This window comes from Mytilus californianus, unplaced genomic scaffold (assembly GCF_021869535.1).
Source record: "Mytilus californianus isolate M0D057914Y unplaced genomic scaffold, xbMytCali1.0.p SCAF_5, whole genome shotgun sequence".
Taxonomy (NCBI): Eukaryota; Metazoa; Mollusca; class Bivalvia; order Mytilida; family Mytilidae; genus Mytilus; species Mytilus californianus.
The window spans coordinates 90,442,256-90,562,708 of record NW_026262701.1 but is presented as its reverse complement, the minus strand read 5'-3'; the positions used below and the strand labels follow the sequence as shown (position 1 = coordinate 90,562,708).

General features: G+C 35.0%; 1 protein-coding gene across 1 annotated transcript; it reads left to right on the top strand.

The window, feature by feature from the left end:
• The first annotated feature begins 11,140 nt into the window (after positions 1 to 11,140).
• Positions 11,141 to 53,261, top strand: LOC127703238 (uncharacterized). Its single transcript, XM_052207760.1, has 5 exons — positions 11,141 to 11,539; positions 33,369 to 33,524; positions 42,374 to 42,539; positions 49,485 to 49,829; positions 51,707 to 53,261. Exons 1-5 carry the CDS (start codon positions 11,169 to 11,171, stop codon positions 51,974 to 51,976), a joined length of 1,308 nt encoding a protein of 435 aa, XP_052063720.1. The 5' UTR covers positions 11,141 to 11,168; the 3' UTR covers positions 51,977 to 53,261.
• The last annotated feature ends 67,192 nt before the right edge of the window (positions 53,262 to 120,453 follow it).

Sequence of the window (120,453 nt, the reverse complement as noted above, 5' to 3'; positions counted from 1 at the left end):
ATGTACAGTGACATTTGTATTCTTTTTTACATCACTTTTGATACCTAGAGTTAATAAATTCAATCAAACAAAACAAATCATCAAAATTTAGTATTTACTATTAATAGAAACAGTCATAGGAATCTGATAAATGATAAATTAAAGATTATATTTTAATTGCATTCCAGTCTCAGCGTTTGCATAATTATTCAATTAAAGATTTAGACATATTGTGTTCTGCTATTTTACAATCAAGATGGCAAAAGATAATGGAGTACAACATAATTCATCAAACTTATTAGGCTTATAAATTTGTATGCCAGATGGGTGTGTTAAATTGTATCGATCAGTAACACTGAATTTAAAGCATTTTAACAAATGCTATCATAATATATTTTATTAGTGCTTAAAATCAAAACATTTTTAATGTAATTATTGTTTGTACAATCTAGTTCTAGTACTGATTGACTGATACAGTATGTCAGTTTGCTTGGTATTTTGCATGGCATGCAATTTTAACTATCTGGCAGGTCGAAACTTTCCTGGTTCAGTTCAAAATTACGTTTTGTTAGACCCTGATTAAGATAGATAAAAAATGTAATAATGTTGTTGATGGAATTGAAGTGTTATTTTCAACAATGGAACATCAATTTAAATTTTGAATATGCTGTATTGACTAAAACACAATTTTTGGCTTGTTATAATCTTTAAAAAAAAAAATGAATGATGAATATTTAGAAATGCTGTATATATTATACATTTACAAGCATATGTAACCAGGAAGGTCTCAGGGAAAAGTCAGATTGGTGTATTTTATGTTCTCCACAAATTGTAAATTTGATGCATTCCCTGACTGATGAGACCAAATATGCGATCAAATTTATGGTTTTATTAGATAGTTACATAACTGCATTGAAAGCACATATCAACTTGCCGTGCTGTTACATTTTTTTTTAGGAAAACAGAAAAATCAATTTATCTGTGTTTTTTTTTTTCAGAAACAAGGAAAAAGTGGGAATCGATCTGCTACACCTAAAACTCTTTTATTATAATAGCGTAGATATGTTTGAATTATGATATTGACGTTTTTATGCCCCCGCCGTAGCGTAGGGGGCATTAAGTTTTACCCTTGTCCATCTTTACGTATGTCCCAAAGTTGGTTTCCGTTCTCTAACTTTAGTTTGCCTCAACCAATGTAATGAAACTTATACACAGTACTTATTACCACTAAACTGGAATCAAGTACAAATTTCGGTAGCTTCACTTTTACTGTTCTTCAGTTATCCCCTTTATAACTTTATATGATATGCAAGCGATTAATCCACATCACTTTGAAACGGCCCCACCCATTTCCCTCCCCCCTGTGTATGTGTATAGTGTGTATGTGTATATATGCTGTTGGAATCTAGACCAGTCTCAGATCAGATGCATGTTAATGTCTAACTCTGATCGGAATCCAGTCAGGAAACCTGTGAATCCAGATGGTTACTAGTGTAAAACAAAGACATGTTTGGGAAAAGAACCACAGTTTAATGCTTAAATTTCATATTAATAAAACACAAACAACAGTACAGTTTGAAAACAATACACAAATTAATTTATTAATAATCTGTGGTATTCCAAACTTCCCAAACATGTGTGGTGTAACCAGTAGAAGGTAGGTTAAATGGTTTATTATTTCCCCAGGGCAACTGCAAATTTGTTCATGACTTCCTGTCTGTGTGCAAAAGAAGGATCCAAGTATGATTTGTATGCATTAGATTTCCAATCACCCTGTGATTGTATGAGATCAGCTGGAACCCCACATTCTAAGGCAAAGGAGGCCCCTCCTCTGCGAAAACTATGTCCCGAATATTTGCTGCTGTCATAACCCAACCTAGATAAGTTCTGTTTTAGCATCTTTACAAAGGCTGTATATGTAAGAGGGGTAACCTTGCCTCGTACTAAATACAGGAAGACAGGTGAGGGGGCTGACACTGCTGGCACCTTTTTAAAATTTAAAAGAAGCGCCTTAGAGGGACATAAATGAGAATTCTTCACTCTAGGAAGGGGAATTTCTAATATACGCTCTGAAAATTGAATTGTTTTGGTTTTGCGTACTTTTAAACAGACACCATCTGAGTAAAATGTCGCAAAGGATCAAAAGCTGAAATTGAAGGGGGCAAACAAATTTGACTTCCTTAAAAAGGAGAAAAAAGCCACTAAGCAGGCTGCCCAAAAACACAAGTCCTTACTACTGCTGACTGACAGTAAAGTAAATATCTCATTCAAAATTTTTGGTGTAATAGGCAATTTTTTATGTATGGCAGCACCTAACACACGTTTAGCACCCTTGAGTACTGACTCCATAAAAAAGGAATCTATCGGAGATGCAACTCCTGATTCTAAATGTAGCAACCGCACAATTGACAAATAATTTGTTATGGAATTAAATTGTAACCTTGAAGATAAATAGGCTACATATCTGGCTAAATTCATAGGACTTAATGGAACAAGGGTAATATTTAATCTTCTACAAAATTCTGCATATGACTTGAAATAGTTTAAATATGTCTTTTTGGTAGATTCAGCATAAGTATGACATCTAAAGTTAGCAACAATACTATCCAGTGATCTCACCTCCCTCGATACCAGTGAGCCTAAATAAAAGAAAACGAAGGGCATTACTAGACATGTGCCTAACAAGATCCTGTAAATACAGTGGCAGTCGAACATATTCACGCAAAAATTGTTCACAGAAAGGTAGATCATGCATCCGTGAAATACAGTCTGCTAGTATATTCGTTTTGCCTGGAACATGCTTAGCTATCAAGTGAAAATTATACGTTGCTGATAACCAAAAGAGCTCACGCAAAAAGGACATCAAAATAGCATTTTTTGGGGCCCATCGCTTTACTGCTAACGCCACTGAGAAAGCCTCTAATTCATTTATGTGAAGTTTCAAAGCAAAGGGGTGATCTTCTGCCCAATTTACATAAAACCAATCATTTTGATAGACACCCTCTCCACCTGATTTACAAGCATCAGTAGCTACAGAGGTGATAGGAACCTTTGCAAGTAAAATTGACTTCCCATTAAAAGTTGAAATAAAGTTATGCCACCACTTTATATCTTGCAATATTTCGCCTGTCAGACGCAATTTATGCCAATCTAGCTGTAATCGCATGATGCCGTTTATAATTCTACGGAGAAAAACTCTCCCGCCTCGAACCACAGCAGACGCCCAATTAAGCTTTCCCGCTAAAGATTGCAATTGCTTTTTTGAAGCACGCTTACGCAATTAAAATTCAGCCAATTCTGATTTCAAATCATGCAATTTTGCAATAGGAAGTCTAGTTTCTAAAGTAGTAGAATCTATCTCAACCCCTAAAAATACAATCTGTTGGCAGGGGTCTGTTACTTTAGACCAGCTGATACAAAAACCTAACTTCCTGAGCAGCGCAATTAAAATTGCTAACGCCTGAGCGCAGTGCTTCTTTGTCTTCTCGCAAATAAAAAAATCATCTAAATATGCCACAATGGTGAAGCCTCTACGTGACATCATTCTGCGAATTGCCTGAGATAATCTATGAAAAATACCAGGTGCTAATTTTGATCCAAACGGAAGTTTTTTATCTATGAAAGTGTAATCATGACCATCAGGAAAAGTCCATGTAAGCCCAGTGACCTCTCTACTTTGTTCACTTATTTTGACAGATCTGTAAGCGGCCTTTAGGTCCACTTTTGACATATAAAAATTTTTTGAAACTAACTTGCATGCATCATCTACTGTTTGAAATTTTTGTTTATCAAATTCTCCTGCAAAATCATTTACTGCAAAACCTATTGGTCTGCTACAATCATGAATAATTCGAACTCCGCCATCAGATTTAGGGATAACCCCAAGCAGACTGATAATTTGGGGGGGGGGGGGGGGGGGGGGAATTGACAAAAATATAGTTTCCGTTATCAATTTCTGTTAAAATTTGTTTATGTGCCTGTTTGTAAAAAGGGCTACTAGGCTTTGCAGAAGGATGATTTTTGGAGCGTACATTCTCTGGTAGGTGGACATTAGTGACAATGTCAAATCCATGTCAAATCCAAATAACAAAAATTCTTTGTCAAAATCATCACTTAACTCATTAGTCCATGAAATTAGATCAAGAGCACGCGTAGGCTTCACCATTGTATCTAGTTTTTTGTATGCTGAAATGCTTGGTGCTTTTCAGCACATGCAGGTATAGCACATGAATGCTCAAACTTACAGTGTGGCATAAAACAGCCTCTACGACTATTGAATTTCTTGCAAATCATCCTTCCCCCCCGGAGAATGAGAAGCATATGTAACTGTATGTTTATTAGCCATTACTTTCGAGCTCTGAGTTTGAGGTGCAATGCGGGAATTCTGACTCTGCAAAAACTTTGGCCTCAAAAATACAGAATGGAGATGGGGAATGTCTGTACCCCATCTAAATTGGTGTTGCTTTTGCAGGCGTCGGTATTCCCGATCAAGGAAAAAAACAGACACCAACTCACAGCTCGAAAGAAAAAGATAAATGCGCATAGTATAAGATAAATAATCCATAACTTGGGATGATTGTAACTCTCCTATAGCTATCAACTTATGCATTATGGACAAATTAGCCATAGACCATTGTGTTACCGACAATGTTTCTAATTTTGGCTTGACAGGCCCCGATTTGAAAACTAATTTGCCTCCTGACGATTCCGAAACTAATTCCTCTGATTCTGAGTGCCCCCCTAAAGTATTAGGTACAAAATCAGTTATATCAAAGAAATTCACATTTGGATCAAAATTTTTAGACTTTAAAAATATTTGAGGGTCTTTCCATGAGTAAATGTCATTGACCAGCAAATTGTCTCTACCTGTGGAAGAATTATGAGAGTCATTCACAAATTGTCCTGTAATGTTCTTCTCCCTCGACATCATCTTTAGGATCTCTTGCACATAGGCATCCTCCGATCGGGCGTTTGACGTATGGGCGCCGCCATCTTTGTTGTTTACATCGTCGCCATCTTTGTTGTTTACATCGTCGCCATCTTTGTTGTTTACACCGTCGCATCTTGGTTGCTGGTGCCGCCATTTTGTATCCTAGCGGAAGTTCTCTGTGTAGCACGTTTTCATTTCCGTAAGGGTGCGTGTCCGCCATATTCCCAGCTTCAGCGCGACCGTCCTTGAAAGTTTTTCCAACTGCTCGCATCAACACTTTTTGCTGCCCAAGCGGAATATTAAAAGCTGGCATATCCTCTTTTTCAATCAATGAAATCGCTTCCATAGAATCGAAGCCAAGTCTAATTAATTCGGAAGCTGTGTTTGGATTCAGCTTCATTGTGGATGCCCACATCTGTACCTGATCGACATTACGTGGAAAATCTACTTCGCCTTCACTGTCACTCGCCATATCGCTTATAGTCGCAAATATACTATTTGGTACAAATGTTAAAAAAGTTTAAAGCAGAGCATTTCTGACTCGGATAATTCCGTCGCCGGAGCGTGCAGGATAAAAACTACAAAAGTCTACAGGGAAACGCTATAAATTCCATGCTTTCATGTCGATCCGGCCCCACGTCGATCCGGCCCAAGTCGATCCGTCCCACGTCGATCCGGCCCAACGTCGATCCGGCCCATATTTAAAGTCGATCCGGCCCAATAAAAAAATATATTTATAAGGAATAAAAATAAAAATATATATTAATTGTAATTCATAAATGTTTATGAATTTTATTATAATGTAAAAGGTGTACGGTAAAAAAAAATTGGCCTTTGACAAATATTTTCTTCAGATGAGTTTAAAACAACTATGTTGATTATGTTTTCATTACAAGTTTTCAAGATTAATGGATATAATTATAATAAAAACGTATATAACAGAATTAAGTACAATCAACAGACATCAACATTAATCAGCAGTAATTAGCATTTTCTTTCAATTGACTGTGATCTTAACAAGTCTTTCATCCTGTGTAATAACAAATAGTTACATACACAACGGTACAAGCCGATCCCCAAGCTGATACATACAAACTTTATTTTTGTTTTAAGTTCTTAAAACTTCTCAAATGGCATCAAACTCCACTTCTACAAGATTGTTCCAGCGCTTTCAAGGAAGCCAAAACTGTTTCGAGGCAAGTGCGTCTGGTAGATGAACAAAGTCTTGCCCGTTGGCAACGCACCAAGTATCAACGGTCACAGGGACACCTTTTCACTATGGGAGCAACTTCAAGACGGTACCATCACCACCTCCTTCTTCCTTCGTGCCGTCGGACACATGTACGACATTCCTGTGCCAGACCCAGAACCAGAAGAAGACACTGACAGCGAGTGATTTAATTGACATTGAGTGAACTGTATGACTTGTATTATGTTAGTGCATATGTGGCTACAATCTATATGTTTATATAACATTTATTTATTAAATGCTTAATGCTTAATGAGTATTCTTTATGTTTAGAATAAAAAGTAAAATCACAAAAATACTGAACTCCGAGGAAAGTTCAAAAAGGAAAGTCCCCAATCAAATGGCAAAATCAAAAAAACAAACACATCAAACGAATGGATAACAACTGTCATATTCCTGACTTGGTACAGGCATTTTCTTATGTAGAAAATAATATAGTGCGTTTTTTCTTGGTGAGCTAATCAAATTGAACAGTTATAGTGCTGTTAGTTGTTCTATATATTATATATGTACTGCGTATGATAGTTACTGTATATGTTATTGTAGTGCTGCAAGCGTGACCCCTTTTATATTATGTAAGTGACAGTGTTACTGTTAGTGTAAATGATTTAAGAGTTATATATATTTATGTGAGTGTCAGAGATAGTGTGTTTGTTAGTGTGTATGAATTTATTGTTGATATTATATTTTAGAGAGTGAAAATGTGCATTCAGTGTAATTATTTTGTTATTATCTTGCAATAAAGAATAATGGATACTCATATAACTTGTTTTTTATCTACACACAGCTATTCAAAATATTGTCAACTTTAAAAAAATACAATTAATTATTATAACACATAACACCAAACAAAAGATCAAACTATAAAGACCTTGTTGATTACGTAGCTTTAATCAATCAGGATTTGATTGAATTAAGTGATTACGAGTGGCATTACCTTAGTTCACAATCATTAGACAATTGTTGAATAAACAAACCAATTATAGACTAATGATTTGATTAAACAAGTCATTATGATGAGTTAAATTTTATAGGTTCCATTGGACTGTAAATATTTATTTAGCTATTCTGTGTGTGAATTAAATAAAATAAAAATCGCCATGAAATTCAAAGTTATCATGGAAAATAACTTCATATTAAAATATGTTGAAACTGCTATACAAACAGACACAATCACACTCATTTTCGTATCGATGTAAAATAATTCTTTGACTGGTACTCCAATACTTCACTTACCCGTTGTCATCCATCAACGATACTTTTTACAAATTCCATTTATACAGTCACAAAAATTCCATTTATTTGTCACAAAATCCTCCAAAGTCAATATAGTTTATTCATATTTTATTATGGGGCCGGATCGACGGAGGGACGGATCGACGTGGGCCGGATCGACTTGGGACGGATCGACTTTGGGCCGGATCGACTTGGGGCCGGATCGGTTTGGGGACGGAACGACCGGATACCAATTCCATCACCAGAACACGGTATGCAAGGATTACACACGTCAACAGCAGATCTCAATAAATTCCATCGCCGGAATGTGCACAAAAGTCTACAGTGTATCACTGTTAAATATCATTCTCGGGAATTCAGCTATTCAGACAAAAGTTCTCTATACTTTCACTGGTTTTAACAACGTTGCCGAAATATCCATTTCCAAGGATTTAAACCAATTTTTCCCGTAAAATTTTTCGATGTTTAAAGACAATATATATATATATTTTAAATTCGCTAATGCCAAATTGCAATGCGTCTGCTTCATGCAGTTGTATTATCTAGAATGCCTAAATGAGGCGCGCAGTAATTAAAACAAAAGGATGATAATTAATTAATTATCTCTGCCGATTGGATAATTTGAAATAAGGGCCTTGTTCTGATTGGTTCCCTTCCCACATCTCACAAAGCAATTAGAGAGCGAGATGTCAAGAGTGGCCAGTAGGGAATTCCTTATATCATTGGTTGTTATTAATAGATATAAGCTGAAATAAAATACCCAATCGGCAATAAAGGACAGATAATGCATGTGCGATGATACATGTCAACATGATGTGTATTAATAATCCATTTTTCTTGTTAATAAAAATATCACGGGGTACCATCTGTGTCCCATGGACACATTCCCCATTTATTTGTATTGTTTTCAGCTTTAATGCCTCTTATTCCTTTATTCAACTACAGACAAATGTCTTTACAAAACTTCTAAGAAAAAAAAAAACTGTAAATAAATTAAAAAGGAACTATCAAAGAACTGCAATCAACACAAATTCCCTCTAACTAAAGAAAACATTAATACATGCTATTCAACACATACTAAGGAGGTTCCTGCGTTGGACCGGCATATTGGAATGTGGCATGTTGAACTGTCTTTTTTTTTTATCCCCCCTGTCCTCTGTTTAACGTCAATCATTGAACAACAGATTAAGGTAGAATAATACAAACATTTTTTCACCCCCAATCAGACAACTTTAAACTGATGTAATTTCTTTCATCCAGCTTTAAATTTTATAAATGAGGTACCAAAAGAAAGAAGAAAGATTAATCTTTCAAATGGTGATTATTTCATTATGACATGATTATTACATTGTTAATTATTATGTAATTAGTTGCTATATTGTGATGTCTACAACACTTGAATGAAATTAGCTTCTTTGTTATTCATACAATCCCAAAATATTTTATAGATTCTTGTGCAACACAGTTTGACCTCCAAAAGGGTGTCTCAGATTTTTCCTATTGTATTTCATTCTCTCATAAACCTTCAATGAAGTTTGCAATCTCAATTCATAAGAGATCACTAAATTAAATTGGGTATAAAATTTGTTCTATTGATGTTTTTGGAAATCTGAGACACCCTTTTGAAGATAACTGGTCAAGGAACAACATGTGTGAAAATCAGGCATATAGGGGCACCCATCTAGGAGCTAATTTCATTTAAAACTACATTTTCATGACAAAAATGAATGTGTCACAATTGAATAAATAAGGATTTTCCTACTTTTACCCCATTAACTTCAATATAATTCACACATATATCATGGGGATACTTCAGGATTGGTCTTTAATCATAAATCAATTAGGTTTTGTCCAGTAAGAAAGCATTCCAATTCAGCAATTCTAAATATATAAAGAAAATGCACACCCAATGCATCAAAAATCATATCTGGCGGGAGATGTTATATCATTATTGATCTTGCTGAAAGTCAGTTGCTACTGATATGGTCAAAACTCCGCCCACCATGATAAACCTTTACTATTAATGATCTCAGAAGTTTAATTACACATTGCATTTATTTTTTTTCAATATTGATTTTATTCTTTTAGTACATAAAATGATATATTTTGTTTTTGGCATTGTTACAAAAAGTAAGTTTTGTATAAAAGTGACACCTAACATCCACGTATTCCAACATCAATCCGAATTCCGACAGCAAAAAATCTTATTCGGAAGACTCCGTATACATACTATTAGTATTTTACTGTAATTATATTACAAAATATTGATCACATGATGCTAGTATTACTAGACTTGCAATTGCTTTACATCAATCCGACACTAATTTAGTGTTAACCCTCTTGCTGCCGTTAGTATTTTAAGGTTGCATTTCTTGTGCCAGAAAAAACGACGGCTCGACGTTTGTGACGTCAAGTGCCCAATAATAACGTCATACCCCATTGACCGTTACATTTGGGACACATTGAAGTAAAATGTTACACTGTTTAATCTTCAGTCTTTTATTTGATAGAGATAAAGCAATGATGAGAAGTTTGCATAAATTAAAACATGGACAAATTTGTCCCTCTGGCACAGCCGGTGAGTCAGGCGGGTGAGGAGGGAAGCAAAGACAACTCGCCACACTGGCAAATCGCCCCACTTTTTCACCATCTCGCCCCACTTTTTAAAAAATAACCCCACTCTTGTTTACCAACTCGCCCCACACTGGTTTACCAGCATGCAGTTCAAAGTCCTGTCAACCGCGAAGTCATGGTATTTAGATGGCACCTTAAAAGTAGTCTGTAACCCCTTAATTAGACGTACAGATGTTTTCCATCGACGCCTTCCTTACCAGTGGTGGTAGCACCACACAGGTTCCTTCGACATTCTGCATGATGAGCCGCAGGCTGACCATGCAGAGACTATAAAGCAGTAAGTACCAATTATTATTATTATTATTTTGATTATTTTTTTGTAATTTCGCAGTACATGTATTCGTTAAAATACAATTCATTTTTTTGGGGGTATATTACAACATTTTATAAAGTATAGTTACTCATTCTCTGTTAGAATTGCTACTCATTCTCTATTAGAATTGCTACTCATTTTCTGTTAGAATTGCTAAAACCTGGAACAAACTACCAGATAAAATAACAAAGGCCCCATCCATTAATGCCTTTAAAAACCGACTAGATAAATATTGGTCCGACGAAGAGCTATATTATAATGACTATAGAACAGAAATATCCGGAAGTCACAGTCTGAAGTTTTTTCTATTTTCCATAAGTGGGGCGAGTTGGCAGACCTATATTCAGCGTGATTTTAACCATTTTCATAATAGGGGCGAGTTGTCAGACCTTTATTCAACGGAATTTTACCCTTTTTCATAAGTGGGGCGAGTTGGTAAAAAAGAGTGGGGCGATTTTTAAAAAGTGGGGCGAGTTGGTGAAAAAGATGGGCGATTTAGTGTTGGACGATTTGCAAGGGGGCGAGTTGTCATGGATTCGTGTGGACACATGTATTCCCCCCTGGCAGCAAGAGGGTTAAGTGTTGTTTGAAGTGAATTTCCATATTTGATGAGGATTTCCAATTGGCCTTGTTTTAATATCAATCAATTTCAATGAAGATTTTTCAGATTTTCTATTTCCCATTTCTCTATCCAATATTGCTGAATGTCTTTCAAGGTACGAGTTGTCAAAGGTACGATTAGACATGGATTCAATTTTGCGCATGGGTGAAAGTGAAAGCTAATAGTTCCGGTAAACGTTACACCAGACAAATTGTGGGCACCGATTATGTCAGATAATAGTGCGTCTTCTAGTGGGTCTGGTAAAAGTAAACGCACTGCTCATTTATCACCTGCTTCCAATTTACATATTTGGGTATCACAATGGTCACGAAAAGATGTGGAGAAAGAATTACAAATTTATTGTAGCGACACAGCGGTAACTCCTTCATCGATTTTGGAAAAAATTACAAATGAAGAATTAAGCGAAAAACAAAGTGAATATATGGAGAAGGTGAAGCGTTATTTAAATTTTGATATTAAATTTATGGAACTGATATTATCTCAATCGGTGGCTCATTATCCTGCAACAGGCATTACCCAACACCTGAAAGATGTAATAAAGGACACTATAGAGAGGTCACTGAAAGATCCAGATAGGTAAACTTGCATTTTCCCAATTAGGTCGTATCCACCCTGTGCAATACAGCTGTCTGGTGGTACTTTATAAAGTTTTGTGTGTATTGTCATTGTTAACCCTCTTGCTGCCGGTTGTTTTTCAAGGTTGCATTTCGTGTGCTAGAAAATACGACAGCTCAACATCTGTGACGTTACAGTACACGTAGAGAGTTTATAATCGCGAACTCTTACCACCGATTTCGGGGTGTAGTGGTGTCACACCGCGATTCACGGATTTACTGATTATACTCCCAATTTCCTCCAAAGATTCTTTCCCAACACCGCGTGACTGTTAATTGGTTTATTGCCCATCGGATGTACTAAAAATTAACGATGCATGACAACATAATAGGATTAGCCAGATTATTCACCTATGTACATTTAATTGATCTTGATTGCACTTGTGTGCTTTAAAAACACGGTCAGTCAGGGGTACTACTTGTACAAGTAATCTTTATTTACTTGAAGAAGTAAATAAAATAAATTTATAAAAGTTAATTATAATGTTTGAATAATCTCCCCTTAATTTTCTCAAAAGTTTACTTGTATAAGTAAATTTTTTTACAATCCCACAAAAATTCTCAAGTTTTGAGATGTAAAAACAAGTCATGCATGTCTTTAACAATTTTTCTCAGTTTACATGTAGCTCATAATTTTTTATTTAAGTTCAATGTTTCATTTCATTAACAATGATTAATTCAACAAAGAAACTGGCAAAGATCTTAAGTATTTGTGCAAGGCCTTCAAAAATTGCCCCTTGGGGGCTTGTAAATGAGCAGTGTCCTGAAGATAACAGACAAATGAGATTTTCATTGTCCATGAAATTACACTTAAATGCTTAGTAAAGACATCTGCAAAGGACAGACAATCAAAAATTCTATTAGAGCAAAGAAGTCCTAAGAATTCAAGAAAAGAAGATACATGTAGGATGACTTTTTTACTTGTATAAGTAAAAAAATCTGAATGTCTAAGCCAAATTTTTTTTTTACCAATACAAGAAAATAAAATACACTTGTATAAGTCTCCTACAAATTTACTTATATAAGTATATTAATATTTACTTCTTCAAGTAAATAAAAATTACTTGTACAAGTAGTACCCCTGACTGATGGTATTAAAATTTTAACAAATGTTTTCATTTCTTTTGACAGATAATGATGTGACATTATAATCATTCACAATAAGATAATTATTATTATATGTTTTTGCCCCATGTCATCAGTCAGGGGTGCTACTTAAACAAGTGATTTCATCATCACTTATTTCAGTGATTTGATAAATTCAGTTATCACCTATTTAAGTGATTTTAGTGTTTTCTTTGATCTTCAAATGCTAATTTCATTGATTTTCCATATTTTCACAATCTTTTCTATAATTTTCCTACATAAATCAATTATCCCTTTTTATACGACCGCAAAAATTAAAAATTTTTTGGTCGTATATTGGTATGACGTTGGTGTCGTCGTCGTCGTCGTCCGGCGTCGTCCGAAGACACATTGGTTTTCGCACTCTTACTTTAGTTTAAGTGAATGGATCTCCATGAAATTTTACCATAAGGTTCAATACCACGAAAGGAAGGTTGGGATTGATTTTGGGGGTTATGGTACCAACAGTTAAGGAATTAGGGGCCAAAAATAAGCATTTTTGTAACTTCCAGTCAATAACTTGTGTGTAAGTGTATGGATCTCTCTGACATTGTACCACAAGGTTCCATATCACAAAAGGAAGGCTGTAATTGATTTTGGGGGTAATTACCTCAAAATTTTAGGAATTAGGGGCCAAAAAAGGGGCAAAAAACAAGCATTTTTCTAGTTTCATGACAATAACCTGTGTGTAAGTGTTTGGATATTTCTGAAATTGTACTACAAGGTTCCATATCACAAAGGGAAAGCTGGAATTGAGTTTGGGGGTAATTGCCCGAAACGTTTAGGAATTGGGGGCCAAAAAGGGGCCAAAAATAAGCATTTTTCTAGTTTCTAGACAATAACTTGTGTTCAAGTGTATGGATCTCTCTGAAATTGTACTGCAAGGTACCATACCACAAAGGGAAGGCTGGGATTGAGTTTGGGGGTGATGAATCATAAGGGGGTTCAAAAAATTGGGGGGGGGGGATTTTTTTGTTTTTTTGTTTCTTTTTTTCCTTTTTTTTTCTTTTAAAATTTTCCATTTTAAGTTGGTTATTTCTGATTTATATTTAAAAGCAAATAATAATGATATGGTAGGAGATAAACACCAAACAGGATGTTTAAATTATTATATAATAAGTATTGTGCAATAGCAAGAAATTTTCAATTACACAGTATTGCACAATAGCAAGAAATCTTCAATTGCACAGTATTGCGCAATAGCAAGAAATCTTCAATTGCACAGTATTGCACAATAGCAAGAAATATCCATTGGCACAATATTGCGCAATAGCAAGAAATTGTCAATTGTACAGTATTGCGCAATAGCAAGAAATATTCAATTGCACAGTATTGTGCAAAAGAAGATACTTCGTATAAATTGCTTATTTCTTGATCAATTTCAATGGGGTTTTATTCTTGAATTCTTGGGGTTCTTTAATATGCTGAATCTAACCGTGTATTAAGTTTTTGGATTTTGGGCCCCGTTTTTAAATTGGTCCACATTGAGGTCCAAAGGGTCCAAAATTAAACTTTGTTTGATTTCATCAAAAATTGAATTATTGGGGTTCTTTGATATGCCGAATCTAACTGTGTATTTAGATTCTTAATTTTTGGTTCCGTTTTCAAATTGGTCTACATTAAGGTCCAAAGGGTCCAAAATTAAACTTAGTTTGATTTTAACAAAAATTGAATTTTTAGGGTTCTTTGATATGCTGAATCTAAACATGTATTTAGATTTTTGATTATGGCCCCAGTTTTCAAGTTGGTCCAAATCGGGGTCCAAAATTAAACTTTGTTTGATTTCAACAAAAATTGAATATATTGGGTTGTTTGATATGCTGAATCTAACCATGTATTTAGATTTTTGATTTTTGGGCCCTGTTATAAACTTTGTCCACATTGAGGTCAAAAGGGTCCAAAATTAAACTTTGTTTGATTTCATCAAAAATTGAATTCTTGGGGTTCTTTGATATGCTGAATCTAACCATGTATTTAGATTTTGGATATTGGACCATAATAGGTGAATGTCCAATTTAAAATTTTTAAGTTCTTAGACCACATTCATTCTGTGTCAGAAACCTATGCTGTGTCAAATATTTAATCACAATCCAAATTCAGAGCTGTATCAAGCTTGAATGTTGTGTCCATACTTGCCCCAACTGTTCAGGGTTCGACCTCTGCGGTCGTATCAAGCTGCGCCCTGCGGAGCATTTTATTCTTTGTATATTAATTTCACCAGTGCGCTTGGGCAGTAAGTTAGTGCGCTAAAGCTTTTAAAAGTACCCTTGGGAATTTTTCTGTAATCAAAAGTTCATTAACTACTCTTACTATCAGACAAAGATCAACAATATTAGGTAACCTGATTGGTTTTCTTTAGAGTTAGAATGATCTACTTCAAGGTTATGACTTGATCTACAAACTATTCCAGTTTTTGCATATTTTAAAAAAACTGTAAAAGTGTCAGGCTTATCAAGCAAAAGACAATTTCTGCATGTACATAGTTGTTTTTTCAATGGAATTGTTGTCTTTTTACCAATAAAAAAATCAAGCTTGTGGGAAAAATATCAAGAAAATGTTATAAACACTTATTAAAGTGATTACATTTTAACTTCTAAAATTACTTGTTTCAGTGATTTTAAAAAGTCTGTGTGAAAATTTTTAATATTTCACAGCCAAAATCACTCGAGGAAGTGATTCTGAAATCACTTGTTTAAGTAGTACCCCTGACTGGTCATTGTCATTTGAAATGAAACATACGAACGAATAAAATATGAAGAAAAACTTGTTATTTTGTATTTCTATTATAGTCCGGTCAGGTCATACTTTGTGTTCTTTCAACAAAGACTATTTTACCACAATTAGAATCTTTTATGACTTACTCAGTAAGCAATATCCGGTGCAATAATTGTTCATTATATAAAAATCAACTGGCTTCTTACATTTTTATAACAAAATGTTGTTTTTACGGTAACTCGTCCAAAAAAAAAATTTTGCGGTCGTATATTGGTATGACGTTGGCGTCGTCGTCGTCGATGTCGTCCTGCGTCGTCCGAAGACACATTGGTTTTCGCACTCTAACTTTAGTTTAAGTGAATGGATCTCTACGAAATTTTACCATAAGGTTCAATACCACAAAAGGAAGGTTGGGATTGATTTTGGGGGTTATGGTACCAACAGTTAAGGAATTAGGGGCCATAAAGGGGCCAAAAATAAGCATTTTTGTAACTTCTAGACATAACTTGTGTGTTAGTGTATGGATCTCTCTGACATTGTACCACAAGGTTCCATATCACACAGGGAATGCTGGGATTAATTTTGGGGGTAATTGCCTCAAAACATTAGGAATTAGGGGCCAAAAAAGGGGCAAAAAACAAGCATTTTTTTAGTTTCATGACAATAACTTGTGTGTAAGTGTATGGATCTTTCTGAAATTGTATTACAAGGTTCCATATCACAAAGGGAAAGCTGGAATTGAGTTTTGGGGGTAATTGCCCAAAATTTTAGGAATAAGGGGCCAAAAAGGGGCCAAAAATAAGCATGTTTCTAGTTTCCAGACAATAACTTGTGTTCAGGTGTATGGATCTCTCTGAAATTGTACCACAAGGTTCCATATCACATAGGAAATGCTGGGATTGATTTTTGGGGTAATTGCCTCAAAATATTAGGAATTAGGGGCCCAAAAAGGGGCAAAAAACAAGCATTTTTCTAGTTTCAAGATAATAACTTGTGTGTAAGTGTATGGATCTTTCTGAAATTGTACTACAAGGTTCCATATCACAAAGGGAAAGCTGAAATAGAGTTTGGGGGTAATTGCCGAAAACGTTTAGGAATAAGGGGCCAAAAAGGGGCCAAAAATAAGCATTTTTCTAGTTTCCAGACAATAACTTGTGTTCAAGTGTATGGATCTCTCTGAAATTGTACTGCAAGGTACCATACCACAAAGGGAAGGCTGGGATTGAGTTTGGGGGTGATAAATCATAAGGGAGTTCAAAAAATTTGGGGGGAGATTTTTTTTTTTTTTCCTTTTTTTTTTCTTATAAAATTTTCCATTTTAAGTTGGTTATTTCTGTTTTATATTTAAAAGCAAATAATAATGATATGGTAGGAGATACACACCAAACAGGATGTGTAAATTATTATAAAATAAGTATTGTTCAATAGCAAGAAATTTTCAATTGCACAGTATTGCACAATAGCAAGAAATCTTCAATTGCACAGTATTGCGCAATAGCAAGAAATCTTCAATTGCACAGTATTGTGCAATAGCAAGAAATATCCAATAGCACAATATTGCGCAATAGCAAGAAATTGTCAATTGTTCAGTATTGCGCAATAGCAAGAAATATTCAATTGCACAGTATTGTGCAAAAGAAGATACTTCATATAAATTGCTTATTTCTTGACCAATTTCAATGGGGTTTTATTCTTGAATTCTTGGGGTTCTTTAATATGCTGAATCTAACCGTGTATTAAGTTTTTGGATTTTGGGCCCTGTTTTTAAATTGGTCCACATTGAGGTCCAAAGGGTCCAAAATTTAACTTTGTTTGATTTCATCAAAAATTGAATTATTGGGGTTCTTTGATATGCCGAATCTAACCGTGTATTTAGATTCTTAATTTTTGGTTCTGTTTTCAAATTGGTCTACATTAAGGTCCAAAGAGTCCAAAATTAAACTTAGTTTGATTTTAACAAAAATTGAATTCTCAGGGTTCTTTGATATGCTGAATCTAAACATGTATTTAGATTTTTGATTATGGGCCCAGTTTTCAAGTTGGTCCAAATCGGGGTCCAAAATTAAACTTTGTTTGATTTCAACAAAAATTGAATATATGGGGTTCTTTGATATGCTGAATCTAACCATGTATTTAGATTTTTGATTTTTGGGCCCCATTATCAACTTTGTCCACATTGAGGTCAAAAGGGTCCAAAATTAAACTTTGTTTGATTTCATCAAAAATTGAATTCTTGGGGTTCTTTGATATGCTGAATCTAACCATGTATTTAGATTTTGGATATTGGACCATAATAGTTGAATGTCCAATTTAAAATTTTAAAGTTCTTAGACCACATTCATTCTGTGTCAGAAACCTATGCTGTGTCAAATATTTAATCACAATCCAAATTCAGAGCTGTATCAAGCTTGAATGTTGTGTCCAAACTTGCCCCAACTGTTCAGGGTTCGACCTCTGCGGTCGTATCAAGCTGCGCCCTGCATTTTATTGGTTATTATCTTGAATATTATTATAGATAGAGATAAACTGTCACCAGCAATAATGTTCAGCAAAGTAAGATCTACAAATAAGTTGTCATGACCAAAATTGTCAGTCGACCCCTTTAGGAGTTATTGCCCTTAATAGTCAATTTTTAACAATTTTTCGTAAATTTTTGTAATCTTTTACAAAAATCTTCTTCTCTGAAACTACTGAGACAAATTTAACCATACTTGGCCATAATCAATATAAGGGTATCTAGTTTAAAAATTTGTCCGATGACCCCGCCTTCCAACCATCATGGCAGACTTGGTTAAAAATAGAACATAGGGGTAAAATGCAGTTTTTGGTTTATATCTATGAAACTAAAGCATTTAGAGCAAATCTGACAGGTGGCACAAATGTTCATCAGATTTAGATTTATCTGCCCTGAAATTTTCAGACGAATCCGACAACCCGTTGTTAGGTTGCTGCCCCTGAGTTAGTAATTTTACAAAAATTTTGCAGTTTTTATACGACCGCAAAAATTGAAAATTTTTTGGTCGTATATTGGTATGACGTTGGCGTCGTCGTCGTCGTCGTCGTTGTCGTCGTCGTCGTCGTCGTCTGGCGTCGTCCGGCGTCGTCCGAAGACACATTGGTTTTCGCACTCTAACTTTAGTATAAGTGAATGGATCTCCATGAAATTTTACCATAAGGTTCAATACCACGAAAGGAAGGTGGGGATTGATTTTGGGGGTTATGGTACCAACAGTTAAGGAATTAGGGGCCAAAAAGGGGCCAAAAATAAGCATTTTTGTAACTTCCAGACAATAACTTGTGTGTAAGTGTATGGATCTCTCTGACATTGTACCACAAGGTTCCATATCACAAAGGGAAGGCTGTAATTGATTTTGGGGGTAATTGCCTCAAAATTTTAGGAATTAGGGGCCAAAAAAGGGGCAAAAAACAAGCATTTTTCTAGTTTCATGACAATAACTTGTGTGTAAGTGTTTGGATATTTCTGAAATTGTACTACAAGGTTCCATATCACAAAGGGAAAGCTGGAATTGAGTTTGGGGGTAATTGCCCGAAATGTTTAGGAATTGGGGGCCAAAAAGGGGCCAAAAATAAGCATTTTTCTAGTTTCCAGACAATAACTTGTGTTCAAGTGTATGGATCTCTCTGAAATTGTAATGCAAGGTACCATACCACACAGGGAAGGCTGGGATTGAGTTTGGGGGTGATGAATCATAAGGGGGTTCAAAAAATTTGGGGGGGGGGATTTTTTTTTTTCTTTTTTTTTCTTTTTTTCCTTTTTTTTTTCTTTTAAAATTTTCCATTTTAAGTTGGTTATTTCTGATTGATATTTAAAAGCAAATAATAATGATATGGTAGGAGATACACACCAAACAGGATGTGTAAAGTATTATATAATAAGTATTGTGCAATAGCAAGAAATTTTCAATTGCACAGTATTGCACAATTGCAAGAAATCTTCAATTGCACAGTATTGTGCAATAGCAAGAAATCTTCAATTGCACAGTATTGCGCAATAGCAAGAAATATCCAATAGCACAATATTGCGCAATAGCAAGAAATTGTCAATTGTACAGTATTGCACAATAGCAAGAAATATTCAATTGCACAGTATTGTGCAAAAGAAGATACTTCGTATAAATTGCTTATTTCTTGATCAATTTCAATGGGGTTTTATTCTTGAATTCTTGGGGTTCTTTAATATGCTGAATCTAACCGTGTATTAAGTTTTTGGATTTTGGGCCCCGTTTTTAAATTGGTCCACATTGAGGTCCAAAGGGTCCAAAATTAAACTTTGTTTGATTTCATCAAAAATTGAATTATTGGGGTTCTTTGATATGCCGAATCTAACCGTGTATTTAGATTCTTAATTTTTGGTTCCGTTTTCAAATTGGTCTACATTAAGGTCAAAAGGGTCCAAAATTAAACTTAGTTTGATTTTAACAAAAATTGAATTTTTAGGGTACTTTGATATGCTGAATCTAAACATGTATTTAGATTTTTGATTATGGGCCCAGTTTTCAAGTTGGTCCAAATCGGGGTCCAAAATTAAACTTTGTTTGATTTCAACAAAAATTGAATATATGGGGTTCTTTGATATGCTGAATCTAACCATGTATTTAGATTTTTGATTTTTGGGCCCCGTTATCAACTTTGTCCACATTGAGGTCAAAAGGGTCCAAAATTAAACTTTGTTTGATTTCATCAAAAATTGAATTCTTGGGGTTCTTTGATATGCTGAATCTAACCATGTATTTAGATTTTTTATTTGTGGACCCGCTATCAAATTGGTTCATATTGAGGTCAAAAGGGTCCAAAATTAAACTTTGTTTGATTTCATCAAAAATTGAATTATTGGGGTTCTTTGATATGCCAAATCTAACCGTGTATTTAGATTTTTAATTTTGGGTCCCGTTTTTAAATTGGTCTACATTAAGGTCCAAAGGGTCCAAAATTAAACTTAGTTTGATTTTAACAAAAATTGAATTCTTGGGGTTCTTTGATATGCTGAATCTAAACATGTGTTTAGATTTTTGATTATGGGCCCAGTTTTCAAGTTTGTCCAAGTTGGGGTCCAAAATTAAACTTTGTTTGATTTCAACAAAAATTGAATATATGGGGTTCTTTGATATGCTGAATCTAAACATGTATTTAGATTTTAGATTTTTGGCCCAGTTTTCAAGTTGGTCCAAATTGGGGTCCAAAATTAAACTTTGTTTGATTTCAACAAAAATTGAATATATGGGGTTCTTTGATATGCTGAATCTTACCATGTATTTAGATTTTTTATTTGTGGACCCGCTATCAAATTGGTTCATATTGAGGTCAAAAGGGTCCAAAATTAAACTTTGTTTGATTTCATCAAAAATTTAATTATTGGGGTTCTTTGATATGCCAAATCTAACCGTGTATTTAGATTTTTTTGGGTCCCATTTTTTAAATTGATCTACATTAAGGTCCAAAGGGTCCAAAATTAAACTTAGTTTGATTTTAACAAAAATTGAATTTTTGGGGTTCTTTGATATGCTGAATCTAAACATGTGTTAAGATTTTTGATTATGGGACCAGTTTTCAAGTTGGTCCAAGTTGGGGTCCAAAATTAAACTTTGTTTGATTTCAACAAAAATTGAATATATGGGGTTCTTTGATATGCTGAATCTAAACATGTATTTAGATTTTAGATTTTTGGCCCAGTTTTCAAGTTGGTCCAAATTGGGGTCCAAAATTAAACTTTGTTTGATTTCATCAAAAATTGAATTATTGGGGTTCTTTGATATGCCAAATCTAACCGTGTTTTTAGATTTTTAAATTTGGGTCCCGTTTTTTAAATTGGTCTACATTAAGGTCCAAAGGGTCCAAAATTAAACTTAGTTTGATTTTAACAAAAATTGAATTCTTGGGGTACTTTGATATGCTGAATCTAAACATGTGTTTAGATTTTTGATTATGGGACCAGTTTTCAAGTTTGTCCAAGTTGGGGTCCAAAATTAAACTTTGTTTGATTTCAACAAAAATTGAATATATAGGGTTCTTTGATATGCTGAATCTAACCATGTATTTTGATTTTGGACATTGGACCATAATAGGTAAATTAAAAAAATTGAAGTTCTTAGACCACATTCTTTCTGTGTCAGAAACCTATGCTGTGTCAAATATTTAATCACAATATAAATTCAGAGCTGTATCAAGCTTGAATGTTGTGTCCATACTTGCCCCAACTGTTCAGGGTTCGACCTCTGCGGTCGTATCAAGCTGCGCCCAGCGAAGCATTTTATTTGCTATTATCTTAGATATCATTATAATATCTAATACTATTTATTATGATTTTAACCTTATTTTACATGATTTCCAAAGCATCAGTAAATACAGGTGAGCGACACAGGCTCTTGAGAGCCTCTAGTTATTTTTCCAGTAAAAATTTTGCTTTATAATATGTTTTTGGAAAATGACGCTATCGGCGGCATGTTTCCGATACCATTGACCAGAACTTACGGAAGTCGATTATTGCCTCCGCCTACCGCACTCGGTTTCATATTTACTATTTTACATACTAACTGGAATCTGCTTGTATTACGCTACACTCGAACAAAGTGTTGTAGTCGGACGGGAACCAGTTTACATACTTTATTTTATTTACTAAAAAGATATCTTGACCTGTTCATATGTTTTTTGTTATTAAATGGTATTTGGAGCTATCCCTTTGTTATATTTTTCATATTTATTCGAGCTTTCACTTTTATGCACATGTCTTACAATCGTAAACAATCGGTTTGTATACATGATAAATATATCCGTTTTGTTATGGTGTTGGACTTTTTACCCTCAAATGATCAGCAATCGCTAGACAAAATAGTTCTCCTAAATAATGTCAGCCTTTCATGCCATTTCAATTTTACAATCATTAAAAAAAGTGAAAATCGGAATCATTTTGATATCCATTGGATAGAAACTGGTCTTTATCCAGATTTACGAAGATTTTAAAAATCGGAAATTAGTAATACGGTTATACCCACACGGTGCGTATGAATCTTTGTTTACAAAACAGGATTTCGGAACGTCTCTAGTTTTTAGATCGTAAGTCACGATAAACTCAAACTGAAAGTAAACAGTTGTTTGTAAGACGCAGGTTTACTCACCATAAACTAGCCTGGCATCCTGACCCAATCTAATACTTCGTCGATAGTCAAGCAGTTGGCCAGGATCCCAGGCTAACCATAAACAAGCTGAAACGTTCAGTATGGCATATATTTTAGGTTAAAGACGGTCCCATTCATTTAAAAAGCATTTTGAAAGTAGACGATGGGATTATTTCAGGTTTGGGGAACGAGTAAATTATCACAAAGTTCATTTCTTGACGACCTCATAATTTCATCATGTCGATGGTACAAATCGATTTTTACTGTTTACTGTCGCTTCTCATGTTTTGTATTTAAACGGTCGTTTATTTTTAAACCCGAACCAGGCATATGCATTCTGTAATTGTGCAAATCTTCGTTCTTTGGTCAATTGGCTTATGGATAGTTGTATCAATTTCAACTCTTACATTATTTTTTTTTTAAATATATTTGCATTACACATGCAATGGCAGTACCTTTCCAATTACTATTTATGTGTTGTGTCTAAATTAAAGTTGTAACACTTTATAGTGACTGGAAAGGGTAGAAAAATTCATCAGATGAGAAAAGGCTGAAGATACTTCAAACGGCACCGAATCATTAGATATTGCATCTTATAAAAAGAAACCGAGATTTGGATAGTTCCACTTCAAGGTAAAAATATTTATCTCTTGTGAAATGAAATAAAAAAAATATTGTAACACTGTAGTTAATTAATAAAGATACTATTACGTGTATTTCTGTATTGGCCTTAATATTATTGGTTCTCGGCCAGCAGTCAAACGGCACCGAATCATTAGATATTGCATCTTTTAAAAGGAAACTGAGATTTGGATAGTTCCACTTCATGGTAAAAATGTTTTTCTCTTGTGAAATGAAATAAAAAAAATATTGTAACACTGTAGTATTAATAAAGATACTATTACGTGTATTTCTGTATTGGCCTTATTATTGGTCCTCGGCCAGCAGTATTGGCCTTCCGCTTCGCCCAGACCAATACACCCAAGACATGGACCAATAACAAGGCCAATACAGAAATACTTACGTAATGATATTATAGAATGACAGTATGGTTCAATAGCGGGAATCAGCCCCTCAACTACTTTTTACATAAACATTAACTTCTGGCTTCAACGCTTTGTTCGTCTTGTCTGGAGATCTTGCTGTAGTTCCAGTTCAGCAAGCATTTTAGAGACGTATCCCGTCCGTCCTCTTTTGACTTGTAATCTCTGGTCATAGATTTTGCCGCTTGACATTGTATCCTTTCAAGCTTGTTTTTTTTGTTACCGTGTAGGGGTCCCATACTATGGCTCCATATTAAATTATAAGATCCATTCCTAAAGATCTAGATCATTGTTCTAATCTGACACAAATTTCAATAACTGGAATGCTACCCAAGTTGAATATATGGTGACCCACGAGAACAGCATTACCACTATTGAAATTGTGTTTAATACCATGATTGTTCAATGTCATTAACTTAAATGGAGACAGACATTTGACCTGAAAGACATGAAAGGTGGTGTGGGAGTGCAAAATCAAAAACTAACTGACTATGATATATGGTTAAAGAATGAATATCAATTACATGGGTCAACATGGTCAAGGGCAGAGTTGTTATAAAATAACAATATGGCAGAGAAGTGGTTTCAAGTTTCATATAAAGCGACCTGACTGACATGAAATAAAAAATCGAAGGAGTATCCCTATTTGTCTAATCTTCAAGGTGAAATAAAACTAGTAAAACAATATTATACTATTGTCTAAATATACAGAAATATAATTTGCTTCAAGTAACAGAAATAACTAGGTCACTAGTAACTTATTTAATGAGTATGTGGGGTATAAGAGCTTGCTAACAACAGGCTCTTCATAATCATTTGGTTTGAAAAGGATACTAGTACCGGTAGTCTATATTCTTGATTTAGAAAAATGTAATTGCAAGAAAAAAATCACATTACTTAGAATACTTAAGATCATTCAGGTAGTCTTTATTTATATGTACAAAAGAACAGCCAGTAGTCATTGGATATTGTAGATCATTCAAATAGTCTTGACCTTTTTATTAGTACAAAAGAACAGCCAGTAGTCATTGGATATTGTAGATCATTCCGGTAGTCTCGACCTATTTATTTATACAAAAAAACAGCCAGTGGTAATTGGATACTGTAGATCATTCATGTAGTCTTGACCTATTCATTTGTACTGAAAAAACAGACACATATACGAATATCAATTATATGCTTACGAGACATGTTGCAATGTTAAACTTATTACGGTATGTGAAAATCAAGACTTGCATAAAAAATATCACAATATTAGAGACAGTGGCGTCATTTTTCCTCAGAGCTTTCAGCTCTTTGATTATGATAATCTTTTTTGGAGACTTAATTATGTATATGGAAGGAAAAGGGGGAGTAATTCTATCTGTACAATATGTTGCTTGTAGGTAGGTAATTTTTCACGCAAATAAATATCCGTGCATATTAATAGAGCTACAAAGACATACAATGTAAAAGAAATATATGTATCTTACATGTATCATATGTTGACAAATCTGCAATTTTAAATATCTGCAACCTTGGTTGAGTACAGGAAACCCTGAAAATTTGTACCTGCTAATAAAAGTACAATTTCAGTAACTGTTTTTCAGGTGAAGCATGTAAATTACATATATGCTTGTTAAGTAAATTCTGATTTGAATCAAGGCACACTACTTTGACCATGATGCTGACTTAAGTAAATTCTGATTTGAATCACGACACACTACTTTGACCATGATGCTGACTTAAAGTAAATTCTGATTTGAATCAAGGCACACTTCTTTGACCATGATGCTGACTAACAGTAAATTCTGAATTGAATCACAACACACTACTTTGACCATGATGCTGACTTAAAGTAAATTCTGATTTGAATCACGACACACTTCTTTGACCATGATGCTGACTTAAAAGTAAATTCTGATTTGAATCAAGACACACTACTTTGACCTTGATGCTGACTTAAAGTAAATTCTGATTTGAATCACGACACACTACTTTAACCATGATGCTGACTTTAAGTAAATTCTGATTTGAATCAAGGCTCACTTCTTTGACCATGATGCTGACTTTAAGTAAATTCTGATTTGAATCGAGGCTCACTTCTTTGACCATGATGCTGACTTAAAGTAAATTCTGATTTGAATCAAGGCATACTACTTTGATCATGATGCTGACTTAAAAGTAAATTCTGATTTGAATCAAGGCACACTACTTTAACCATGATGCTGACTTAAAGTAAATTCTGATTTGAATCAAGGCATACTACTTTGATCATGATGCTGACTTAAAAGTAAATTCTGATTTGAATCAAGGCACACTACTTTAACCATGATGCTGACTTAAAGTAAATTCTGATTTGAATCAATGCACACTACTTTGACCATGATGCTGACTTAAAGTAAATTCTGATTTGAATCAAGGCACACTACTTTGACCATGATGCTGACTTAAAGTAAATTCTGAATTGAATCAAGGCTCACTTCTTTGACCATGATGCTGACTTAAAGTAAATTCTGATTTGAATCAAGGCATACTACTTTGATCATGATGCTGACTTAAAAGTAAATTCTGATTTGAATCAAGGCACACTACTTTAACCATGATGCTGACTTAAAGTAAATTCTGATTTGAATCAAGGCACACTACTTTGATCATGATGCTGACTTAAAGTAAATTCTGATTTGAATCAAGGCTCACTACTTTGACCATGATGCTGACTTAAAGTAATATCTGATTTGGATTACGACACTACATGTACAGTGTTCCCGCCTGCCCTAAATAGAAGGGCGGCCCGCCCTTGGTGCCCTTACCCCCGCCCTTCTGCCCTCCAAAGTAAAAGAATGCAACCCTCTGCCTTTTCAAAAAAATAAAATTTCAAAATTTTATGCCTACCAGCGTTCCCGGTAAAATTGATACCTGATTGTGTAACACTAATTAACTGACAATGGAATTAAGTTAAATACCTAATGCTTTGGCAGTTTTATCACCTTTGTTAATGATTGTTTACTGCTAATTAGTTGATTTAAGATAATTGAACAAATACTAGATATTTAATACAGAATGAAATGTCCACATGTTATCCATTTGTAATGTTTATGTACAGCATGTACACCAGAAAAATTTATTTCAGTAGGCATAACATAAAAAATAAAATCTTAAACAATTTTAAATGCATACATAGTTTTGACTTAATTGGTAAAAAATGTTTTGTTTCATAACCATGAGTATGAAATTTAAAGAGGAATCAAAGTATTTTGTACTTTGAACATAACAAGATTCACTTCCTGTTTTTAATACTTCTTGTATTTTATAATCCTCCTGATATGGAGCACTCAACAACAAATTTATTTTTAACAATGATGGAGAAAATTGTTACTGTTTATACCTTCTGCAATATATTATTGCATCAATATAAATATGATCATCTCCTGTCTCACCTGTTATATTTATAAAACTCCTTACTGAGGAGCACTTTGGTGTGCACTTAAAAATACTTTTTTGTAACAATTTAAATGATAATAAATAACTCTCAATAACATATATACCGCATTTTTGCGCCTGTCCCAAGTCAGGAGCCTCTAGCCTTTGTCAGTCTTGTATTATTTTTATACGACCGCAAAAAAATTTTGTGGTCGTATATTGGTATGACGTTGGCGTCGTCGTCGTCGTCGTCGTCCGTCGTCGTCGTCCGAATACATATTGGTTTTCGCACTCTAACTTTAGTTTAAGTGAATGGATCTTTTTGAAATTTGACCATAAGGTTAAATACCACAAAAGGAAGGTTGGGATTGATTTTGGGGGTTATGGTACCAACAGTTAAGGAATTAGGGGCCAAAAAGGGGCCGAAAAATGAGCATTTTCTAGTTTCCAGACAATAACTGTGGAACGGTGTATGGATCTCTCTGAAATTATACTACAAGTTTCCATACCACAAAGGGATGGTTAGGATTTGCTTTGGGGGGTTATGGCTCAAACCGTTTAGGAATTAGGGGCAAAAAAGGGGGAAAAACAAGGTTGTCCTGGTTAATGGACAAATACTTTAGTACAAAACATAATTTAAAGCAGTGTAAGGGAGATAAATCAAATACATCATTGAAATTATCTCCCTCACACTGCTTTTAAATTATGTATAAAGTAATGGTTAATGAACAATAAAGATAATCTAAAACAGTGTAAGGGAGGTAATCCAAATACAATGTTTTGGTTACTTCCCTTACACTGCTTTTAAATTATGTTTAAAGAAATGCATATTTATAAAGGAAGACCAGTAAAAATATCTGCAAATGTTTTCATCTTTTTTTTTTACAAAAAAATCCATATGAAAGATTTGACACTATATTTTTATTAATTCTATTATAAAATAGATTAAGTTAGCACTATGGTAAATTTAAATGGGTAATTATGGTTGCCAACTCCATTGGAAATTTGAATTGAGATTATGACCATATCTTGAGGGAAAGAATTTTTTTGGGGGAAAAAGGGGGGGGGGGATAAAAAGAAATTGTGGGGGGCCAATTTTTTCTCATTTCAGATTTCAGAAATTAAAAAGAATTATTCTTCAAATATTATTTTTTTTTCAAATTTCAAATATTGAAAAATTTCAAGAAGTAATCTTTAATTGCACAGTATGGCGCATTAGATTTGTAAAATCTTTGATCACATTTATTTATTTGTTATGCTGAATCTAACAGTGTATTTAGATTTTTAATTTTGGGTCCAGTTTTCAAATTGGTCTACATTAATGTCCAAAGGGTCCAAAATTAAACTTTGTTTGATTTTAGCAAAAATTGAATATATGAGGTTCTTTGATATGCTGAATCTAAACATGAATTTTTTCAAGTTGGTCCAAATTGTGGTCCAAAATTAAACTTTGTTTGATTTCAACAAAAAATGAATATATGGGGTTCTTTGATATGCTGAATCTAACCATGTATTTAGATTTTTTATTTGTGGACCCCGTTATCTAATTGGTTCATATTGAGGTCAAAAGGGTCCAAAATTAAACTTTGTTTGATTTCATCTAAAATTGAATTATTGGGGTTCTTTGATATTCCAAATCTAACCGTGTATTTAGGTTTTTAATTTTGGGTCCTGTTTTTTAAATTGGTCTACATTGAGGTCCAAAGGGTCCAAAATTAAACTTAGTTTGATTTTGACAAAAATTGAATTCTTGGGGTTCTTTGATTTGCTGAATCTAAACATGTGTTTAGATTTTTGATTATGGGCCCAGTTTTCAAGTTGGTCCAAGATAGGGTCCAGTATTTATACTTTTTTTGATTATGGGCCCAGTTTTCAAGTTGGTCCAAATTGGGGTCCAAAATTAAACTTTGTTTGATTTCAACAAAAATTGAATATATGAGGTTCTTTGATATGCTGAATCTAACCATGTATTTAGATTTTTTATTTGTAGGCCCCGCTATCAAATTGGTTCATATTGAGGTCAAAAGGGTCCAAAATTAAACTTTGTTTGATTTCATCGAAAATTGAATTATTGGGGTTCTTTGATATGCCAAATCTAACCGTATTTTTAATTTGGGTCCCGTTTTTTAAATTGGTCTTCATTGAGGTCCAAAGGGTCCAAAATTAAACTTAGTTTGATTTTAACAAAAATTGAATTCTTGGGGTTCTTTGATATGCTGAATCTAAACATGTGTTTAGATTTTTGATTATGGGCCCAGTTTTCAAGTTTGTCCAAGTTGGGGTCCAAAATTAAACTTTTTTTGATTTCAACAAAAATTGAATATATGTGGTTCTTTGATATGCTGAATCTAACCATGAATTTAGATTTTTTATTTGTGGGCCCCGCTATCAAATTGGTTCATATTGAGGTCAAAAGGGTCCAAAATTAAACTTTGGTTGATTTCATCAAAAATTGAATTATTGGGGTTCTTTGATATGCTGAATCTAACCATGTATTTTGATTTTGGACATTGGACCATAATAGGTAAATTAAAAAAATTCAAGTTCTTAGACCACATTCATTCTGTGTCAGAAACCTATGCTGTGTCAAATATTTAATAACAATCCAAATTCAGAGCTGTATCAAGCTTGAATGTTGTGTCCATACTTGCCCCAACTGTTCAGGGTTCGACCTCTGCGGTCGTATCAAGCTGCGCCCCAGCGAAGCATTTTATTAATTTTAGTTTCTTGTGTACAATTTGGAGTTTAGTATGGCGTTCATTATCACTGAACTAGTATATATATTTGTTTAGGGGCCAGCTGAAGGACGCCTCCGGGTGCGGGAATTTCTCGCTGCATTGAAGACCTGTTGGTGACCTTCTGCTGTTGTCTGTTCTATGGTCGGGTTGTTGTCTCTTTGACACATTCCCCATTTCCATTCTCAATTTTATATGTTTGAACAAGTAATTTAAATGTAGATAATTTAATTACATTCAACATTCAATTTTGCATGTATAACTCCATCTTTCAAAACTCCTTGTTTATTTTGGTATAAGTTATAAAACATTGAAATTTCTGATGATTATTTTCCATACCAAATGTACAAGTTTGTTTAGAGTAACATCAGAATGATATGCTTTGCTTCATGGTATGATAATTTGATGAAAAAAAAATCTTACTGGAACCAACATCAAGAACACATAAATTTCTGAATATGGTTTAAATACAACTAATGTTCTCCAGCTGAGCCTAGGAATATTCAAGGTAATTTATACACTGTCCAACATTGCCCTTAAAATCTGGGTTATAACGCTAAAGTGCCCTTTCAGACAACTAGCACCCTTCTGCCCTGAGATTCAAGCTGGAACACTGATGTACTTTAACCATGATGCTGACTTAAAGTAAATTCTGATTTGAATCAAGGCACACTACTTTGACCATGATGCTGACTTAAAGTAAATTCTGATTTGAATCAAGGCACACTACTTTGACCATGATGCTGACTTAAAGTAATATCTGATTTGGATCACGACACACTACATGTACTTTGACCATGATGCTGACTTAAAGTAAATTCTGATTTGAATCAAGGCACACTACCTTGACCATGATGCTGACTTAAAGTAAATTCTGATTTGGATCCCAGCACACTACATGTACTTTGACCATGATGCTGACTTAAAGTAAATTCTGATTTGAATCAAGACACACTACATGCACTACTTTGACCATGATGCTGACTTAAAGTAAATTCTGATTTGAATCAAGGCACATCACTTTGACCATGATGCTGACTAAAAGTAAGTTCTGATTTGAATCATGACACACTTGAATCAAGGCGCACTACTTTGACCATGATGCTGAGTTAAAGTAAATTCTGATTTGAATCACAACACACTTGAATCAAGGCACACTACTTTGACCATGATGCTGACTTAAGTAAATTCTGATTTGAATCACGACACACTACTTTGACCATGATGCTGACTTAAAGTAAATTCTGATTTGAATCAAGGCACACTTCTTTGACCATGATGCTGACTAACAGTAAATTCTGAATTGAATCACAACACACTACTTTGACCATGATGCTGACTAAAATTTAATTCTGATTTGAATCACGACACACTACTTTGACCACGATGCGGACTTAAAGTAAATTCTGATTTGAATCAAGGCACACTACTTTGACCATGATGCCGACTGAAAGTAAATTCTGATTTGAATCAAGACACACTACTTTGACCATGATGCTGACTTAAAGTAAATTCTGATTTGAATCACGACACACTACTTTGACCATGATGCGGACTGAAAGTAAATTCTGATTTGAATCAAGACACACTACTTTGACCTTTATGCTGACTTAAAATAAATTCTGATTTGAATGACGACACACTACTTTCACCTTGATGCTGACTTTAAGTAAATTCTGATTTGAATCACGACACACTACTTTAACCATGATGCTGACTTTAAGTAAATTCTGATTTGAATCAAGGCACACTTCTTTGACCATGATGCTGACTTAAAGTAAATTCTGATTTGAATCAAGGCATACTACTTTGACCATGATGCTGACTTAAAGTAAATTCTGATTTGAATCACAACACACTACATGTACTTTCACCATGATGCTGACTTAAAGTAAATTCTGATTTGAATCAAGACACACTACTTTGACCATGATGCAGATTTAAAGTAAATTCTGATTTGAATGACAACACACTACTTTCACCATGATGCTGACTTAAAGTAAATTCTGATTTGAAGCATGATACACTACTTTGACCTAGATGCTGACTTAATGTAAATTCTGATTTGAATCACGATACACTACATGTACTTTGACCATGATGCTGACTTAAAGTAAATTCTAATTTGAATCAAGACACACTACTTTGACCATGATGCTGACTAAAAGTAAATTTTGATTTGAATGACGACACACTACTTTGACCATGATGCTGACTTAAAGTAAATTCTGATTTGAAGCATGATACACTACTTTGACCATGATGCGGACTGAAAGTAAATTCTGATTTGAATCAAGACACACTACTTTGACCTTTATGCTGACTTAAAATAAATTCTGATTTGAATGACGACACACTACTTTCACCTTGATGCTGACTTTAAGTAAATTCTGATTTGAATCACGACACACTACTTTAACCATGATGCTGACTTTAAGTAAATTCTGATTTGAATCAAGGCACACTTCTTTGACCATGATGCTGACTTAAAGTAAATTCTGATTTGAATCAAGGCATACTACTTTGACCATGATGCTGACTTAAAGTAAATTCTGATTTGAATCACAACACACTACATGTACTTTCACCATGATGCTGACTTAAAGTAAATTCTGATTTGAATCAAGACACACTACTTTGACCATGATGCAGATTTAAAGTAAATTCTGATTTGAATGACAACACACTACTTTCACCATGATGCTGACTTAAAGTAAATTCTGATTTGAAGCATGATACACTACTTTGACCTAGATGCTGACTTAATGTAAATTCTGATTTGAATCACGATACACTACATGTACTTTGACCATGATGCTGACTTAAAGTAAATTCTAATTTGAATCAAGACACACTACTTTGACCATGATGCTGACTAAAAGTAAATTTTGATTTGAATGACGACACACTACTTTGACCATGATGCTGACTTAAAGTAAATTCTGATTTGAAGCATGATACACTACTTTGACCATGATGCTGACTTAATGTAAATTCTGTTTTAAATCACGACACACTACCTTGATCATGATGCTGACTTAAAGTAAATTTGACTTGAATCAAGGCACACTACTTTGACCATGATGCTGACTTAAAGTAAATTCTGATTTGAATCATGACACACTACTTTGCTATGATGCTGACTTAAAGTAAGTTCTGATTTGAAACAAGGCACACTACTTTGACCATGATGCTGACTTATAAAGTTATAAACCATGCTGTTGGTATGCTCTAACATGTGATATAAAGTGATCCTTCTAAACCACTGGATGGATTTCAGTGAAACTTTCTCAGAATCTTAATTTCATAATGCCATTTTGCACCTCCTATTTAAGATTTTGATTCAACTGATTTTTTTGGAGGGGTTACATGTACATGTATCTTATAGTGAGCTACTAGTTTGTTAATAGAATATTTAATAAATTATTTTATTATAATACTATGTCACTGCTTACAGATAATAAACAATTGTTCGCCATCTATGGTCATATAATGCTGCACTTTTCATAGCTCTTTATTGAATGAGCTTTTTGAGTTCTTAATTTTTCGCTTGTTGACATGGTGCGGCTTAACCATGCATCACTGATGAAGCTTCTCAAGAAGCCTATGATTTATAGCTCTTTCATATTTTTTTTCAGATTTGTTAGATCAACTATTAGAGAGTTTATGATAGCTGTCCAGACACTTTCTAGAAAATGCGAAGAGTACAGAACACATTTGAAAAAAACAATATATGAAGGAACATTTACACGTTTTATAAGTGATTTTGCTGTGTTATGCTGTTTGAAACCAGAGTGAGTTAGTTCTATACATAAATGAATCTTCAGAATACAAATGTACATACATGTATCACATGTACATGTCTTTTCGAAAGCTTTAAACATGCCAGAAAGACTAATGTTAATCGGTATACAAAATATTTTTAGCTCACATGGCCCTGTCATGTGAGCTATTGCCATCACTTTGAGTCTGTTGTTTGTCAGCAATTATAAAAAAGTCATCTCTGAAACTACTAAGCCAATCATAACCAAACTTACAACAATCATCAACATGATGTCTAGTTTCTAATTATACACCCTGCAAACAAAGTTTTTTTTGGGGGGTGGGGGGGGGGGGTATATAGGAATCACTCTGTCTGTCTGTCCGTTTGTCCGTCTACCTTATGTCTTGTAAGAGCAGTGTATGGATCTCTGAAATTATACCACAAGTTTCCATACCACAAAGGGATGGTTAGGATTGGCTTTGGAGGGTTATGGCTCAAACTGTTTAGGAATTAAGGGCAAAAAAGTGAGAAAAAACAAGGGTGTCCTGGTTAGTAGACAATTACTTAAGCACAAATTACAGTGTAAGGGAGGTAATTCAAACACAACTTTGGATTACCTCCCTTACACTGCTTTTAAATTATGTATAAAGAAATGTTGTAATGTCTTGAGGTGATTAGCTGTCAATTTTTAGAAGTTACTATTTTAATAATTTAAAAAAAGCTGATTAAGGTAAATTAATTTAAGCTATGATTATGTATGTCATTTTCTATTTTAAGACTATTATGATGTATTTAAATGGGTTATTATGGTTGCAAACTCCATTGGAAATTTGAATCGAGATTATGACCATGTCTTGAGGGAAAGAATTTTTTTTTGGAAAAGGGGGGGGGGGTCAATTCGCAACAGCATAGTGTATTGCACAAAAGCAAAAAATTGGATATAAATTCAAATCCAGACCAATCTAGCACGAATATTGTGTCCATTTTTGCCCCAACTGTTCAGGGTTGGACCTCCGCCGTCGTATCCAGCTGTGCTAGGCGAAGCAATTTATTGCCTATTATTTCAAAAACTATAATAGATGGAAAGAAACTTTCAATTGCAAAATTGTTCAGAAATAAAAGATGTACAAGAAAGTTAAAATAACAAAAATTGACGGACGAAGTCTTATTGGATTTATTCCCCCCAAATTAGGACTTTCCACAAATTTCACCTTTTTTGGCTCTTATTTCAAAAACTATAATAGATATAAAGAAACTTTCGATTGCAAAAATGTTCAGCAATAAAATATCAACAAGAAAGTTGAATGACCATAATTGTTGGAAAAGTCTCATTGGAGTTATTGGCAATTTGCATGAATTTTACAGTTTTTATACGACCGCAAAAAAATTTTTGTGGTCGTATATTGGTATGACGTTGGCGTCGTCTTCGTCCGAAGACACATTGGTTTTCGCACTCTAACTTTAGTTTAAGTGAATGGATCTCTATGAAATTTTACCACAAGGTTCAATACCACAAAAGGAAGGTTGGGATTGATTTTGGGGGTTATGGTACCAACAGTAAAGGAATTAGGGGCCAAAAAGGGGCCAAAAATAAGCATTTTTGTAACTTCCAGACATAACTTGTGTGTTAGTGTATGGATCTCTCTGACATTGTACCACAAGGTTCCATATCACAAAAGGAATGCTGGGATTGATTTTGGAGGTAATTGCCTCAAAATTTTAGGAATTAGGGGCCAAAAAAGGGGCAAAAAACAAGCATTTTTCTAGTTTCATGACAATAACTTGTGTTCAAGTGTATGGATCTCTCTGAAATTGTACTGCAAGGTACCATATCACAAAAGGAAAGTTGGGTTTGAATTTGGGGGTAATTGCCCTAAACGTTTAGGAATTTGGGGCCAAAAAGGGGCCAAAAAACACATTTTTCTAGTTTCCAGACAATAACTTGTGTTCAAGTGTATGGATCTCTCTGAAATTGTACTGCAAGGTACCATACCACAAAGGGAAGGCTGGGATTGAGTTTGGGGGTGATTAATCATAACGGGGTTCAAAAAATATGGGGGGGGGGGATATTTTTTTTTTCATTTTTTTTCTTTTTTTCCTTTTTTTTTTCTTTTAAAATTTTCCATTTTAAGTTGGTTATTTCTGATTTATATTTAAAAGCAAATAATAATGATATGGTAGGAGATACACACCAAAGAGGATGTGTAAATTATTATATAATAAGTATTGTGCAATAGCAAGAAATTTTCAATTGCACAGTATATACGTATTGCACAATAGCAAGAAATCTTCAATTGCACAGTATTGCGCAATAGCAAGAAATCTTCAATTGCACAGTATTGCGCAATAGCAAGAAATATCCAATAGCACAATATTGCGCAATAGCAAGAAATTGTCAATTGTACAGTATTGCGCAATAGCAAGAAATATTTAATTGCACAGTATTGTGCAAAAGAAGATACTTTGTATAAATTGCTTATTTCTTGACCAATTTCAATGGGGTTTTATTCTTGAATTCTTGGGGTTCTTTAATATGCTGAATCTAACCGTGTATTTAGTTTTTGGATTTTGGGCCCCGATTTTAAATTGGTCCACATTGAGGTCCAAAGGGTCCAAAATTAAACTTTGTTTGATTTCATCAAAAATTGAATTATTGGGGTTCTTTGATATGCCGAATCTAACCGTGTATTTAGATTCTTAATTTTTGGTTCCGTTTTCAAATTGGTCTACATTAAGGTCCGAAGGGTCCAAAATTAAACTTAGTTTGATTTTAACAAAAATTGAATTTTTAGGGTTCTTTGATATGCTGAATCTAAATATGTATTTAGATTTTTGATTATGGGCCCAGTTTTCAAGTTGGTCCAAATCGGGGTCCAAAATTAAACTTTGTTTGATTTCAACAAAAATTGAATATATGGGGTTCTTTGATATGCTGAATCTAACCATGTGTTTAGATTTTTGATTTTTGGGCCCTGTTATCAAGTTTGTCCACATTGAGGTCAAAAGGGTCCAAAATTAAACTTTGTTTGATTTCATCAAAAATTGAATTCTTGGGGTTCTTTGATATGCTGAATCTAACCATATATTTAGATTTTGGATATTGGACCATAATAGGTGAATGTCCAATTTAAAATTTTTAAGTTCTTAGACCACATTCATTCTGTGTCAGAAACCTATGCTGTGTCAAATATTTAATCACAATCCAAATGCAAAGCTGTATCAAGCTTGAATGTTGTGTCCATACTTGCCCCAACTGTTCAGGGTTCGACCTCTGCGGTCGTATCAAGCTGCGCCCTGCGGAGCATTTTATTGGTTATTAGGCAGATTCCAAATAAGAAAGTTGAAAAATTCCCAAAATCATGTTTAACAAAATCAACACCAATAAGGTTCTGTTTTGGAATACATGTTAAACTTATATAAGTAAACACTTTTTGACAAAAAATAGATCTATTCACATTATATTTTTTAAATAAAGGACACCTTAAAAAAATGTTGCTATCATAACAAAATTGACAGACATTTTGACGAAAAATTCTTATGTTAGCAACACAAACAATCCTGATATCTTCAGTATTTTCAAGGTTTGGATGTATATCTTGCTTAAATATAAAAGGCAAATTGGAATAAAATATTTCTGAACATCTGCACCAATAAAAAAGGAATTGTAATAACTTTAAAAAAGGATTATCTTGGAGTTGCTAACATAAAATTTGACAGACATGAACAATGCTGCTTACATAAGATTTGACAGAAATGAAGTTGTTGCTAACATAAGATTTGACGGACTTTTTTGTTGCTAACATAATATTTGACGGACTTTTTTGTTGCTAACATAATATTTGACGGACTTTTTTGTTGCTAACATAAGATTTGACGGACATTATTGTTGCTAACATAAGATTTGACAGACTTAATAGTGTTGCTAACATAAGATATTGACGGACTTGTTGCTAACATAAGATTGTGCTAACATAAATAAATTTGACAGACAATATATATTTGAGATTTTTAACTAACATTGAAGATCTTATCCTAGTTGAAAGTCATATTTAGAACTCCTGCAAATAACGCTGCCTGACATTTAACAAGATTTCAACCCAGGACAGATAACTCTTAATTTGTAGCACATCCAAATGTTGCTAACATAAGATGACAAGTTTGACAGAACTTATGTTAGCAACATATTTGATAAAACTATTGATTGAATAAAGTAAATTGAAAGATCCAAAATGTGTTTGTTTAATGTACATTATGAAATACAATTTTAACAGGCTTATATAAGTACCTACACTGATGTGGCAAGATTTTATGAACATGTTGCTATCATAACATTTATTGACAGACGAGCATCTAATAAGCAAGGTATTTGAAATTGAACAAAATATATATAACACATGTAACAGATGTTTTTAACAAAAGAAAAGCAAAAGATTTGGAAACAGGGATGTTTGAATAATCAGACTATACTAATAAAAACCGTTATACCAGTGTCAATTTAAAGCATTGTAACACATAAACCTTGTGTCAAAAAATGGGAAGTAATTTCGATCAATCATTTCACATTTTTATACGACCGCAAAAATTAAAAATTTTTTGGTCGTATATTGGTATGACGTTGGCGTCGTCGTCGTCGTCGTCTGGCGTCGTCCGAAGACACATTGGTTTTCGCACTCTAACTTTAGTTTACGTGAATGGATCTCCATGAAATTTTACCATAAGGTTCAATACCACGAAAGGAAGGTTGGGATTGATTTTGGGGATTATGGTACCAACAGTTAAGGAATTAGGGGCCAAAAAGGGGCCAAAAATAAGCATTTTTGTAACTTCCAGACAATAACTTGTGTGTAAGTGTATGGATCTCTCTGACATTGTACCACAAGGTTCCATATCACAAAGAGAAGGCTGTAATTGATTTTGGGGGTAATTGCCTCAAAATTTTAGGAATTAGGGGCCAAAAAAGGGGCAAAAAACAAGCATTTTTCTAGTTTCATGACAATAACTTGTGTGTAAGTGTTTGGATATTTCTGAAATTGTACTACAAGGTTCCATATCACAGAGGGAAAGCTGGAATTGAGTTTGGGGTAATTGCCCGAAACGTTTAGGAATTGGGGGCCAAAAAGGGACCAAAAAGGGGCCAAAAATAAGCATTTTTCTAGTTTCCAGACAATAACTTGTGTTCAAGTGTATGGATCTCTCTGAAATTGTACTGCAAGGTACCATACCACAAAGGGAAGGCTGGGATTGAGTTTGGGGGTGATGAATCATAAGGGGGTTCATAAAATTTGGGGGGGGGGGATTTTTCTTTTTTTCCTTTTTTTTTTTCTTTTAAAATTTTCCATTTTAAGTTGGTTATTTCTGATTTATATTTAAAAGCATATAATACTGATATGGTAGGAGATACACACCAAACAGGATGTGTAAATTATTATATAATAAGTATTGTGCAATAGCAAGAAATTTTCAATTGCACAGTATTGCACAATAGCAAGAAATCTTCAATTGCACAGTATTGCGCAATAGCAAGAAATCTTCAATTGCACAGTATTGCGCAATAGCAAGAAATATCCAAATAGCACAATATTGCGCAATAGCAAGAAATTGTCAATTGTACAGTATTGCGCAATAGCAAGAAATATTCAATTGCACAGTATTGTGCAAAAGAAGATACTTCGTATAAATTGCTTATTTCTTGATCAATTTCAATGGGGTTTTATTCTTGAATTCTTGGGGTTCTTTAATATGCTGAATCTAACCGTGTATTAAGTTTTTGGAATTTGGGCCCCGTTTTTAAATTGGTCCACATTGAGGTCCAAAGGGTCCAAAATTTAACTTTGTTTGATTTCATCAAAAATTGAATTATTGGGGTTCCTTGATATGCCGTATCTAACCGTGTATTTAGATTCTTAATTTTTGGTTCCGTTTTCAAATTGGTCTACTTTAAGGTCCAAAGGGTCCAAAATTAAACTTAGTTTGATTTTAACAAAAATTGAATTTTTAGGGTTCTTTGTATGCTGAATCTAAACATGTATTTAGATTTTTGATTATGGGCCCAGTTTTCAAGTTGGTCCAAATCTGGTCCAAAATTAAACTTTGTTTGATTTCAACAAAAATTGAATATATGGGGTTCTTTGATATGCTGAATCTAACCATGTATTTAGATTTTTGATTTTTGGGCCCCGTTATCAACTTTGTCCACATTGAGGTCAAAAGGGTCCAAAATTAAACTTTGTTTGATTTCATCAAAAATTGAATTCTTGGGGTTCTTTGATATGCTGAATCTAACCATGTATTTAGATTTTGGATATTGGACCATAATAGGTGAATGTCCAATTTAAAATTTTTAAGTTCTTAGACCACATTCATTCTGTGTCAGAAACCTATGCTGTGTCAAATATTTAATCACAATCCAAATTCAGAGCTGTATCAAGCTTGAATGTTGTGTCCATACTTGCCCCAACTGTTCAGGGTTTGACCTCTGCGGTCGTATCAAGCTGCGCCCTGCGGAGCATTTTATTCAACTTGTTTTAATGATTTCAACTTTAAATGGAAACAATCATATCCAATAATTGGTTTTCTTGCTTTATTTAACATTACTATTCAATAAAACATTCACATATTATCATGATTATCATTCAAATAACAGTTAGTATTATTTTTATTAATTTGTTCTTTTTGATGGAAATTTTCTTTTCTTTATGGAATCTGCCATTATCATGATTATCTCAAAATAACTGTAAAAGAGGGGCGAAAGATACCAGAGGGACATTCAAACTCATAAATCGAAATTAAACTGACAACGCCATGGCAAAAAAAAGAAAAAGACAAACAGACAAAACATAGTACACAAAACACAACATATAAAAATAAAGACTAAGCAACACGAACCCCACCAAAAACTGGGTGTGATATCAGGTGCTCCAGAAGAGTAATCAGATCCTGCTCCACATGTGGCACCTGTCGTGTTGCTCATGTTAGTACAAACCCGGTAATAAGTTTAATTTGGTAGGTCACATGTGTGAAAAGGCAACAGGATTGTAGTTACTACATAAGGAAAATATCCGCTATCATCTGGGAAACGGATATTCCATAATGGTCAACCATCTCATGATGGCATCTGTAAAATTAACAAAGGGATGATTTCAACTTCACCATTTGGAACTCTTGGTTTAAGAGCTTCCTTGTGAGCGGCAACCTTCTATCAAGGAAATCATGATAGGAAATACAAGCCCGGAAATATTGTATCAATTGGGAGATATATATATTTATACTGCGTATGCAGGCGCTGCTGGAATGTACATTTTGCTACATAGAAATGGAAAGTTCGCAATTTGAAAGCTGAAATCATCTCTTTTGTCGTAAAGTTTTATTTTCAACTGACCCTTATTGTCAATTTCTAGATGTAAGTCAAGATATGAGGCAGACTTAACTGTATCTGTTGTATTCTTTATCTCTAGTTCGATGGGATAGATGTGTTCAACATAGTCACCAAATTTTGAATTATTTAGTGAGAGAACATCATCTATATTATAAGCGGAAAGTAAAGTTAAAGGATACTGCTAACTTCTTTTCTTTCTTCTTAAGAAGTTCCTGTATGAGGTCAGCCTCATAAGAATAAAGGAACAAGTCGGCAAGAAGAGGGGCACAGTTGGTTCTCATGGGAATGCAGATAGTTTGTTGAAAAAAAAGTCTTCCAAACGTAACAAATTTGTTGTCAATCATCAAGAAATCAAGCATCTTGATAATGTCAGTTCAGAGAATTTTTTGTTTGAATCTGAGTGATTTTTTACAAAGTAGGATTTATCCCTCCCTAAGACAAGATACTTGTATCTACGTTGGCCATTCTTTTTTATGAAACAAATTAAAAGCAATACCAACTCTTTCAGTTTGTCTTTTAGTTTAGAATGGGGAATGCTTGTGTAAAGTGTAGAAAAGTCAAATGTTTTAATACTATTGCAAGATGAAAGAGTCTTAGATTGTATGTACTCTAAAAGATCTTTGGAATTTTTTAGTATCCACATTTGATTCACGCCACCTCTAGAATAGGCAGTTTTACAATAACTTGGAAGACCCAGCAATATACCGTTGTTTGTAGGGACATGTGTGTAGTTTAGGTATCCAATACAGTGATGGAAGATCCAGTTCTTCATCTTTGGTTGAAATTCCAAAGGAACATAGAACAGACCTATGATTATCCAGGATTTCATCTTTTGTAAGTGTTGTGGGGGTATATGTTGAGTTTCCAAGTGAACTGTCAATACCTAATTCATTTATCAAGCAGTTTATGTAATGTGATTTACACACAAAAACGATGTTGTTTGGGGCTTTATCTGCAGGGACAACAACATATTTGTCATGGAAGTAGGACAAGTGTTTGTAATAGATAGAAAAAAACTTTCAAATGCAAAAATACAGACTTTTTTTCTAAATGCTTTCAGATATTGGGCTGAGTTTTGGAATTTGAGTTAACCATGATGAGTTACAGATCAAGTTTATGTTTGACAAAATGTGAAACAATTCAAAGTCAAACAAAAGAACAACAGTCAAATTCACATTAAAATAATAAACAACAAATATATATAAACACAGAGACAATGACAAACCCTGGCATGGGACAGGCACATAATATATGTGACGGGTTAAACATGTTCATTATGTATGTGAGCACTCAACTCTAAAAAACCTTGGACAGAGTCATAACAACACAACCATGACAACATTCTAACAAACAATATAACTTAGTTGAAAACTCAATAGGTCCATGCAAACACAAAATAACAAAATGACAAAAAAACATAGCATTTTCCTTTGTAAACTTGCTGTGCTAGCATATTTCCTCAGTTGACTTCATGAATACCACGAATACAAGATTTTATATTTTAGGTGTACGCTTGGTAATGCTAAAGGTGAGCCATCTATTTGGGAAAATTTTAGAGGTTTACAATGTGCAATTTCAAATCCTGATATACGATTGATGAAAAGAGGTCTACCAGAAGAATTCTGTTCCAGTTGTGAGGAAACAGAATGGCCAGTTGTTTCTATTGTGGAGGTACAAAAATGAATAAGATCAGAAAAATTGTTAAGTATTCATTAAGTGGCTATAAAACATGAAAACCTGGTTTAATCCACCATTTTCTACACAAGAAAATGCCTGTGCCAAGTCAGGAATATGACAGTTGTTATCCATTCATTTGATGTGTTTGAGCTTTTGATTTTGCCATTTACTTAGGGACTTTCTTTTTAGAATTTTCCTCGGAGTTCTGTATTTTTGTTATTTTACTTTTTAGCTCACCCGGCCCGAAGGGCCCCATGTGAGCTTATGCCATCACTTTGCGTCTGTCGTCGATGTCTGTTGTAGTCTGTCGTCGTAAACTATTTAAAAAATCTTCACCTCTGAAACTACTGGGCCAAATACCTTCAAACTTTAAATGAATGTTTCTTAGGGTATCTAGTTTATAAATTGTATCAGAAATTTTGATCCATCAACAAACATGGCGGCCATGACTAAAAATAGAACATAGGGGTCAAATGCAGTTTTTAGCTTATATCTCAAAAAGTAAAGCATTTAGAGCAAATCTGACATGGGGGTAAAATTGTTCAATTGGTCAAGGTCTATCAGCCCTGAAATTTTCAGACGAATCGAACAACCCATTGTTGGGTTGCTGCAACTAAATTGGTAGTTTTAAGGAAATTTTGCAGTTTTTTGTTACTATCTTGAATATTATTATAGATAGATATGAACTGTAAACAGCAATAATGTTCAGCAAAGTAAGATCTACAAAAAACTTAATAAGTCCATAATTGTCAATTGACTCCCTAAGGAGTTGTTGCCCTTTAAAGACAATTTTACACAATTTGTTCATCAAGTTTGCTAACATTTAAAAATCTTCTCCTCTGAAACTACTGGGCCAATTACATTCAAACTTTAACTAAATGTTCCTTAGGGTATCTTGTTTATAAATTGTATCCGAAGTTTGTATCCATCGACAAACATGGCCGCCATGGCTAAAAATAGAACATAAGGGTCAAATGCAGTTTTTGGCTTACATCTCAAAAACTAAATCTTTTAGAGCAAATGTGACAGGGGTAAAATTGTTTAATTGGTCAAGATCTATCGGCCCTGAAATTTTCAGACGAATTGAACAATCCATTGTTGGGTTGCTGCCACCGAATTTGTAGTTTTAATAAAATTTTGCAGTTTTTTGTTATTATTAGCTCACCTGGCCCAAAAGGCCAAGTGAGCTTTTCTCATCACTTGGCGTCTGTAGTCCGTCGCCGTCGTCTGTTAACTTTTACAAAAATCTTCTCCTCTGAAACTACTTGGCTAAATTTAACCAAACTTGGCCACAATCATCATTGGGGTATCTAGTTTTAAAAATGTGTCCGGTGACCCGGCCAACCAACCAAGATGGCCGCCATGGCTAAAAATAGAACATAGGGGTAAAATGTAGATTTTGGCTTATATTTCTGAAACCAAAGCATTTAGAGCAAATCTGACATAGGGTAAAATTTATTATCAGGTCAAGATCTATCTGCCCTGAAATTTTCAGATGAATCGGACAACCCGTTGTTGGGTTGCTGCCCCTGAATTGGTAATTTTAAGGAAATTTTGCCGTTTTTGGTTATTATCTTGAATATTATTATAAATAGAGATAAACTGTAAACAGCAATAATGTTCAGCAAAGTAAGATCTACTAATAAGTCAACTTGACCAAAATGGTCAGTTGACCCCTTAAGGAGTAATTGCCCTTTATAGTCAATTTTTAACCATTTTTCGTAAATTTTTGTAATCTTTTACAAAAATCTTGTTCTCTGAAACTACTAAGACAATTTAACCAAACTTGTCCACAATCATCATTAGGGTATCTAGATTAAAAAAAATGGGTCCGATGACCCCGCCCATGAAACAAGATGGCCGACATGGCTAAAAAATAGTACATAGGGAAAAAGGCAGTTTTTGGCTCATATCTCTGAAACCAAAACCTTAAGAGCAAATCTGACAGGGATTAAATTGTTCATTAGGTCAAGATCTATCTGCTCTGAAATTTTCAGACCAATCAGGCAACACGTTGTTGGGTTGCTGCCCCTGAATTGGTAATTTTATGGAAATTTTGCAGTTTTTGGAAATTATCTTGAATATTATTACAGATAGAGATAAACTGAAAACAGCAATAATGGTCAGCAAAGTAAGATCTACAAATACAAAGACCAACATTGTCAATTGACCCCTTAAGGAGTTATTGCCCTTTATAGTTAATTTTTATACGACCGCAAAAAAATTTTTTGGTCGTATATTGGTATGACGTCGGCGTCGTCGTCGTCCGGCGTCGTCCGAAGACACTTGGTTTTCGCACTCTAACTTTAGTTTAAGTGAATGGATCTTTATGAAATTTAACCACAAGGTTCAATACCACAAAAGGAAGGTTGGGATTGATTTTGGGGGTTATGGTAATAACAGTAAAGGAATTAGGGGCCAAAAAGGGGCCAAAAATAAGCATTTTTGTAACTTCCAGACATAACTTGTGTGTTAGTGTATGGATCTCTCTGACATTGTACCACAAGGTTCCATATCACTAAAGGAATGCTGGGATTGATTTTGGGGGTAATTGCCTCCAAATTTTAGGAATTAGGGGCCAAAAAAGGGGCAAAAAACAAGCATTTTTCTAGTTTCATGACAATAACTTGTGTGTAAGTGTATGGATCTTTCTGAAATTGTACTACAAGGTTCCATATCACAAAGGGAAAGCTGGGTTTGAGTTTGGGGGTAATTGCCCTAAACGTTTAGGAATTTGGGGCCAAAAAGGGGCCAAAAAACACATTTTTTTCTAGTTTCCAGACAATAACTTGTGTTCAAGTGTATGGATCTCTCTGAAATTGTACTGCAAGGTACCATACCACAAAGGGAAGGCTGGGATTGAGTTTGGGGGTGATGAATCGTAATGGGGGTTCAAAAAATTTTGGGGGGGGATTTATTTTTTTTTTCCTTTTTTTCTTTTTTTCCTTTTTTGTTTCTTTTAAAATTTTCCATTTTAAGTTGGTTATTTCTGATTTATATTTAAAATCAAATAATAATGATATGGTAGGAGATACACACCAAACAGGATGTGTAAATTATTATATAATAAGTATTGTGCAATAGCAAGAAATTTTCAATTGCACAGTATTGCACAATAGCAAGAAATCTTCAATTGCACAGTATTGCGCAATAGCAAGAAATCTTCAATTGCACAGTATTGCGCAATAGCAAAAAATATCCAATAGCACAATATTGCGCAATAGCAAGAAATTGTCAATTGTACAGTATTGTGCAATAGCAAGAAATATTTAATAGCACAGGATTGTGCAAAAGAAGATACTTCCTATAAATTGCTTATTTCTTGACCAATTTCAATGGGGTTTTATTCTTGATTTCATGGGGTTCTTTAATATGCTGAATCTAACCGTGTATTTAGTTTTTGGATTTTGGGCCCCGTTTTTAAATTGGTCCACATTGAGGTCCAAAGGGTCCAAAATTAAACTTTGTTTGATTTCATCAAAAATTGAATTATTGGGGTTCTTTGATATGCCGAATCTAACTGTGTATTTAGATTCTTAAATTTTGGTTCCGTTTTCAAATTGGTCTACATTAAGGTCCAAAGGGTCCAAAATTAAACTTAGTTTGATTTTAACAAAAATTGAATTCTTAGGGTTCTTTGATATGCTGAATCTAAACATGTATTTAGATTTTTGATTATGGGCCCAGTTTTCAAGTTGGTCCAAATCGGGGTCCAAAATTAAACTTTGTTTGATTTCAACAAAAATTGAATATATGGGGTTCTTTGATATGCTGAATCTAACCATGTATTTAGATTTTTGATTTTTGGGCCCCGTTATCAACTTTGTCCACATTGAGGTCAAAAGGGTCCAAAATTAAACTTTGTTTGATTTCATCAAAAATTGAATTCTTGGGGTTCTTTGATATGCCGAATCTAACCGTGTATTTAGATTCTTAATTTTTGGTTCCGTTTTCAAATTGGTCTACATTAAGGTCCAAAGGGTCCAAAATTAAACTTAGTTTGATTTTAACAAAAATTGAATTCTTAGGGTTCTTTGATATGCTGAATCTAAACATGTATTTAGATTTTTGATTATGGGCCCAGTTTTCAAGTTGGTCCAAATCGGGGTCCAAAATTAAACTTTGTTTGATTTCAACAAAAATTGAATATATGGGGTTCTTTGATATGCTGAATCTAACCATGTATTTAGATTTTTGATTTTTGGGCCCCGTTATCAACTTTGTCCACATTGAGGTCAAAAGGGTCCAAAATTAAACTTTGTTTGATTTCATCAAAAATTGAATTCTTGGGGTTCTTTGATATGCTGAATCTAACCATGTATTTAGATTTTGGATATTGGACCATAATAGGTGAATGTCCAATTTAAAATTTTTAAGTTCTTAGACCACATTCAATCTGTGTTAGAAACCTATGCTGTGTCAAATATTTAATCACAATCCAAATCCAAAGCTGTATCAAGCTTGAATGTTGTGTCCATACTTCCCCCAACTGTTCAGGGTTCGACCTCTGCGGTCGTATCAAGCTGCGCCCTGCGGAGCATTTTATTTACAATTTTCGTAAATTTTTGTAATCTTTTACAAAAATCTTTTCCTCTGAAACTACTGGGCCAAATAGAATCAAACTTAGCCACAACCATCATTAGGGTATTCAGTTTAAAAAAGGTGTCAGATGACCCTGCCTGCCAACAAAGATGGCCGACATGGCAAAAAATAGAACATATGGGGTAAAATGCAAGTTTTGTCTATTATTCTGATAACCGTTATAAAAAGAGGAAATCTGAAGAGGGTAAAATTGTTCAGAATGTTGAGCTCAACCAATTATCCATATACGTCAAAACTGTTAGACAATTTCCTGTAGGAGTTATTGCCCTTAAATGACAAATTTTACCACTTTTTTTTGATTTTTGCCTATTATCATATCTTGAAAACTATAAAAGATAGAGAGAAACTTTAAATTGCAAAAATGATCAGATGGACAAGTTCTTCAAATAAGTTGAAATCATCAGTTGACTCCTTATTAGAGTTATTTCCCTTTGATGCCGATTTGTACATTTTTTTTTGCGTTTTTGTCTTATATCTTAAAACTTATAATAGATAGAAAGAAACTTAAATATACAAAAATGATCATCAGCAAGAAGAAAGAAACTTAAATATACAAAAATGATCATCAGCAAGACAAAATCTACAATTAAGACAAATGGCAGAAATTGTCCAACGACTCCTTATTGGAGTAATTGCCCTTTAATTATGATTTTTACCATTTTTGGGGCGTTTTTCCTTGTATGATATTATTTATAATAGATAGATAGAAACTTAAATAATAAAAAATGATAAGCAAGACGAGACCTACTAACAAGTCAAATTTTGCTGATATAATAAGTAGACTGTTACTCTTTATAGGAGTTTTTTTGCCCTCTTTTGTGTTTAGAGCAAAAGCTAAATAAGATCATGAAAATAGAGAGAAACTAAACAGACTTCAATGATCAGCAATAGAAGATACAAAAAAAAAACAGAGATTTTTGTCATTAATTCTATTCTCGTCTACAATGTTGGAGAGTGTCCCCTGTTGAATATGCATATAGACCAAGGTGAGCGACACAGGCTCTTGAGAGCCTCTAGTTTCTTCGTGTTTGGAAATATTGATTAGATATTTGGTGTATTGTTTTATCATGACAAGTTACAGATCAGGTTTGAATTTTGTTCCGGTCTGATGATTTTGTGCAGAGTTATGGTCCTTGGACTTAGAAAATTGACTTAAATAATCAAGTTTTCAACACTTTTTTTCCTCATGCTTGAAGATATTGACGTTATTTGTTATATAGTGACACCATGAAAAGTTATAGATCAAGTTAGTATTTTGTTCCTATACAATGAATTTTTAACCGGTAGGGGACTATGTATTGCCATGCAATACTCTCAGAATGCTTGTTATAAATTTCAGATTTACCATTTCCGAGTTTTGGGGTTTTATTCATTAAAAAAGGGGGGATTTTCCAGTTTTCGGACAATAACTCAAAAACAATTTCACCAATTTGCATGAAACTTTTGTGAATTGTTCATATCTATTGACGTGAGTTCCCTTTCGTTTTTTTTATAAATTTCGGATTTACCGTTTCCGAGTTTTGGGGTTTTATTCATTAAAAAGGGGGGATTTTCCAGTTTTCGGACAATAACTCAAAAAAAATTTCACCAATATGCATGCAACTTTTTTGAATTGTTTATTTCTATTGATATGAGCTCCCTTTGGATTTTTATAAATTTCAGACTATACGTTTCCGATTTATGGGGTTTTATTCATTACAAAAAGGGGGATTTTCCAGTTTTCGGACAATAACTCAAAAATGCTTTCAGCATTTTTTATGAAACTTTGGTAAATTGTTTATATCTATTTTTGTAAGCTCCCTTTTGATTTTTATAAATTTTCGATTTTACGTTTCCGAGTTATAAGATTTTATTTGTTTATTGTCTGACAACAGATTTATTAAGTATTGCGCAACAGCACAGTGTATTGCACAACAGCAAGAAATCTTTCATATACTCAATTTCAAGTTCTATGACTACATTTATTCAGAAACCTATAATATATCAAATATTTAATTACAATCCAAATTCAGACCTGTATCAAGCTTGAATATTGTGTCCATATTTGCCCCAACTGTTCAGGGTTGGACCTCTGCAGGCGTATCCAGCTGTGCTCAGCGAAGCATATTATTGGGAAAAATCTGAAAAAGGAAGTGGAATTTGACACAGATTTTAAGTGACTTGTACCCATATTAAAAATTTTTGACCGATTTTTCTTACAATAATTCAGGACTTCTATGAATTTAGCTACAGCTTGGGCTAAGATTTCTATGTACTGTGGGCAATCATTGGCTCAATTTTCTTGTTTTGACTATCTTTTAAGCAAATATATAACAAACAAATAATTTCTTCTTTTAGGTAAAAATGCCTTCAGATTTGAAGTTTATGAATGAATCAGGAAGGGATTCAGTCGATGAACTTGCTAGGAGAATGGAGTTTACAAAACTGAAACCATCTGCAGGAAATAGTTCATCTTCAGAATCAACATCCTCAGACAATTTGTCCGCTGATCTCTCAAGAGTTTGTAGAAAGAAGAAAAGTTCTTCAAATGTGACCATCAGCTCACGATTCCTACCTATATACAATAGTAATAAGGTTTTTGGCCAGCATGCAGGAGAATTGCTATTTGACCTGAACAGATGTTTAAAAGACTCAAATGCAAAAGTTGGAAGAATGCCTGGCATGATAATTGATGGTGTAAAGGTGAAATTTTTAAGAAATGAAATTTGAAAAGCTTTTTACTTCGAAACAAAACAAATATGATTAAGTTTGTAGATTATCCTCCCTTATCCAGTGAGACCACCCGTTAAAATAAGCAGACATTTTTTAGCTCACATGGCCCAATGGTCCAAGTGAGCATTTCTCATTACTTGTCGTCCTCCGTAGTCAGTTAACTTTTACAAAAAACTTCTCCTCTGAAACAACTGGGCCAAATTTAACCAAACTTGGCCACAATTATCATTAGGGTATCTTATTTAAAAAATGTGTCCGATAACCCCACCTGCCAACCAACATGGCTGACATGGCTAGAAATAGAACATATGGTGGGGCATTTAGGGCAAATCTGACGATAGATAAAAATGTTCATCAGGTTAAGATCTATCTGTCTTGAAATTTTCAGACGAGTCAGACAACCTGTTGTTGGGTTGCTACCCCTGAATTGGTAATTTTAAGGAAATTTTGCAGGTTTTGGTTATTATCTTTAATATTATTATCAATAGAGATAAACTGTAAACAACAATTATTTTCAGCAAAGTAATTTCTACAAATAAGTCAACATGACCAAAATTGTCAATGGACCCCTTTAGGAGTTATTTCCCTTTAAAGGTAATTTTTAATAATTTTTTGTAAATTTTGTAATCTTTTTCAAAAAATCTTCTCCTGAAACTACTGAGACAAATTTAACCAAATTTGGCCACAATTTGGCCACAATCATTATAAGGGTATTTAATACTATGTATTATGATTTAAACCTTATTTTACATGATTTCCAAAACCATAGTATATACAGGTGATCGACACAGGCTCTTGAGAGCCTCTAGTTTAGCTAGCTTAGTCAACATTCTAGATACATCATTCTTCAAAATAATTGAACCAAACTTGTTACATGGTTAGCCCTTGTCAAGATCAAGTAGCTTATTGACTTTCAAGGTCAAAGGTCATGGTCATGGTTGAACATAGAAATTTTTTTCTGAAGAACACACTAGAGAAAGCATCCTTCAATAGATTTGAACCAAACTTGGTGTGTGATTAGCCCGTCATGATCTGGAAGACTATTGATTTTCATCAAAGGTCAAGGTCATGGTGGAACATAGAATTTTTTTGTTGTGAACACACTAAACTACATCCTTCAGTTATTTTAATCAAACTTGGTACATGGTTAGCCCGAGTCAAGATATAGAAGCCCATTAATATTGATATTCAAGTTCATAGGTCAAAGGTCAAGATCATGGTGGAACATAGAGATTTTTTGTTGTGAACAAACTAGAGACAGGGCAAAGAGATATGCTACCCTCTGCATTGCCCTTGTTACATTATCTTAACCACTTCAGTTTTGTGTTCAGTAATTCAAAATTTCAAATGTACTGTTATGACTGTATGAACAGATCAAGAAATAAATTTAGTTACATGCTGCTATTGCAAAAAAAAGTGAACAAATTTAATAATACAATTTCCAGAAAGGTAAGATTTTCATCACCAGCTAGCTTTTGAAGCTTCAAGAAAAAAATTCATTTCATACATTTTAACAGCATTTCCATTTCCACACTAAGGTAACTTGCAAATGTACAGATATGCACTAAAATCCAATAATTTAGTAAGTATTGCATATACACAATCGAGTGACCCCAAGATATTTCATTTGACACCCAACATTTTTGCTCAAACTGCAGTCCCGGTGGTCTTTATTGACCCTCAAAATTCAAATACATGTTGCTCTAAAACACTAAAAGATTTCCTTAAAATGTTAGATGACCAATTTAGGCTCCTTGGAGCCTGTAGTTGACAAAAAAAAACTGCACTGCATAATAATGCTGTTTTATATAGTTATAAAATTTAAGTTATATATGATTATTTTATAGGTCATCTTTACCTTATTAGAAATAAGAGTTTCACATCTGGAGAAGCTGAGGAAGAACCAAAAGCTAAATGATGATGATAAAGCATTAATTTACTATTCCATTCCATATGACGTCTTCAATCAAACAGATCGAAACATTGTGATGGAATATTTCATTAAACTCAATAATGTGAAGAGTTATGGTTATAATGAATTGGAAGTAACCCCATCAGCATCTGAGGATTCAGCTTACTCATCTGATGTAGATCATGCAAAGTCTGTTGATTCTTAAACTTCCCACGAGTAAGAAATATGTATATACAGTGTAAAAATAATCTTATTTTTATCTTTAAAATCATCTACAGCAAATTGGATATATAGCAATTATTAGGTTTATATAACCAATTATTGCAAACTCAATAACCATGAATTCAAATACCCACAAACCAATGAATTTTCCACAAACCATGAAAATTAAAACTAACGAATAAAGGTATACTTTCACAGTACATCTAATATTATTAGACTTTACTATAGCAGCTGAGTAAAAAATAACTGTTTTTTTTTTCAGTTGTTGGTTAATATCCCTTACTTTTTATACGACCGCAAAAAAATTTTTGTGGTCGTATATTGGTATGACGTTGGCGTCGTCGTTGTCATCGTCGTGGTCGTCGTCCGAAGACACATTGGTTTTCGCACTCTAACTTTAGTTTAAGTGAATGGATCTCTATGAAAATTTTACCACAAGGTTCAATACCACAAAAGAAAGGTTGGGATTGATTTTGGGGGTTATGGTACCAACAGTTAAGGAATTAGGGGCCAAAAAGGGGCCAAAAATAAGCATTTTTGTAACTTCCAGACAGAACTTGTGTGTTAGTGTATGGATCTTTCTGAAATTGTACTACAAGGTTCCATATCACAAAGGGAAAGCTGGAATTGAGTTTGGGGGTAATTGCCCAAAACGTTTAGGAATAAGGGGCCAAAAGGGGGCCAAAAATTAGCATTTTTTTAAATTTCCAGACAATAACTTGTGTTCAAGTGTATGGATCTCTCTGAAATTGTACTGCAAGGTACCATACCACAAAGGGAAGGCTGGGATTGATTTTGGGGGTAATTGCCTCAAAATTGTAGGAATTAGGGGCAAAAAAGGGGCAAAAAAACAAGCATTTTTCTAGTTTCAGGACAATAACTTGTGTGTAAGTGTATGGATTTTTATGAAATTGTACTACAAGGTTCCATATCATAAAGGCAAAGCTTGGTTTGAGTTTGGGGATAATTGCCCTAAACGTTTAGGAATTTGGGGCCAAAAAGGGGCCAAAAAACAAGCATTTTTCTAGTTTCCAGACAATAACTTGTGTTCAAGTGTATGGATCTCTCTGAAATTGTACTGCAAGGTACCATACATTGTAACACAAAGGGAAGGCTGGGATTGAGTTTGGGGGTGATGAATCATAAGGGGGTTCAAAACATTTGAGGGGGGATTTTTTTCCCCTTTTTTTTCTTTAAAATTTTCCATTTTAAATTGGTTATTTCTGATTTTTATATAAAAGCAAATAATAATGATATGGTTTGAATAGGTAAATTCAAAATTATTAAGTTCTTAGACCACATTCATTCTGTGTCAGAAACAATCCAAATTCAGTGCTGTATCAAGCTTGAATGTTGTGTCCATACTTGCCCCAACTGTTCAGGGTTCGACCTCTGCGGTTGTATCAAGCTGCGCCCAGCGGAGCATTTTATTATGCATTGTCTTATTGAATTATTAATCGACTACATATTTTGGCTGTATTGTCAGTAAATGTTGTCTTTGAAATATTAACATTGTTAACGTGTTTATTTCATCATGGATATTTGTATGGACATAATGCAGTTGTACATTTGTAATAGGATTGGCAAGTATCTTTTCAGATTTTTAGACACAATTTTTATGCCCCTGCGGTGGCGGAGGGGGCATTAAGTTTTACCCTTGTCCGTCTGTACGTTCGTATGTACGTACGTCCGTCTGTACGCAAGTCCCAAAGTTGGTTTCCGTTCTCTAACTTTAGTTTGCCTCAACCAAATGTTACGAAACTTATACACAATGCTTATTACCACATAACACAGATCAAGTTTGAATTTTGGTGGTGTCACTTTAACCGTTCTAGAGTTATGCCTGTTTACAAATGGAAAAGTTGCTGAATTTTTCGTTTCCGTTCTCTAACTTAAGTTAGCCTCAACCAAATGTTATGAAACTTATACACAATAATAACTACCACAAAACTCAGATCAAGTACAAATTTGGGTAGTGTCACTTTTACTGTTCTTCAGTTTAGTCCCTTTATAACTTTATATGATATGCAAGCCGGGGCATCATCTGTGTTCCCATTTATTTATTTATTAAATGATATTCAGAATGTCCTCACTATTATTTCAAAGTATTTCTAGTTTTCTACTGCGAAGGCATCCTTTGTGTCTTACAGACTCAGATTTGTTGGTGTGACTTCACCAAAAAGAGATTAATATTTTTGTACTGTTTGAATAATGGGACATGGGGCATATTCTTTTATCAGATTTATTTCTTACTCTTTTTTTATGCCCCCGCCGTAGCGGAGGGGGCATTAAGTTTTACCCTTGTTCATCTGTACGTCCGTCCGTCCGTACATCCCAAAGTTGGTTTCCGTTCTCTAACTTTAGTTTGCCTCAACCAAATGTTATGAAACTTATATACACAGTGCTTATTACCACAATACACAGATCAAGTTTGAATTTTGGTGGCGTCACTTTAACTGTTCCAGAGTTATGCCCTTTGCAAATGGAAAAATTTCTGAATTTTTCGTTTCCGTTCTCTTACTTTAGTTTGCCTCAACCAAATGTTATGAAACTTATACACAATTCTTATTACCACAAAATACAGATCAAGTTTGAATTTTGGTGGTGTCTATTTACACTTTCTAGAGTTATGCCCCTTTACAAATGGAAAAATTGCTGAATTTTTTGTTTCCGTTCTCTTACTTAAGTTTGCATCAACCAAATGTTATGAAACTTATACACAATGCTTATTACCACAAAATACAGATCAAGTTTGAATTTTGGTGGCGTCACTAACCGTTCTAGAGTTATGCCCCTTTATAAATGGAAAAATTGCAAAATTTTTATTTTCTTCTAAATATCAAGTAATTTTTAAAATTGGAGTTATCTTCCTTTGTCCATGATTATAGTTGAATCAACTACAATCAATGCTTTATACAATACAATGTTTAATTTTGACTTCCACTGATAAAACACAGATCAAGTTGAATTTGGGTAGTGTCACTTTAACCATTATTGAGTTATGCCCCTTTATAAATCGAAAGATTGCAAATTTTTTAGTTTCCATTCTGTAACTTAAGTTTGCCCCAACCAAACATTATGAAACCTATACACAATATTCATTACCACAAAACTAAGATCAAGTATAAATTTTTTGTTTCCGTTTTCAAACTTTAGTTTGCCTCAACCAAATGTTATGAAACTTATACACAATGCCTATTACTACATAATACAGATCAAGTACAAAATTTGGTGGCGACACTTTTACCATTCTTGAGTTATGTCCCTTCATAAACATAAAAATTGCTGAATTTTTTAGTTTGTCTCAACCAAATGTTATAAAACTTATACACAACCGTTCTAGAGTTATGCGTGTTTACAAATAGAAAAATTGCTGAATTTTTAGTTTCTGTTCTCTACTTTAGTTAGCCTCAACCAAATGTTATGAGACTTACACACAATGCTTATTACCACAAAACTCAGATCAAGTTCAAATTTGGGTAGCGTCACTTTTACCTTTCTTCAGTTATGTCCCTTTATAACTATATGATATGCAAGCAGGGGCATCATCTGTGTCCACATTTATTTTTCTATAGATTCCTTATGAAATGTTTATCATTGGGTTTTTTTATCAAATTTGTGCTAGATCTTACAGTTTCTGAGCTATAATGGGGCTATTTCTTTATTGCTCATATAATCTTTCTTTTCATCCTTTTTTGCTTCTGATTTACATCATGTTTCTTATAAAATTCAGAATCCATAATGTTGCTACAGATTTAGCACTTAGCATAGCATTTTATATTAATTATTTAAATATTGAGCTATAGCTCTCAACTCTATGTTTTTTAATATTTTGAGATTTTTAGCATAATTTTATTTTTGTAACATACATTATAAGTAATTATTCATGCTCTTATGGGACATCTGTATATTCTGATAATTAAATGGCATGCTATAGGTGTTTCAAGATTGTGATAGAGTTAATTAGATGAATTATAAAGCAGTTTTGATTTAAACTGCAAAATAGGTATATATTGTAAATACATGCAAGTAGTATTTGTTATTTTGTACCAGTTTTTATACTTTACTAACATAATTAATTACACTTCTTCTACTGTAGAGTACACTATTTATTTAACAACCAGATGTTATAAAAATTGTAATTATATTCTGATGAGGATTACTTAACAGTTTATATAGAGTTTGAATTTATATTTATATTTAATTGGCAAAAAAAAACTCAATTTGTTTATTTAACACAAGTTTTCAAATGATGATGAATGTATTTACCGTAAATTGGGAAATTTTAGCGTCAGGTTATTTTGGTGGTTTTCTCTCGAAAGGTATGTGTTTTATTTTGGTGTGTGTAATTTTGGTGCTTCTTCCAATTAATATGTTTAATTTTGGAGCAACAGTAGTGAGCAGGCTCATTCAAATTTGCCTGTATTTACCCGTTTATTGACAAAATATCATTGAATTTCTCAAACTAGAAACACGACAAAGTTAACTTAATGAACGAATCGGATGCAATTGCAAATAATTCCGTATATCTTGGTTCAAAGCTGAAAGAAAATATGAAATAAAGTCTTATACATTAAAATCACTTTTTAAATAGATTATTTTTTTTTTATAAATATCATATGAAATAAATTTTAATCATCTCTATTGTAGTACATGAAAATTTATTGACGATCAAGGATTTAAATTTTAATCAGTATGCCTCTGGCAGTAAATGTTAATTAATTGAAGATAAAGGATTACAAGGAGTTTTGATTCTAATTATCAATAACAGGGTCTAATCAGCAATAGCCTGGCATATCTATGACATGTGTGAATAAAAATTCATATTGTGTTTTCTTAATAATTTCAGAAAATTGACAATTAAGTAAAAATTATATTGTGTCGTTGTCAAATTATATCAGGTATTTACTTGCAGAGTTGGCTATGTATAGAATTGTTGGAAATATACGGAAGATATAATAACATAAAATAGTTTCCTAACAATTAACATTACGATATTGTCGTACCGGTACACGATTTTGGTGTTTCAATTTGTAGTGTTTGCTTTATTTTCGTGTGTTTAATTTTGGCACTTTCATTGGAGGCACCAAATAAACCAAAATAAAACTACAACCAAAATAACCCAATTTACCGTATATGATACATGATTGATACATTTATATATTTGATTTTATAGTTTTGTTATTACATATTGCTTTTCCATGTATGTGATGGCCAGTATAATGTAGACATAATTAATCAGTTCTTTGAAAAGGGGAAATTCATCTAACAAAAATGAATTGATATATATTTATTTCGGTTCAGAAACCTATATTATGTCAAAAATTTGATCACAATCCAAATTCAGCCAGTATCAAGCTTGAATATTGTATCCAAATTTGCCCCAACTGTTCAGGATTCGACCTCTGCGGTCGTATCAAGCTGCTGATTCAATAATCATTTATATCTAGATCTTTGAATCAGTGTTACGTTAACATGTATTCATATGAAAGATACCAGCTAGTTCCCCCAATCTAGCAAGATGAATAACCAGGTCAGGAATGAGCAAAGTACTGGCCTTGGTCATACGTGGTGGATGACCCAGGCATGCTGTTATATTATGTATCATGAACTTATGTGATTATTGTGATTGCTGAATTATACTGAATGCTGATTTAATAAACATTTATATCTAGAACTTTGAATGGGTGTTACGTTAACATGTATTCATATGAAAGATACCTGCTAGTTCCCCCAACCTAGCAAGATGAATAACCAGGTCAGGAATGAGCAAAGTATGAATGAGCTCGGCCATACCACATCTGTTGTCATATTTTGTTGCACTTGGCATAGCTTTTTATTGTAGTAAATGTACTTGATGTAAGATTTGAAATAAAGGGCTTCCTCATTTAAAATTAAACATTTAATGTGGGAGAGACATTATAGTGTCTGCATTCTTGTCTTTAGTGATAAGCATAAATGATAGTGTACATGTTGAAAAACACTAAATATTAATATGCAGATTAAGCAATTTTAGAATCACAATTATTTTTTTTATTTTTACCTTATATTATGATATAAATATGTATATTTGGGTCTTTACCTCTTTTACATTGTAACACAACTTGTCATGAAAAAAATGTATTTAATTTTATTAATTTGTAAATATTAGATTTTACCTTTCATTACAGTCAATCCACTTAATTCATTCTTAACATTGACTGATGTAAGTACAATGTATGCATTTCTATTTTTCAATGTCATGAAAAAAAAAAAAATTGTCATTTATAAATAAACGTAACTATATATTTGTTTGAGTTCCTACAACAGTGGATCTATTATTAGGCCCCCGTCAAATGGCGGGTCGCCCTATAGTGATCAGTCTGTCCGTCCGTTTGTCTGTCCGTCTGTAACAAATTGTGTCTAATCTATATCTAGAGAACCGTTATGATTTCAAAGTTTATACTTGACATGTATATTAACCAACACCAGAGGATGTGTCATAATGTTTGTACAACTTCCTAGGTCAAAGGTCAAGGTCAAAAACTTTGGTTTCAGTTGACAACCCCATGTTCTATGGTAAAGATCATGTCCACTCTATATCTTGAGAACCGTTATGATTTCAAAGTTTATGCTTGACATGTATATTAAACAACACCAGAAGGTGTGTCATAATGTATGTACAACTTCCTAGGTCAACGGTCAAGGACAAAAACATTGGGTTCAGTTGACAACCCCATGTTCTATGGTAAAGATACAAATTAATTACCACACGTTATTCACAGCAGGGCTCACAGAGACGGTTCTTTTCTCAGTGATGTCTAGTTATACCCCTGCTTTTAAAGAAAGTGTGAAATATAGTGTTTGTGGTGTCTGTTCATCTGTCTCCTCTTTGTATCTGCAATTACTCTTAAAAAACTGGATGAAATTTGATGAAACTTTAAGAGAATTTTAATTACCCAATGGTATTGTGCACAACGGGGAAGGGGGTATACTGGTTTATTTCTGTCTGTAAGTCCATGAGTATGTGTGTGTGTTCGTCCGTAACAACCTTTCTTCACAATTTACTCAGCAGCTACTAATCACAGACATTTAATATTTTGACACAAGCTTCCTATAAGCAAGCCATATTGTGGGATATGTTTTCAGACCAAGGCGACCATCTACTTCCTGTTTAACGACTGTTTATTTTTCAAAATATGATTTTGATTTCCAAATTTTTTGTCACACTTTTCTCAAAACCTACTAATCACAAACACTTCATATATTAACACAAGCTTCCTATGGGTGTGCCATATTGTGGGATATGTTTTCAGAATAGACCGGAGAACACGGTTATGGAAAGGGTATAAAAAGATAGCAAGTAAAACACTGTCCACACTAGGGACTATATTCGTATACAATGAAAATCAAGGGACGATAACTGTGTTCCTGGACCAATATTGACTATGGTTACCTCTGGTCACCTTACACCACTGTTCATATATTGACTTAGGTTACCTCTGGTCAACTTGGACACATACTGACTATGTTTACCCCTGGTCCAGTTACAATGATGCTCTGGTCACATTACACACTCATTTAATTTGGTAACCTCTGGTCACCTTGTACATATATTCACTATGCTGACCTCTGGTCACCTTACAATCATCTCCTGGTCACATTAAACACGTATTCAATTTGGTTAACTCTGGTCACCTAACACATGTATTGACGTTGGTTTCCTTGGGTCATTTCAACAAATAGGCCGGAGAACACGGTTATGGAAAGGGTATAAAAAAATAGCATGTAACACACTGTCCACACTAGGGACTATATTCGTAGACAACAAAAATCAAGGGACGATAACTGTGTTCCCGGACCAATATTGACTATGGTTACCTCTGGTTACCTTACACCGCTGTTCATATATTTACTTAGGTTACCTCTGGTCACCTTGGACACATACGCACAATGTTTACCCCTGGTCCAGTTACAATGATGCTCTGGTCACATTACACACTCATTCACTTTGGTTACCTCTGGTCACCTTGTACACATATTCACTATGCTGACCTCTGGTCACCTTACAATCATGTCCTGGTCACATTACACACGTATTCAATTTGGTTAACTCTGGTCAACTAACACATATTTTGACGTTGGTTACCTCGGGTCATTTCAACAAATAGGCCGGAGAACACGATTATGGAAAGGGTATAAAAAAAAATGGCAAGTAACACACTGTCCACACAAGGGACTATATTCGTAGACAAAGAAAATCAAAGGACGATAACTGTGTTCCCGGACCAATATTGACTATGGTTACCTCTGGTCACCTTACACCGCTGTTCATATATTGACTTAGGTTACCTCTGGTCACCTTGGACACATACTGACTATGTTTACCCCTGGTCCAGTTACATTGATGCTCTGGTCACATTACACACTCATTTAATTTGGTTACCTCTGTCACCTTGTACATATATTCACTATGCTGACCTCTGGTCACCTTACAATCATGTCCTTGTCACATTACACACGTATTCAATTTGGTTAACTCTGGGACGTTGGTTACCTCGGGTCATTTCAACAAATAGGCCGGAGAACACGGTTATGGAAAGGGTATAAAAATATAGCAAGTAACACACTGTCCACACTAGGGACTATATTCGTAGACAACGAAAATCAAGGGACGATAGCTGTGTTCCCGGACCAATATTGACTATGGTTACCTCTGGTCACCTTACACCGTTGTTCATATATTGACTTAGGTTACCTCTGGTCAGTTTGGACACATACTGACTATGTTTACCCCTGGTCCAGTTACAATGATGCTCTGGTCACATTACACACTCATTTAATTTGGTTACCTCTGGTCACCTTGTACATATATTCACTATGCTGACCTCTGGTCACCTTACAATCATGTCCTGACCACATTTCACACGTATTCAATTTGGTTAACTCTGGTCACCTAACACATATATTGACGTTGGTTACCTCGGGTCATTTCAACAAATAGGCCGGATAACACGGTTATGGAAAGGGTATAAAAAAATAGCATGTAACACACTGTCCACACTAGGGACTATATTCGTAGACAACAAAAATCAAGGGACGATAACTGTGTTCCCGGACCAATATTGACTATGGTTACCTCTGGTTACCTTACACCGCTGTTCATATATTTACTTTGGTTACCTCTGGTCACCTTGGACACATACGCACAATGTTTACCCCTGGTCCAGTTACAATGATGCTCTGGTCACATTACACACTCATTCACTTTGGTTACCTCTGGTCACCTTGTACACATATTCACTATGCTGACCTCTGGTTTCCTTACAATCATGTCCTGGTCACATTACACACGTATTCAATTTGGTTAACTCTGGTCAACTAACACATATATTGACGTTGGTTACCTCGGGTCATTTCAACAAATAGGCCGGAGAACACGATTATGGAAAGGGTATCAAAAAAAAGCAAGTAACACACTGTCCACACAAGGGACTATATTCGTAGACAAAGAAAATCAAAGGACGATAACTGTGTTTCCGGACCAATATTGACTATGGTTACATCTGGTCACCTTACACCGCTGTTCATATATTGACTTAGGTTACCTCTGGTCACCTTGGACACATACTGACTATGTTTACCCCTGGTCCAGTTACATTGATGCTCTTGTCACATTACACACTCATTTAATTTGGTTACCTCTGGTCACCTTGTACATATATTCACTATGCTGACCTCTGGTCACCTTACAATCATGTCCTGGTCACATTACACACGTATTCAATTTGGTTAACTCTGGTCAACTAACACATATATTGACGTTGGTTACCTCGGGTCATTTCAACAAATAGGCCGGAGAACACGATTATGGAAAGGGTATAAAAAAAATAGCAAGTAACACACTGTCCACACTAGGGACTACTTAGTATATTCGTAGACAACGAAAATCAAGGGACGATAACTGTGTTCCCGGACCAATATTGACTATGGTTACCTCTGGTCACCTTACACCGCTGTTCATATATTGACTTAGGTTACCTGTGGTCAAATTGGACACATACTGACTATGTTTACCCCTGGTCCAGTTACAATGATGCTCTGGTCACATTACACACTCATTTAATTTGATTACCTCTGGTCACCTTGTACATATATTCACTATGCTGACCTCTGGTTTCCTTACAATCATGTCCTGGTCACATTACACACGTATTCAATTTGGTTAACTCTGGTCAACTAACACATTTATTGACGTTGGTTACCTCGGGTGATTTCAACAAATAGGCCGGAGAACACGATTACGGAAAGGGTATAAAAAAATAGCAAGTAACACACTGTCCACACTAGGGACTATATTCGTAGACAACGAAAATCAAGGAACGATAACTGTGTTCCCGGACCAATATTGACTATGGTTACCTCTGGTCACCTTACACCGCTGTTCATATATTGACTTATGTTACCTGGGGTCCCCTAAGACACATACTGACTATGTTTACCCCTGGTCCAGTTACAATGATGCTCTGGTCACATTACACACTCATTAAATTTGGTTACCTCTGGTCACCTTGTACATATATTCACTATGCTGACCTCTGGTCACCTTACAATCATGTCCTGGTCACATTACACACGTATTCAATTTGGGTAACTCTGGTCAACTAACACATATATTGACGTTGGTAACCTCGGGTCATGTCAACAAATAGGCCGGAGAACACGGTTATGGAAAGGGTATAAAAAAAATAGCAAGTAGCACACTGTCCACACTAGGGACTATATTCGTAGACAAAGAAAATCAAGGGACGATAACTGTGTTCCCGGACCAATATTGACTATGGTTACCTCTGGTCACCTTACTCCGCTGTTCATATATTGACTTAGGTTACCTCTGGTCACCTTGGACACATACTGACTATGTTTACCCCTGGTCCAGTTACAATGATGCTCTGGTCACATTACACACTCATTTAATTTGGTTACCTCTGGTCACCTTGTACATATATTCACTATGCTGACCTCTGGTCAACTTACAATCATGTCCTTGTCACATTTAACACGTATTCAATTTGGGTAACTCTGGTCAACTAACACATATATTGACGTTGGTTACCTCGGGTCATTTCAACAAATAGGCCGGAGAACACGGTTATGGAAAGGGTATAAAAAAAAGCAGGTAACACACTGTCCACACTAGGGACTATATTCGTAGACAACGAAAATCAAGGGACAATAACTGTGTTCCCGGACCAATATAGACTATGGTTACCTCTGGTCACCTTACACCGCTGTTCATATATTGACTTAGGTTACCTGTGGTCACCTTGGACACATACTGACTATGTTTACCCCTAGTCCAGTTACAATGATGCTCTGGTCACAAAACACACTCATTTAATTTGGTAACCTCTGGTCACCTTGTACATATATTCACTATGCTGACCTCTGGCCACCTTACAATCATGCTCTGGTCACATTACACACGTATTCAATTTGGTTAACTCTGGTCAACTAACACATATATTGACGTTGGTTACCTCTGGTCATTTCAACAAATAGGCCGGAGAACACGATTATGGAAAGGGTATAAAAAAAATAGCAAGTAACACACTGTCCACACTAAGGACTATATTCGTAGACAACGAAAATCAAGGGACGATAACTGTGTTCACGGACCAATATTGACTATGGTTACCTCTGGTCACCTTACACCGCTGTTCATATATTGACTTAGGTTACCTGTGGTCACCTTGGACACATACTGACTATGTTTACCCCTGGTCCAGTTACATTGATGCTATGGTCACATTACACACTCATTTAATTTGATTACCTCTGGTCACCTTGTACATATATTCACTATGCTGACCTCTGGTTTCCTTACAATCATGTCCTGGTCACATTACACACGTATTCAATTTGGTTAACTCTGGTCAACTAACACATTTATTGACGTTGGTTACCTCGGGTGATTTCAACAAATAGGCTGGAGAACACGATTACGGAAAGGGTATAAAAAAAATAGCAAGTAACACACTGTCCACACTAGGGACTATATTCGTAGACAACGAAAATCAAGGAACGATAACTGTGTTCCCGGACCAATATTGACTATGGTTACCTTTGGTCACCTTACACCGCTGTTCATATATTGACTTATGTTACCTGTGGTCCCCTAAGACACATACTGACTATGTTTACCCCTGGTCCAGTTACAATGATGCTCTGGTCACATTACACACTCATTAAATTTGGTTACCTCTGGTCACCTTGTACATATATTCACTATGCTAACCTCTGGTCACCTTACAATCATGTCCTGGTCACATTACACACGTATTCAATTTGGGTAACTCTGGTCAACTAACACATATATTGACGTTGGTTACCTCGGGTCATTTCAACAAATAGGCCGGAGAACACGGTTATGGAAAGGGTATAAAAAAAATAGCAAGTAACACACTGTCCACACTAGGGACTATATTCGTAGACAACGAAAATCAAGGAACGATAACTGTGTTCCCGGACCAATATTGACTATGGTTACCTTTGGTCACCTTACTCCGCTGTTCATATATTGACTTAGGTTACCTCTGGTCACCTTGGATACATACTGACTATGTTTACACCTGGTCCAGTTACAATGATGCTCTGGTCACATTACACACTCATTTAATTTGGTTACCTCTGGTCACCTTGTACATATATTCACTATGCTGACCTCTGGTCACCTTACAATCATGTCCTGGTCACATTTAACACGTATTCAATTTGGGTAACTCTGGTCAACTAACACATATATTGACGTTGGTTACCTCGGGTCATTTCAACAAATAGCCCGGAGAACACGGTTATGAAAAGGGTATAAATAAAAAGCAGGTAACACACTGTCCACACTAGGGACTATATTCGTAGACAACGAAAATCAAGGGACGATAACTGTGTTCCCGGACCAATATTGACTATGGTTACCTCTGGTCACCTTACACCGCTGTTCATATATTGACTTAGGTTACCTCTGGTCACCTTGGACACATACTGACTATGTTTACCCCTGGTCTAGTTACAATGATGCTCTTGTCACATTACACACTCATTTAATTTGGTTACCTCTGGTCACCTTGTACATATATTCACCATGCTGACCTCTTGTCACCTTACAATCATGTCCTGGTCACATTACATACGTATTCAATTTGGTTGACTCTGGTCAACTAACACATATATTGACGTTGGCTACCTCGGGTCATGTCAACAAATAGGCCGGAGAACACGATTACGGAAAGGGTATAAAAAAAATAGCAAGTAACACACTGTCCACACTAGGGACTATATTCGTAGACAACGAAAATCAAGGAACGATAACTGTGTTCCCGGACCAATATTGACTATGGTTACCTCTGGTTACCTTACACCGCTGTTCATATATTGACTTATGTTACCTGTGGTCCCCTAAGACACATACTGACTATGTTTACCCCTGGTCCAGTTACAATGATGCTCTGGTCACATTACACACTCATTAAATTTGGTTACCTCTGGTCACCTTGTACATATATTCACTATGCTAACCTCTGGTCACCTTACAATCATGTCCTGGTCACATTACACACGTATTCAATTTGGTTAACTCTGGTCAACTAACACATATATTAACGTTGGTTACCTCGGGTCATTTCAACAAATAGGCCGGAGAACACGATTATGGAAAGGGTATCAAAAAATAGCAAGATACACACTGTCCACACAAGGGACTATATTCGTTGACAACGAAAATCAAAGGACGATAACTGTGTTCCCGGACCAATATTGACTATGGTTACCTCTGGTCACCTTACACCGCTGTTCATATATTGACTTAGGTTACCTCTGGTCACCTTGGACACATACTGACTATGTTTACCCCTGGTCCAGTTACAGTGATGCTCTGGTCACATTACAAACTCATTAAATTTGGTTACCTCTGGTCACCTTGTACATATATTCACAATGCTGACCACTGGTCACCTTAATTACAATCATGTTCTGGTCGCATTACACACGTATTCAATTTGGTTAACTCTGGTCAACTAACACATATATTGACGTTGGTTACCTCGGGTGATTTCAACAAATAGGCCGGAGAACACGATTACGGAAAGGGTATAAAAAAAATAGCAAGTAACACACTGTCCACACTAGGGACTATATTCGTAGACAACGAAAATCAAGGAACGATAACTGTGTTCCCGGACCAATATTGACTATGGTTACCTCTGGTCACCTTACACCTCTGTTCATATATTGACTTATGTTACCTGTGGTCCCCTAAGACACATACTGACTATGTTTACCCCTGGTCCAGTTACAATGATGCTCTGGTCACATTACACACTCATTAAATTTGGTTACCTCTGGTCACCTTGTACATATATTCACTATGCTATGCTCTGGCCACCTTACAATCATGTCCTGGTCACATTACACACGTATTCAATTTGGTTAACTCTGGTCAACTAACACATATATTGACGTTGGTTACCTCGGGTCATGTCAACAAATAGGCCGGAGAACACGGTTATGGAAAGGGTATAAAAAAAATAGCAAGTAACACACTGTCCACACTAGGGACTATATTCGTAGACAAAGAAAATCAAGGGACGATAACTGTGTTCCCGGACCAATATTGACTATGGTTACCTCTGGTCACCTTACTCCGCTGTTCATATATTGACTTAGGTTACCTCTGGTCACCTTGGATACATACTGACTATGTTTACACCTGGTCCAGTTACAATGATGCTCTGGTCACATTACACACTCATTTAATTTGGTTACCTCTGGTCACCTTGTACATATATTCACTATGCTGACCTCTGGTCACCTTACAATCATGTCCTGGTCACATTTAACACGTATTCAATTTGGGTAACTCTGGTCAACTAACACATATATTGACGTTGGTTACCTCGGGTCATTTCAACAAATAGCCCGGAGAACACGGTTATGGAAAGGGTATAAATAAAAAGCAGGTAACACACTGTCCACACTAGGGACTATATTCGTAGACAACGAAAATCAAGGGACGATAACTGTGTTCACGGACCAATATTGACTATGGTTACCTCTGGTCACCTTACACCGCTGTTCATATATTGACTTAGGTTACTTGTGGTCACCTTAGACACATACTGACTATGTTTACCCCTGGTCCAGTTACAATGATGCTCTGGCCACATTACACACTCATTAAATTTGGTTACCTCTGGTCACCTTGTACATATATTCACTATGCTAACCTCTAGTCACCTTACAATCATGTCCTGGTCACATTACACACGTATTCAATTTGGTTAACTCTGGTCAACTAACACATATATTGACGTTGGTTACCTCGGGTCATTTCAACAAATAGGCCGGAGAACACGATTATGGAAAGGGTATCAAAAAATAGCAAGATACACACTGTCCACACAAGGGACTATATTCGTAGACAACGAAAATCAAAGGACGATAACTGTGTTTCCGGACCAATATTGACTATGGTTACCTCTGGTCACCTTACACCGCTGTTCATATATTGACTTAGGTTACCTCTGGTCACCTTGGACACATACTGACTATGTTTACCCCTGGTCCAGTTACAATGATGCTCTGGTCACATTACACACTCATTAAATTTGGTTACCTCTGGTCACCTTGTACATATATTCACAATGCTGACCACTGGTCACCTTAATTACAATCATGTTCTGGTCGCATTACACACGTATTCAATTTGGTTAACTCTGGTCAACTAACACATTTATTGACGTTGGTTACCTCGGGTGATTTCAACAAATAGGCCGGAGAACACGATTACGGAAAGGGTATAAAAAAAATAGCAAGTAACACACTGTCCACACTAGGGACTATATTCGTAGATAACGAAAATCAAGGAACGATAACTGTGTTCCCGGACCAATATTGACTATGGTGACCTCTGGTCACCTTACACCGCTGTTCATATATTGACTTATGTTACCTGTGGTCCCCTAAGACACATACTGACTATGTTTACCCCTGGTCCAGTTACAATGATGCTCTGGTCACATTACACACTCATTAAATTTGGTTACCGCTGGTCACCTTGTACATATATTCACTATGCTAATCTCTGGTCACCTTACAATCATGTCCTGGTCACATTACACACGTATTCAATTTGGTTAACTCTGGTCAACTAACACATATATTGACGTTGGTTACCTCGGGTCATGTCAACAAATAGGCCGGAGAACACGGTTATGGAAAGGGTATAAAAAAAATAGCAAGTAACACACTGTCCACACTAGGGACTATATTCGTAGACAACGAAAATCAAGGGACGATAACTGTGTTCCCGGACCAATATTGACTATGGTTACCTCTGGTCACCTTACTCCGCTGTTCATATATTGACTTAGGTTACCTCTGGTCACCTTGGATACATACTGACTATGTTTACACCTGGTCCAGTTACAATGATGCTCTGGTCACATTACACACTCATTTAATTTGGTTACCTCTGGTCACCTTGTACATATATTCACTATGCTGACCTCTGGTCACCTTACAATCATGTCCTGGTCACATTTAACACGTATTCAATTTAGGTAACTCTGTTCAACTAACACATATATTAACGTTGGTTACCTCGGGTCATTTCAACAAATAGGCCGGAGAACACGATTATGGAAAGGGTATCAAAAAATAGCAAGATACACACTGTCCACACAAGGGACTATATTCGTTGACAACGAAAATCAAAGGACGATAACTGTGTTCCCGGACCAATATTGACTATGGTTACCTCTGGTCACCTTACACCGCTGTTCATATATTGACTTAGGTTACCTCTGGTCACCTTGGACACATACTGACTATGTTTACCCCTGGTCCAGTTACAATGATGCTCTGGTCACATTACAAACTCATTAAATTTGGTTACCTCTGGTCACCTTGTACATATATTCACAATGCTGACCACTGGTCACCTTAATTACAATCATGTTCTGGTCGCATTACACACGTATTCAATTTGGTTAACTCTGGTCAACTAACACATATATTGACGTTGGTTACCTCGGGTGATTTCAACAAATAGGCCGGAGAACACGATTACGGAAAGGGTATAAAAAAAATAGCAAGTAACACACTGTCCACACTAGGGACTATATTCGTAGACAACGAAAATCAAGGAACGATAACTGTGTTCCCGGACCAATATTGACTATGGTTACCTCTGGTCACCTTACACCTCTGTTCATATATTGACTTATGTTACCTGTGGTCCCCTAAGACACATACTGACTATGTTTATCCCTGGTCCAGTTACAATGATGCTCTGGTCACATTACACACTCATTAAATTTGGTTACCTCTGGTCACCTTGTACATATATTCACTATGCTAAGCTCTGGCCACCTTACAATCATGTCCTGGTCACATTACACACGTATTCAATTTGGTTAACTCTGGTCAACTAACACATATATTGACGTTGGTTACCTCGGGTCATGTCAACAAATAGGCCGGAGAACACGGTTATGGAAAGGGTATAAAAAAAATAGCAAGTAACACACTGTCCACACTAGGGACTATATTCGTAGACAAAGAAAATCAAGGGACGATAACTGTGTTCCCGGACCAATATTGACTATGGTTACCTCTGGTCACCTTACTCCGCTGATCATATATTGACTTAGGTTACCTCTGGTCACCTTGGATACATACTGACTATGTTTACACCTGGTCCAGTTACAATGATGCTCTGGTCACATTACACACTCATTTAATTTGGTTACCTCTGGTCACCTTGTACATATATTCACTATGCTGACCTCTGGTCACCTTACAATCATGTCCTGGTCACATTTAACACGTATTCAATTTGGGTAACTCTGGTCAACTAACACATATATTGACGTTGGTTACCTCGGGTCATTTCAACAAATAGGCCGGAGAACACGGTTATGGAAAGGGTATAAATAAAAAGCAGGTAACACACTGTCCACACTAGGGACTATATTCGTAGACAACGAAAATCAAGGGACGATAACTGTGTTCACGGACCAATATTGACTATGGTTACCTCTGGTCACCTTACACCGCTGTTCATATATTGACTTAGGTTACTTGTGGTCACCTTAGACACATACTGACTATGTTTACCCCTGGTCCAGTTACAATGATGCTCTGGCCACATTACACACTCATTAAATTTGGTTACCTCTGGTCACCTTGTACATATATTCACTATGCTAACCTCTAGTCACCTTACAATCATGTCCTGGTCACATTACACACGTATTCAATTTGGTTAACTCTGGTCAACTAACACATATATTGACGTTGGTTACCTCGGGTCATTTCAACAAATAGGCCGGAGAACACGATTATGGAAAGGGTATCAAAAAATAGCAAGATACACACTGTCCACACAAGGGACTATATTCGTTGACAACGAAAATCAAAGGACGATAACTGTGTTCCCGGACCAATATTGACTATGGTTACCTCTGGTCACCTTGTACATATATTCACAATGCTGACCACTGGTCACCTTAATTACAATCATGTTCTGGTCGCATTACACACGTATTCAATTTGGTTAACTCTGGTCAACTAACACATTTATTGACGTTGGTTACCTCGGGTGATTTCAACAAATAGGCCGGAGAACACGATTACGGAAAGGGTATAAAAAAAATAGCAAGTAACACACTGTCCACACTAGGGACTATATTCGTAGATAACGAAAATCAAGGAACGATAACTGTGTTCCCGGACCAATATTGACTATGGTTACCTCTGGTCACCTTACACCGCTGTTCATATATTGACTTATGTTACCTGTGGTCCCCTAAGACACATACTGACTATGTTTACCCCTGGTCCAGTTACAATGATGCTCTGGTCACATTACACACTCATTAAATTTGGTTACCTCTGGTCACCTTGTACATATATTCACTATGCTATGCTCTGGCCACCTTACAATCATGTCCTGGTCACATTACACACGTATTCAATTTGGTTAACTCTGGTCAACTAACACATATATTGACGTTGGTTACCTCGGGTCATGTCAACAAATAGGCCGGAGAACACGGTTATGGAAAGGGTATAAAAAAAATAGCAAGTAACACACTGTCCACACTAGGGACTATATTCGTAGACAAAGAAAATCAAGGGACGATAACTGTGTTCCCTGACCAATATTGACTATGGTTACCTCTGGTCACCTTACTCCGCTGTTCATATATTGACTTAGGTTACCTCTGGTCACCTTGGATACATACTGACTATGTTTACACCTGGTCCAGTTACAATGATGCTCTGGTCACATTACACACTCATTTAATTTGGTTACCTCTGGTCACCTTGTACATATATTCACTATGCTGACCTCTGGTCACCTTACAATCATGTCCTGGTCACATTTAACACGTATTCAATTTGGGTAACTCTGGTCAACTAACACATATATTGACGTTGGTTACCTCGGGTCATTTCAACAAATAGCCCGGAGAACACGGTTATGGAAAGGGTATAAATAAAAAGCAGGTAACACACTGTCCACACTAGGGACTATATTCGTAGACAACGAAAATCAAGGGACGATAACTGTGTTCACGGACCAATATTGACTATGGTTACCTCTGGTCACCTTACACCGCTGTTCATATATTGACTTAGGTTACTTGTGGTCACCTTAGACACATACTGACTATGTTTACCCCTGGTCCAGTTACAATGATGCTCTGGCCACATTACACACTCATTAAATTTGGTTACCTCTGGTCACCTTGTACATATATTCACTATGCTTACCTCTAGTCACCTTACAATCATGTCCTGGTCACATTACACACGTATTCAATTTGGTTAACTCTGGTCAACTAACACATATATTGACGTTGGTTACCTCGGGTCATTTCAACAAATAGGCCGGAGAACACGATTATGGAAAGGGTATCAAAAAATATCAAGATACACACTGTCCACACAAGGGACTATATTCGTAGACAACGAAAATCAAAGGACGATAACTGTGTTTCCGGACCAATATTGACTATGGTTACCTCTGGTCACCTTACACCGCTGTTCATATATTGACTTAGGTTACCTCTGGTCACCTTGGACACATACTGACTATGTTTACCCCTGGTCCAGTTACAATGATGCTCTGGTCACATTACACACTCATTAAATTTGGTTACCTCTGGTCACCTTGTACATATATTCACAATGCTGACCACTGGTCACCTTAATTACAATCATGTTCTGGTCGCATTACACACGTATTCAATTTGGTTAACTCTGGTCAACTAACACATTTATTGACGTTGGTTACCTCGGGTGATTTCAACAAATAGGCCGGAGAACACGATTACGGAAAGGGTATAAAAAAAATAGCAAGTAACACACTGTCCACACTAGGGACTATATTCGTAGATAACGAAAATCAAGGAACGATAACTGTGTTCCCGGACCAATATTGACTATGGTTACCTCTGGTCACCTTACACCGCTGTTCATATATTGACTTATGTTACCTGTGGTCCCCTAAGACACATACTGACTATGTTTACCCCTGGTCCAGTTACAATGATGCTCTGGTCACATTACACACTCATTAAATTTGGTTACCGCTGGTCACCTTGTACATATATTCACTATGCTAACCTCTGGTCACCTTACAATCATGTCCTGGTCACATTACACACGTATTCAATTTGGTTAACTCTGGTCAACTAACACATATATTGACGTTGGTTACCTCGGGTCATGTCAACAAATAGGCCGGAGAACACGGTTATGGAAAGGGTATAAAAAAAATAGCAAGTAACACACTGTCCACACTAGGGACTATATTCGTAGACAACGAAAATCAAGGGACGATAACTGTGTTCCCGGACCAATATTGACTATGGTTACCTCTGGTCACCTTACTCCGCTGTTCATATATTGACTTAGGTTACCTCTGGTCACCTTGGATACATACTGACTATGTTTACACCTGGTCCAGTTACAATGATGCTCTGGTCACATTACACACTCATTTAATTTGGTTACCTCTGGTCACCTTGTACATATATTCACTATGCTGACCTCTGGTCACCTTACAATCATGTCCTGGTCACATTTAACACGTATTCAATTTGGGTAACTCTGGTCAACTAACACATATATTAACGTTGGTTACCTCGGGTCATTTCAACAAATAGGCCGGAGAACACGATTATGGAAAGGGTAATAAAAAATAGCAAGATACACACTGTCCACACAAGGGACTATATTCGTTGACAACGAAAATCAAAGGACGATAACTGTGTTCCCGGACCAATATTGACTATGGTTACCTCTGGTCACCTTACACCGCTGTTCATATATTGACTTAGGTTACCTCTGGTCACCTTGGACACATACTGACTATGTTTACCCCTGGTCCAGTTACAATGATGCTCTGGTCACATTACAAACTCATTAAATTTGGTTACCTCTGGTCACCTTGTACATATATTCACAATGCTGACCACTGGTCACCTTAATTACAATCATGTTCTGGTCGCATTACACACGTATTCAATTTGGTTAACTCTGGTCAACTAACACATATATTGACGTTGGTTACCTCGGGTGATTTCAACAAATAGGCCGGAGAACACGATTGCGGAAAGGGTATAAAAAAAATAGCAAGTAACACACTGTCCACACTAGGGACTATATTCGTAGACAACGAAAATCAAGGAACGATAACTGTGTTCCCGGACCAATATTGACTATGGTTACCTCTGGTCACCTTACACCGCTGTTCATATATTGACTTAGGTTACCTGTGGTCACCTTGGACACATACTGACTATGTTTACCCCTGGTCCAGTTACAAAGATGCTCTGGTCACATTACACACTCATTAAATTTGGTTACCTCTGGTCACCTTGTACATATATTCACAATGCTGACCACTGGTCACCTTAATTACAATCATTATCTGGTCGCATTACACACGTATTCAATTTGGTTAACTCTGGTCAACTAACACATTTATTGACGTTGGTTACCTCGGGTGATTTCAACAAATAGGCTGGAGAACACGATTACGGAAAGGGTATAAAAAAATAGCAAGTAACACACTGTCCACACTAGGGACTATATTCGTAGATAACGAAAATCAAGGAACGATAACTGTGTTCCCGGACCAATATTGACTATGGTTACCTCTGGTCACCTTACACCGCTGTTCATATATTGACTTATGTTACCTGTGGTCCCCTAAGACACATACTGACTATGTTTACCCCTGGTCCAGTTACAATGATGCTCTGGTCACATTACACACTCATTAAATTTGGTTACCTCTGGTCACCTTGTACATATATTCACTATGCTAACCTCTGGTCACCTTACAATCATGTCCTGGTCACATTACACACGTATTCAATTTGGGTAACTCTGGTCAACTAACACATATATTGACGTTGGTTACCTCGGGTCATGTCAACAAATAGGCCGGAGAACACGGTTATGGAAAGGGTATAAAAAAAATAGCAAGTAACACACTGTCCACACTAGGGACTATATTCGTAGACAAAGAAAATCAAGGGACGATAACTGTGTTCCCGGACCAATATTGACTATGGTTACCTCTGGTCACCTTACTCCGCTGTTCATATATTGACTTAGGTTACCTCTGGTCACCTTGGATACATACTGACTATGTTTACACCTGGTCCAGTTACAATGATGCTCTGGTCACATTACACACTCATTTAATTTGATTACCTCTGGTCACCTTGTACATATATTCACCATGCTGACCTCTTGTCACCTTACAATCATGTCCTGGTCACATTACATACGTATTCAATTTGGTTAACTCTGGTCAACTAACACATATATTGACGTTGGCTACCTCGGGTCATTTCAACAAATAGGCCGGAGAACACGATTATGGAAAGGGTATAAAAAAAATAGCAAGTAACACACTGTCCACACTAGGGACTATATTCGTAGTCAACGAAAATCAAGGGACGATAACTGTGTTCACGGACCAATATTGACTATGGTTACCTCTGGTCACCTTACACCGCTGTTCATATATTGACTTAGGTTACTTGTGGTCACCTTGGACACATACTGACTATGTTTACCCCTGGTCCAGTTACAATGATGCTCTGGTCACATTACACACTCATTTAATTTGATTACCTCTGGTCACCTTGTACATATATTCACTATGCTGACCTCTGGTTTCCTTACAATCATGTCCTGGTCACATTACACACGTATTCAATTTGGTTAACTCTGGTCAACTAACACATATATTGACGTTGGTTACCTCGGGTCATTTCAACAAATAGCCCGGAGAACACGGTTATGGAAAGGGTATAAATAAAAAGCAGGTAACACACTGTCCACACTAGGGACTATATTCGTAGACATCGATAATCAAGGGACGATAACTGTGTTCCCGGACCAATATTGACTATGGTTACCTCTGGTCACCTTACACCGCTGTTCATATATTGACTTAGGTTACCTGTGGTCACCTTAGACACATACTGACTATGTTTACCCCTGGTCCAGTTACAATGATGCTCTGGTCACATTACACACTCATTTAATTTGGTTACCTCTGGTCACCTTGTACATATATTCACTATGTTGACCTCTGGTCACCTTACAATCATGTCCTGGTCACATTACACACGTATTCAATTTGGTTAACTCTGGTCAACTAACACATATATTGACGTTGGTTACCTCGGGTCATTTCAACAAATAGGCCGGAGAACACGATTATGGAAAGGGTATAAAAAAAATAGCAAGTAACACACTGTCCACACTAGGGACTATATTCGTAGTCAACGAAAATCAAGGGACGATAACTGTGTTCACGGACCAATATTGACTATGGTTACCTCTGGTCACCTTACACCGCTGTTCATATATTGACTTAGGTTACTTGTGGTCACCTTGGACACATACTGACTATGTTTACCCCTGGTCCAGTTACAATGATGCTCTGGTCACATTACACACTCATTTAATTTGATTACCTCTGGTCACCTTGTACATATATTCACTATGCTGACCTCTGGTTTCCTTACAATCATGTCCTGGTCACATTGCACACGTATTCAATTTGGTTAACTCTGGTCAACTAACACATATATTGACGTTGGTTACCTCGGGTCATTTCAACAAACAGACCGGAGAACACGATTATGGAAAGGGTATAAAAAAAAAGCAAGTAACACACTGTCCACATGGGATTATATTCGTAGACAACGAAAATCAAGGGACGATAACTGAGTTCCCGGACCAATATTGACTATGGTTACCTCTGGTCACCTTACACCGCTGTTCATATATTGACTTAGGTTACCTGTGGTCACGTTAGACACATACTTACTATGTTTACCCCTGGTCCAGTTACAATGATGCTCTGGTCACATTACACACTCATTTAATTTGGTTACCTCTGGTCACCTTGTACATATATTCACTATGTTGACCTCTGGTCATCACAATCATGTCCTGGTCACATTACACACGTATTCAATTTGCTTAACTCTGGTCAACTAGATATATTGACGTTGGTTACCTCGGGTCATTTCAACAAATAGGCCGAAGAACACGATTATGGAAAGGGTATAAAAAAATAGCAAGATACACACTGTCCACACTAGGGACTATATTCGTAGACAACGAAAATCAAGGGACGATAACTGTGTTCACGGACCAATATTGACTATGGTTACCTCTGGTCACCTTACACCACTGTTCATATATTGACTTAGGTTACCTGTGGTCACCTTGGACACATACTGACTATGTTTACCCCTGGTCCAGTTACATTGATGCTCTGGTCACATTACACACTCATTTAATTTGATTACCTCTGGTCACCTTGTACATATATTCACTATGCTGACCTCTGGTTTCCTTACAATCATGTCCTGGTCACATTACACACGTATTCCATTTGGTTAACTCTGGTCAACTGACATTGGTTACCTCGGGTCATTTCAACAAATAGACCGGAGAACACGATTATGGAAAGGGTATAAAAAAATAGCAAGTAACACACTGTCCATATGGGACTATATTCGTAGACAACGAAAATCAAGGGACGATAACTGAGTTCCAGGACCAATATTGACTATGGTTACCTCTGGTCACCTTACACCACTGTTCATATATTGACTTAGGTTACCTGTGGTCACCTTGGACACATACTGACTATGTTTACCCCTAGTCCAGTTACAATGATGCTCTGGTCACAAAACACACTCATTTAATTTGGTTACCTCTGGTCACCTTGTACATATATTCACTATGCTGACCTCTGGCCACCTTACAATCATGCCCTGGTCACATTACACACGTATTCAATTTGGTTAACTCTGGTCAACTAACACATATATTGACGTTGGTTACCTCGGGTCATTTCAACAAACAGACCGGAGAACACGATTATGGAAAGGGTAGAAAAAAAAAGCAAGTAACACACTGTCCACATGGGATTATATTCGTAGACAACGAAAATCAAGGGACGATAACTGAGTTCCCGGACCAATATTGACTATGGTTACCTCTGGTCACCTTACACCGCTGTTCATATATTGACTTAGGTTACCTGTGGTCACGTTAGACACATACTTACTATGTTTACCCCTGGTCCAGTTACAATGATGCTCTGGTCACATTACACACTCATTTAATTTGGTTACCTCTGGTCACCTTGTACATATATTCACTATGTTGACCTCTGGTCATCACAATCATGTCCTGGTCACATTACACACGTATTCAATTTGCTTAACTCTGGTCAACTAGATATATTGACGTTGGTTACCTCGGGTCATTTCAACAAATAGGCCGAAGAACACGATTATGGAAAGGGTATAAAAAAATAGCAAGATACACACTGTCCACACTAGGGACTATATTCGTAGACAACGAAAATCAAGGGACGATAACTGTGTTCACGGACCAATATTGACTATGGTTACCTCTGGTCACCTTACACCGCTGTTCATATATTGACTTAGGTTACCTGTGGTCACCTTGGACACATACTGACTATGTTTACCCCTGGTCCAGTTACATTGATGCTCTGGTCACATTACACACTCATTTAATTTGATTACCTCTGGTCACCTTGTACATATATTCACTATGCTGACCTCTGGTTTCCTTACAATCATGTCCTGGTCACATTACACACGTATTCCATTTGGTTAACTCTGGTCAACTGACATTGGTTACCTCGGGTCATTTCAACAAATAGACCGGAGAACACGATTATGGAAAGGGTATAAAAAAATAGCAAGTAACACACTGTCCATATGGGACTATATTCGTAGACAACGAAAATCAAGGGACGATAACTGAGTTCCAGGACCAATATTGACTATGGTTACCTCTGGTCACCTTACACCACTGTTCATATATTGACTTAGGTTACCTGTGGTCACCTTGGACACATACTGACTATGTTTACCCCTAGTCCAGTTACAATGATGCTCTGGTCACAAAACACACTCATTTAATTTGGTTACCTCTGGTCACCTTGTACATATATTCACTATGCTGACCTCTGGCCACCTTACAATCATGCCCTGGTCACATTACACACGTATTCAATTTGGTTAACTCTGGTCAACTAACACATATATTGACGTTGGTTACCTCGGGTCATTTCAACAAACAGACCGGAGAACACGATTATGGAAAGGGTATAAAAAAATAGCAAGTAACACACTGTCCACATGGGACTATATTCGTAGACAACGAAAATCAAGAAACGATAACTGAGTTCCAGGACCAATATTGACTATGGTTACCTCTGGTCACCTTACACCGCTGTTCATATATTGACTTATGTTACCTGTGGTCCCCTAAGACACATACTGACTATGTTTACCCCTGGTCCAGTTACAATGATGCTCTGGTCACATTACACACTCATTAAATTTGGTTACCTCTGGTCACCTTGTACATATATTCACTATGCTAACCTCTGGTCACCTTACAATCATGTCCTGGTCACATTACACACGTATTCAATTTGGTTAACTCTGGTCAACTAACACATATATTGACGTTGGTTACCTCGGGTCATTTCAACAAATAGGCCGGAGAACACGATTATGGAAAGGGTATCAAAAAATAGCAAGATACACACTGTCCACACAAGGGACTATATTCGTAGACAACGAAAATCAAAGGACGATAACTGTGTTCCCGGACCAATATTGACTATGGTTACCTCTGGTCACCTTACACCGCTGTTCATATATTGACTTAGGTTACCTCTGGTCACCTTGGACACATACTGACTATGTTTACCCCTGGTCCAGTTCATCAAACTTTACAGCTACCTTGGTAATATATTGATCTTACTGAATCACATGTCGTTATGAAGTTAGGTGTATTGCTGTCAAATTTAAGAATTATATTAATCTAGGTAAAAAAGCAAGAATTTGCAGTTAGGACTACATTCAGATAGTACACTTTAATTCTTTTAATAACTTTTTCAAATCAACTTGGATTTTCATCAAACTATACAACTATCTCAGTAATATATTGACCTTACTGAATCCCAGGTTGTTATGTAGTTTGGTTTATTGCTGTTAAATTAAAGATTCAAATTAACCTAGGTAAAAAAAGCTATGATTTGCAATTTCAGACAAAATTCAGATAGTACACTTTAATTTTTTTTATAATTTTTTCAAATCAAATAGGATTTTCATCAAACTATACTGCTATCTTAGTAATATATTGATCTTACTGAATCCTAGGTCATTATGTAGTTTGGTGTATTGCTGTCAAATTTAAGGATTAAATCTAGGTAAAAAAGCTAGAATTTGGAGTTACGACTATATTCAGATAGTACACTTTAATTCTTTTAATAACTTTTTCAAATCAACTTGGATTTTCATCAAACTATAAAACTGTCTTAGTAATATATTGATCTTACTGAATCCCAGGTTGTTATGTAGTTTGGTGTATTACTGTTAAATTTAAGATTCAAATTAATCTAGGTAAAAAAAGGAAGGATTTGCAATTTCGGACAAAATTCAGATAGTACACTTTATTTTTTTTTTATAACTTTTTCAAATCAACTTGTTTTTTCATCAAACTATACAGCTACCTTGGTAATATATTGATCTTACTGAATCAAAGGTCATTATGTAGTATGGTGTATTGCTGTCAAATTTAATCTAGGTCAAAAAAGCTAGGATTTGCAATTTCGGACAAAATTCAGATAGTACACTTTATTTTTTTTTATAACTTTTTCAAATCAACAAGGATTTTCATCAAACTATACAGCTATCTTAGTAATATATTGATCTTACTGAATCATAGGTCATTATGTAGTTTGGTGTATTGCTGTCAAATTTAAGGATTAAATTAATCTAGGTCAAATAAGCTAGAATTTGCAGTTCGGACTATATTCAGATAGTTCACTTTAATTCTTTTTATATCTTTATCAAATCAACTTAGATTTTCATCAAACTATACAGCTACCTTCGTAATATATTGATCCTACTGAATCATAGGTCATTTTGTAGTTTGGTGTATTGCTGTCAAATTTAAGGATTAAATTAATCTAGGTCAAAAAAGCTAGAATTGCAGTTCGGACTATATTCAGATAGTACACTTTAATTTTTTTGATAACTTTTTCAAGTCAACTTAGATTTTCAACTGACTATACAGCTACCTCGATAATATATTAGTCTTACTGAATCCCAGGTTGTTAAGAAGTTTGGTGAATATAGTCCGAATTGCAAATTCTAGCTTGCTTGACCTAGATTAATTTAATCCTTAAATTTAACAGCAATACACCAAACTACATCATGACCTATGATTCAGTAAGATCAATATATCACTAAGGTAGCTGTATAGTTTGATGAAAATCCTAGTTGATTTGAAAAAGTTATAAAAAAAATTAAAGTGTACTATCTGAATATAGTCCGAACTGCAAATTCAAGCTTTTTATACCTAGATTAATTTAATCCTTAAATTTGACAGCAATACACCAAACTACATAATGACTTATGATTCAGTAAGATCAATATATTACTAAGATAGCTGTATAGTTTGATGAAAATCCTAGTTGATTTGAAAAAGTTATAAAAAAAATTAAAGTGTACTATCTCTATTTTGTCTGAACTGCAAATTCTAGCTTTTTGGACCTAGATTAATTTGATTCTTAAATTTGACAGCAATACACCAACCTTCTTAACAACCTGGGATTCAGTAAGATTAATATATTACCAAGGTAGCTGTATAGTTAGATGAAAATTTAAGTTGATTTGAAAAAGTTATAAAACAAATTAAAGTGTACTATCTCTATTTTGTCTGAACTGCAAATTCAAGCTTTTTTGGCCTAGATTAATTTAATTCTTAAATTTGACAGCAATACACCAAACTACATAATGACTTATGATTCAGTAAGATCAATATATTACTAAGATAGCTGTATAGTTTGATGAAAATCCTAGTTGATTTGAAAAAGTTTAAAAAAAAATTATAGTGTACTATCTGAATATAGTCCGAACTGCAAAGTCAACCTTTTTTTACCTAGATTAATTTAATTCTTAAATTTGACAGCAATACACTAAACTACATAATGACCTGTGATTCAGTAAGATCAATGTATTACTAATATAGCTGCATAGTTTGATGAAAATCCAAGTTGATTTGAAAAAGTTATAAAAAAAAATTAAAGTGTACTACTTGAATTTTGTCCAAAATTGTAAATCCTACCTTTTTTTACCTAGATTAAATTAATTCTTAAATTTGACAGCAATACACCAAACTACATAATGACCTATGATTCAGTAAGATCAATATATAACTAAGGTAGCTGTATAGTTTGATGAAAATCCTAGTTGATTTGAAAAAGTTATGAAAAAATTAAAGTGTACTATCTCTATTTTGTCTGAACTACAAATCCTTGCTTTTTTTACCTAGATTAATTTAATTCTTAAATTTGACAGCAATACACCAAACTTCTTAACAACCTGAGATTCAGTAAGATTATTTTATTACCAAGGTAGCTGTATAGTTAGATAAAAATTTAAGTTGATTTGAAAAAGTTATAAAAAGAATTAAAGTGTACTATCTGAATATAGTCCGAACTGCAAATTCAAGCTTTTTTTACCTAGATTAATTTAATTCTTAAATTTGACAGCAATACACCAAACTTCTTAACAACCGGGGATTCAGTAAGATTAATATATTACCAAGGTAGCTGTATAGTAAGATGAAAATTTAAGTTGATTTGAAAAAGTTATAAAAAGAATTAAAGTGTACTATCTGAATATAGTCGGAACTGCAAATTCAAACTTTTTTGACTTAGATTAATCTAATTCTTAAATTTGACAGCAATACACCAAACTACATAATGACCTGTGATTCAGTAAGATCAATATATTACTAAGATAGCTGTATAGTTTGATGAAAATCCTAGGTGATTTGAAAAAGTTAAAAAAAAAATTAAAGTGTACTATCTGAATATAGTCCGAACTGCAAAGTCAACCTTTTTTTACCTAGATTAATTTAATTCTTAAATTTGACAGCAATACACTAAACTACATAATGACCTGTGATTCAGCAAGATCAATGTATTACTAATATAGCTGTATAGTTTGATGAAAATCCAAGTTGATTTGAAAAAGTTATAAAAAAAATTAAAGTGTACCACTTGAATTTTGTCTAAAATTGTAAATCCTACCTTTTTTTACCTAGATTAAATTTGACAGCAATACACCAAACTACATAATGACCTTTGATTCAGTAAGATCAATCAATATATAATCAAGGTAGCTGTATAGTTTGATGAAAATCCAATTTGATTTGAAAAAGTTATAAAAAAAATTAAAGTGTACTATCTCTATTTTGTCTGAACTGTAAATCCTAGCTTTTTGGACCTAGATTAATTTAATTCTTAAATTTGACAGCAATACACCAAACTTCTTAACAACCTGGAATTCAGTAAGATTAATATATTACCAAGGTATCTGTATAGTTAGATGAAAATCTAAGTTGATTTGAAAAAGTTATAAAATAATTAAAGTGTACTATCTGAATATAGTCCGAACTGCAAATTCAAGCTTTTTTGACCTAGCTTAATTCAATCCTTAAATTTGACAGCAATACACCAAACTACATAATGACTTATGATTCAGTAAGATCAATATATTACTAAGATAGCTGTATAGTTTGATGAAAATCCTAGTTGATTTAAAAAAGTTATGAAAAAAATTAAAGTGTACTATCTCTATTTTGTCTGAACTACAAATCCTTGCTTTTTTTACCTAGATTAATTTAATTCTTTAATTTGACAGCAATACACGAAACTTCTTAACAACCTGGAATTCAGTAAGACTAATATATTACCAAGGTAGCTGTATAGTTAGATGAAAATTTAAGTTGATTTGAAAAAGTTATAAAAAGAATTAAAGTGTACTATCTGAATATAGTCCGAACTGCAAATTCAAGCTTTTTTGACCTAGCTTAATTCAATCCTTAAATTTGACAGCAATACACCAAACTACATGAGTTATGATTCAGTAAGATCAATATATTACTAAGATAGCTGTATAGTTTGATGAAAATCCTAGTTGATTTGAAAAAGTTATAAAAAAAATTAAAGTGTACTATCTCTATTTTGTCCCAACTGCAAATCCTAGCTTTTTTGACCTAGATTAATTTAATTCTTAAATTTGACAGCAATACACCAAAGTTCTTAACAACCTGCGATTCAGTAAGAATAATATATTACCAAGGTAGCTGTATAGTTAGATGAAAATCCAAGTTGATTTGAAAAAGTTATAAAAAAAATTAAAGATGCCTATCTGAATTTATTCATTTTTTTTTTTTACCTATTAATTAAATTCTTTCATTTCACAGCAATGAATAAAACGAATAAATAAACTGGAATTTTGTAAGATCTTTATTTAATTTAGTTGATTTATACCAATGAAGACTAAATTGGAAGGTCCATACTAGTCGAGACAGGTCCAGACTAGTTGAGACAGGTCCAGACTAGTCGAGACAGGTCCAGACTGCTTAAGACTGAGTCGAGACTAGTCAAGACAGGTCAAGACTGGTTGAGACAGGTCGAGACTGGTCGAGCCTTGGTCGAGACCATTTCAGACTACACCAAGATCATCAAGTACTGAATCAGACTAATTAAGTTAAGTCGAGACCTAGTCGAGTACAATTAAGTACTATTAAGTACTGTTGAGACAATGTCGAGACTAGTCGAGTAAAATGTGTGCTCGACTTTACTGGTCGAGCACAAAAACTGGTCTTTTTAGACTCTGAGCAGTTTGTAGTGACTGTACCTGAAATACAGACCAATTCAATCTACATACACCTCACTTTGATGAATATTGATGTGTATTACCATTTAAACTTTCAAAAGCTTTGTCTACTTGAAGTACAAATCAACTGTACCTCAAGTACAGACCTACTCAGTTTACATACAACCAACCCTGATAAATAGTGATGTGTATTACCATCAAAACATTCAACAGGCTTTGCCTACTTCAGGTACGCATCAACTGTACCTCAAGTACAAACCAATGCAACTTATATACACCCACGTCTGAAGAATATCGATGTGTATTACCATCAAAACTTTCGACAGGCTTTGTCTACCTGAGGTACACATCAACTGTACCTCAAATACAGACCAATTCAATCTACATACACCTAACTTTGATGAAAATTGATGTGTATTACCATCAAAACTTTCGAAAGCATTGTCTACTTGAAGTACAAATCAACTGTACGTCAAGTACAGACCAATTTAATCTACATACACCCAACTCTGATGAGTATTGAAGTGTTGTGAATTACCATCAAAACTTTCGAAAGCTTTGTCAACTTGAGGTACACATCAACCGTACCTCAAGTGCAGACTAATATAATCTACATAGACCTCACTTTGATGAATATTGGTGTGTTTTACTATCAAAACTTTCGAAATCTTTGTCTACTTAAAGTACAAATCAACTGTACCTCAAGTTCAGACCTACTCAATCTACAATACACCTAGCTCTGATGAATAGTGATGTGTATTACCATCAAAACTTTTGACAGGCTTTGTCTACTTGAGGTACAAATCTAATAGACCTCAAATACAGATCGATGCAACTGATAAACATCCAACTCTGATGAATATTGATGTGTATGACCATCAAAACTTTCGACAGGCTTTGTCTATCTGAGGTACACATCAACTGTACCTCAAATACAGACCAATTCAATCTACATACACCTCACTTTGATGAATATTGATGCATATTACCATCAAAACTATCGAAAGTTTTGTCTACTTGAAGTACAAATCAACTGTACCTCAAGTATAGACCTACTCAATCTACATACACCGAACCCTGATGAATAGTGATGTGTATTAACATCAAAACATTCAACAGGCTTTGTCTACTTTAGGTATGCATCAACTGTACGTCAAATACAGACCAATGCAACTTACATACATCCACCTCTGATGAATATTGATGTGTTTTACTATCAAAACTTTCGACAGGCTTTGTCTACCTGAGGTACACATCAACTGTACGTCAAGTACAGACCAATTCCATGTACATACAACCAACTTTGATGAATAGTGATGTGTATTACCGTCAAAATGTTCAACATGCTTTGTCTACTGGAGGTACACATCAACTGTACCTCAAATACAGACCAATTCAATCTACATACACCTCACTTTGATAAATATTGATGCATATTACCATCAAAACTATCGAAAGTTTTGTCTACTTGAAGTACAAATCAATTGTACCTCGAGTGCAGACCTACTCAATCTCCAATACACCTAGCTCTGATGAACAGGGATATGTATTACCATCAAAACTTTCGACAGGCTTTGTCTACTTGAGGTACAAATCTAATATACCTCAAAGACAGACCGATGCAACTGATATACTCCCAACTCTGATGAATAGTGATGTGTATTACCATCAAAACTTTCGACAGGCTTTGTCTACCTGAGGTACACATCAGCTGTACCATAAATACAGACCAATTCATTCTACATACACCTCACTTTAATGAATATTGATGTGTATTACCATCAAAATTTTTCGAAAGCTTTGTCTACTTGAAGTATAAATCAACTGTACCTTAACTGCAGATCCACTCAATCTACATACAACCAACCCTGATGAATAGTGATGTGTATTAACAACAAAACATTCAACAGGCTTTATCTACCTGGGGTACACATCAACTGTACCTCAAATACAGACCAATTCAATCTACATAAACCTCACTTTGATGAATATTGATGCATATTTCCATCAAAACTTTCGAAAGTTTTGTCTACTTGATATACAAATCAACTGTACCTCAAGTACAGACCTACTCAACCTACATATGTAAAGCAAAATTCTATCCGGATGAAATATCATCTGGGGGAAAAAATATTACAGAAGTTGTTGTTATTTTTTTATCCGGAGGAAAATATTTCACTGTGATATATTATCCATTGTCGTGAAGTTCTATCTGGGAAGTTAAAATATTGAATAGTTAATAAAAAAAACTTAATCTTTGCAAATACTATGTACTACTAATAGTGTATTTGATTATAAGCTAAATTAGTAAATAAAAAACCAAATAAATGTATTAGAATGGGAAATAATTTCACAGATTATAATTGAAAATAATATCCTGAAATATTAAAGTAAATATCATTCTTTTAAAAGACAAATATCATTTAGAATATAGCAAAGTACTCTCAACCAATGCAATTGTAGAATTGAATGCCTCTTAATTGTGAAGAATGAATGTAAATCATGTTCTTAGTAAGGGATTATCCTATTAGTTGGGTCTATTTACAGTTCAAAACAAAGAGTTTCTATAAATGAGTTACATATGCCCCGAAGCACATTTATCAGATTGAAATGATTTATCACACAGTGATTGAAAATGACTAAAAGTTAAATTGTAAAACAAACAAAAATCTCAAAATAAGTTGAAGTTTACTGGTGCAGTAAAATTGGTACCGTGAATTTTATTATGAAAATATTAATAACTTCAAATTACTATAACATTAAACAATACCAAAGCAATGCAAAAAGAAAGAAAAAAATTCTTTCAGATAAAAAATAACCTAAATCTTATTGGCTGTGAAATAAAATTTAGTTGCAACTCAAATGTATTAATTGATTTAAACTGTAAATAAAAAAGGATAATTCCTCACTAAAATATTACATGATTTACATTGATTTCATACTCACAATCAGGAAACATACAATTTCTACCTTTTCTTTCTACTGTTGTGTCACCTAATATCTATAACGCTTTTTTTTTAAATATTTCCCAAATGATAAGAAAGTCCTCACATCACTAAAACTTATCCATAAATGACATGCCGAAAAAGGAAGTCATGCATCAATTATAAACATTGCACTGACAATGAAACTAATTCTTGAATAGATCATTTGAGCCTTGAGCACTTTACAATATTCTAAGTTTGTAAGAGAATGATAATCCCTTACTTCATGATAAGTACTCGCTAACGCTCGTACTTATTCATGAAGAAAGGGATTATCATTCTCTTACATAAACGAAACATATGAAACAAAACCAAAAGTAATTTCATAGATCTTAGTATATGTAAGAGAATGATAATCCCTTTCTTCATGAATAAGTACGAGCGTAAGGGATTATCATTTTCTTACAAACTTAGAATATTGTAAAGTGCTCAAGGCTCAAATGATCTATTAAAGAATTAGTTTCAATTGTTAGTGCAATGTTTATAATTGATGCATGACTTCCTTTTTGGGCATGTCATTTATGGATTAGTTTTACTGATGTAAGGACTTTCATACCATTTGGGAAATGTTTTTTTTTTAAAAAGCGTTATAGATATTAGGTGACACAACAGTAAAAAGAAAAGGTAGGAATTGGATATGTTTCTTGATTGTGAGTATGAATGTAAATCATGTAATATTTTAGTGAGGAATTATCCTTTTTTTTATTTACAGTTTAAATCAATTAATATGTTTGAGTTACAACTAAATTTTATTTCACAGCCAATATTTTGGTCCGGCTTTTTACATCAAATAATATTTCATTATTTCAAGGAAATGTTCAAAAATGTTCAAAAATAATGCCTTTAAAAGTTTTTAATATGTTCAAAATTAAATTCCTGTTTTTTTTTATCGGAATACTGGAAATAAATATTCTTCCCTACCACTGATCAAGTAATCAAAGTTTTGGAAAGCTAAAGATTTAGGTTATTTTTTTATCTGAAAGATTTTTTTCTTTTTTTGCTTTGCTTTGGTATTGTTTAATTTTTTTTTAGTAATTTGAAGTTATTAATATTTTCATAATAACATTCACGGTACAAATTTTACTGCACCAGTAAACTTCAACTTATTTTGAGATATTTGTTTGTTTCACAATTGAACTTTTAGTCAGTTTCAATCACTGTGTGATAAATCCTTCCAATCTGATAAATGTCCTTCGGGGCAGTTGTAACTCATTTATAGAAACTCTTTGTTTCGAACTGTAAATAGACCCAAATAATAGAATAATCCCTTACTAAGAACATGATTTACATTCATTCTTCACAGTTAAGAGGCATCCAATCCTACAATTTCATTGGTTGAGAGCACTTTGCTATATTCTAAATTGTGAAATATAATCATGATCAATTTAGTATATAAAATAAGGTAGGTGAAATACAGGTAAAAGTGAGTTGTTTTCAGATCTCAGTACAAATAAAAAAGTAAGTAGAAATATAGTTTTTTTAAATCATGTTTTAAGTCATCTTTTTATATAAATTAATATAAATAATTAAGAATAAAGGAAAAATTTCATTGTGAAAAGATTCTGGTCTCTGGAATATAATATCTGTAAAATATAAATGGCTCATAATTACCTCCCTTTGATTGATAAATTATGCAAATATGTTCTTCCTTGGTGAAACATTTATAATTATGGTCAGGTATATATTGATTGCGAGAACCTTACATAGTAGACAGTGGGACTCTAGTTTACAAAGTTCTGTGAAATATGGAACGGAAAATATATACTGGTAAATACTATCCGCATAAGACAGATAGAATTTCACTCTTCTGGATAAAATCTACCTGTGAAATACCATGTCTGGAAAAAAATATCTTTGACAAATTATCCCCAGGATAAAATATCACAGAGGAAGAAATAAACCGTTACACATACACCCAACCCGGATGAATAGTGATGTGTATTAACATCAAAACATTCAACAGGCTTTGTCTACTTCAGGTACGCATCAACTGCACCTCAAGTACAGACGAATGCAACTTAAATACACCTACCTCTGATGAATATTGATGTGTTTTACCACCAAAACTTTCCACAGGCTTTGTCTACTTGAGGTACACATCAACTGTACGTCAAATACAGACCAATGCAACTTACATACATCCACCTCTGATGAATATTGATGTGTTTTACTATCAAAACTTTCGACAGGTTTTGTCTACCTGAGGTACACATCAACTGTACGTCAAGTACAGACCAATTTCATGTACATACAACCAACTTTGATGAATAGTGACGTGTTTTACCATTAAAACATTCAACCGGCTTTGTCTACTTCAGGTACCCATCAACTGTACCTCAAGTACAGACCAATGCAACTTACATACAACCAACTTTGATGAATAGTGATGTGTATTACCGTCAAAACTTTCAACAGGCTTTGTCTACAGGAGGTACAAATCAACTGTACCTTAAGTACACACCAATTTAATTTACATACACCCAACTCTGATGAATACAATTGTGTTCTGAATTACCATCAAAACTTTCGAAAGCTTTGTCTACTTGAGGTACACATCAACTGTACCTCAAGTGCAGACTTATATAGCCTACGTAGACCTCACTTTGATGAATATTGATATGTTTTACCATCAAAACTTTCGAAAGCTTTGTCTACTTGAAGTACAAATCAACTGTACCTCAAGTGCAAACCTACTCCATCTACAATACACCCAGTTCTGATGAACAGGGATGTGTATTACCATCAAAACTTTCGACAGGCTTTGTCTACTTGAGGTACAAATCTAATATACCTCAAAGACAGACCGATGCAACTGATATACACCCAACTCTGATGAATAGTGATGTGTATTACCATCAAAACTTTGGAAAGGCTTTGTCTTCCTGAGGTACACATCATCTGTACCATAAATACAGACCAATTCATTCTACATACACCTCACTTTATTGAATATTGATGTGTATTACCATCAAAATTTTTCGAAAGCTTTGTCTACTTGAAGTACAAATCAACGGTACCTTAACTGCAGATCTACTCAATCTACATACACCCAACTCTGATAAATAGTGATGTGTATTTACATCAAAACCTTCAACAGGCTTTGTCTACTTCAGGTACGCATCAATTGTACCTTAAGTACAGACCAATGCAACTTACATACAATCAACTCTGATGAGTATTGATGTGTATTCCCAGCAAAACTTTCGACAGGCTTTGTCTACTTGAGGTACAAATCTAATATACCTCAAGTACAGATCGATGCAACTGATATACACCAAACTCTGATGAATAGTGATGGGTATTAACATCAAAACATTCAACAGGCTTTGTGTACCTGAGGTGCACATCAACTGTACCTCAAATACAGACCAATTCAATCTACATACACCCAAATCTGATGAATATTGAAGTGTTGTGAATTACCATCAAAACTTTCGAAAGCTTTGTCTACTTTAGGTACGCATCAACTGTACCTGAAGTATAGACCAATGCAACTTACATACACCCACCTCTGAAGAGTATTGATGTGTATTACCATTAAAACTTTCGACAGGCTTTGTCTACCTGAGGTACATCAACTGTACCTCAAATACAGACAAATTCAATCTACATACACCTCACTTTGATGAAAATTGATGTGTATAACCATAAAACATTATCGAAAGCTTTGTCTACTTGAAGTACAAATCAACTGTACGTCAAGTACAGACCAATTTAATCTACATACACCCAACTCTGATGAATATTGATGTGTTGTGAATTACCATCAAAACTTTCGAAAGCTATGTCTACTTGAGGTACACATCAACTGTACCTCAAGTGCAGACCAATATAATCTACATAGAGCTCACTTTGATCAATATTGATGTGTTTTACCATCAAAACGTTCGAAAGCTTTGTCTACTTGAAGTACAAATCAACTGTACCTCAAGTTCAGACATACTCAATCTACAATACATCCAGTTCTGATGAACAGTGATGTGTATTACCATCAAAACTTTTGAAAGGCTTTGTCTACTTGAGGTACAAATCTAATATACCTCAAATACAAATCGATGCAACTGATATACATCCAACTCTGATGAATATTGGTGTGTATTACCATCAAAACTTTCGACAGGCTTTGTCTACCTGTGGTACACATACACTGTACCTCAAATACAGACCAATTCAATCTACATACACCTCACTTTGATGAATATTGATGCATATTACCATCAAAACTTTTGAAAGTTTTGTCTACTTGAAGTACAAATCAACTGTACCTCAATTACAGACCTACTCAATCTACATACACCCAACTCTGATGAATAGTGATGTGTATTAACATCAAAACTTTCAACAGGCCTTGTCTACTTCAGGTACGCATCAATTGTACTTCAAGTACAGACCAATGCAACTTAAATACACCCAACTCTGATGAATATTGATGTGTTTTACCATCAAAACTTTCCACAGGCTTTGTCTACTTGAGGTATATATCAACTGTACGTCAAATACAGACCAATGCAACTTACATACATCCACCTCTGATGAACATTGATGTGTTTTACCATCAAAACTTTCGACAAGCTTTGTCTACCTGAGGTACACATCAACTGTACGTCACGTACAGACCAATCCAATGTACATACAACCAACTTTGATGAATAGTGATGTGTATTACCGTCAAAACGTTCAACAGGCTTTGTCTACTGGACGGTCAAATCAACTGTACCTTAAGTGCAGACTTATATAGCCTACATAGACCCCACTTTGATGAATATTGATATGTTTTACCATCAAAACTTTCGAAAGCTTTGTTTACTTGAAGTACAAATCAACTGTACCTCAGGTACAGACCAACTCAATCTACATACAACCAACTCTGATGAATAGTGATGTGTTTTACCATCAAAACATTCAACAGGATTTGTCTACAGGAGGTACAAATCAACTGTACCTCAAGTACAGACCAATTTAATTTACATACACCTAACTCTGATGAATATTGATGTGTTCTGAATTACCATCAAAACTTTCAAAAGCTTTGTCTACTTGAGGTACACATCAACTGTACCTCAAGTGCAAACCTACTCAATCTACAATACACCAAGCTCTGATGAACAGGGATGTGTATTACCATCAAAACTTCCGACAGGCTTTGTCTACTTGAGGTACAAATCTAATATATCTAAAAGACAGACCGATGCAACTGATACACACCCAACTCTGATGAATAGTGATGTGTATTACCATCAAAACTTCGGAAAGGCTTTGTCTTCCTGAGGTACACATCTGTACCATAAATACAGACCAATTCATTCTACATACACCTCACTTTATTGAATATTGATGTGTATTACCATCAAAAATTTTCGAAAGCTTTGTCTACTTGAAGTACAAATTAACGGTACCTTAACTGCAGATCTACTCAATCTACATACACCCGACTCTGATGAATATTGATGTGTATTAACATCAAAAAATTCAACAGGCTTTGTCTACTTTAGGTACGCATCAACTGTACCTCAAGTACAGACCAATGCAACTTACATACACTCAAATCTGATGAGTATTGATGTGTATTCACAGGAAAACTTTCGACAGGCTTTGTCTACTTGAGGTACAAATCTAATATACCTCAAGTACAGATCGATGCAACTGATATACACCCAACTCTGATGAATAGTGATGGGTATTAACATCAAAACATTCAACAGGCTTTGTCTACTTGAGGTACACATCAACTGTACCTCAAGTGCAGACCAATATAATCTACATAGACCTCACTTTGATGAATATTGATATGTTTTACCATTAAAACGTTCGAAAGCTTTGTCTACTTAAAGTGCAAATCAATTGTACCTCAAGTTCAGACCTACTCAATCTACAATTCACCCAGTTCTGATGAACAGTGATGTGTATTACCATCAGAACTTTTGAAAGGCTTTGTCTACTTGAGGTACAAATTTAAAATACCTCAAATACAGATCGATGCAACTGATATACATCCAACTCTGATGAATATTGATGTGTATTACCATCAAAACTTTCGACAGGCTTTGTCTACCTGAGGTACACATCAACTGTACCTCAAATACAGACCAATTCAATCTACATACACATCACTTTGATGAATATTGATGCATATTACCATCAAAACTTTCGAAAGTTTTGTCTACTTGAAGTACAAATCAACTGTACCTCAAGTGCAAACCTACTCAATCTACAATACACCCAGTTCTGATGAACAGGGATGTGTATTACCATCAAAACTTTCGACAGGCTTTGTCTACTTGAGGTACAAATCTAATATACCTCAAAGACAGACCGATGCAACTGATATACACCCAACTCTGATGAATAGTGATGTGTATTACCATCAAAACTTTGGAAAGGCTTTGTCTTCCTGAGGTACACATCATCTGTACCATAAATACAGACCAGTTCATTCTACATACACCTCACTTTATTGTATATTGATGTGTATTACCATCAAAATTTTTCGAAAGCTTTGTCTACTTGAAGTACAAATTAACGGTACCTTAACTGCAGATCTACTCAATCTACATACACCCAACTCTGATAAATAGTGATGTGTATTTACATCAAAACCTTCAACAGGCTTTGTCTACTTCAGGTACGCATCAATTGTACCTTAAGTACAGACCAATGCAACTTACATACAATCAACTCTGATGAGTATTGATGTGTATTCCCAGCAAAACTTTCGACAGGCTTTGTCTTCTTGAGGTACAAATCTAATATACCTCAAGTACAGATCGATGCAACTGATATACACCAAACTCTGATGAATAGTGATGGGTATTAACATCAAAACATTCAACAGGCTTTGTGTACCTGAGGTGCACATCAACTGTACCTCAAATACAGACCAATTCAATCTACATACACCCAACTCTGATGAATATTGAAGTGTTGTGAATTACCATCAAAACTTTCGAAAGCTTTGTCTACTTTAGGTACGCATCAACTGTACCTGAAGTACAGACCAATGCAACTTACATACACCCACCTCTGAAGAGTATTGATGTGTATTACCATTAAAACTTTCGACAGGCTTTGTCTACCTGAGGTACATCAACTGTACCTCAAATACAAACAAATTCAATCTACATACACCTCACTTTGATGAAAATTGATGTGTATAACCATAAAACATTATCGAAAGCTTTGTCTACTTGAAGTACAAATCAACTGTACGTCAAGTACAGACCAATTTAATCTACATACACCCAACTCTGATGAATATTGATGTGTTGTGAATTACCATCAAAACTTTCGAAAGCTATGTCTACTTGAGGTACACATCAACTGTACCTCAAGTGCAGACCAATATAATCTACATAGAGCTCACTTTGATCAATATTGATGTGTTTTACCATCAAAACGTTCGAAAGCTTTGTCTACTTGAAGTACAAATCAACTGTACCTCAAGTTCAGACTTACTCAATCTACAATACATCCAGTTCTGATGAACAGTGATGTGTATTACCATCAAAACTTTTGAAAGGCTTTGTCTACTTGAGGTACAAATCTAATATACCTCAAATACAGATCGATGCAACTGATATACATCCAACTCTGATGAATATTGGTGTGTATTACCATCAAAACTTTCGACAGGCTTTGTCTACCTGTGGTACACATACACTGTACCTCAAATACAGACCAATTCAATCTACATACACCTCACTTTGATGAATATTGATGCATATTACCATCAAAACTTTTGAAAGTTTTGTCTACTTGAAGTACAAATCAACTGTACCTCAATTACAGACCTACTCAATCTACATACACCCAACTCTGATGAATAGTGATGTGTATTAACATCAAAACTTTCAACAGGCCTTGTCTACTTCAGGTACGCATCAATTGTACTTCAAGTACAGACCAATGCAACTTAAATACACCCAACTCTGATGAATATTGATGTGTTTTACCATCAAAACTTTCCACAGGCTTTGTCTACTTGAGGTATATATCAACTGTACGTCAAATACAGACCAATGCAACTTACATACATCCACCTCTGATGAACATTGATGTGTTTTACCATCAAAACTTTCGACAAGCTTTGTCTACCTGAGGTACACATCAACTGTACGTCACGTACAGACCAATCCAATGTACATACAACCAACTTTGATGAATAGTGATGTGTATTACCGTCAAAACGTTCAACAGGCTTTGTCTACTGGACGGTCAAATCAACTGTACCTTAAGTGCAGATTTATATAGCCTACATAGACCCCACTTTGATGAATATTGATATGTTTTACCATCAAAACTTTCGAAAGCTTTGTTTACTTGAAGTACAAATCAACTGTAATTCTGGTACAGACCTACTCAATCTACATACAACCAACTCTGATGAATAGTGATGTGTTTTACCATCAAAACATTCAACAGGATTTGTCTACAGGAGGGACAAATCAACTGTACCTCAAGTACAGACCAATTTAATTTACATACACCTAACTCTGATGAATATTGATGTGTTCTGAATTACCATCAAAACTTTCAAAAGCTTTGTCTACTTGAGGTACACATCAACTGTACCTCAAGTGCAAACCTACTCAATCTACAATACACCAAGCTCTGATGAACAGGGATGTGTATTACCATCAAAACTTCCGACAGGCTTTGTCTACTTGAGGTACAAATCTAATATATCTAAAAGACAGACCGATGCAACTGATACACACCCAACTCTGATGAATAGTGATGTGTATTACCATCAAAACTTTGGAAAGGCTTTGTCTTCCTGAGGTACACATCATCTGTACCATAAATACAGACCAATTCATTCTACATACACCTCACTTTATTGAATATTGATGTGTATTACCATCAAAAATTTTCGAAAGCTTTGTCTACTTGAAGTACAAATTAACGGTACCTTAACTGCAGATCTACTCAATCTACATACACCCGACTCTGATGAATATTGATGTGTATTAACATCAAAAAATTCAACAGGCTTTGTCTACTTTAGGTACGCATCAACTGTACCTCAAGTACAGACCAATGCAACTTACATACACTCAAATCTGATGAGTATTGATGTGTATTCACAGGAAAACTTTCGACAGGCTTTGTCTACTTGAGGTGCAAATCTAATATACCTCAAGTACAGATCGATGCAACTGATATACACCCAACTCTGATGAATAGTGATGGGTATTAACATCAAAACATTCAACAGGCTTTGTCTACTTGAGTTACACATCAACTGTACCTCAAGTGCAGACCAATATAATCTACATAGACCTCACTTTGATGAATATTGATATGTTTTACCATCAAAACGTTCGAAAGCTTTGTCTACTTAAAGTGCAAATCAATTGTACCTCAAGTTCAGACCTACTCAATCTACAATTCACCCAGTTCTGATGAACAGTGATGTGTATTACCATCAGAACTTTTGAAAGGCTTTGTCTACTTGAGGTACAAATTTAAAATACCTCAAATACAGATCGATGCAACTGATATACATCCAACTCTGATGAATATTGATGTGTATTACCATCAAAACTTTCGACAGGCTTTGTCTACCTGAGGTACACATCAACTGTACCTCAAATACAGACCAATTCAATCTACATACACATCACTTTGATGAATATTGATGCATATTACCATCAAAACTTTCGAAAGTTTTGTCTACTTGAAGTACAAATCAACTGTACCTTAAGTGCAGACCTACTCAATCTACATATACCCAACTCTGATGAATAGTGATGTGTATTAACATCAAAACATTCAACAGGCTTTGTCTACTTCAGGTACGCATCAACTGTACCTCAAGTACAGACCAATGCAACTTAAATACACCCACCTCTGATGAATATTGATGTGTTTTACCATCAAAACTTTCCACAGGCTTTGTCTACTTGAGGTACATATCAACTCCACGTCAAATACAGACCAATGCAACTTACATACATCCACCTCTGATGAATATTGATGTGTTTTACCATCAAAACGTTCGACAGGCTTTGTCTACCTGAGGTACACATCAACTGTACCTTAAGTGCAGACCAATTTAATTTACATACACCCAACTCTGATGAATATTGATGTGTTCTGAATTACCATCAAAACTTTCAAAAGCTTTGTCTACTTGAGGTACACATCAACTGTACCTCAAGTGCAGACTTATATAGCCTACATAGACCTCACTTTGATGAATATTGATATGTTTTACCATCAAAACTTTCGAAAGCTTTGTCTACTTGAAGTACCAATCAACTGTACCTCAAGTGCAGACCTACTCAATCTACAATACACCCAGCTCTGATGAACAGGGATGTGTATTACCATCAAGACTTTCGACAGGCTTTGTCTACTTGAGGTACAAATCTAATATACCTCAAAGACAGACCGATGCAACTGATATACACCCAACTCTGATGAATAGTGATGTGTATTACCATCAAAACTTTCGACAGGCTTTGTCTACCTGAGGAACACATCAACTGTGCCATAAATACAGACCAATTCATTCTACATACACCTCACTTTAATGAATATTGATGTGTATTACCATCATAACTTTTCGAAAGCTTTGTCTACTTGAAGTACAAATCAACTGTACCTTAACTGCAGACCTACTCAATCTACATACACCCAACTCTGATAAATAGTGATGTGTATTACCATCAAAACTTTTGAAAGGCTTTGTCTACTTGAGGTACAAATCTAATATACCTCAAATACAGATCGATGCAACTGATATACATCCAACTCTGATGAATATTGGTGTGTATTACCATCAAAACTTTCGACAGGCTTTGTCTACCTGTGGTACACATACACTGTACCTCAAATACAGACCAATTCAATCTACATACACCTCACTTTGATGAATATTGATGCATATTACCATCAAAACTTTTGAAAGTTTTGTCTACCTGAAGTACAAATCAACTGTACCTCAATTACAGACCTACTCAATCTACATACACCCAACGCTGATGAATAGTGATGTGTATTAACATCAAAACTTTCAACAGGCCTTGTCTACTTCAGGTACGCATCAATTGTACTTCAAGTACAGACCAATGCAACTTAAATACACCCAACTCTGATGAATATTGATGTGTTTTACCATCAAAACTTTCCACAGGCTTTGTCTACTTGAGGTATATATCAACTGTACGTCAAATACAGACCAATGCAACTTACATACATCCACCTCTGATGAACATTGATGTGTTTTACCATCAAAACTTTCGACAAGCTTTGTCTACCTGAGGTACACATCAACTGTACGTCACGTACAGACCAATCCAATGTACATACAACCAACTTTGATGAATAGTGATGTGTATTACCGTCAAAACGTTCAACAGGTTTTGTCTACTGGAGGTACTCATCAACTGTACCTCAAGTGCACACTTGTATAATCTACATAGACCACTTTGATGAATATTGATATATGTTACCATCAAAACTTTCGAAAGCTTTGTCTACTTGAAATACAAATCAACCGTACCTCAAGTTCAGACCTGCTCAATCTACAATACACCCAGCTCTGATGAATAGTGATGTGTATTACCATCAAGACAGTCACCAGCCTTTGTGTACTTCAGGTACGCATCAACTGTACCTCAAGTGCAGACCTTTTCAATCTACATAAACTCAACACTGATGAATAGTGATGTGTATTACCATCAAAACTTTCAACAAGCTTTGTCTACTTTATGTACGCATCAACTGTACCTCAAGTACAGACAAATGCAACTTACATACACCCAACTCTGATAAATATTAATGTGTATTAATATCAAAACTTTCGAAAGCTTTGTCTACTTGAAGTACAAATCTACTGTACGTCAAGTACAGACCAATTTAATGTAATACAACCAAATTTGATGAATAGTGATGTGCATTACCGTCAAAACGTTCAACAGGCTTTGTCTACTGGAGGTACAAATCAATCTACCTTAAGTACAGACCAATTTAATCTACTTACCCTTAACTTTGATGAATATTAATGTGTTGCGAGTTACCATGAAAACTTTCGACAGGTTTTGTCTACTTGAGGTACACATCCACTGTATCTTAAGTACAGACCAATGCAACCTACATACATCCAACTCTGAAGAATACTGATGTATATTTCCATCCAAACTTTAGAAAGCTCTGTCTACTTCAGGTACACATCAACTGTACCTCAGGTACAGACGAATGCAACATACATACATCCACCTCTGAAGAATATTGATGTGTATTAACATCAAAACTTTCGACAGGCTTTGTCTACTTGAGGTACAAATCTAATATACCTCAAAGACAGACCGATGCAACTGATATACACCCAATTCTGATGAATAGTGATGTGTAGTACCATCAAAACTTTCGACAGGCTTTGTCTACCTGAGGTACACATCAACTGTGCCATAAATACAGACCAATTCATTCTACATACACCTCACTTTAGTGAATATTGATGTGTATTACCATCAAAACTTTTCGATTGATTGATTGATTGTTGGTTGCTTTACGCCGCATTAGCACAACAAGGCTATATCGCGGCGACAAAACTTTTCGAAAGCTTCGTCTACTTGAAGTACAAATCAACTGTACCTTAAGTGCAGACCTACTCAATCTACATACACCCAACTCTCATGAATAGTGATGTGTTTTACCATCAAAACATTTAACAGGCTTTGTGTACTTCAGGTACGCATTAACTGTACCTTAAGTACAGACCAATACAACTTACATACACCCAGCTCTGATGAATATTGATGTGTATTAATATTAAAACTTTCGAAAGCTTAGTCTACTTGAAGTACAAATCTACTGTACGTGAGGTACAGACCAATTCAATCTACATACAACCAAATTTGAAGAATAGTGATGTGTATTACCGTCAAAACATTCAACAGGCTTTGTCTACTTCATGTACCCATCAACTGTACCTAAAGTACAGACAAATGCAACTTACATACACCCAACTCTGATAAATATTAATGTGTATTAATATCAAAACTTTCGAAAGCTTTGTCTACTTGAAGTACAAATCTACTGTACGTCAAGTACAGACCAATTCAATGTAATACAACCAAATTTGATGAATAGTGATGTGCATTACCGTCAAAACGTTCAACAGGCTTTGTCTACTGGAGGTACAAATCAATCTACCTGAAGTACAGACCAATTTAATCTACTTTCCCTTAACTTTGATGAATATTAATGTGTTGCGAGTTACCATCAAAACTTCCGACAGGTTTTGTCTACTTGAGGTACACATCCACTGTATCTTAAGTACAGACCAATGCAACCTACATACATCCAACTCTGAAGAATACTGATGTATATTTCCATCCAAACTTTAGAAAGCTCTGTCTACTTCAGGTACACATCAACTGTACCTCAGGTACAGACGAATGCAACATACATACATCCACCTCTGAAGAATATTGATGTGTATTAACATCAAAACTTTCGACAGGCTTTGTCTACTTGAGGTACAAATCTAATATACCTCAAAGACAGACCGATGCAACTGATATACACCCAATTCTGATGAATAGTGATGTGTAGTACCATCAAAACTTTCGACAGGCTTTGTCTACCTGAGGTACACATCAACTGTGCCATAAATACAGACCAATTCATTCTACATACACCTCACTTTAGTGAATATTGATGTGTATTACCATCAAAACTTTTCGATTGATTGATTGATTGTTGGTTGCTTTACGCCGCATTAGCACAACAAGGCTATATCGCGGCGACAAAACTTTTCGAAAGCTTTGTCTACTTGAAGTACAAATCAACTGTACCTTAAGTGCAGACCTACTCAATCTACATACACCCAAATCTCATGAATAGTGATGTGTTTTACCATCAAAACATTTAACAGGCTTTGTGTACTTCAGGTACGCATTAACTGTACCTTAAGTACAGACCAATGCAACTTACATACACCCAATTCTGATGAATATTGATGTGTATTAATATTAAAACTTTCGAAAGCTTAGTCTACTTGAAGTACAAATCTACTGTACGTGAGGTACAGACCAATTCAATCTACATACAACCAAATTTGAAGAATAGTGATGTGTATTACCGTCAAAACATTCAACAGGCTTTGTCTACTTCATGTACCCATCAACTGTACCTAAAGTACAGACCAATGCAACTTACATACAACCACCTCTGATGAATATTGATGTGTTTTGCCATTAAAACTTTCGACAGGCTTTGTCTACCTGAGGTACACATCAACTGTACCTCAAATACAGACCAATTCAATCTACATACACATCACTTTGATAGAAATTGATGTGTATTACCATCAAAACTGTCGAAAACTTTGTCTACTTGAAGTACAAATAAACTGTACGTCAAGTACAGACCAATTCCATCTACTTACAACCAACTTTGATGAATATTGATGTGTATTACCGTCAAAACGTTCAACAGGCTTTGTCTACTGGCGGTACAAATCAACTGTACCATACGTACAGACCAATTTAATCTACATACACCCAACTTTGATGAATATTGATGTGTTTTGAATTACCATCAAAACTTTCGAAATCTTTGTGTACTTGAGGTACACATCAACTGTACCTCAAGTGCACACTTATATAATCTACATAGATCTCATTTTGATGAATATTGATGTGTATTACTATCAAAACTTTCGAAAGCTTTGTCTACTTGAAGTACAAATCAACTGTACCTCAAATTCAGACACACTCAATCTACAATACACCCAGTTCTGATGAATAGTGATGTGTATTACCATCAAAACAGTCAACAGCCTTTGTGTACTTCAGGTACGTATCAACTGTACCTCAAGTGCAGACCTATTCAATCTACAGAAACCCAACACTGATGAATAGTGATGTGTATTACCATCAAAACATTCAACAGGCTTTGTCTACTTCATGTACGCACCAACTATACCTCAAGTACAGAAAAATGCAACTTACATACACCCAACTCTGATAAATAATAATGTGTATTAATATCAAAACTTTCGAAAGCTTTGTCTACTTGAAGTACAAATCTACTGTACGTCAAGTACAGACCAATTCAATGTTCATACAACCAAATTTGATGAATAGTGATGTGTATTACCGTCAAAACGTTCAACAGGCTTTGTCTACTGGAGGTACAAATCAATCTACCTTAAGTACAGACCAACTTAATCTACTTACACCTAACTTTGATGAATATTAATGTGTTGCGAGTTACCATCAAAACTATCGACAGATTTTGTCTACTTGAGGTACACATCCACTGTATCTTAAATACAGACCAATGCAACTTACATACATCCAACTCTGAAGAATACTGATGTATATTTCCATTAAAACTTTTGAAAGCTCTGTCTACTTCAGGTACACATCAACTGTACCTCAAGTACAGACGAATGCAACTTACATACAACAACCTCTGAAGAATATTGATGTGTATTACCATCAAAACTTTCGACAGGCTTTGTCTACCTGAGGTACACATCAACTGTACCTCAAATACAGACCAATAAAATCTACATACACCCAACTCTGATGAATATTGAGGTGTTGTCAATTACCACCAAAACTTTCGAAAGCTTTGTCTACTTGAGGTACACATCAACTGTACCTCAAGTGCAGACCAATATAATCTACATAGACCCCACTTTGATGAATATTGATGTGTTTTACCATCAAAACGTTCGAAAGCTTTGTCTACTTGAAGTACAAATCAATTGTACCTCAAGTTCAGACCTACTCAATCTACAATTCGACCAGTTCTGATGAACAGTGATTTGTATTACCATCAGAACTTTTGAAAGGCTTTGTCTACTTGAGGTACAAATTTGAAATACCTCAAATACAGATCGATGAAACTGATATACATCCAACTCTGATGAATATTGATGTGTATTACCACCAAAACGTTCGACAGGCTTTGTCTACCTGAGGTACACATCAACTGTACCTCAAATACAGACCAATTCAATCTACATACACCTCACTTTGATGAATATTGATGCATATTACCATCAAAACTTTCGAAAGTTTTGTCTACTTGAAGTACAAATCAATTGTTCCTTAACTGCAGACCTACTCAATCTACATACACCCAACCCTGATGAATAGTGATGTGTATTAATATCAAAACATTCAACAGGCTTTGTCTACTTCAGGTACGCATCAACTGTACCTCAAGTACAGACCAATGCAACTTAAATACACCCACCTCTGATGAATATTGATGTGTTTTACCATCAAAACTTTCCACAGGCTTTGTCTACTTGAGGTACATATCAACTCCACGTCAAATACAGACCAATGCAACTTACATACATCCACCTCTGATGAATATTGATGTGTTTTACTATCAAAACGTTCGACAGGCTTTGTCTACCTGAGGTACACATCAACAGTACCTTAAGTACAGACCAATTTAATTTACATACACCCAACTCTGATAAATATTGATGTGTTCTGAATTACCATCAAAACTTTCAAAAGCTTTGTCTACTTGAGGTACACATCAACTGTACCTCAAGTGCAGACTTATATAGCCTACATAGACCTCACTTTGATTAATATTGATATGTTTTACCATCAAAACGTTCGAAAGCTTTGTCTACTTGAAGTACAAATCTACTGTATGTCAAGTACAGACCAATTCAATGTAATACAACCAAATTTGATGAATAGTGATGTGCATTACCGTCAAAACGTTCAACAGGCTTTGTCTACTGGAGGTACAAATCAATCTACCTTAAGTACAGACCAATTTAATCTTCTTACCCTTAACTTTGATGAATATTAATGTGTTGCGAGTTACCGTCAAAACTTTCGACAGGTTTTGTCTACTTGAGGTACACATCCACTGTATCTTAAGTACAGACCAATGCAACTTACATACATCCAACTCTGAAGAATACTGATGTATATTTCCATCCAAACTTTAGAAAGCTCTGTCTTCTTCAGGTACACATCAACTGTACCTCAAGTACAGACGAATGCAACTTACATACACCCACCTCTGAAGAATATTGATGTGTATTACAATCAAAACTTTCGACAGGCTTTGTCTACCTGAGGTACACATTAACAGTACCTCAAATACAGACCAATTCAATCTACATACACCTCACTTTGATGATATTGATGTGTATTACCATAAAAAAATATCGAAAGCTTTGTCTACTTGAAGTACAAATCATCTGTACGTCAAGTACAGACCAATTTAATCTACATACACCCAACTCTGATGAATATTGAAGTGTTTTGAATTACCATCAAAACTTGCGAAAGCTTTGTCTACTTGACGTTCACATCAACTGTACCTCAAGTGCAGACCAATATAATATACATAGATCTCACTTTGATGAGTATTGATGTGTTTTACCAACATAACTTTCGAAAACTTTGTCTACTTGGAGTACAAATCAATTGTACCTCAAGTTCAGACCTACTCAATCTACAATTCACCCAGTTCTGATGAACAGTGATGTGTATTACCATCAGAACTTTTGAAAGGCTTTGTCTATTGAGGTACAAATTTAAAATGCCTCAAATACAGATCGATGCAACTGATATACATCCAACTCTGATGAATATTGATGTGTATTACCATCAAAACTTTCGACAGGCTTTGTCTACCTAAGGTACACATCAACTGTACCTCAAATACAGACCAATTCAATCTACATACACCTCACTTTGATGAATATTGATGTGTATTACCATCAAAAATTATCGAAAGCTTTGCCTACTTGAAGTACAAATCAACTGTACGTCAAGTACAGACCAAATTTATCTACATACACCCAACTCTGATGAATATTGAAGTGTTGTGAATTACCATCAAAACTTTCGAAGCTTTGTCTACTTGAGGTACACATCAACTGTACCTCAAGTGCAGACCAATATGATGTACATAGACCTCACTTTGATGAGTATTGATGTGTTTTACCATCAAAACCTTCGAAAGCTTTGTTTACTTGAAGTACAAATTAATTGTACCTCAAGTTCAGACCTACTCAATCTACAATTCACCCAGTTCTGATGAACAGTGATGTGTATTACCATCAGAACTGTTGAGAGGCTTTTTCTACTTGAGGTACACATCAACTGCACCTCAAATACAGACCAATTCAATCTACATACACCTCACTTTGATGAATATTGATGCATATTACCATCAAAACTTTCGAAAGTTTTGTCTACTTGAAGTACAAATCAACTGTACCTCAAGTATAGACCTACTCAATCTACATACACCCAACCCCTGATGAATAGTGATGTGTATTAACATCAAAACATTCAACAGGCTTTGTCTACTTCAGGTACGCATCAACTGTACCTCAAGTACAGACCAATGCAACTTAAATACACCTAACTCTAATGAATATTGATGTGTTTTACCATCAAAACTTTCCACAGGCTTTGTCTACTTGAGGTACATATCAACTCCACGTCAAATACAGACCAATGCAACTTACATACATCCACCTCTAATGAATATTGATGTGTTTTACCATCAAAACGTTCGACAGGCTTTGTCTACCTGAGGTACAAATCAACTGTACCTTAAGTACAGACCAATTTAATTTACATTCACCCAACTCTGATGAATATTGATGTGTTCTGAATTACCATCAAAACTTTCAAAAGCTTTGTCTACTTGAGGTACACATCAACTGTACCTCAAGTGCAGACTTATATAGCCTACATAGACCTCACTTTGATGAATATTGATATGTTTTACCATCAAAACTTTCGAAAGCTTTAATTACTTGAAGTACAAATCAACTTTACCTCAAGTGCAGACCTACTCAATCTACAATACACCAACCTCTGATGAACAGGGATTTGTATTACCATCAAAACTTTCGACAGGCTTTGACTAGTTGAGGTACAAATTTAATATACCTCAAAGACAGACCTATGCAACTGATATACACCCAACTCTGATGAATAGTGATTTGTATTACCATCAAAACTTTCGACAGGCTTTGTCTACCTGAGGTACACATCAACTTTGCCGTAAATACAGACCAATTCATTCTACATATACCTCACTTTAATGAATATTGATGTGTATTACCATCAAAATGTTTCGAAAGCTTTGTCTACTTGAAGTACAAATCAACTGTACCTTAACTGCAGACCTACTCAATCTACATACACCCAACTCTGATGAAAAGTGATGTGTTTTACCATCAAAACATTTAACAGGTTTTGAGTATTTCAGGTACGCATTAACTGTACCTTAAGTACAGACCAATGCAACTTACATACACCCAATTCTGATGAATATTGATGTGTATTAATATCAAAACTTTCGAAAGCTTTGTCTACTTGAAGTATAAATCTACTGTACGTCAGGTACAGACCAATTCAATCTACATACAACCAAATTTGATGAATAGTGATGTGTATTTCCGTCAAAACATTCAACAGGCTTTGTCTACTTCAGGTACCCATCAACTGTACCTCAAGTACAGACCAATGCAACTTACATACAACCGCCTCTGATGAATATTGATGTGTTTTACCATCAAAACTTTCGACATGCTTTGTCTACCAGATGTACATATCAACTGTACCTCAAATACAGACCAATATAATCTACATACACATCACTTTGATAAAAAATGATGTGTATTACCATCAAACCTTTTGACAGGCTTTGTCTACCTGAGGTACACATCAACTGTGCCATAAATACAGACCAATTAATTCTATATACACCTCACTTTAATGAATATTGATGTGTATTACCATCAAAACTTTTCGAAAGCTTTGTCTACTTGAAGTACAAATCAACTGTACCTTAAGTGCAGACCTACTCAATCGACATACACCCAACTCTCATGAATAGTGATGTGTTTTACCATCAAAACATTTAACAGGCTTTGTGTACTTCAGGTACGCATTAACTGTACCTTAAGTACAGACCAATGCAACTTACATACACCCAATTCTGATGAATATTGATGTGTATTAATATCAAAACTTTCGAAAGCTTTGTCTACTTGAAGTACAAATCTACTGTACGTGAGGTACAGACCAATTCAATCTACATACAACCAAATTTGAAGAATAGTGATGTTTATTACCGTCAAAACATTCAACAGGCTTTGTCTACTTCATGTACCCATCAACTGTACCTAAAGTACAGACCAATGCAACTTACATACAACCACCTCTGATGAATATTGATGTGTTTTGCCATCAAAACTTTCGACAGGCTTTGTCTACCTGAGGTACACATCAACTGTACCTCAAATACAGACCAATTCAATCTACTTACACATCACTTTGATAAAAATTGATGTGTATTACCATCAAAACTGTCGAAAACTTTGTCTACTTGAAGTACAAATAAACTGTACGTCAAGAACAGACCAATTCCATCTACTTACAACCAACTTTGGTGAATATTGATGTGTATAACCGTCAAAACGTTCAACAGGCTTTGTCTACTGGAGGTACAAATCAACTGTACCATAAGTATAGACCAATTTAATCTACATACACCCAACTTTGATGAATATTGATGTGTTTTGAATTACCATCAAAACTTTCGAAATCTTTGTGTACTTGAGGTACACATCAACTGTACCTCAAGTGCACACTTATATAATCTACATAGACCTCACTTTGATGAATATTGATGTGCATTACCATCAAAACTTTCGAAAGCTTTGTCTACTTGAAGTAGAAATCAACTGTACCTCAAGTTCAGACACACTCAATCTACCATACACCCAGATCTGATGAATAGTGATGTGTATTACCATCAAAACAGTCAACAGCCTTTGTGTACTTCAGGTACGCATCAACTGTACCTCAAGTGCAGACCTATTCAATCTACATAAACCCAACACTGATGAATAGTGATGTGTATTACCATCAAGACATTCAACAGGCTTTGTCTACTTCATGTACGCACCAACTGTACCTCAAGTACAGACAAATGCAACTTACATACACCCAACTCTGATAAATATTAATGTGTATTAATATCAAAACTTTCGAAAGCTTTGTCTACTTGAAGTACAAATCTACTGTACGTCAAGTACAGACCAATTCAATGTACATACAACCAAATTTGATGAATAGTGATGTGTATTACCGTCAAAACGTTCAACAAGCTTTGTCTACTGGAGGTACAAATCAATCTATCTTAAGTACAGACCAATTTAATCTACTTACACCTAACTTTGATGAATATTATTGTGTTGCGAGTTGCCATCAAAACTTTCGACAGGTTTTGTCTACTTGAGGTACACATCCACTGTATCTTAAGTACAGACCAATGCAACTTACATACATCCAACTCTGAAGAATACTGTTGTATATTTCCATTAAAACTTTTCAAAGCTCTGTCTACTTCAGGTACACATCAACTGTACCTCAAGTACAGACGAATGCAACTTACTTACACCCACCTCTGAAGAATATTGATGTGTATTACCATCAAAACTTTCGACAGGCTTTGTCTACCTGAGATACACATCAACTGTACCTCAAATACAGACCAATACAATCTACATACACCCAACTCTGATGAATATTGAAGTGTTGTGAATTACCATCAAAACTTTCGAAAGCTTTGTCTACTTGAGGTACACATCAACTGTACCTCAAGTGGAGACCAATATAATCTACATAGACCTCACTTTGATGAATATTGATGGGTTTTACCATCAAAACGTTCAAAAGCTTTGTCTACTTGAAGTACAAATCAATTGTACCTCAAGTTCAGACCTACTCAATCTACAATTCACCCAGTTCTGATGAACAGTGATGTGTATTACCATCAGAACTGTTGAAAGGCTTTGTCTACTTGAGGTACACATCAACTGTACCTCAAATACAGACCAATTCAATCTACATACACCTCACTTTGATGAATATTGGATGCATATTACCATCAAAACTTTCGAAAGTTTTGTCTACTTGAAGTACAAATCAACTGTACCTCAAGTACAGACCTACTCAATCTACATACACCCAACCCCTGATGAATACTGATGTGTATTAACATCAAAACATTCAACAGGCTTTGTCTACTTCAGGTACGCATCAACTGTACCTCAGGTACAGACCAATGCAACTTAAATACACCTACCTCTGATGAATATTGATGTGTTTTACCATCAAAACTTTCCACAGGCTTTGTCTACTTGAGGTACATATCAACTCCACGTCAAATAAAGACCAATGCAACTTACATACATCCACCTCTGATGAATATTGTTGTGTTTTACCATCAAAACGTTCGACAGGCTTTGTCTACCTGAGGTACACATCAACTGTACCTTAAGTACAGACCAATTTAATTTACATTCACCCAACTCTGATGAATATTGATGTGTTCTGAATTACCATCAAAACTTTCAAAAGCTTTGTCTACTTGAGGTACACATCAACTGTACCTCAAGTGCAGACTTATATAGCCTACATAGACCTCACTTTGGTGAATATTGATATGTTTTACCATCAAAACTTTCGAAAGCTTTAACTACTTGAAGTACAAATCAACTGTACCTCAAGTTCAGACCTACTCAATCTACAATACACCCAGCTCTTATGAATAGTGATGTGTATTACCATCAAAACAGTCACCAGCCTTTGTGTACTTCAGGTACGCATCAACTGTACTTTAAATGCAGACCTATTCAATCTACATAAACCCAAAACTGATGAATAGTGATGTGTATTACCATCAAAACATTCAACAGGCTTTGTCTACTTCATGTACGCATCAACTGTACCTCAAGTACAGACAAATGCAACTTACATACACGCAACTCTGATAAATATTAATGTGTATTAATATCAAAACTTTCGAAAGCTTTGTCTACTTGAAGTACAAATCTACTGTACGTCAAGTACAGACCAATTCAATGTAATACAACCAAATTTGATGAATAATGATGTGCATTACCGTCAAAACGTTCAACAGGCTTTGTCTACTGGAGGTACAAATCAATCTACCTTAAGTACAGACCAATTTAATCTACTTACCCTTAACTTTGATGAATATTAATGTGTTGCGAGTTACCATCAAAACTTTCGACAGGTTTTGTCTACTTGAGGTACACATCCACTGTATCTTAAGTACAGACCAATGCAACTTACATACATCCAACTCTGAAGAATACTGATGTATATTTCCATCAAAACTTTAGAAAGCTCTGTCTTCTTCAGGTACACATCAACTGTACCTCAAGTACAGACGAATGCAACTTACATACACCCACCTCTGAAGAATATTGATGTGTATTACAATCAAAACTTTCGACAGGCTTTGTCTACCTGAGGTACACATCAACTGTACCTCAAATACAGACCAATTCAATCTACATACACCTCACTTTGATGATATTGATGTGTATTACCATAAAAAAATATCGAAAGCTTTGTCTACTTGAAGAACAAATCATCTGTACGTCAAGTACAGACCAATTTAATCTACATACACCCAACTCTGATGAATATTGAAGTGTTGTGAATTACCATCAAAACTTTCGCAAGCTTTGTCTACTTGACGTTCACATCAACTGTACCTCAAGTGCAGACCAATATAATATACATAGATCTCACTTTGATGAGTATTGATGTGTTTTACCAACAAAACTTTCGAAAACTTTGTCTACTTGAAGTACAAATCAATTGTACCTCAAGTTCAGACCTACTCAATCTACAATTCAACCAGTTCTGATGAACAGTGATGTGTATTACCATCAGAACTTTTGAAAGGCTTTGTCTATTGAGGTACAAATTTAAAATGCCTCAAATACAGATTGATGCAACTGATATACATCCAACTCTGATGAATATTGATGTGTATTACCATCAAAACTTTTCGACAGGCTTTGTCTACTTGTGGTACACATCAACTGTACCTCAAATACAGACCAATTCAATCTACATACACCTCACTTTGATGAATATTGATGCATATTACCATCAAAACTTTCGAAAGTTTTGTCTACTTGAAGTACAAATCAACTGTACCTCAAGTACAGACCTACTCAAATCACATATACCCAACCCCTGATGAATAGTGATGTGTATTAACATCAAAACATTCAACAGGCTTTGTCAACTTCAGGTACGCATCAACTGTACCTCAAGTACATACGAATGCAACTTACATACACCCACCTATGAAGAATATTGATGTGTATTACAATCAAAACTTTCGACAGGCTTTGTTTACCTGAGGTACACATCAACTGTACCTCAAATACAGACCAATTCAATCTACACACACCTCACTTTGATGATATTGATGTGTATTACAATAAAAAAATATCGAAAGCTTTGTCTACTTGAAGTACAAATCATCTGTACGTCAAGTACAGACCAATTTAATCTACATACACCCAACTCTGATGAATATTGAAGTGTTGTGAATTACCATCAAAACTTTCGAAAGCTTTGTCTACTTGACGTTCACATCAACTGTACCTCAAATGCAGACCAATATAATATACATAGATCTCACTTTGATGAGTATTGATGTGTATTACCAACAAAACTTGCGAAAACTTTGTCTACTTGAAGTACAAATCAATTGTACCTCAAGTTCAGACCTACTCAATCTACAATTCACCCAGTTCTGATGAACAGTGATGTGTATTACCATCAGAACTTTTGAAAGGCTTTGTCTATTGAGGTACAAATTTAAAATGCCTCAAATACAGATCGATGCAACTGATATACATCCAACTCAGATGAATATTGATGTGTATTACCATCAAAACTTTCGACAGACTTTGTCTACCTAAGGTACACATCAACTGTACCTCAAATACAGACCAATTCAATCTACATACACCTCACTTTGATGAATATTGATGTGTATTACCATAAAACATTATCGAAAGCTTTGTCCACTTGAAGTACAAATCAACTGTACGTCAAGTACAGACCAATTTTATCTACATACACCCAACTCTGATGAATATTGAAGTGTTGTGAATTACCATCAAAACTTTCGAAGCATTGTCTACTTGAGGTACACATCAACTGTACCTCAAGTGCAGACCAATATAATGTACATAGACCTCACTTTGATGAGTATTGATGTGTTTTACCATCAAAACCTTCGAAAGCTTTGTCTACTTGAAGTACAAATCAATTGTACCTCAAGTTCAGACCTACTCAATCTACAATTCACCCAGTTCTGATGAACAGTGATGTGTATTACCATCAGAACTGTTGAAAGGCTTTGTCTACTTGAGGTACACATCAACTGTACCTCAAATACAGACCAATTCAATCTACATACACCTCACTTTGATGAATATTGATGCATATTACCATCAAAACTTTCGAAAGTTTTGTCTACTTGAAGTACAAATCAACTGTACCTCAAGTACAGACCTACTCAATCTACATACACCCAACCCCTGATGAATAGTGATGTGTATTAACATCAAAACATTCAACAGGCTTTGTCAACTTCAGGTACGCATCAACTGTACCTCAAGTACAGACCAATGCAACTTAAATACACCTACCTCTGATGAATATTGATGTGTTTTACCATCAAAACTTTCCACAGGCTTTGTCTACTTGAGGTACATATCAACTCCACGTCAAATACAGACCAATGCAACTTACAAACATCCACCGCTGATGAATATTGTTGTATTTTACCATCAAAACGTTCGACAGGCTTTGTCTACCTGAGGTACACATCAACTGTACCTTAAGTACAGACCAATTTAATTTACATTCACCCAACTCTGATATATATTGATGTGTTCTGAATTACCATCAAAACTTTCAAAAGCTTTGTCTACTTGAGGTACACATCAACTGTACCTCAAGTGCAGACTTATATAGCCTACATAGACCTTTCTTTGGTAAATATTGATATGTTTTACCATCAAAACTTTCGAAAGCTTTAACTACTTGAAGTACAAATCAACTGTACCTCAAGTTCAGACCTACTCAATCTACATTACACCCAGCTCTGATGAATAGTGATGTGTATTACCATCAAAACAGTCACCAGCCTTTGTGTACTTCAGGTACGCATCAACTGTACCTCAAGTGCAGACCTATTCAATCTACATAAACCCAACACTGATGAATAGTGATGTGTATTACCATCAAAACATTCAACAGGCTTTGTCTACTTCATGTACGCATCAACTGTACCTCAAGTACAGACAAATGCAACTTACATACACCCAACTCTGATAAATATTAATGTGTATTAATATCAAAACTTTCGAAAGCTTTGTCTACTTGAAGTACAAATCTACTGTACGTCAAGTACAGACCAATTCAATGTAATACAACCAAATTTGATGAAAAGTGATGTGCATTACCGTCAAAACGTTCAACAGGCTTTGTCTACTGGAGGTACAAATCAATCTACCTGAAGTACAGACCAATTTAATCTACTTACCCTTAACTCTAATGAATATTAATGTGTTGCGAGTTACCATCAAAACTTTCGACAGGTTTTGTCTACTTGAGGTACACATCCACTGTATCTTAAGTACAAACCAATGCAACTTACATACATCCAACTCTGAAGAATACTGATGTATATTTCCATCCAAACTTTAGAAAGCTCTGTCTTCTTCAGGTACACATCAACTGTACCTCAAGTACAGACGAATGCAACTTACATACACCCACCTATGAAGAATATTGATGTGTATTACAATCAAAACTTTCGACAGGCTTTGTCTACCTGAGGTACACATCAACTGTACCTCAAATACAGACCAATTCAATCTACACACACCTCACTTTGATGATATTGATGTGTATTACCATACACAAATATCGAAAGCTTTGTCTACTTGAAGTACAAATCATCTGTACCTCAAGTGCAGACCAATATAATATACATAGATCTCACTTTGATGAGTATTGATGTGTATTACCAACAAAACTTGCGAAAACTTTGTCTACTTGAAGTACAAATCAATTGTACCTCAAGTTCAGACCTACTCAATCTACAATTCACCCAGTTCTGATGAACAGTGATGTGTATTACCATCAGAACTTTTGAAAGGCTTTGTCTATTGAGGTACAAATTTAAAATGCCTCAAATACAGATCGATGCAACTGATATACACCCAACTCTGATGAATGTTGATGTGTATTACCATCAAAACTTTCGACAGGCTTTGTCTACCTAAGGTACACATCAACTGTACCTCAAATACAGACCAATTCAATCTACATACACCTCACTTTGATGAATATTGATGTGTATTACCATCAAAAATTATCGAAAGCTTTGTCCACTTGAAGTACAAATCAACTGTACGTCAAGTACAAACCAATTTTATCTATATACACCCAACTCAAATGAATATTGAAGTGTTCTGAATTACCATCAAAACTTTCAAAGCTTTGTCTACTTGAGGTACACATCAACTGTACCTCAAGTGCATACCAATATAATGTACATAGACCTCACTTTGATGAGTATTGATGTGTTTTACCATCAAAACTTTCGAAAGCTTTGTGTACTTGAAGTACAAATCAATTGTACCTCAAGTTCAGACCTACTCAATCTACAATTCACCCAGTTCTGATGAACAGTGATGTGTATTACCATCAGAACTGTTGAAAGGCTTTGTCTACTTGTGGTACACATCAACTGTACCTCAAATACAGACCAATTCAATCTACATACACCTCACTTTGATGAATATTGATGCATATTACCATCAAAACTTTCGAAAACTTTGTCTACTTGAAGTACAAATCAACTGTACCTCAAGTACAGACCTACTCAATCTACATACACCCAACCCCTGATGAATAGTGATGTGTTTTAACATCAAAACATTCAACAGGCTTTGTCTACCTGAGGTACACATCAACTGTACCTTAAGTACAGACAAATTTAATTTACATTCACCCAACTCTGATGAATATTGATGTGTTCTGAATTACCATCAAAACTTTCAAAAGCTTTGTCTACTTGAGGTACACATCAACTGTACCTCAAGTGCAGACTTATATAGCCTACATAGACCTCACTTTGGTGAATATTGATATGTTTTACCATCAAAACTTTCGAAAGCTTTAACTACTTGAAGTACAAATCAACTGTACCTCAAATTCAGACCTACTCAATCTACAATACACCCAGCTCTGATGAATAGTGATGTGTATTACCATCAAAACATTCAACAGGCTTTGTCTACTTCATGTACGCATCAACTGTACCTCAAGTACAGACAAATGCAACCTACATACACCCAACTCTGATAAATATTAATGTGTATTAATATCAAAACTTTCGAAAGCTTTGTCTACTTGAAGTACAAATCTGATGTACGTCAAGTACAGACCAATTCAATGTAATACAACCAAATTTGATGAATAGTGATGTGCATTACCGTCAAAACGTTCAACAGGCTTTGTCTACTGGAGGAACAAATCAATCTACCTTAAGTACAGACCAATTTAATCTACTTACCCTTAACTTTGATGAATATTAATGTGTTGCGAGTTACCATCAAAACTTTCGACAGGTTTTGTCTACTTGAGGTACACATCCACTGTATCTTAAGTACAGACCAATGCAACTTACATACATCCAACTCTGAAGAATACTGATGTATATTTCCATCCAAACTTTAGAAAGCTCTGTCTTCTTCAGGTACACATCAACTGTACCTCAAGTACAGACGAATGCAACTTACATACACCCACCTCTGAAGAATATTGATGTGTATTACAATCAAAACTTTCGACAGGCTTTGTCTACCTGAGGTACACATCAACTGTACCTCAAATACAGACCAAGTCAATCTACATACACCTCACTTTGATGAATATTGATGCATATTACCAACAAAACTTTCGAACGTTTTGTCTACTTGAAGAACAAATCAACTGTACCTCAAGTACAGACCTACTCAATCTACATACACTCAACCCTGATGAATAGTGATGTGTATTAACATCAAAACATTCAACAGGCTTTGTCTACTTCAGGTACGCATCAACTGTACCTCAAGTACAAACCAATGCAACTTACATACACCCACGTCTGAAGAATATCGATGTGTATTACAATCAAAACTTTCGACAGGCTTTGCCTACCTGATGTACACATCAACTGTACCTCAAATACAGACCAATTCAATCTACATACACCTAACTTTGATGAAAATTGATGTGTATTACCATCAAAACTTTCGAAAGCATTGTCTACTTGAAGTACAAATCAACTGTACGTCAAGTACAGGCCAATTTAATCTACATACACCCAACTCTGATGAGTATTGAAGTGTTGTGAATTACCATCAAAACTTTCGAAAGCTTTGTCTACTTGAGGTACACATCAACCGAACATCAAGTGCAGACCAATATAGTCTACATAGACTTCACTTTGATGAATATTGGTGTGTTTTACTATCAAAACTTTCGAAATCATTGTCTACTTGAAGTACAATTCAACTGTACCTCAAGTTCAGACCTACTCAATCTACAATGCACCTAGCTCTGATGAATAGTGATGTGTATTACCATCAAAACTTTTGACAGGCTTTGTCTACTTGAGGTACAAATCTATTAGACCTCAAATACAGATCGATGCAACTGATATACATCCAACTCTGATGAATATTGATGTGTATGACCATCAAAACTTTCGACAGGCTTTGTCTTCCTGAGGTACACATCAACTGTACCTCAAATACAGACCAATTCAATCTACATACACCTCACTTTGATAAATATTGATGCATATTACCATCAAAACTATCGAAAGTTTTGTCTACTTGAAGTACAAATCAACTGTACCTTAAGTACAGACCTACTCAATCTACATACACCGAACCCTGATGAATAGTGATGTGTATTAACATCAAAACATTCAACAGGCTTTGTCTACTTCAGGTATGCATCAACTGTACGTCAAATACAGACCAATGCAACTTACATACATCCACCTCTGATGAATATTGATGTGTTTTACTATCAAAACTTTCGACAGGCTTTGTCTACCTGAGGTACACATCAACTGTACGTCAAGTACAGACCAATTCCATGTACATACAACCAACTGATGAATAGTGATGTGTATTACCGTCAAAATGTTCAACAGGCTTTGTCTACTGGAGGTACAAATCAACTGTACCTAAAGTACAGACCAATTTAATTTACATACACCCAACCCTGATTAATATTGATATGTTCTAAATTTCCATCAAAACTTTCGAAAGCTTTGTCTACTTGAGGTACACATCAACTGTACCTCAAGTGCAGACTTATATAGCCTACATAGACCTCACTTTGATGAATATGGATATGTTTTACCATCAAAACTTTCGAAATCTTTGTATACTTGAAGTGCAAATCAATTGTACCTCAAGTGCAGACCTATTCAATCTCCAATACACCTAGCTCTGATGAACAGAGATGTGTATTACCATCAAAACTTTCGACAGGCTTTGTCTACTTGAGGTACAAATCTAATATACCTCAAAGACAGACCGATGCAACTGATATACTCCCTACTCTGATGAATAGTGATGTGTATTACCATCAAAACTTTCGACAGGCTTTGTCTACCTGAGGTACACATCAGCTGTACCATAAATACAGACCAATTCATTCTACATACACCTCACTTTAATGAATATTGATGTGTATTACCATCAAAATTTTTCGAAAGCTTTGTCTACTTGAAGTATAAATCAACTGTACCTTAACTGCAGATCCACTCAATCTACATACAACCAACCCTGATGAATAGTGATGTGTATTAACATCAAAACATTCAACAGGCTTTGTCTACCTGGGGTACACATCAACTGTACCTCAAATACAGACCAATTCAATCTACATACACCTCACTTTGATGAATATTGATGCATATTTCCATCAAAACTTTCGAAAGTTTTGTCTACTTGATATACAAATCAACTGTACCTCAAGTACAGACTTACTCAACCTACATATGTAAAGCAAAATTCTATCCGGATGAAATATCATCTGGGGGAAAAATATTACAGAAGTTGTTGTTATTTTTTTATCCGGAGGAAAATATTTCACTGTGATATATTATCCATTGCCGTGAAGTTCTATCTGGGAAGTTAAAATATTGAATAGTTAATAAAAAAAACTTAATCTTTGCAAATACTATGTACTAATAATAGTGTATTTGATTATAAGCTAAATTAGTAAATAAAAAACCAAATAAATGTATTAGAATGGGAAATAATTTCACAGATTATAATTGAAAATAATATCCTGAAATATTAAAGTAAATATCATTCTTTTAAAAGACAAATATCATTTAGAATATAGCATAATACTCTCAACCAATGAAATTGTAGAATTGGATGCCTCTTAATTGTGAAGAATGAATGTAAATCATGTTCTTAGTAAGGGATTATCCTATTATTTGGGTCTATTTACAGTTCAAAACAAAGAGTTTCTATAAATGAGTTACATATGCCCCGAAGCACATTTATCAGATTGAAATGATTTATCACACAGTGATTGAAACTGACTAAAAGTTAAATTGTGAAACAAACAAAAATCTCAAAATAAGTTTAAGTTTACTGGTGCAGTAAAATTGGTACCGTGAATTTTATTATGAAAATATTAATAACTTCAAATTACTATAACATTAAACAATACCAAAGCAATGCAAAAAAAAAGAAAAAAATTCTTTCAGATAAAAAATAACCTAAATCTTATTGGCTGTGAAATAAAATTTAGTTGCAACTCAAATGTATTTATTGATTTAAACTGTAAATAAAAAAGGATAATTCCTCACTAAAATATTACATGATTTACATTGATTTCATACTCACAATCAGGAAACATACAATTCCTACCTTTTCTTTCTACTGTTGTGTCACCTAATATATATAACGCTTTTTTTAAAAAATATTTCCCAAATGATAAGAAAGTCCTCACATCACTAAAACTTATCCATAAATGACATGCCGAAAAAGGAAGTCATGCATCAATTATAAACATTGCACTGACAATGAAACTAATTCTTGAATAGATCATTTGAGCCTTGAGCACTTTACAATATTCTAAGTTTGTAAGTGAATGATAATCCCTTACTTCATGATAAGTACTCGCTGACGCTCGTACTTATTCATGAAGAAAGGGATTATCATTCTCTTACATATACGAAACATATGAAACAAAACCAAAAGTAATTTCATAGATCTTGGTATATGTAAGAGAATGATAATCCCTTTCTTCATGATTAAGTACGAGCGTTAGCGAGTATTTATCATGAAGTAAGGGATTATCATTCTCTTACAAACTTAGAATATTTTAAAGTGCTCAAGGCTCAAATGATCTATTAAAGAATTAGTTTCAATTGTTAGTGCAATGTTTATAATTGATGCATGACTTCCTTTTTGGGCATGTCATTTATGGATTAGTTTTACTGATGTAAGGACTTTCATACCATTTGGGAAATGTTTTTTTTTTTAAAAAGCGTTATAGATATTAGGTGACACAACAGTAAAAAGAAAAGGTAGGAATTGGATATGTTTCTTGATTGTGAGTATGAATGTAAATCATGTAATATTTTAGTGAGGAATTATCCTTTTTTTTATTTACAGTTTAAATCAATTAATATATTTGAGTTACAACTAAATTTTATTTCACAGCCAATATTTTGGTCCGGCTTTTTACATCAAATAATATTTCATTATTTCAAGGAAATGTTCAAAAATGTTCAAAAATAATGCCTTTAAAAGTTTTTAATATGTTCAAAATTAAATTCCTGTTTTTTTTATCGGAATACTGGAAATAAATATTCTTCCCAACCACTGATCAAGTAATCAAAGTTTTGGAAAGCTAAAGATTTAGGTTATTTTTTTATCTGAAAGATTTTTTTCTTTTTTTGCTTTGCTTTGGTATTGTTTAAATTTTTTTTAGTAATTTGAAGTTATTAATATTTTCATAATAACATTCACGGTACAAATTTTACTGCACCAGTAAACTTCAACTTATTTTGAGATATTTGTTTGTTTCACAATTGAACTTTTAGTCAGTTTCAATCACTGTGTGATAAATCCTTCCAATCTGATAAATGTGCTTCGGGGCAGTTGTAAATCATTTATAGAAACTCTTTGTTTCGAACTGTAAATAGACCCAAATAATAGAATAATCCCT

Coding starts and splice junctions, on each gene's coding strand:
- LOC127703238 (XM_052207760.1), top strand. CDS start 11,169: ATGTCAGATAATAGTGCGTCTTCTAGTGGGTCTGGTAAAAGTAAACGC. Junction 42,540..49,484: donor CAGTTGTTTCTATTGTGGAG/GTACAAAAATGA, acceptor TTCTTCTTTTAG/GTAAAAATGCCTTCAGATTT. Junction 49,830..51,706: donor TGATAATTGATGGTGTAAAG/GTGAAATTTTTA, acceptor ATTATTTTATAG/GTCATCTTTACCTTATTAGA.